This window comes from Zonotrichia leucophrys, unplaced genomic scaffold (assembly GCF_028769735.1).
Source record: "Zonotrichia leucophrys gambelii isolate GWCS_2022_RI unplaced genomic scaffold, RI_Zleu_2.0 Scaffold_121_137240, whole genome shotgun sequence".
NCBI lineage: Eukaryota > Metazoa > Chordata > Aves > Passeriformes > Passerellidae > Zonotrichia > Zonotrichia leucophrys.
This window is the reverse complement of record NW_026992326.1, coordinates 1-137240: the sequence shown is the minus strand read 5'-3', so window position 1 is coordinate 137240 and position 137240 is coordinate 1. Positions and strand designations below refer to the sequence as shown.

The 137240-nt window shown below is 50.9% G+C and overlaps 2 protein-coding genes and 2 pseudogenes across 2 annotated transcripts; 3 read left to right on the top strand and 1 right to left on the bottom strand.

The window, feature by feature from the left end:
• Window positions 1-3206: 3206 nt before the first annotated feature.
• Window positions 3207-4028, top strand: LOC135460898 (olfactory receptor 14J1-like; the record flags this gene model as incomplete). The annotated part of the gene is made up of 2 exons (XM_064737870.1): window positions 3207-3320; window positions 3420-4028. Coding segments are annotated over 2 exons (723 nt in total), but the record flags the coding sequence as incomplete, so codon positions are not given.
• A 29094-nt stretch (window positions 4029-33122) lies between these two features.
• Window positions 33123-93677, top strand: LOC135460897 (zinc finger protein 239-like; annotated as a pseudogene).
• LOC135460896 (serine/threonine-protein kinase PAK 3-like) lies at window positions 56856-81988 on the top strand. Its single transcript, XM_064737869.1, is given in 13 exon segments — window positions 56856-56889; window positions 60415-60476; window positions 60478-60622; window positions 61549-61586; window positions 62046-62177; window positions 65470-65604; window positions 65882-66217; window positions 70080-70192; window positions 70848-70965; window positions 71810-71909; window positions 72356-72552; window positions 79755-79931; window positions 81950-81988. Coding segments are annotated over 13 exon segments (1626 nt in total).
• LOC135460900 (zinc finger protein 239-like) lies at window positions 83286-84450 on the bottom strand (annotated as a pseudogene).
• Window positions 93678-137240: the final 43563 nt, after the last annotated feature.

The following is a 137240-nucleotide window of genomic DNA, read 5'->3' as shown; positions in this document are numbered from 1 at the left end:
TGCGAGTTGACAATCCTGAGGCATATGTGAAGATACAACCATGTCAATGCTTGGACTACTGACCTCCTAGCCTCCTAGCCCGAATGCAGTCACTTGACACTCCAGGCGAGTCTAGACATTCTCATCTGTAAAAATGGACTTTGTTCAGGTTTTATTACCTCCAACAGATGGCGGAGACGGTGAAGACATCAAAATTACAAGACAAGAAAAATAGAAACTATAAGGAGAGAGCAACGTCCCAGTCACCTATCCCACTTACAGCGAACGCAGACTGATGGTGTAAATTACAACCATCTTCACATAATTCTTGGTCCGTAGCTACTCAATCCACATTGCTGCAGGGTGTATTTCTTATTTGCCGGTATAGAGCATGGCCTGGTGTCCCTTCACACATCAAAGGCAGACCTTGTAGCTTGGGGAGGCTTAACTTGCTGGCACCCAACACAAAAATTATTAATGGCCAGAGAAACAGAGCAAAAATATCCACACATTACTTTGAACATCTTTGCAAAAATAATGTCATCTATTGGGTCATAACAAAAGAATAGCGGCCTCTATCTCACTACCTTGGGTGGCTGCAGCTAAAGCTTTAGGACAATTAGACCATCTTGAGTGCCTGTTAAGTAAGCAAACCAATGCTACCTCCCTCACACTGAGTGGCCTGCTCTCAGACATAGAGACCATCAGACATGCCACCTTGCAGAACAGCGATAGAGTTTTTACTCTGGGCACATGGTTGTGTAAACTCTGAGGGCATGTGTTGTATGAACCTCTCCAGCCACAGCGAGTCAATCCAAAATAGCATTCAGGTACTGAAGGAAGAGTTCAAGAAGCTTCAAGTGGAAAACAAAGACTGGTTCAATAAAATCTTCAAATCCAAGAGACTAAAGGGTTGGATGATGTCTAACTATTAATTCTCTTAGTGGTTGTTGTTGGATTTTTAATTGTCCAATGTTCATTTGAATGCCTTTAGAAAGTCTTAAAAAATTCTTTCAGCTCCATCTTTGTTGAAAAACATAAAGGAGGAAGATACCCAACACAGGCTTCTCATGGACTCCTTGGAAGAGAGAATTGGAGGCCAGGATGGTACAAAAACCTCTCAGAGACTCAGTGTGGGAAAGAAAATCCTTAAAAGTACCTAAAAGTATTCTCAAATCCAAAAAGTACCTTAAAAACCTTGAGTATCTCAAAGTATTAATGAGCCCACAGAGTGTCAATACAGAGCTCTCAAGGGACTCGTTAAAGCAGATAGCTGGGGCCATGATTGCACAAACCTCTACCAGAGTCTGTATCAAAAGGGAAACACCAAGTACCTTAAAATAACAAGTACCCTGAAGCATTGATGAGCCCCACTGTTTTTACTAACAAAGCCTCTCCAGGGACTAATTATAGGAGATAATTAGAGGCCGTGACTGCACAAACCTCTAACAGACTCCAAGGCAAAAGCCAAACTCAAAGTCCTGTGAAAAACCTGCAGTCCCTGGGAGCATGAAGGAGCCCCCAGGGCAATTCCTGAGCAAGGCTCCCCAGGGAATCCTTCCAGCAGATCCTTGAGGCCACTGGGATATGGGCTAGGGGGGGATGCTGAGGTCAGGACAAGGGGCTGACAGTGCCCAGCCTGGCTGGGGCCGTGCCAGGAGGCCCCAGGGCCTCAGGACAAGGTGTCTCCTCACAGCCCTTGGTGGCACAGACCCTGCTGTGCCCCAGGGCACCAAGACTTAGCTTCTCTTTGTCCCCACCTGTCATCACTGCCACCAATTCTCTGCTCTGTCTGGAGCCTGGGGACACTTTCTCTGTTGTCTCACTCAGTGGGACCCATTAAAAGTCCAAGAAAGTTTGGAGTTGGATTCTGGCTTGGAGTTCTGCAGAGGTTTCTTCAGCTCCCTCTCAGGGACTGATGTTCAGGCCCTCAGCACAAAGCCCCAGAGGCTCATTAAAGTCCTTTGTCCTGTGTCTGTGCTGCTTAGCTGGGCTGGGCTCCTGGCACAGAGGCAGCTCCTGGTAACCAAGAAGAGCTTCAAAAGCACATTTCTCCTGATGAGCAGCTCTTCTGACAGCCCTGCAGGTCTGGGGCACTGCCTGCAGCCACCCCAGGCACAGAACAGAGGCACAGAGAGCTTCAATCAGTCAGGGCTGGGAAGGTGCTGAGAAGTGCCTGGGGCAGAATCACTGCCAGCCCTTGGCACAGAAATCTCTGGCTGCAGGACAATGTAGCTGCAGCTCCTGGAGCCATCTCCTAAAGCTGGAACATCCCAAAGCCTACAGACCCTGTGAGTACATTCTCTGATTGTCTCTTGGGCAGAGTAGCCAGGGGTGCCCAGGGCTGTCCTGCAGAGCAGGGTCCTGCAGCCCAGGGCGCTGTGCTGGGGCAGGGACTCTGCTGCCTGCCAGGGACAGCTCTTAGCCAGCCCTGGTAGCTGCTCCCAGCACTGGGGGGATAATATCTGGGTGTGAGGAGACAGCTGGTAAGGCTTGGAAGAGTTCTCCTTGTGTGGGGAGGATGCTGCATTGTTCAGGACTGCTCCCAGCATGGCATTTAACTGCAGAACATTTCCAAGTGGTTTATACAGGAAGCACAGCAAGGCAGGGGCTGCATAAAAGGGAAAATCCTGCTTTTTTAATCTACTGCTCTGGGTTGCCTTGATGGGAAATTGCACATAGATATTCATCTCTCAGTTCAGGCTGAGGAAAAAAAAAATTCTCTCAGATCCATATAAAGCAGGCAAAGACAGAAATCAGCACAGGGCCCCTCAGAGGCGGCATCAGTGTCGCTCTTCCGACCTCCTCAGGGTTGCTCTGATGTTGCCATCAGAGCCTGCAGAGCTGAAGCTGCCCCTGGGCAGTGCATGAGCTGGGAGGGGTCTGCAGGGCAGAGCTGAGACCCCAGGGCTGGGCTGGGCTCTGGCAGCACTGGCAGGGCTCAGCTCCAGGCACAGGGAAGCAGCTGGCAGGGACAGCTCCAGGCAGCACAGCCCTGGGCAGGAAGTGGAGGGAAAGTGCCCCCAGCCTGTGCTGTGGTATTTAAAGTCCTCTCCAAACCCAACTTTTCCATGATTACTTTTTTTACAGATCCCCATGGAAAGGCACTGAAAATGTCCAACAGCAGCTCCATCAGGCACTTCCTCCTGCTGGCATTGGCAGACACGTGGCAGCTGCAGCTCCTGCACTTCTGCCTCTTGCTGGGCATCTCCCTGGCTGCCCTCCTGGGCAACGGCCTCATCATCAGCGCCATAGCCTGCGGCCACCACCTGCACACGCCCATGTTCTTCTTCCTGCTCAACCTGGCCCTCGCTGACCTGGGCTCCATCTGCACCACTGTCCCCAAAGCCATGCACAATTCCCTCTGGAACACCAGGAACATCTCCTACACAGGATGTGCTGCACAGGTCTTTTTTTTTGTTTTTTATGCTACATCAGAGTTTTCCTTCTTGACCATCATGTGCTACGACCGCTACATGTCCATCTGCAAACCCCTGCACTACGGGACCCTCCTGGGCAGCAGAGCTTGTGCCCACATGGCAGCAGCTGCCTGGGCCAGTGCCTTTGTCACTGCTCTCATACACACGACCAATACATTTTCCCTTCGCCTGTGCCATACCAATGCCCTGGGCCAGTTCTTCTGTGATGTTCCTTTGATCCTCAAGCTCTCTTGCTCACACACCAACACTCTGAGAAAGCTGGGACTCAGTGCAATTAGTGCCTGTTTAGCATTTGGCTGTTTTGTGTTCATTGTTTTCTCCTATATGCAGATCTTCAGGGCTGTGCTGAGGATTCCCTCTGGGCAGGGACGGCACAAAGCTTTTTCCACCTGCCTTCCTCACCTGGCCATGGTCTCTCTGTTCATCAGCACTGCAGCGTTTGCCTACCTGAAGCCCCCATCCATCTTCTCCCCATCCCTGGATCTGGCAGTGTCAGTTCTGTACTCAGTGGTGCCTCCAGCCCTGAACCCCCTCATCTACAGCCTGAGGAACCAGGAGCTCAAGGCTGCAGTGTGGAGACTGATCACGGGACGCTTTCAGAAACAATAAACTACTGGCTGATTTCTGCAAATCACTTCAAATAAAAGTCCTCATTGACACTTCTTGTTGGTTTCATATTGGCAGTCCTTTGACTTTCTTTTACTTTTTTCATATTGTCCCCAAAGAAATATCATTGCTTGCGCTATTTCTCATTTTGTTTCTCTCCATCTTCCCTTTGGCCACAGACTGTTTCAAGGAGTGGCTGCAATCTTGGTGGCTTAAAAGGAACTAAAGTATGTTTCAGCAAAGTTTTCTGCAGAGATGCCCTTTTGTTGCCTTCTCTGGAGCTGCAGCAGCAATGTCTGTGTGCACAGCTGGGGGCAGATCAGTGCTGGCCCAGCAGCTGTGCCCAGCAGCAGCGGCACTTGGTGTTGCCAGTGCTGCTGCTGTGGCCCTGCCCCGCTGCCCTGGTGGCCCTGGTGTTGCTGCAGGGCCTGAGTGCTCTCGGGGCCGGGCACAGCCCTGGGGGTGACAGTGCTGGGGCTGCAGCAGGGACAGGCCATGGGCACTGCTGGGGCAGCGCTGATGCCTCAGCCCAGGGCCTGGGGGCTCCAGCTCCTTGCCCAGGCTCTCCCAAGAACATGGCCAGGCCAATGCTCAGCACAGAAAAGCCCCATGAGCAGCCCCAGGCTGGCCTTGGGCTGGCTGGGGGCAAACAGCATGGCTGGGGCTCTGCAAGGGCCATGGGGACAGGAAGGAGCAGCAGAGCAGGGGCTGATCCATCTCCAGTGTGCTGGACAGCCCAGGGCAGCGTCCCAGAGCATCCTGATGGAGCTGCCAACAACATCCCCCCTCTGCAGCCCTGGCCTCTACCCCAGCTCACACAGGTGCCCCATCTCCATGCAGCAGGAAGGAGCACCCCCATGCTGTTGCTATGGGGACATGAACCTGAGGGAGCCATCAGCCCCTGGGGCCAGCAAGGGCTGGGGAACACCAGGGAAACCCCTCAGCTTTGTCTTGGCCTCTGCAGTCAGCCAGAAAGTTTGTTCCCATGCGCTGGGAGTTTCCTGTCCCACTGCATACGCTGTTGCACAGAGCCAGGGCTTCCTGCCAGCCACCCCCAAACTGCCCTGAGCATTTTCTTTGTTTCACCTTTGCTTTCTTTCCTCTTCCTGCTGCAAACGTCTTCCCACTGCCCACCCCTCTTTCCTCCTCTGCAAACAGCCCATCCCTGTTTGCCCTTTCCTTTCTGGCTCCACTGCCCATTGCAGTTCCTGACTTGGCACCATGGGAATGTCCCTTAGGCAGCAGGATCATCCTACAAGTGCTGCAGGAATTGCCTGCAGGCTCCTGCAGTGCCTGGTGCTGCTCCCTTGCCAGAGGCACCCCGGGCCAGGGGGGCACATCTGGGCTGCTGTGTCTGCCTCTGGGGCTCCCTGTTCTGGGCAATGAGGAGGGGCTGCAGAGGCTCAGCAGGACTGACAGGATGGGCTTTGGGGCTGGCAGGAGAAGCTGAGGGACCTGGGCTGCTGGAGCTTCTGAAGAGGAGGCCCAGGGCTCATCCTGCAACTTCCCCAAGTGTGGTTTCAGAGAATCCCAGAATCAGCAAGGTTGGAAACGACCTTGCACATAATCAAGTTCAACCTGTGCCCTGACACTACCTTGTCTCCCCTGAGCCTCCTCTCCTCCAGGATAAATGACCCCAGCTCCCTCAACCGCTGCTCACAGGACTTGTGTTCCACATCCCTCACCAGCCTTGTTTCCCTTCTCTGGACATGCTGCAGCCCCTCCATGTCCTTCCTAAATTGGGGGCCCAGAACTGGACACAGCATTCGAGCTGCTGCCCAACCAGTGCTGAGGACAGGGGAAGAATCACTGCCCGGCTCCTGCTAGCCACAGAATTCCTGATCTGTAGGAGTGCCAGGAGTTGGACGAGGGAAATGGTGGGGAGGGTGTGGGGACAAAGTGTTATTGTCAGTCATGAAGGGTCTTGTTTTTCATATCTGTTCTGGGTGCTAGAAAGTGCTGGGGGATTAATATCAATTGGACCTTGCTGATAATCTATCTGGAAATAGGAATAGAAAATGGGACAAAGCGATTTTTTCTGCATCGCTTTCAATACCCTTTATTGACTTTCAATGTACTTCTGAAATGTTCCAAATTAACCATAAGAAATAGAAAACAATTTATTTTTCCGGGCTTTTCTTGTTAGGGTGTTTTGAACAAATGTTTATGAGCCTTTGTCCCTGAATTCCTTAACTGAAGAGCTCATGAAGGAGGAGGCCTCAGGAGAAGGAAAATTCATCAGCAACCTCCAAGTGGCTGAGGATCCATCCCCATCAGAGCAGCAATGAACAGAAATGGGCACAGCTTGGTGACTGCCCCAGCTTTGGCATGGGCCCTGGGCCTGGAGCAGGAGCAGCTCTTGAGGGCCCCAAGGGCAGGGGTCTTGTGCTGCCCTGGGCAGATGGGATGGCAGCAGGGGCCACAGAGCTCTCAGCACCTCAGCCCGAGGGGAGCAGGGCAGCCAGGGAGCCTCCTTTGGCCTTGGCCAAACCTTCCCCCATGGTGGGGCTGAGTCCTGTGGCAGCTGCAGCGGCTGCTGTGCCCTTGCCAGGGGCTGAGGCCGTGGGGCAGTGCCCAGAGCAGCCTGGCCTGAGCAGAGCTGTGGGGCCAGAGCCAGCTGGGCTGGGCTGGGGAGAGGCCCTTGGTGCTGCCCAGAGCTCAGGGCAGCTGGCAGAGCTTGCAGGGAGCTGGGCTGGGCTCAGAGAGCCTGGCCCAGAAACCATCAGTGTCCATCTCAGCCTGGCTGAGCGTGCAGGGGCAGGACTCAGGCCAGGCCTTGTGGGGCAGGGCCAGCGCCTGTGCAAGGCATCGCAAACAGGCAAGTGGCCCAGAGAGGAGGCTGCTCTGTGCCCTTGGTGGCATGGACAGAGCAGGGAAGAGGCCAAGGAATGTGTCAGCACCAGCCTCTGTGCCCATGTGTTGGCAGCCCTGGCTGCTGAGCCCAGCTTTAGCCTAGGCTGAATTTGGTTGTGGCCCAGCTCCATCCTCCTGCGGGGCTCAGGGCCTGTTCCCGCCATGGCCAGCCCTGGCTGCCTCTCTGCTGGCCCAGAGGCCGGCAGAGCCCAGGGCAGGGCTGTCTGTGCAGCCCCACAGGTGCCAGGGGCTCTGCAGGAGCTGGCAGAAGCTGCCCAGCAGGGAGGCCATGGGGCACAGAGCCCCAAGGCTGCTGTGGGCACCACGGCACAGGGGCCGTTCCCAGCCGCAATGCTCCTGGCCTGGGCTGGGCCTGCACAGGGGCTGGGTCACCATGGCTGGGCCAGCACAGGGCCACAAAGGGGCCACGTAGCCGCTGCCGGGGTTGACAGCAAGGCCAGGCACACACAAGCAATTGCTGAGCATGGCCTGCACTGGCCAGGCCTGACTGTGCCAAAGGCAGAGCTCAGCTGCCCTTGGGGCTGCAGCAACAATCCAGAGCCCAAAGAGCCACCATGGCTGTGAGACCAAGGCTGCAGGAGAGAAATGCAGGGCTGCTGCGGGATGGGGAGGGCACTGAATTCCAGCACACACCTCAGCTTTCTGATGATGCCGGCACCATGCTGGGCTCTGTTTCAGACAGGAGCAGAGCAGATGTTGATGGGACAGGAGCCCTGTGGGGCTGTCAGGGACCTGCAGCTTGCAAGGTGCTCTGCTCTCCCTCAGGGGCTCTGGGAGAGATCCAATCCCAGCTGGGCACCTCAGGGCACAAGTGGCACTGCCTGTTCATGGGCACACAACTGATGCCTGCCTGGAAAAGGGCACAGGTTTTAGTACCTGTTAGTTTCCCAATATACCAGAAAAATCTTTATTATCTGGGTCACTTGTGTACTTCTAAGAATTGGCAAAATTTTCCCGCCAGGAGCGTGGATTTCCTGGAGATCTACTGGATTTTTCTACTGATGACAGGAGAAGAAATACAGATCTTCATCTTTACCATTGCCACCAACATTCAGTCTAATATTTCATGACTCTCTTCCTTCTGGTGGTTCTAGCTGTCCTTTTTAAATGGCCATGTCTCAGGACGTCTCTTCATTTAGAGCAGATCTATGTCCTTCCTGCTGCTTCCAGATTTCCTCCTGCAGCTGTTCCCTGGTCATTCCAATGCATCTTCCTTGAGTGGCTTCATGCTTTGAGCTTCAGGGAGTTGCCCAACTTTTCAGAAGATTAAATAACTCCGTAGTCAACATCTTAGTTTAAGTTTTATTTTTTATATCACCTCTCTTTATGTCTGTGTCTAACATCCTTCCTGTATGGCAATCTCTTGTGGATGGTGGATGCATCAGATGTTGCTGGGATGTCACAAGGAGCTCAGAGAAGTGTTTTGATTTTTATTAAAATTTATTGTGTTCACATTTTTTATGTGTGCCATGAAGAAAAATCTTTCTGTGCCTCTGAGTCTCACCAGTTCCTGGTCACTCAAATTATAGAAATCTGATGAGTTGTGATTCCCACTCCATTGGCTGCTCTTGGAACTTCCTCCATAGCCAGAGCAGAGCTCCCTTGTCCCACAAAGTCCCTGGTAAAGGATGGATGAAAGAAACAGGACAGATTTTGGGGATCAAGTGCAGGGCAGAGCCCGGGAGAAGAATGACTCTTGCATTTAATGGAGCTGTGCCTTGTTGGATGAGAATAAATGAACATCCCTGTGTGTCTCGGGCAGCTCCTTTTCCAAGGAAAGCAGGTGGGAGTTGCAGCAAAGGAGCTGAAAGCTGCAGGTGCAGCCTGGGCAGGAGGGAGCTCAGATTTGCACAAGGCTGCTCTGAGTGCCAGAGCTTGGATGGGGGAAATGGTGGGGTGGGGGTAGGGACAGAGTCTGATTGCTTGGAAGCAAGCTTCAGCCATGGAAGGTCTTGATTTTCATGTCTTTTCAAACTGCATGAGGATGTACTTGAATTCAGTGTCAATTGGAGACTGCACACACTGATTTATTAACAGGAATAAAACCTAAACAGGACCTAAAATATGTTTTCTCACTGTCTTTTTAAATATAACGCATTCACTTAGAATACACTACTGAAATCGGTCTAATTACCACAAAAGATTTGAATGCTTAAATCAAATTATTCCCAGAGGCTTGGCTTGTTCAGGTGTTCTGAATGTTAATGAGCCCTGGGACACTGAATTCCTGCACTGAAGAACTGAAGGCTGAACAAGCCTCTGAAGCAGGAAAATTCAGCAGCAGCCTCCAAGTTGCTGAGGATGTCAGCAGCCCCCAGTGAAGCCATCCCTGCCCAGAGACCGTGGGGGAATGGGCAGACAAGGAGAGCATCCCTGGGGCTGGGGCAGCAAAACTCAGAAGCACCAGCGGCTCCAGCTGGGAAATGGAGTGTGGAATGTGGCTGGGAAAGCCCTGCCTGGGCTGGGCAAAGCAGGACACACAAGCCCTGACTCTCATCCCCCAAACAATTCTTTCAACAAGACATTTAAAAGGAATTACCATTGTTTGTGTCCTCTGACTTTTATGTGCTGGAGAAATAACAACAAGAGACTCTAAAAAGTTCAAAAGAGCAAAACAACCTTTACTGTCAACTTTATAAAATCAGAGAAACTTTTGCAAAAGGTTTAATATGACATTGAATCAATAAAAAACACAGCTCAAAGCATTACCTTGCGCCATTCAGCTTCACAAGCTCTAAGCCGGTTCAATTTTAACTTACTCAAAATTTGCAAGAGGACATATATAGAAGAAGACACAGAAAGAGAGACAGACAAAAAAGATACAGAGAGGCACACACACAGCTACCAACTCCCGGATTCCAGCAGTGTTCAGATGGAAATTCCAAGGGGATGTACGGTCAAGATATGTGCTTGCCTTGTGGTCAGCCTTCAATACCCCTTGGTCTTCCTGGGCCCTTCCCCCAGGTGGGACTTGGACTCATTGGTCCCTCAGGAGCTGGGCTGGGGGCTGCAGAGGTGGCTGTGGAGCATTGCCTGTGCTGTGCCAGGGACTGGCAGACACTGCTGGGCTGGAATAGAGGCTCTGGGGGGATTGGGTTCCAGGGCAGGGAAGGGCAGGGCAAGGCTGGACCTGCCCCTTCCTTCCCAACACACAAAATGTTTCCAGCCAACAATCTCCTGCAGTCTGTCACAACAGGCAATGTTGGAGGTGAAATCCCAATTCTGGCCATGGCCACCTGCCTAAGAAGGACAATTCTTTTCCATGGGAAGGAAAGCACGGAGCCCCAGTGTTTCAGCAGCTGATAAGAAGAGACCCCCAACATGCTAAGGTCAGTTGGACCAATCAGGCAGTCAACAGGAGGCCAAACCAGCCAGACCTGTTCCATGTTCCCTTGCTTTTATGGGGCCTAACTGTCACAACCGTGCCTTGGATCCATGGGGTCCAGCAGTGTCACAATAGCCCGTTGATTACAAGAAGACCTGTGGCGTCACAATGGATCCTTGGTTGTATGGAGTCCAGCAGTGTCACAGTGGCCCGTACATTTCATAAGGCACTGAAGTGTCCCAATAGTCTCCGTGGCTCACCAGGCCCCACAATGTCATGTGACCTCCTCTGTTCCATGAGCTCTGCAATGTCACAATGGACCTTTGGTTCCATGCAGCCCTGCAGTGTCACAAAAGCCTCTTGGTTTCATGAGGCCCCACAGTATCACAATGGTCCTCTTGGTTCTGTGGGGACCCCCATGGTCACAATGGTCTCACTGGTTCCATGAGGCCTCACAGTGTCACAATGCTTTGCTTATTCCATGGTACCTCATATCATCACAATGGTCTCCATGATCCCATGAGTCCCATCAGTGTAACAATGATCTTCTTGGCTCCATGGTGCCCCACAGTGTCTCACGGGCCCCCACGGTTCCATGAGGCTCACAGTGTCACAATGGACCTTTGGTCTGATGGGGCCTCTCAGTGTCACAAAGATCCCTACATTCCATGGAGGCACACAGTGTCACTACAGTCCCCTTGGTTCCATGAGGCCCAGCAATATCACAGTGCTCTCCATGATTCCATGAGGCCCCACAGTGTCACAATGGTCCGTTGGTGTCACAGGGACCCATAGTGTCACAGTGGTCGCTTGCTCTCACAGGGCCCCACTGTGTCACAATGGTCCCTTTGGTTCCATGGCCCTGTGCTGCTGCATTCCCCCCTCCCCTTCTCACGCCGCCCTGCCAGCTGAGAAATGCTCCTTGGGCCTTGGCCTTGGCCAACAGCCCCTGGGCTCAGCTCCTCTGCAGCTCATCACAAACACTGTGTGCTCCAGCCACTGCTGCTGCCCAACCAGCTCCTGGTTCCTTTAGCAGCAGCCCTGGGAACTGTTTTTGTTCCCTCCGTGGCACAACATCCCTGTTCTCACCCTACCAAAGAAAGTTGTTGGTGCCAAGCGTGATCAGGATGAACCATTGCTGTGTCTGAAGCCCCTCTCTTGGGGCCCTGCAAACAGCGCTCCAAAAGGAGCCCTTGGAGCTCTCCTGGGCCAGCGACTCCCTCTGAGTGGGGCCTCTCCCAGCTGGGAACTCTCCCATTTGCTGCGCTCGGGGATCCTGAACAACCACAGAGCCTGGGCCGATCCCCCCCCTCCTCCAGGCTCAATCCTTTGCCCTTTGCTGGGGAGATGCCAAAGATTCCACAGGGAGCATTTCCTGCCCTCAGGGAAATTGCTCACAGGTGCCTTGCACTGACTCTTTGTGTCATTGTGCACACAGGAGTGCCCGTGCTGGAGAAATTTGGCAGAAATGCTGCTCTCTGAGGGGCTTGAGTGCCTTGGATAGCTGAGTCAGTCAGATATCCAGATAGCTGTAAGTAAATTGAGGTCTAAGCTAAGTTCAATTCTCCTAAGAGTTGTTCTTTTGCAAAATTGTTACATTTAATTTAAGTTATTAGCTAAGGTAAATATTGTTAAGTGTTTTTCCTCTGTTAAATTGCTAAATCATAGGTTATAAGTAAAGTTAAATACTGTTTAAGTGCTGTTGTTTTGCTAAACTTTGATGTTTAAGGTATCGGTTAAATTTAAGGTGTAAGTTAAGTCCTGTTAAATTTGAGCTGTCTTAAGCTTTAGGCTATATTACTTTTATCCTTACACTCACTGTCCTTGTGTCACATACACACACAGAGGGACAGTTCTCAGTTCATTTCTGGTTTGATTGCCTGGATTTTGTTTGGTTTTGTTGCTGCGTTGCTTCCTTGGTATGCCTGAAATGTACAGTCAGGAGCAGAGTGACTCTTGCCAAGGAACCTTGTGCACTGTCCCTTAGTATTCAATCTGGTTTTTGCTGATCCCTTGCTGGGGATTTTTTCAGCGCTCTCAAGGCCTCATTCTTAACAGGGTGAAGGAGCCCTGGCCCAGGCTCTGGCCTTGGGGGACACGGGGACGCTGCCGGGGGGTCCCTGTCCCCCTGCGCCACCCCCAGGGCCCCGGCCCCCCATCCCCGTGTCAGGCTCTGAGGTCGATCATCCTCTGGGGGAGGCTGCGGGGCCAGGGGCGGGGGGACCCAGGGAGACAGGGGGGGACCCTGCTGTGCACGAGCAGGGTTGGACTGCTCTGGGGGGAGCTGTGAGGGGGGCCGGGGCAGAGTGACCTCCCCAGGGACCTCACACAGCCCCTGTGATGTCACACAGCCCCTGTGATTTCACACTGACCCTGTTATGTCACACAGCTACCTGTGATGTCACAGCCCACTCTGAGATGTCACACAGCCCCTGTGATGTCACAGAACCAAATCTGGGATGTCACCCTGGAATGACATGCAGCTGCACTGTGATGTCACAGAAGGTGCTGTGATGTCACAAAGTCACCATGTGATGTCACAGTCTTTTCTGTGATATCAGAGCCTCCTCTATGATGTCACACAGCCACCAAGTGATGTCACAACCCACTCTCTGATGCCACAGAGCCACCCTCTCTGATGGCAGGATCTGCTCTATGGCCTCACACCCTACTGTATGATGTCACAACACCCTAAGGGATGTCACAAAACCCTCCCTGTAACGTCGTACTGCCACTCTGTAATTTCACAGCACACACTTTGACCTCACCGCTGGCTCTGTGATGTCATCCAGCCATGCCATGATGTCACAGCCTGCTCTGTGATGTCACAGAATCCCCTCTATGATGCTGTAGCTGCTCAATGGCCTCACTCAACAAACTCTGTGATGTCATAGCCCAACCTCTGACCTCACAGAGCCCACTCTGTGCTGTCACACAGCCCCTGGCTGACATCCCAGCTGCTCTGTGCCTCTATGACACAGCCACAGAGGTGCTTGCTCTCACAGGGCTCTTTACCATCCCCAGAAAGCCCTGGGAGGTCTCCATGGGGCCCCTGTCTGTGCCTGTGACATTCGAGCTCTGGAACAGCCTGGAGACTCTTGGAAAGTCCCCAAGGAACCCCTCTGAGGGCCTATAAAAAATCTGATCCTAAACAGGCAACCATCACCAACCAGGCCTGTTGCTATGGTCAGTTTCCATGGCAACCATCCCCAGCCCCCTGTTGCTATGGTCAGTCCCTTGGCAGCTCCATGGAGACCCCTTGCCAGGGGTGGTTGCCATGGACACCAGCTCAGGCCTGCAGCCAGAGCCCGTTGCCATGGCAACCATTTGCAGTCCCATGCCCAGGCTCATGGGATCCCAGAACCACAGAATTGGCTGAGCTGGGAGGGACCCAGCAGGATCCTCCAGTCCAACTGCTGGCCCTGCACAGGACACCCCAACAATGCCAGCCTGGGCCTGGCAGCGCTGTCCAAACGCTGCTGCAGCTCAGAGAGCCCTGGAGCTGGGACCCTTCCCGGGGGAGCCTGGGCAGGGCCCCAGCAGCCTCTGGGCAAAAACCTTTTCCTGACATCCAACCTGAGCCTGCCCCAACTCAGCTGCAGCCGTTCCCTCCACTCCTGTCCCTGGGCACCAGAGGGAAGAGGTTCCCACAGCCCCAGCCAGGGACCTGCTCCCAAGGCTGTTGCCATGGCCACCAGGGCTTGGAAACGCCGGGATGCTCGGTTTGCAAGGGCTGGGGTTCAGGAATGGGATTCCCCAATTTTCTTCTCTCGCAAAAACCGCGCTGCCCTTGCTGCCCTCCCACCTCCCATGAAAAGCATAAAAGGCAAAGATCCCAGGCTGGGATAATTACTGGGAACAGCAATGAGATAAGGAACAAACAGAAACAGAAATGTTATTGATAACAGAAGGGATTAGAAAAACTGTTTACAGGGAAAACTAATACATCAACAACAGGCTCTTCCTGGCCATGCATTTCCCCTGCCTGGAAAGGACACACTTCTCCTCAGGGAGAGAGAGAAGAGTCCCTTTCCTGCCCCTGGCAATGTTCTGAGGTGCGAGTGAATGTAACGACACAGCCATGGCCAGAGCCTCATGTTCTTCCATCCCACATCATGTCTTTGGCAAGGGCTGGAAAAGGGACAGGTGTGTTCCCAGCATAGACCACAGAGAAACTGGATCACCAGGGATCTTCCCAAGGTGGGCCCTCTCATGGGGGATGAAGCTGGAGTGGTGCATGAAGCTGTTCCTGCATTTGTGGCATTTGCAGGGCTTCCCTTACCGGTGCCTCCGTTGGTGTCTGGTCAAGTTAGAGCTGGTGGTGAAGCTTTTCCCACACTGGGGACACTCATAGGGCCTCTCCCCAGTGTGGATGCGCCGGTGCTTCATGAGGTGGGAGTTTTGCTTGAAGCCCTTCCCGCAGTCGGGGCAGCTGAAGGGCCTCTCCCCAGTGTGAATCCGCTCATGCAGGAGGAGATTGGAGCTGGTCTGAAACCTCTTCTGACACTGGGGACACTCGTAGGGCCTCTCTCCAGTGTGGATGCGTTGGTGGGTCACAAGGTTGGATCTGTATCTGAAGCCCTTCCCACACTCCCCACACTCATAGGGCCGTTCCCCAGTGTGGATATGTTGATGGATGATCAGGTGGGATCGCCGCCTGAAGCTCTTCCCACACTGCAAGCACTTGTGGGGCTTCTCCCCATCATGAAGCTGCTCATGGGCCACCAGCTCTGAGCTCTGGCTGAAGCTCTGCCTACCTTCCTGGCTCAGGGTGGCTCTTTCTTCTTCAGAGCACCCTGGGATGGGTTTGGAGTCCCTCCTCATGGGGGATGTCTGAGGTTTTTCTCCCCTGTTGGATTCCTGTGCGCTAGAATCACTCAAAACGGCCTCTTTCACGAGGTTCTGCCATGCAGATTTTTCCTCCCTGGTCTCCATCCTCAGTTCCTTCCCTGGGGAAGGAAGGAAAAGGAGAGGATGGGATTTGCCTCCATGCCAGAGGGAAGGGGAAGGAGATCCCTCCAGTACATCCCTGGAAGGACGGGGTTGGCAGCAGGGTTGTCCTGCAGCTGGGGGCTGTGCTGGGCTGGGAGATGGGGCAGGAGAGAGGGGGAAAGGGGCACTGACTTTCTCCTCACCTATCTGGGTGTCCCGGGGCTCCTTCCTCTTCCTCACAGCCTCCTTTTCCATCCAATCAAGATTTGGGAATGGGAAATCCCGTTCTGGGAAGAAAACAAAGGGTGCGCACATTGTCTTTTATACTGGTTTGAAGGCAAACCTGGGGAGGGTCTAAACCAGAATTACAATTTAAAAGAAAATTAAGATCAAGGCAATGATACAGAAACACTGCCTTAGACTGACAGAGTCAGGATATAACCTGACACCCTGTTGTTCAGGGTGATGGCAGCAGTCCCAGTAAATGGTGGTTGCAGTCCTGTTGGAGTGATGAAGGTGATTCTGTCGAAGCAATGATCCTGTAGAAGGGTCTGGTCTTCCCGTGGAGGTCCAGTGGTGGTTTTGGAGCCCTTGTCCTCGGGCAATCCAGTAGGCAAGCTGCTCCTGGTGTAGCAAAGTGTCAGCTTATATCCAAGTAAGAATGCTTGGATCCTCCCCATGGGCGGAGCATGCCACAATAGGAGGATGGAATTTTATCAGTCCTGCAGAGACACTCAATGGCCCATTCACAGAAGATATCTCCCCTGCAGGGCATTATCAGGGCTGAGTCATGGAAGAGATAAAGAACAATGCCGCACCTGTTTGTAACAGTTGCTGAAGGTGGGGATTGAAAACATGCATTTGGTTACATTTTGCATGGCAGCCTGAAACAGTGGGGTAATCCCTGCTCAGGGAGTGAACACCACCCCCCTTACCCAAACTGGCTCAGGTGTAAAACCCTCACCCTGGGAAGGGCACACACACACGAGACAATGTCACACTTACCCTGCCCCAGGGGAGGGTTTTTTTTTCCTGTCATTCCCTTCTTGTCCCCTCTTTTCTATCCCATTTACTGTTCAAAAAAATTCATTTTGGGTTTGGTCTCATTATCACCTCAATTGGGGCAGAGGAATCTCTCTAACACTTTTCTTAACCAGACTCACCAGACTGTGAAATTATTTTGGCACAGTGAGTTTAGGCACTGTTCTCTGACCCCACGTGCCTTTGACAACAGCATGGTTCCCTCCTCTGAGGAGGTTGTGGTTCTCTCTGGAGGAACTCTTTGAAACTGAGCTGCAGCTTCCTCTGAGTGACATATGGGAGAACCGATGAGGTAAATCTCTCACCCGATGAGAACCTTTGTGGGCCCGGAGTGTAAAGAAAATATTTTGTTGTCCTTCTATTACAGCGACCTGATGAAGGTCTTCAGGGTGAGAGAAGTGGACGAGAATCTTGGTTCATGATCAGAAGGCTGGATTTTATGATATATGGTGTATAATACATTATAACTATACTAAAAGCAATAAAGAGAAAAGTTGCAGAGGCTTGCTAAGCTAAGAATAGAAAGAAAAGAATGAAAAACAAAGTTCTGCGTCCAGCAGAAAGCAAGGACCAACTCTCCTGTGAGTGGTTAGCAAATCCAAACACTCACAGAAGACCAATCACAGATGCTCCTGTTACATTCCACATCAGCAGATAATTATTGTTTGCATTTTTCTTCTGGGGCCCCAGCTTCCCAGGAAGGACAAATCCTAAAAGAGAGCATTTTATGAAAAAATGTCTGCGACATCCTTCCTTGAAATGTTTTTTAAAATCACAGGAGGAAAGGGAGCAAATGATACCAGCGAGACTGACAAGGTTCATTCACCACATGGTGGGGAACACAAGGCTGCTAAAAGTCCTACAAGAAGCTCAGCTCAAGTAGCTAAATTCCCAAATAACTCCTGAATTCTCAGGCTTGAGTGCTTTGCGAAATGTGAGAATCATTTTTCTCTTCATCCCTGTCGCCTTTGTGACAGCTACAAAGAGTTTACTTTCCTTTTAATGATATCTGTATTGGGCTGAATTTACACTTTTATCAGAATGTGCTAGCAGCTGAGCTGGAGCTGTGCAGGAACCAGGAACTTGGAATTGCCACAAAATTGCTTGTACTGTCAGTTTATTAATGTTTGGGATTTGTTTGCATTTTCATCACATCTGACTTGCGGGAAAGTCAAATATTCATCAAAGTGATTTATGCAGAGTCAAGTTTGATTTCTGCCAAATTAGTTGTCTAGTGCCCAGAGGATGCTCGAGGGGTCTCTGTGCCTCTCGCCCTGGGGGATGCTTGGCAGGGGTTTGGGGGGTTGTCCCTGTCCCTATCACCCCAGGCCATTCCCCAGGGATTGTCCCTGTCCCTGTCACCCCAGGCCATTCCCCAGGGGGTCTCCATCATTTTCATCCAGAGAATGCCTGGGGGGGTCTCCCTCCCTCTCACCCCTGTACCAGGGGGTGCTCGGGGCAGTCTCTGTCCCTCTCAGCCCAGGGGATGCTCGGGGGTCTCTGTCCCCTCACCCTGGGGGATGCTCGGGGGGTCTCCATCCCTCTGGCCTCAGGCAATGCCTGTGCAGGGCTGGGGACCAGGGGCTCTGTGTCCCTCTCACCGCTGAGTCTGCTCGGGGCTGGGGGGGCTCTCCCACCTTCTCACACCTGGGGCGGCCGGGAGGGGTCTCTGTCCCTCTCAGCCCTGCTGTGACCCCACCCAAACATCATCGGGGTCAGAGGGACAGAGACACCCCCAAAGCCACAGAAGGGCTGAACCTGGAATTTGGTTTGGGGCTGAGGATTTAGGAAGGGGCTGGAATTGCGGCTGGGATTGGAGTTGGGGCTGAGATTTGGATTAGAGCTGGGATTGGGGTTCAGGCTGGACATGGGATTGGCTTTAGGGCTGGGGTTGGGATTGGGTCTAGGGCTAAACAAGTCTGGCACTGGGATGTCATTAAATACAGAACTGTGAGTGTGTCTATATGTGGAGTGAGATTGAGACCAGGATCAGGGTCAGGTTTGGGACTGAGCTCACCCAGGCAGGACAGGGGGGATGTCACTGCAGGATGCCCCTGGCATCATCCCAGCCCTCCTCAGGCACCTCCAAACATGGGGGGCAGTTGGGTGCCCCAAGATCCAGGTGCTCCCACGCTGCCCCTTGTGCGAGGGCGCACTGAGCCCCGGGATCCGGCTAGCTAGTGAGGGGCGAAGGCCAGCACCCCCGCACATCTAGAACCAGCCCCCCTCGGCGTCTTTGGCCTTGGGCTGAGCTGGGAGGTGTCTCGGAGCGGCACGAGTGTGAGGCGAATTAGGAAGCGACCATTTGCTGGAGGTAGGCTGTCGGTTTTATTACAGAAGCACCATCAAAGAGGGGAAACACCCAGCAAAATGGCCCCGAACCGGGGGCCACACAGGGTTTTTAAGGGAAAAAAGGGGGAAAAGGTAGGGAAACCCAGCTAGCCAATAATAATACATATTTTGAGGTCTTAAACATAATTGACATACCTAAATAACCAACTAATATTAAGCAAAGGAGGGGCTCCGGGGCGGCAGCCAACCATAACCCCCAGAGAGAAGAAGGTTCTCGAAACTTGGGAGGAGAAAGGGGGTGATTGACTTAACCCAGGGAGGAAACGACTTTCACTTATAAGGGAAACCAGGGGAGGAGCCATTACATATCGGCAACTATGAATAGCGGTTACTATAGCAACTTAGCTGGCAGGCTAACGGTGGCGGGAAAGAAAGGGGGAATGAAACCATTTTACACATAATAGGGGAGAACAATACATAAATTGGGGGAATAACACAAGAAACTTAACAACACACTACAACACCTCCCCGTTTCTTATCAAATAAAATAAAAATTTTAGCTCGTCTAAGCAACTCAAAAAGCAGGTGTCTGCGGATTGTCTTGCCAATCTTTGCTTTCCTCAAGCTGGAGTTCGCTAGCCCACATCTGTTCTTGAGGCAGCTCGGTGGGCCCCTCTTCGTCTGAAGCTCTTCCGGCTTCTGAGGAGAGGTCTTCCAGCTCGAAATGTTCTTCTCGAGAGAGTGCGGCATGATTGACAGTCGTCGAGGTGGCTCTAGCTATTAGTCTTTGGATCAAACTACGGATCAGTACGATTAAAACGGAAAATACAATCAAGCTCAAAACCACTTTACAAACTGATTCTAACACAGAACTGGCCCACTCGCTAAGGCCCCAACCCTTGAATATGTCTCCCAGCCAGTCTGATGTCTCCTGCCTGACCTGATGGACGAGGTCTTGGAGTTTTTTGATGGAGTGTCTGGCGTCCTCGGCCCGAGAGGACAGGTTCAGACAGCAGAGGCCCTCAAACTCCTCACAGTGATGGTGATGGAGCAACAATAGAAAATCTATTGCTGCTCTGTTTTGGAGCGTTGCCTTCCTTGTAATTTCTTCGTCTTTAAGGAGGTCGTATAATGCGGCTGAAGTATAATTGGCTTGTTTAACCACCCAACACTCCAGGCGGCCCAATTCACCCAGAGATTTCACCACCGATAACCATGGCAATAAAATGGTAAAGGCGACGGATTTAGAATGAGACCAATGGGTAACTTTATCATCACAATCTTCAGAGAGATCTTTAAGATCTCTTTTGGATCTAGCCAATTTGGATGTTACATTAGTCTTTTTCCAATTGATAATTTGGGTGATGTTGGGGGTAAACAGCGTCAGCCGGCCAAATGTGCACGGCCCTCCGATCAGACCAGAGGGGATGCCTGCCCACGCTCGATCACCACAAATCAAGAACACCCCCCTGGGAAGGGCGTAAGGGGTCCGCTTGGTATTGGTGGGGCCAACGATTTTTAGAACGGCTCGGCACCACTGGCTCGCTTGATATTGTTTCTTTGTCTGCCGGACCACCTCACTGCCCTTATATATGGGGGCAAAAGTAAATTCGAACTGAAAACAAATTGAGGAGTTGGTTGAACCGAGTAGGTGCAGCTCTGTGGGCTCGGAGGGCGCAGGATTCAGTCTGGCCACTCCGTCTCTCCAGGCATTACTGGGTTCAAAACCGGGAAGGAAAGTTAGGCTCCGCGCCAAAACAGGGGAAAGGGCAGACTGGAAGGCAGAGGGGAACTCGTCTGGGGAGAAAGGGATCCCCACAAGGCAAGACAACATCGGGTCCTCTGTTGCGCCGGTGTCGAGGCATATATGGTCCTGTCCTAATGACTGGGCCAAAGCACGCCAGACGTTGATTTTTGGCTGGGGAATGACTCACGGCTCCACAGGTGGCAGAAGGAATCCGCAGGTCATCAGCACGGTCAACAACAAACAAGGGTTGGGAGCCAGCGTTGTTGTTTCGGATGCCATTCGGGGAGGTGAAAATTCGGGGAGATAAAACTGAAATGAAAGGAAAGTCGTAAAAGTATGCAGGATTCACAGACATGGTTCTTCCCCAAACAACTAATTTAGATAAAACATACGGGGGGTGGTGTTTGGAGCTGGGAGGGAAAAGGAGGAAAGGTGGTGTAAAAGGTCAAGGGGTGGAGAAGAAGCTGGATGAGAGGGTTCTTCAGTTACTGAGGTGAGATCCGGAGAGAATGAGGAGGGTTGATGGGATAGTTTCTTCCGCTGATGCCAGCATGCTTGCCGGACCTGTGGTACCTCTTCTTTCTTGGTCCCCTGCTTCGGGACGAAAGGCCTGACCCATTTAGATGGTACCCACTTGGGACCCGAGGGAGTGGACACGCAGGCATATCCCCTCCCCCAGGTTACCAGGTCAAAAGGACCCTCCGTCCGCCAGGTCTCCGGGTCCTTTACAAGAACTGGTGGCTTGGCTTTAGGCTGCAGCTGCTGGTGACTGCCGAAATGTCGGACCACCGGAGGGTTTTGGCTGTCAAAAGAGCAATTCAGGAAATTGAGTGTATACAATGCCCTTGATAGCCTGACGTGGGGGGTTTCTGCCTTCATCACCGGTTGTTGCTGGGACACGATTTTCTTAAGGCTCTGGTGGGCTCTTTCTACTATGGCTTGGCCTGTCGGGGAATAGGGGATGCCGGTTTTATGCACTATTCTCCATTGCTGCAGAAAGCTTTGCAGCTCCTTGGAAGCATACGCGGGGCCATTGTCTGTTTTTAAGGTCTTAGGGATGCCCAAGACAGCGAATGCTTGAAGCAAATGTTTCTGAACATCTGCTGCTTTCTCACCTGTGTGGGCAGAAGCATAGATCGCTCCGGAGAAGGTATCTACTGAGACGTGGACGTAACACAATCGACCAAAAGATGGAATGTGCGTTACATCTATCTGCCACAGCTCGCAGCTTACCAAACCTCGGGGATTAGCCCCCGAGGCTATGGTAGGCATTTGATCTTGCTGGCATTGGGGACATGTGGCCACTATCGCCTTGGCTTGCTCCTGCGTCAGACTGAATTGACGAACTAGGCCAGGGGCATTTTGATGGAACAGTTGGTGGCTGATTTTAGCCTGACTGAACACATCTGGGAGAGGGGCCTGTGAAACAGCAGCCGCGGCCAAAGAATCGGCGCGACGGTTTCCCTCCGCAATGAACCCAGGTAGATCTGTGTGTGATCTCACATGCATGACATAGAATGGATGTTCGCGGTTGGAGACTGACTTGACGAGTCTATTCAGCAATTCAAATAATCTTTTATTAGTGATTTCTTGAAGAACAGCTGACTCAGCTCGAGACACTACACCTGCAACATATGCAGAATCTGTGACCAAATTGAAAGGTCCAGGGAATTTCTGAAAAGCTCTGACGACTGCGTCTAACTCAGCAACTTGTGGAGAGCCCTCTACAACAGCAACATCGGTCTCCCACTGCTGAGTCTGAGGATCCTTCCAAGTCATCACTGACCTGTGGGATGCTCCAGACGCGTCAGTAAAAACTGTCACAGCATCCAGGCTTCTTGCTCTGAACTTTCTTCAACGAAAATTTAAACTCTGAATTGAATAATTTGTGGGCCGGCTGATCTACTGCGATGCGCCCAGTGTAGCTGTCGAGTGCAAACTGAAGATATTCATTAGTTTGCAGCAGTTCTTCAAAGGTCTTTAGTTTAAATTGGCCCGATTCTAATTTAATTGGGATATGTATGCATGAGAAGTCACAGCCTGCAAGCTCTCTGATCCTCGATCTTGCTTTGAGAATCAGTTCGGCCACCAACTCCTGTGGCCGTGTCATTCTTTTGGACCTATGGTGGCTCAGGAAGACCCACTCTATAATTAAGAGTTTGTTTTCTGAGCCTTGGTCCTCCAGACTATCATCCCATTGATGTATTATGCCATGCAGGTGTGGCAATTTTCCCAGTATAATAAATTTGAAGGGCAGGCCCGGATGGTATCGGTGGGCCTGTCTGGTTGAAATAGCTTTTTGTATTTTCTCCAGAGCTACCTGTGCCTCTGGGGTAAGAGTCCTAGGGGATTTAAGCTCCTTTCCCCCTTTCAACAAATTGAAAAGGGGGGCTAGGTCTTCAGTTGAAATGCCTAGCCAGGGTCTCACCCAATTTAAAGATGCACACAGTTGATGGGCATCTGCTAGGGTCTGGACTTTTGTCCGAATTGCCAATTTTTGCGGCACAATTGTCCGCTTTGTAATTTCGAGGTTCAGGTATTTCTAAGGTGGCACCCGCTGAATTTTGTCCTGCTGGAGCTCGAACCCTGCAGCAGCCAACGCATTGGTTGTCAGGTCAAGCGCATGGGCAAGCAGACTGTGGTCGGGCGCACACACAAGGATGTCATCCATATAATGATGGACAATGACGGCATCCCCGAGGGCTGTACGAATGGATGACAGCAGCGAAGCGACATACCACTGGCAGATCACAGGGCTGGCCTTGAGGCCCTGCGGGAGCACCCGCCAATGATAGCGCTTGGCTGGGGACTCACAGTTGATGGACGGAACTGTGAATGCAAATCGCGGGGCGTCCTCTGGGTGAAGGGGAATTTGGAAAAAGCAATCTTTTATATCAATCACAGCTAATTCCCAATCTTGGGGGAGCATTGCTGGGGAGGGCATCTCTGGCTGAAGCGAACCCATGTCAATTATTAATTCATTAATTTGGCGAAGGTCGGTCAGAAGCCGCCACTTATCCTTATTAGGCTTTTTGATGACAAACACTGGGGAGTTCTAAGGTGACATGGTCTCTTCTAGGTGGCCTTTCAATAGTTGCTCCTGAATGAGCTCGTTGAGCGCCTTTAGTTTTTGCTTGTTAAGTGGCCACTGTTTGACCTCTACAGGTTTATCTGAAAGCCAATTCAGTTTCCAGGTCTGGCGCTCCTCAGTGGCCACTGCCCGAAAAACCTGGGGAGCCTTCGGGAGATCGATTTTGGCTCCCCACTGGGCCAATAGGTCTCTTCCCCAGAGGGGTTCTGTGTAATCTAAAACGAACGGGCGTATAGACGCCAATTGCCCGTCGGGCCCCTTAATTTGCACAATGCTCTTCGATCGGTTTGCCAATTGAAGGCCCCCAACACCAGAAATTGTGCCCGCAGCGCTTTGCAAGCTCCAATTCGGCGGCCATTCCCGGGAGGGAATGATCGTCACATCTGCACCCGTGTCCAAAAGACCCCTCACTATTCTTTTGTCCTCGCCCAATGAAAGTTGACATGTCAGGCGGGGCTTCTCCTTCCCTACCAACTGTGTCCAGGCAATGGTCGGAGGTGAGGTCTTCTCCTTCGGTCTCGTCCAATGGTCTTTATCTAGAACAGAAATGGCCTGGGCAATGACCTGTCCCTCAGGGAGGAAAAACGGGGGTCGGACACAGTACAGCCCTACCGCAAAGCGGTCCTGGTCGGTAGTTATCAGACCAGGGACGATACGGATGTCTCGCGGTGTGTGCTTTGTGTCCCCGACAATGGTCTACCTGCAACGTCCAATTTCCCTCCAGTGACCCGGATGTTGCAAGTCGACAGTCACCAGCTGTAAATTACTGTTAGGGAGGTAAATGCTCTTAGTTAGCTGCAGCCTGTAAGGGGAAACAGAGGACATGGTGTTAAGTGCAGGTTTGGGCGGAATATCACAGGTAAAGTGTTTCTTAACTGATAGGTACGTCAATTCCGGCAAGACGTGTGGCGGTTCTCCCTCGTTTCTACTCTCCCCGGATGATGGAAAACAGCCCGCCACATTTCTATCTTCGCGCAGGGAGGGGCTGCGCTCCAAGTCTAGTTTTTTTTCTTTTGATTCTCCTCCTTTTCCCGCTTCCGCCTCCATTCCATGTAGTCTTGGCGCATGGGACACTGAGGCATCCAATGACCCACCTTGCCACAGAGATGGCAGGGATGGGTTGCTGATGTCCTCTTGCCGGACCCAGAAGTAGAAGGACCGGCCACGGGGGCAGCTTCAGCCTCTATGAAGTCTTGCTCGGGGCATTCAGCAAAATGCACAGATGTTCTCTTAGGCCTTGGGGCCAGGGAAACTTGATGCACTACGACATCTATCATGGCTTCTACTGTGGGCTTAGGACTTCGAGGGAGAGTTTTTATAGCCTTGCGGCAGTCAGCGTTGGCATTGCTATAAGCCATCCGCTCAAGCATTTTTTCCCTGTCATCCTCTCCGAGCGCCTGCGCTTCCACATATCTGTATAGGCGTTCGATAAATTCTATGTATGGCTCTTGCGCTCCTTGCAAAACCTCAGCATCTTCCCATTGGGAGGTAACTACCTCTAACTTAAAGAAGGCCCGCTCAGCTGCTCGGGCCGTCTCTACTAGCTGGGATGGGAATAAGGCTTTAGCTTGATTTGCCCCTTCAGCCCACTGTGCTTCACCCAAAAGATGTTCTTGGGTAATTAACTGACCATCTGCGTCATGGGACAGTGTAAGGTTCCCCCAAAAACTTGGGAGTACTTCCACTATTTCCCTCCTCTATTCCCTCACCCAGACTCTAAATTCCATGGGTCTGAGCAGGCTAGAGAAGAGGGACCTTAAATCCGTTGGTACCAAATCTCCCTGAGCAAGGGTATTATGTAGCAAACCCCGGAAGAATTCTGACTCCCGGGAGTAATCTTTCTGAGCCTTGCACAGCTCCTTTATTCGGACCTGTGCTAAAGGCACCCACTGTGCCCGTGCATTTCCCCCTTCCCCTAGATGATATGTTACAGGAGCGGCTTCTAATAGGGGAGCTTGCTCCAGTTTCCGGCTTCCCCCCCCCCCCTCCTCTGAACACAAAGCGTGAGAGCTGGGGGGGGTGGCGTGGGAACCGAAACTGGAGGAGGTTGAGGCGGGGTTTGGCGCTGATGTAAGGCAAGGGAGTGGGCGCGGCAAAGTACCCTTCTCCGCCCCCCGGACGGCGTTCGGAGGCGGAGGGAAAAACGAAAACGGAGCGGGGGGGAAGGGAGTGGGGGGCTGAACCGGGGGAGGGGTTTGAGGAGGAGCTGAAGGTGGGGCGGAGTGCTGAGGAGTGAGCGGGACGGAGGGAGGGTATGAGAGAGGAGTAACTGGGCAAGGGGTGTGGTCAGGGTGAAGGAAGGGGTTGGTGCTTGGGAGGAACGGGTTAGCAGAAGAAGAAGGAGCTCTGGCGGCAGAGACCGCGTGGTCTCCGCTATCTTGGACGGTAAAGGAGATACTTTGTGGAATTTCATTACTAAACCGAACAAACTTAGGGGTTGAAACTGGGGACTTGAGAACTGGGGTAGAGGGTGAGGATATAGGAGGAGCCTGACTAGGGCTCCTCGGACGGGGAGGCTGAGCAGGTCGAGAGGGAGCAGGGGCAGAATGGTTTCCCTGCTTTTTGTTGGCCTTTAAAATCCCTTTCGAGGGCTCCTGCCTGTGTGAATAGGGAGAGGGCTGGGAGGTAAGGGAAGCAAAACGAGGGGAACGGGGACGTGCAGGGCTTTTTTTTGGTTCCCCTGACGAGCTGAGTATTATAAGTACTCTGCTCGCCCAAAATGTCACAGTCGCTAATTTTGTCTCCCCGGAATTTACTGCTCCTTCTAATTTTGCCAAAACGGCTCTCCAAAACCGTGGCTGCTTTGCAAGTTCTGGGGAAACTTCAGGGAACTTCAAAAAGACCCACTTAGTTAAAAATTTTAATTCTTGCTTGGGGGCCTTCTGGCCATCTCCAAGCAGTAAACCCTTTACAATATTATAAATCTCCTTTTGGGATTTTCCCAAGCTTGCACCCATGGCCACTTTCTAGTACAGAAACTGCTGATACTAGAAAGCAGGGAAATCCTTCTGGTGGTACAACCACCCGCTTGAAAACAACTGAAAACAACAAGCCACTTTCCACTAGCCCCTGCCTCCCCTACTGTCCCCAAGTCTGGGGTTTCAGTAAAGGAAAAAGGTTTTGGGTGGTGGATCCGGACTCCAAGTCTGGGGATACCGGGTCCACGGGAAAGATAAAATGAAAAAGCACTGGGTTGAGGAAGAGCGTCAAGGAAATAGGGTGGGGGTGGGTCCCCAACGCAGGGCATGCACCCTAGGGAAATTTAAAAAGGCAAGGGAGTAAAATCGGAAAAGTCTCCAAAGCAGGGCCCGACCTTACCAATGTGGTGATAGCAGCAAAACGAGAAATCAGGCGGTGTATTTTCGTCTCCGGAACCGTCTTCTCTGGGCGCGAGGAGTCTCGGTACCAATCTTCAGGGAGCGCTGCTCCTAAAACGGAGCCTGCACCCCCCCCCTTGGGTAGTGCGGCTTCCACTGTAACTTAAAAGTCCAACTCCGAGGGGTCTGTTTTTACAGGCCCGACGTTAGGCGCCACACTGTGCGAGGGCGCACTGAGCCCCGGGATCCGGCTAGCTAGTGAGGGGCGAAGGCCAGCACTCCCGCACATCTAGAACCAGCCCCCCTCGGCGTCTTTGGCCTTGGGCTGAGCTGGGAGGTGTCTCGGAGCGGCACGAGTGTGAGGCGAATTAGGAAGCGACCATTTGCTGGAGGTAGGCTGTCGGTTTTATTACAGAAGCACCATCAAAGAGGGGAAACACCCAGCAAAATGGCCCCGAACCGGGGGCCACACAGGGTTTTTAAGGGAAAAAAGGGGGAAAAGGTAGGGAAACCCAGCTAGCCAATAATAATACATATTTTGAGGTCCTAAACATAATTGACATACCTAAATAACCAACTAATATTAAGCAAAGGAGGGGCTCCGGGGCGGCAGCCAACCATAACCCCCAGAGAGAAGAAGGTTCTCGAAACTTGGGAGGAGAAAGGGGGTGATTGACTTAACCCAGGGAGGAAACGACTTTCACTTATAAGGGAAACCAGGAGAGGAGCCATTACATATCGGCAACTATGAATAGCGGTTACTATAGCAACTTAGCTGGCAGGCTAACGGTGGCGGGAAAGAAAGGGAGAACGAAACCATTTTACACATAATAAGGGAGAACAATACATAAATTGGGGGAATAACACAAGAAACTTAACAACACACTACAACAGCCCCTCAATACCAGGCGAGCATTCCCTGAGGGCAGCCCTGACTGTGACCTTTGGGGCTCTGGGATCAGCCCTCACATTCCTGTGGAAGCAGCTGCAGACAGGATGAGAGATTCCCCTGCCCCGTTTTTCCTGTGGAAGGGTGAAGCCCAGCTGCCCTTTTCTTCTGGTGCCTCCTCCTCTCCTCAGCTGAGGATGTCAAACTCCCCAGGAGCAGGAAAATCCCCATTCCCTCTTTCCTTGTGGCTGCAGCCTGGAACATCCACCCAGAATGATGGACTTTCTTACAGCTCTGCTGAATGACACTGGCAAGAGATTTGTGAGAACGGGAAGAAATTGTATTTTGATAGTAAATAAAAGGTGCAAAATTATTCCTTTCTGTTATATTCCTTTTCAGTTAGTTCTGGTCTGTTTTCAGAGTGCCACCTTCTCAGCTGACTGTGTTTGTGCCCTCCTTTCTCTCCTGCCTCTCTTTGCCTGCTCTGTTTCTCTCTCAGTGGCTCCCTTGACCCAGGGCAGCTCACACCAAAGACCGTGCCCGGATTTAATTCCCAATTCAGGAGCTACAACAACCATGGGTGAAGTTATGAAGGCTCGCACTGAAATGCCACTGTAAGATCTTGCTCCACTTGACTTTTGGCTCCTTCTTGACAGCTTTGCCCTCAAGGGCAGGAACATCTTTTCATAGCTGAGAACTGGAATTCCAGACCCTGGCAGTGTGTGCCGTGGATCCCAGAGGGGCATTCCCGAGGCTCCCAGGGTGCTGCTCCTGCCGTGCCTCCCAAGGAGTTTCCAGCAGCTCTGTGGGCTCCCAGAGCACACAGGCTTTCATGGGCATTTTCCAGCACCTTCCCCTTCTGGAAGCAGAGGGAGGGAGGAAATAGAAGCGAGTCCTGGAAGGACTGGGGTGGGAAGGGACGCTGCCCATGGATTACGACCCAGCGAGGGAGAGACGCCTCTGCCCCAGTGAAGGAGCGAATGAGAGCGTGGGAACGCAACCGACGATTATTGAACGTGGACTGAACGGAACAAGAAATTGGGAGGAGAAAGGGAGAGAAAGAAATCGAGAAGAGGTCTCAGAGAACAGAAAGAAACAGGAAAAGGCTCCCGCCTGGACTCCGCAGCTCCCAGGGACACCGGCAGGCCGCAGCGCCTTTCACAATTCCAGCCAATCAGAACAGGCGCTAATCAATTTTCAGCCAACCGGAGCCTTTCTTGCCGATGACTCACCGGTTGCCAGGCGGACCCGCAGAGTGCAGCGGCCCCGGAGCGGAATTTTGGGCTCGGGCCGGGGGGACGGATCCGCCCCGGGGGGGTCCCCGAGCCCCCTGCCCAGCCCTGGGGCCGATCGGGGGCTCCCCCACCCAGCAGCCGGTGCTGCGGGGCCGCGGGGCAGAGCGGTGGGAAAGGGGGGCCCGGGCTGGCAGCAGAGGAAATGCGGGAGGAAGAGGAGGGAGAGGAGGAGCAGCAGCGGGAGCGGGAGAATCGCGGCGCTCGCAGCGCCCGCACGCCGAGCCTGCAGCACCCCCTGCCCCGGGAGCATCGCCCCCAGCCCCGAGCCGCAAGGGAGGGCGGAGGCCGAGCTCGCCCCGGCTTCAGCCAGGGGTCTCCAGGAGGATTTTTTGGAGAGGGTTCGGAGCCGGCAGATCCCGGACTCGAGCCCCGGATATCTCCGGGCGCTCTCAGAGGAGCTTTTTCGGGGGGAGAGGAGCCGCGATCGCCCCCCGGGAGGGTCCCGGGGGGTCCACGTGGGATGGCCCGGTACCGACGGGGCGGGACATTGGTTTTGGGGATCCCCGTGAGAGCCGGGGCTGTGGAACGGGGGACCCCCGGGGCGGGGAGAGGGGAAGGGGCGATACCGGAGCTGGGGGACCCCCGGCAGCCCGGAGATGAGGCGGGGACGGGACCCTCTGACCCTGACAGGGGTGTCCTGGGGTGACTTCATGATGCTCGTACCCCACCGGTCTGTTTAGCCCTGAATGAGTTCTGTGCCTTTAAGGCTGGTTCTGAGCGTGAAGTGTGGGAGGAAGAAGCGGCAGCTCTTTTTCAGAAACTGCACTCCTCCACATTCCGGCTCCTGGATGGACGGGATGGACAGACAGACAGCGGGACAGAGCTCTCCTTTGCTTTTAGTTAGTTTTTAGCTCGCTGAGGAAGAGAAGTTCCCTGGACTGCTCTTTTTCTTTTTCTTTTTCTTTTGAGCTGTTTACACCTGCTCTGGACTGAACACCCAGAACACCACCAGCAGCTCCCACCTGTGGTCCACTGGGTCGGGCCTGGGCCACGGAATTTCCAGCACTGGGGGGACTGGTAAGAGACTGATAAGAGACTGAGTGAGCTGAGCTACTGCCCTCAGGGGGACTTTCTGAGTTTGTCGTCTCTTTCTGTTTTATTGTTTAACATTGTTGACTTGTTGTGTTCGTGAATTATTTGCCTGTTAAATAAACAGGTTTTTTTCCACTTTTCTCCAAGGAAATATTTTCCTGAACCAGCTGGGTGAGGAGCTGCTTGAATCTGCTTTTCTAGAGGAAACCTCTTTTGGAGGTTTTCTCCCAAATTTGCCCTAAACCAGTGTATGATGGTGGGGAGAGGGGGGAGCCCCAAGTGGCTGGATTGGCGGGAGGCTGGAGAGGGGGAACCCAAAACCCCCCAGAATCCCTAAGTAGGACCCTGGAGAAGGGGGATCCCCAGCAGCCCTGAGATGGGGGACCACCAGAACAACAGAGGAATGAGACTTGAAAGAGGGAACTCCTGGACTTTTTTTGATTCACTCTTGATTTTTGGACATCGGGTGACTTCTGGAAATGGACGTGGGTAGGAGGAATCCCCAACCCAAGGCATTCACACCTTGTTTTTTCCCAAAAAGGGATTTTCCCCAAACCTTCCCACCATGACATCTCCTCTGTCCCGCTCTGGGTGAGCTCAATCCCAAACCTGACCCTGATCTTAGTCTCAATCTCACTCAACATTTAGACACACTCACAGTTTTTTATTTAATCTCATCCCAGTTTCAAACTTGTCTAGCCCCAGACCCAATCCCAACCCCAGCCCTAAAGCCAATCCCATGTCTAGCCTTAACCCCCATCCCAGCTCTAATCCAAATCTCAGCCCCAACTCCAAGCCCAACCCCAATTCCAGCCCCTTCCTAAATCCTCAGCCCCAAACCAAATCCCAGGTTCGGCCCTTCTGGGGGTTTGGGGGTGTCTCTGTCCCCCTGACCCCGATGATGTTTGGGTGGGGTCACAGCAGGGCTGAGAGGGACAGAGACCCCCCCGGCCTCCCCAGGTGTGAGAAGGTCGGAGAACCCCCCCAGCCCCGAGCACCCTCAGCGGTGAGAGGGACACAGAGCCTCTGGTCCCCAGCCCTGCACAGGCGTTGCCTGGGGTGAGAATTATGGAGACCCCCTGGGGAATGGCCTGGGATGAGAGGGATGAGGACAACCCCTGGGGAATGCCCTGGGGTGACAGGGACAGGGACAGCCCGTGGGGAATGGCCTGGGGTGAAAGGGAAAAGGACAACCCCCCAAACCCCTCCCAAGCATCCCCCAGGGTGAGAGGCACAGAGACCCCTTGAGCATCCCCTGGGCACTGGACAAAATAAACTTGGCAGAAATAAAACTTTATCCTACATAAAATAACTTGATGAATATTTGATTTCCCATAAGTCACATGTGATGAAAACACAAATTCCAAACATGAATAAACTGACAGTAGAAGCAATTCTGTTGCAATTCCAAGTTACATTGGTTCCTGCGTAGCTACTGCTCAGCTGCTGGCAGGTTCCAATAAAAGCAACGTGCAAATTTGGCACAATACAAATATTATTAAAAGGAAGGGGAAACTCAGTGTAGCTGTCAAAAAGCTGACAGGAATGACGAGAATAATGATTCTCACATTTGATAAAGCCCCCAAGCCTGTGAATTCTGGATTTATTTGGGAATTTAGCTACTTGAGCTGGACGTCTTGTGGGACTTTCAGCAGCCCCTTATGTTCTTCACCTTGAAGTGAATGAACCTTGTCAGTCTCACTGGTAACATTTTCTCCCATTCCTCCAATGATTTTAACAAACTTTTCAAGGAAGGACAAGAAAATATTTTCTTTTTCACCGGCCACTTAAAAAAGCCATTTTCCTCATCATTTCTCCCATAAGCTCCCCAGGAGGAAGGAGAGACTGTGTCCAAGTTTCCAAGAGTTCTTCCAGAAAGAACCACAATCTCCTGAGAGAAGGGAACCATGCTCTTGTCAAAGGCACTTGGAGTCAGACAACAGTGCCCTGAATTCACTGTGCCAAAATAATGTCACAGTCTGGTTACTCAAATTGTTATAGAGATTCCTCTGCCCAATTAAGGTGCTAATGAGGCCACATCCAAAGTGTACTTCATTGAACAGTAAATGTGAGGTAGAGAGAGAGATGGAAAGAAAGAGAAAAGGGGAGAGAGCAATGGAGTGACAGGGACAGAGACCTCCCCTGGGGCAGAGCAAGTGTGACATTGTCCCCTGTGTGTGGCCTTCCCAGGGTGGGGGTTTTACACCTGAGCCACTTTGGGTAAGGGAGGTGGTGTTCACCCCCTTAGCAGGGATTACCCCACTGTTTCAGGTTGCCATGCAAGATGTAACCAAATGCATGTTTTCAATCCCCATCTTCATCAACTGTTATAAACAGGTGGGGCAGGGTTCTTTATCTCTTCCATGACTCACCCCTGATAACGCCCTCCAGGGGAGATATCTTCTGTTAATGGGCCATTGAGTGTCACTGCAGGACTGATAAAATTCCATCATCCCATTGTGGGATGCTCCGCCCAGGGGGAGGATCCAAGCATTCCTACCTGGATATAAGCTGAGCCTTGCAACACCAGGAGCAGCTTGCCTACTGGATTGCCAGAGGACAAGAGCTCCATAACCACCACTGGACCTTCAGGGGAAGACCAGACCCTTCTACAGGATCACTGCTCTGACAGAATCACGTTCATCACTCCAACAGGACTGCAGCCACCATTTAAAGGGGACTGCAGCCACCACCCTGACCAACAGGGTGTCAGATTATATCCTGACTCTGTCAGTTTAAGGCAGTGTTTCTGTATCATTGCCTTGATCTTCACTTTCTTATTAAATTGTATTCTGACGTAGACTCTCCCCCAGGTTTGCCTTAAACCAGTACAAAAGACAATATGCACACCCTTTGTTTTCTTCCCAGAACAGGATTTCCCATTTCCAGATCTTGACTGGATGGAGGAGGAGGCTGTGAGGAAGAGGAAGAATCCCTGGGATACCCGGGCAGGTGAGGAGGAAGTCAGTGCCCCTTCCCCCTCTCTCCTGCTCCATCTCCCAGCCCAGCACAGCCCCCAGCTGCAGGACAACCCTGCTACCAACCCCATCGTGCTGGGGATGCACTGGGGGGATCTCCTTCCCCTTTTCAGTGGCACGGAGGCAAATCCCATCCTTTCCTTGTCATTCCTTCCCCAGGGAAGGAACTGAGGATGGAGACCAGGGAGGAAAAATCTGCATGGCAGAACCTTGTGAAAGAGGTCGTTTTGGGTGATTCTAGTGCACAGGAATCCAACAGTGAAGAAAAACCTCAGACATCCCACATGAGGAGGGGCTCCAAACCCATCCCAGGGTGCTCTGAAGAGGAAAGACCCTCCCTGAGCCAGGAAGGTGGACAGAGCTTCAGCCAGAGTTCCAAGCTGGTGGTCCATGAGCAACTTCATGATGGGGAGAAGCCCCACAAGGGCTTGGAGTGTGGGAAGAGCTTCAGGAGAGCAGCACCCTGATCAGCCACCAGATGATCCACACCGGGGAATGGCCTTACAAATGTGGGGAGTGTGAGAAGGGCTTCAGCCACAGATCCGCCCTCATCACCCACCAACGCATCCACACTGGGGAGAGGCCCTACCATTGCCCCACATGTGGGAAGAGGTTTCAGAGCAGCTCCAATCTCCGTCTGCATGAGCGGATTCACACAGAGGAGAGGCCCTTCCGCTGCCCTTACTGTGGGAAGGGCTTCAAGCCCAACTTCACCCTCATCACCCACCGGTGCATCCACACTGGGGAGAGGCCCTACGAGCTCTGCCTTGACCAGACACCAACAGTGCCACCAGTAAGGGAAGCCCTGCAAATGCCACAAACGCAGGAACAGCTTCATCCCAGCACCACTCCAGCTTCATCCCCCATTGGAGGGCCCACATTGGGAAGAGCCCTGGTCATCCGTATTCCCTGTGATCCATCTGGGAAGACACCTGTCCCTTTTCCTGCCCTTGCCAAAGACATGATGTGGGATGGAAGAACATGAGAGTCTGGCCATGGCCATGTCATTACATTTACTCCCACCTCAGGTCATTGACAGGGGCAGGAAAGGGACTCTCTCTCTCTCCCTCTGAGGAGAAGGGTGTCCTTTCCAGGCAGGGGAAATGCATGGCCAGGAAGAGCCTGTTGTTGATGTATTAGTTTTCCCTGTAAACAGTTTTTCTTATCCCTTCTGTTATCAATACTATTTCTGTTTCTGTTTGTTCCTTATCTCGTTGCTGTTCCAAATAAATTGTTCTTATCCCAGCCCGGGATCTTTGCCTTTTGTGCTTTCCATGATAGGCAGGAGGGCAGTGAGGGCAGCACGGTTTTAGCGGGAGCAGGAAATTGGGGAATACCATTCCTGAACCCTGGCCCGTGCAAACCGAGCATCCCAGCTGGTGCCAGCCCTGGTGGCCATGGCAACAGCCTTGGGAGCAGGTCCCTGGCTGGGGCTGTGGGAACCTCTTCCCTCTGGTGCCCAGGGACAGGAGTGGAGGGAACGGCTGCAGCTGAGTCGGGGCAGGCTCAGGTTGGATGTCAGGAAAAGGTTTTTGCCCAGAGGCTGCTGGGGCCCTGCCCAGGCTCCCCAGGGAAGGGTCCCAGCTCCAGGGCTCTCTGAGCTGCAGCAGCATTTGGACAGTGCTGCCAGGCCCAGGCTGGCATTGTTGGGTGTCCTGTGCAGGGCCAGCAGTTGGACTGGAGGATCCTGATGGGTCCCTCCCAGCTCAGCCAATTCTGTGGTTCTGGGATCCCATGAGCCTGGGGATGGGGCTGCAAATGGTTGCCATGGCAACGGGCTGTGGCTGCAGGCCTGGGCTGGTGTCCATGGCAACCACCCCTGGCATGGGGTCTCCATGGAGCTGCCAAGGGACTGAGCATAGCAACAGGGGGCTGGTGATGTTTGCCTGCTAAGGATCAGATTTGTCACAGGCCCTCAGAGGGGTTCCATGAGGACTTTCCAAGAGTCTCCAGGCTGTTCAAGAGCTGGAATGTCACAGGCACAGACAGGGGCTCCATGGAGACCTGCCAGGCATTTCTGGGGACTGTAAAGGGCCGTGTGGTCAGAGGCAGTCACAGCCATTCCATGGTGACATCCCAGGGGACCTTGGGCTGCAAAGGCACTGATCTGTCACAGACACTCATGGGGGCTCCACGGTGACATCCCAGGAGTCCCCAGGCTGCCAAAGAGCTGGGATGTCCCAGACACTCACAGGAGTTCATGTCATGGGCACAGTGAGACCTTCAGGCAAAATTTATTAGGGAAACTCCTGTTGGGTCACAACGTGCAGAAAGGATTCCCAATAGCCCCCATAGATGCCCAAACGTCACCATATAATCAGAGATGACACAGACTCAGATCAGAAGGCTAAGGGCTAAAAGCCACCTGTTTTTTCAATCCTCTTCTTTTATATCTTGGTTTGCTACAGGTGGACCTCACTGGTCCTTTAATCAACACATTTCACATGATGGGCCAATTAAGACAACACCCTTCAGTAAACAATTTTATGGAAAAAAGCCAACTTATTCCAAACATTGTCAGCCAAGTGTTTCCTCAAAAATCTACTCAGATAACACCATTATTGATGTTTGTTTTATGTTGGGCCTTTCTTGGGGGTCCCTGGATGGGGGAATCCCTCCTGTAGCAGTTCTATGCCACGTAAAAAAAGATGCACGGGACCTTTTCAGTCTTCAGCTTCTTGTTTATTGTTATCTTATCTAAAGTTTTACATTGCTGTCCACACCAGGCTCAGTACACTGGAAAAGCACTGCAAAATGGCCCCAAAACGTACAGTTTCAAGCTCTTTTAACATTGTCTCATTCAATAAACACTTAAAAGGTGCATTATTTCTACTTATCTACCAATAACTCATCCCTTGACTGTCCACATAACCTCTGCACTGTGCTTTCCTTGACCAATCACCCTGTGCTACCAACAGTGCAAAAAATAGAGCAGATGAAGAAGACAGGGACTACATCCCAATTCCTCCATCTTGCTTCCTATCTACACCATACTAATAACCCCAAAACCTAAATTTCTCACCCAAGGAACATAGTTTAGGACCTTCTATTACCTATTTCACACTTTGGTAAATTCTAATCTATCTCAAAGTCTTGGAAATCCTCTCCATGGATGAAACTGAAAGGCACTGTTTTTCTGGGGGTCAGGACCCCTCAGGGCAGACAGAGAAATATTCCCTGTGCCTTGGATTCCCACACATTTAACATAAAATCCTTTAACCCTTAATATGTGAAGTTGCCCAAAAATGTTCCAGGTAAGTAGGATTAGAAGGAGGAGAGAGAACAACAGAAAGACAGAAGATCCATAGAACAACTCGCACACAGGTATCAACTGCTGGGGTTCCAGCATCGCAAAGAGAGGAACCACAGGAGAAGGCAGGATCCAGACCCTCGTGCCCTGGCTTTTAACCTCCTGGACCTTCATGGGCCCGCCCCTGGGGTGGGACTGCCAGTTGCATGTCCAATCAGAGCCATGGTAGGGACCAGCGGCTGGAGTATGATTGATTGACAGCTCACCCAATCAGAACTATGTTAGCACTGCCTGTACTGTGTGATTGACAGCTCTGCCAGGCCAGTGTCGAAGGAAGGAGACCAGGACATCCATTGATCATCACAGGCCCCCTTTTATTGATCAGTACGGCGAGTTAAATACAGTTCATAATGAACTTCATGCATATTGCAAAAGTTGAGCTCAGGATTGGTTAGTTACATATCAGCAGTTACACCTACTTTTACATTCCTATGGTCCTACTTTTGATACTTTCTACATATTCTTAGGAGATATTCAGGACTAATCTCATTCCCTCTCCTCATGTTGCAGCAAGGCCACTGATTGCTAATTGCTGACATCTCCTTTCAGCTTGCTGACTGCTGATTTCTCAGCTTAACCAGCGGCAATATGTCAGCATGGCCTTTCTCAGCTAACCAACTATTAATAAATCCCTCCACATTTCCCCCGTTTTCTTCTTGTGCAAGGAAATTAGTTTGCCAAGTTTTTACTATTGTATGGCTGACCATGTTTTGAATACAATTAAAGATACAAGGCAAAATAAGCAAAAACAGTAAAATTACACCCAGCAGTCCTATAGCATAGATCACAAGGTTCCTCAGCCATGGCCCAAGTCCTAAGCTTTTAAGCCATTCGTCAATTCCTAAACCTTCTTCTTCCTTGAGATTGTGAAGTCCCTGTTGCAGTTCTTTTATCTTAGTGTGAATGGACACCGAATGATCAGACAGATTCATGCAACACATTCCTTCAAACTCTTCACATCCATGCCCTTGTGCTAAGAGCAAAAAATCTATGGCAGCTCTATTTTGCAAAACAGCATGGTTAACACTCTGCACATCTGCAGTTAGCATGTCTAGAATTTGTGATGTCTTGTTCAGCTCATCCTTTGCCCAGCACCCTAATTGCTTTGCTAAATTCATAGCCTTATTGGCAGATCCTCCTGGCAAGATAGTTGAAACAACCACTTGTTTGAATGTACCCCAAAACTGTGGATCTCCTATCCAGCTGCAGTCTAAGTCATGTATGCCACGTCTCTTTCTGTTTGAATTTTGACTCAGCTGCATTAGCAAGGACACATTAGGATGAAACAATGACAATTTTCCCAAATAACAGGGTCCATCCTGTGGTCTAGCTGGTATACCATTCCACGCCCTATCTCCGCAAATTAAAAATATTCCTGTGGGTAATTTCATTGGTGCCGTGATTTTTGTGCTGTTACATTTACTGTAATGCTGCAGAGAGATTCCACTCACATTCAGGAATGAATCTAGGGTGGTCCATGTTTCTTTCGGTCGGTTTGAAAATTCGAAGCTAAACCATCCACCAGCTGTAGTGTTAGACAAACTGGCGTTTGTACTGCCAAAAAGATCCAATTCCTCAGGAGGAGAATGTAAAGAGGTGTTGAGTGATTGGATCAGTAAACATTGACGATAGCCATCACTCTGACCTGCAGTATATCCTTGTTGCCCTGGCAATTTGATGTTTGACATGCTAGGCATACATAAGGTCTGATTTTTTATCAAACTGCAAAATTCTCCAGGAGACCACACTGGAAGTCCCACCAGGCATGTTCGAAATGGGTTAGTGACTCCTCCAAGACTACGACAAAGCGATGATTGGTTAATTTGGTTAGCAAGCGTCACCCATAAATTTTCTCTTGGCTGACTAAAATGTGTTATTTCTACTGCTTCACTTACTACAGCATTGAGCAATATAATAAGAACAAACCTCATTTTTTCTTCTGCTTGCTTTGTTTTTCCTTTCTTCGCTGCCTTTTCCCTGGTTTGCTAGATTGTCTATTGTAAGGTTGAATCAATTTTTGAATACACTGATCTAATTCTAAATCAGCATCTTTGATTACAGGTATAGCATGAGATAAGTTTGAAGGCAAATCAGCTTTACAGCGAGCTGCTATGATGCGTGAGGATTTAGTAATTTCAAATATTTTAAGTGTTTCCTGCAACTTCCACCTAAGATATGCTATAATTGCTTGTCCAGCACTCTCAAAAAGCTGTAATCCTGTCCGTCCTGGCAGGCCAGTACTTTGTTCAAGAGCTCTAACCCAGATAAAATTTCGAATCCACTTTCCAAAACAAGGTAAATACCATAAATATCCTATTGACTTTTGTGAATACCAATAAACCTGATTACAATTCTCACAATGCAAAGCTACCCATGCATAGCACTTATCATTATCCCTTCTGCAAACATAACAAGGAAGTGAATGTAAGTAGGGACCAGTATAAAAGTCTGTCTCTTCAATCCAATGCAACCAATTCAATGGTGGTGATTGCAAAGCCTCTTTAGCTTTTTTACTATATGAGGCTAATAGCTCAAGGTCTTTCTTTAACACAAGACGTATTTTATTTTGCAATCGTAGTTCTTGTTCATTATCTTCCTCAACAACTATATCCTCCCGAGGGTCCCACAACTCTAAAAGTGTCCTAATCATAGAAAATTAATTAGCAATCACCAATAACCTTATTTAGACGAGGTCGTTCCCTTTTTTGCCTTCCTTTTCTTATCTGTCTTCAATCTTGCTGCTCCTATTGTTGCTGGTCCTGCCACTTGCAAACTCAATTTCTGCAATTCTTCAAAGCAGTAGTCTAGTGCCCTTTCAGGATTTCCCTTGAAGGGCCCTACAACTGAGCGCTATGTTAAAGGTACTACTTTCCTACACCTTACAGAGACTATGAGTGATTTACTTTGAACCTTAATTCTATTCACGACACATTGTACTTCCCATCGATAATAAGCAAGAATTTTTTGTTCAGGAGACTCATAAAGGCTTAGAGCTATATACGCATTTTGCCCTGTTTGTCTCCTTAATTCATCTTGCCAACTTTTACCCCACCGGTGCTCGTGTTCACATGTGTGACACCACAAATCCCACAATAATGATTGTTCTAACCAAAAAGTTCTATCACAACCCCCACAAAGTAGGGCTATCCAGGCAGCACAATGTGGATCGTGACCATATAGGCAATGTTCCTTTGCTGGATTTATTAAACGAAAAGTTGATAATGAGTCAATAAAACCAATCAGCTCCTGGGTTGTCCGACAGTAGTGTGTCAGTGCTCTGTCCACCGCTTTCGAGTATCCCTTCAGCTGTAGCAGTAGCGGTTGTAGGACCAGAAGCAGTTTCTTCCCCAGTCGCTCCCTGTCCTCCTCCGTGAGGTGGTCCACCAAAGGCTGCATCAAAAGCAGGTTTAGTCCATTTAGCAGGCACCCACAGAGGCCCTGTAGGTGAGGGAACACAAAGATACCCTCAACCCCAATATAATACTTTTGCAGGTTTTTCCCATAATCCTGTACTGGGGTTCTTATACTTAACCCAGACCTCTGTTTCCTTAGTATTTTCCTGACCTGACCTTGGATGATGTTTAATTGCAGGAGGGGTATCATCTTCCCCAAAAATACATAAATGATTAATTACATACAACACCTTAGCCAAACATGCTTGTGGATCTCTCAAATCTTGATGTTTTTCAATATATTGCTTAAGGGTACCGTTTGCTCTTTCCATTATTGCCTGTCCAGTAGGGGAGTGTGGAATACCTGTCACATGCTTAACCGACCACTGATTCAAAAATTTTTGAACCCTAGCACTCACATAAGCTGGAGCATTATCCGTTTTGATACTTTTTGGAACTCCCATGACAGCGAAGCAACTTAACAGGTGTCTAATAACATGTATAGCTTTCTCTCCTGCTTGAGCCGTAGCCCATATATAATGACTATACGTGTCTATAGTGACGTGCACACACTTGATTTTACCAAATCTGGCAATATGTGTAACATCCATTTGCCATTTCTCATTTATTTCTAAACCCCGAGGATTAACTCCAATGCCTAAACCTATTCCACCATTATGATAATTACATGTTGGACATGCTCTAACAATAGCTTTAGCTTCTGACAAACTCAATTCAAATTGCTTTGCTAATCCTTTTGCATTTTGATGATATCTACTATGTGCTTCTCTGGCCAATGTATGCTTATCAATAGGACAAGAGTTATCAATGGGTAGGGTAACCAATTTATCTGCACGTTCATTTCCTTCTCCTAAACCTTCAGACCATTTATGGCTCCTGATATGAATCACAGAATACGCTGCATTTCTCTCCCGTAGAGCTTTCCTTAATTGTACCAACAACTCATACAATCGTTTATTATTCACTTCCTTAATTGCTGCTTCCTCTATTTGTTTGACTACTCCTGCAACATACATAGAGTGTGTAACCACATTTAAAGGTTCCTGTAAGTTGGATACTGCCCATACTACTGCCAACAATTCCAAAGTTTGTAAACTATCCGCAGGGTCTGCTGTGATGATTTGATGTTTCCATTGTCCTTTTTCTTGCCAAGTGACAGCAGCACGCCTTGATTTCTTTCCTGCATCTGTGAAGGCTGTAATAGCTCCTTCTATAGGGCGTTCTTCTCTCAAGGGTTGAGTAATCCAGTTCCATTCTGTCATCCATTGCAAAACTCTAGGCACTAATTTGCTGGTATCTACTTTAGCAAACGATGTCAATAATGCTTCCTGTAAATCCTTTGAATTATTCGGGTACCAGTCCAAGGTTTCTTTTTCCATAGGCAGTCTAATGGTAGCAGGTTCTCTACCATCCACTTCAAGAATTCTGAGATGCCCCTTTTTGATTAATGCAGCCAATTGTTTAATTTTTGAACATATTGTTTTCTTATACTGTAATGGTGGAGACAACCATTCCAACACCCGTATCTCCCCTGTTTTCTTTTGTTGTTGAGAGAGAGCACCAAGCAGGAATCAGCAGGTGGCAAGGGCTATTCCAGATAGTAAGGTCAATAGGGTGGTCGAGTTGTCGACGAGACACATACCCCTGTTGTACATAGTTACTAATTTGCTGCAAGGCAAGACGATGCTCCTTTGTCAGGCATACAGGAGTAGTAGGGTCAACACCCTTTAACAAAGGCTGTAGGGCTTCTAACAAATGATTTGGTATTCCCACAATGTGTTTTAGCCACTGTAAGTCCCCCAGCAACTTCTGTGCATCATGCAGAGTCTTAATGTCCAATTGTAATTCCAATTTTTGAGGTATCACTATTTGATCCATCAAAGTCCATCCCAAATATTTCCAGGGCTTTGTAGTTTGAATTTTCTTTGAAGCAATAACAAGTGAATATGCAGCAAGAGTATTTCTAATAATGTCAATCTGCAAAGAGGAAAATGGTTGTTGCTGTGCAAACAAAATATCGTCCATATAATGATATATTATAGTTGCTGGCCATGTGCGACGTAGTGGCTGTAATGCTGCATCATTTTATCTGGTTCTCCATGATTTATTGCTGGTAAAGTAAAAGCAAATCTCTTCGGCCAGTGGTGAAGAAACAATCCTTTAAGTCAATAATTAAGAGTGGCCAGTGTTCTGGAACCATAGCTGGATTTGGAAGACCAGGCTGTAAGGCCCCCATAGGTTCCATTTGGTCATTTACAGCCCACAAATCATGTATTAAACGATATTTCCCTGATTTCTTTTTGATCACAAAAATAGGTGTATTCCAAGGGCTCGTGGAAAGTCATAAATGTCCCTTTGAATATTGTTCCTCCACTAATTCATGAGCATGCATAAGGCTTTCCCCTTTTAGAGGCCATTGCTTAACCATCACCGGTGTATCTGTTTTCCAGGTGAGTGCAATGGGGAAAGTCCAAGCAATGGCAATTACCCCAAAGGGTGCTGATTAGTTAACACCACTCCCAATTGTGTTAAAATGTCCCTTCCAATTAAACAGGAGACTGTAGGAGGCAGTTGCACAATTGAAAACACAGCAGATATTTGTTGATCCTCAATGCACACAGATAAAGAAGGTGACCTGCTTGCCAATGTAAATCCTCCTACTCCTGTGAGCATATTTGCTGATGGGAATAGAGGCCAATGTTGTGGCCATGCTTCTGGAGAAATAATGCTGGTATCTGCTCCTGTATCCAATAATCCATAAAGGGTTATGCTTTGATGCCCATAAGTAATTTTAACTTTTTGCTTTGGTCTATTTTGTAAATCCACAGTTAAAAGTGTAACACCAGTAGAGCCAAAACCTTTTTCATCCCGTGCTTGTCCAGTAAATGGTTGTATTCCCATTGTCATTTGTGATAGTGGTACCAATTGTGCAATACGTTGTCCTTTTGTTATTTTAATTGGAGGATAAAGGGTGTAAGCCATGATTTGTATTTCCCCTGTAAAGTCTGCATCAATAACTCCAGGCAAAACAAATAATCCCAACATAGTTGTAGAAGAGGGTCCTAATAATAATGCTCCACATGTTTGTCCATTTAATATAAGAGGACCCTTTACTCCAGTTGGTATTTTCTCAGGCCGATTCGTCATTAGTGTGACATCTACTGCTGTTGATAAGTCCAAACCAAGGCTCCCAGTTGTTGCGGGTTGCAGACAGGAGGTGGCAGCAATGTTGCGGCAGCTGGTGTCTCCGATGTCACGGCGGCAACTTGTGTCTGGGCGCGGCCCCCGTGAAGCGCGCTCTGCTGATGGTTTCCCGACCGGCGCCTACAAGCCGTGGTGTTGTGGGAGCTGGATCGGCAGTGTTGACACCAAATGCCAGTCGCTCGGCAAGCTCGGCGTGTGTGTCCCTCATTGCCGCACCGGTAACACTTGATAAATGGCTTTGAACCTCCTTGCGTGAATGCCAGTGAGCCACTTCGGAGAGGAGCAAGAGCAGCTAACACCTGATTCTGAGTAGACTCTGCCTGCTTTTGTAACCCCAATCCTAATTCCTTTAGAGCTTCTGGTATGAATGCCTGCGAAGCTGTTGGCATTAACGCCATTCGCTCTAATGCTTCCTAAATGGTCCAATTTGCTCCTAAAGTAGCTAACACTCTTTGGGTTGCTGGATTACTATTATGCAAAGCACTCACTTTTTACTCCAAACTAACTAACCGTGGAACGTAGCTGGGTTAACAACTTCTAATCTAAGCGAGAATATGCTGCTATATTATGCGTAAGGTTCCCCTGTGCATCATACTGTGGTGCATATGTAACCGGGCATGCAAGGCTAGAAGCTATTTTCACTGCCTCGCCATCCCCCATTTGCATTACTTCTTTTGCTACAGCAGCCCAAGTTTCCCTCCTTTGATTAGCCATTTCCCCCCATAGATCACGGTGTGCCCCTGGGATGGGAGCTGGCTCTTTGGGGGTGCTATGCTGCCGGCATTTCGGTGCAGACACCGAGTTTTCGCACGGGGAAGGCGGTGAAGCAGAGGCTGGCTCGCGCGGGGGAAGCGACCCCCCCGCCGGAGCTGACAGTGAAACCGGAGCTGGCTCGAGCGGAGCCGGCTCGCACGGGGAAAGCGGCCCCCCCGCTGGAGCTGTAACCGGAGCCGGCCTGCTCGGGGGTAGCGGTGGAGGCAAAGCTGGCGGCGGAGGCGAAGCTGGCTTGCTCCCACCCCCACCATCCGACCCGCCTGAAGCCGGCGGCGGAGGCAAAGCTGGTTTGCTCTTACCTCCCCCATCCGACTCGCCTTCCCCCTCTGACAAGGGGGGTGCAGACGGTTCCACTATGTCTATAGGCAAATCCTCCACACCACTATGCTGGGGACTCTTAGGCATAAGTATCTTAGTTACAGAAGGTGCTAAGGGATCATCCTCACGACCATATCCTATATTCCTCTTATGAGCTTCTGTCGCTCTTTCTGCTGCCTTTCTCTCAGAGACCTGCTGAAGCAACGCATTATACACCACCCGCCATAACTTCCCGAATTTTTTCGCTGACTTATCACCGTCTAATACTGTATCCAACACTACTTCCCCAAACTTTCTCCACTCTGATAGCTCATGAACTGTTTGCAGGTTACTAAATATACCTATAGAATGGCCATAAGCTAATAACCCCGGTAATTCCTTTTTTAAATCTATCTCTTTTACTCCTCGCCTTTCTAAATATGAGGAGAAGAGATCGTATGCCGCTTGCCTATCCATACCTATTAATCAGCGCGCGCTGTTGCAGCTCTCCAGGCTCCGGCGGCACGTAGATGGCTTGAGTCACCGTTGTGATCCTCAAGGGTGCTTTTATAATCCGGCACCGTCCCGGCTGCAGGGACCCTCACCCAACTTCCTCGACCGTGACATCCGTGGCAAGTTCCTTTTTTCTTTTAATCCGAGAACAGGGCCAATCCCATTTTATAAAAAAAAGTACATTTCTGTGGATTTTTTAATCATTTTCTTCTTTTCTTCTAGCCTTCTTGGCAGGGTTTTAAATTCCAGAAGAAAATCTCTCCTCTCACAGTTGTAAATCCAAACTTGTCTGCTGTAGCAGGAGCTGTGTTAAAACATTTCACATCAGGGACCTCGAGAGTTCAGTCACATGGAAGCAGTGAAAAGGTTTTGCATCCCAGAGCAAAAAGGAAGAGCCCCATACTTGGGTCACAGAAAGGCACTGAGTCAGGCAGTTCCTGAGTTCACAGAGCAGCTGGGAGGAGAAAGTGGAAACTCCTCTTGAAGACCTGCCTCTTCAACACTCCTTTTTTCAGGCATATTTCCCCAGTACAGCATTCTCAGAGCTGACATAAATCTGTGTGGCAAAGGAATTTAGAGCAGCCCTTGCCTATGTAGTTAATTGCTGTGGCCATCTTGCCCCATGCAAAACAACACGTGGAACAAGGCATCATTGACAGCTGGGTTTATACCTGTTTGTTCTAAAGAAATGAACTTGGTGAATCACAAGTTCCCCTTTTAACATAGAAGACAAAGAAGAAAAGTGGAAAATAGGCAGCTAATGCCTCTAATGTAGAGCCTTGCAGGTGGCTGCTCTGCAGAAGCTCTGATGGGTCAGTGTCCCTTCATGCCAACAGCAAAGCTGTTCATTTGGGAAGTCAGACGGGGCCCAAGCAAACTCCAAACCCCCTTTGCCTCTGAACTGCAGTAGAGCTGTAGCCCAGGACTTGCTCTTCACACAAGCAGCACAGAGCCAAGGGCTCCTGGCACTGTTGGGAAATGCTGATCCCATTCCAGCCTGTTGGGGATGGTGCACAAGGACTGCACCTGCACAGCCTCTGGTGGGTGTCAGCTGCAGTGTTCCACAGACAAGAGCAGCTGTCAAGGCACTCAGCGCTCTCCTGTGCAGGAGAGACAGAGACGAAGCTGAGGAGAGTCCCTGCCAGGGCTCAGCCTTACCCAAATGAGCAATGGATTCTTCCAGTGCTTTCACAGCTGCCCCACGAACCCTGGGATCCTTTGAGTTCAGGTTCTTTGTTATTCCTTCCATCAAACCAAAGATCACTGGGTTCAAGGCATCTTTCAGGGCTCCTGTGATTTCAGCCAGCACGTCCAGTGCCCTCTGCTTCACTTTCTTGTGGCTGTCAGATATTCTCAGGATAAAATAATCAAAAATCTGTGAAGAGAACAAGCAACGTGAAAGCTGGATTCAAATGTCCTTGTTTGAAGAGTGGCTGTAGCAGTCAGCAATGTCAAAGATGAAAGTGATCCTTTCTGTCAGGTCAGCACTCGCTTTCACAATTTCACTGTTTTCCTGTGGGCCACTCACTGGAATGGTGGCACAACCTCATGCTGGTTGAAAGATTTTCTTCTGTTTTTAAGAGGTTTGGCTGGGGACAGAATAGTTCCTATGGTATTTCTCTCCATCTATAAATCATTAAATCAATTCCATTTATTAATGCTAAAGAGTACCTTTGCTTTGAATGGAAGCAGATGTTTACAATGCCGTTTTCTATACAGTTGCCTCAAGTACTGAGGCAAGTTATGATTTTGCCAAAACTATGGCTGGAGGAGATCTAAGTTTTCTTTTGTTTGTCTCAGAGCCTGTGTCTGGAGAAGTGCAGGGCTCTGATCAACTCTTCCAGGGTCCAGACCATTTCTCTAAGTAACAGGTGGACTTCTATAATGTTATGTGCTGTACAGCTGTCATTAGAGCAGGTTCAGTCCCTTGACAGCCACATTATCAGGCACCTTTCCCTGGAAAAAGCAGCTACTGGGAGGAGAAGGCAGAGATGAGTCCTTAGCTGTTTTCCTCCTTTTCCAAAGAGAAAAACAGACCCCCAAGAAGGGTGGGCACTGTCTTTACCAAGAGGAAAAGGAACAAGGATGGAAATGAGTAGCCAGAGCTGTGCCTGTGTAAGACAAGATGGAGTATATAGAAGTGTTCTTAAAAAAAAGCAACTGGGTGTAAACCAACCCAGCCTGATACTTCTCTTCCCCATACAAATCCATTTTTGGTCTAGAGAACAATTGCCATGCTTTCAGGGGCTGGATTCCCTTCACTTCACCCAACTGGGAGTAGGAGAGAGCAGCAATTACACCATCAGAAAATTCTGCCATCATCTGATGAACAGCAGCAATAGGCACCTGCCAGACAAATACAGCTGGACTGAAACAACTTGTCCTGAAGCCTGGACCTGAATTACATTTGTCTGGGTAACAGGGACCAGAGTGTCCCAAAAAGCCAGGACAGAGTGCCAAGACACACTGAATTAACTTTGCTGCTACAGGATTAGGAAAGGAGCTAAAGGAAAGGAGCAGTGAAGATACCCTGCATACTTGGGCCATGTTAGTGGAGATGAGCTGGGGGCTGTTTTTGCACAGGTCTAGGAGGAGTTCCACTCCTTCCATCCTTGTCTGAAACCCCTTGGCTTCCAGGAGATGGTAAAGGTTCTGGAGCAGCTCCGTTTCTTCCACAGCTGGAGGTGACGTGACCTGGGCTTGTGCACGGGGTAGGAGGTGTCCATCAGAGGGAGATTTCACCCTGGAAAATAAAACCAAATGAGGACCTGGTGGTGATAATTATCGTAGCATGGCATCCCAGTCAAGGAAATAATTAGCATTGACTCCGTGATTCCAGAAGGCTGATCAATCACTTTATTATGCTATGCTATGCTATGCTGAAACTCATTGCCCTTAGAGACAGTCTGATAGAGACAGACTAGATTGGTCAATTGAATCCAAAACACCATCAACAGTGGCCAATTAAGAAATTACCCTTTGGTAAACAAATCTCCATATCACATTCCACATGTTCACAACAACAGGTGCAGCAAGTGAAGATAAGAATTGTTTCTCATTCTTTTCTCTGATTTTCTAACATCCTTCCCCAGGACAATGCCTGGCAAAGTTGTGCCTGCTGCTGTCTATGGAGAGAGCTGCAGCCACAGACAATACCTTCAGTAAATTGTGAGCAAAACATCTTGAGCACCTTTCCTAATTATGTGATTTCAAGCTGGAAAGTCATGAGGGTCTCTGAAGAACAACGTGGACCTCATGATAATCGTTATGGCAGACAATCTGCAAGTGATATTCTCCCCAGTGCTCACTCAGGAAAACCAAGGATGAGATGCATCTGATCTATCTTCAGATGGCTGCCAGGGCACACAGGTCACATTGCTTTGTGGAGAAAGAGAGACACTACTGCCAAGTTTAAATGCCTCCTCATAAGGGACGTGTGTGTCTTAGAATAAGGAAACTCATCACTCTGGAGAAGTGTCTCTACAACCAGGCATGACAATCTGGAAAAGTAGCTCAGATGCATCTGAACAGATAAACAGGGCCATATTTGAAGGATTCAGAAAATCAGTAACAGAGATAAAAACAAAATCCAGACATCCCAGAACTACGCTCACATTTCATTTGCTTCCCTAGAGACCAGATGCACAGCTTCACAACCCCACTGGGAACAATTCTCCTGGATCAACCTGTCTCTTCCATGAGCACAGGAAGATGCCAGCTGTGCTACTGAGGCATGTGGTCACTTTCCTGCCACTGCTGAGCAGGACACAGCTAAATAAATCCCCTCTGCTATCAGAGGAGAACAGGTACAAGCAGCTCTGCAACTGCCATGAAGAGACAGCAAGGAGCAAATTCCTGTCTTAAATGCTGATTGCAGCACAGGGGGACATAAACCAAACATGCTGTCCATCAAGCAAATTACATGAAGGACAGGAATATCAAGACAAAAAGTCCACATTCAGACACCTGTTGACTGAAGTTGTTCAGGAATTGCCTTGCCTTACTACTCAAACTTGGTACTGTTTGAGGGTAAGAAAACCATGATTCAGCCAGGCCAAACCACATGGATGAGAACTGCATCTTTGTGGAATGGCATCTTGCTTCCAGACTGAGATTTCTCATCAAAACACCCATCTGAAAATGACTCCACTCAGATGAAAGAAAAGCCCTGTTTGAATTTACTTGTCCCAAGTCAGGCAGCAGAAACTTGGCCCTCTCCCAGCCTCCACAGCCCTGCCCTTGCCACTGCACTGGATCGTCTGAGCTGCAGCCAATGGGTGTCTGTCTGTCTCTCCATTTTTGTGGAAACCCCTCCAGAGAAGTTGTGTTCAGCACAATGCAGAAGTAAACATTTTTTATCCTAGAGCATTTGTAGGGAAAGGAAACAATCTGTGGCATTGGTCATCTCTGCCAGAAAGTTTTTCCTGAGGAAGAGGCATGTAAAGCTTGTCATGTGCTTTGTCACATCTAAGAAAAGTGCTCAGTACCGTTTGCTAGCAGACAATGTGGCCTGGGGCTCCTTTGAGCCATCGTTCCTCTCCTTCACCAGCTCCTTGACAGATGGGCCTTCAGCCTTCTGGTTTTCCATCCCCTATAACGACATAGAGAAACCCCATCAATCTTTAGAATATAAAACAGGAAATTCCCTGTTGAAAACACAAGTTAGAACCAGGATCACTGCTACCAAGGCTTAGGGAAACATTTCCTAACTTACAGATGGAAACAGACCAGAGATTCAGTAATGCCAACTCATTGTTTTCAATAGCCCAAGGCAGGTTATGGGTGCTACCAGACTGAGCAGCAGTCTAAAATCCCAAATTCCTTAGTCTTGAGCATAAATGGGAATAATGCAAACTGGCAGGCAACGAGTGTTCGTGAAGGAAGCAGCAGAACAAACTGGACTCTTTGGGGGTTGGCCCATTGTGTTGGAAGTTGATTTGGTTCAACACTCACTCTCCCTGTGCCTGCACAAAGGCAGGCTCCCTTCTGTAATGTCGATAACAAAATATAAAATCCTCCCCGAAACAAACAAAGGATTTTCCACTCAATGCTGCTGAATTCACCGAGCTTCTTCCAGCTCCACAGGGCTGGACAGCAGGGCAGTATTCCCAAAAGACAGACAGTCACTGTAGTAACTAGGATTGACTTGGATATCTTTTGTAAATTTGGGAATTTTCTTGGCACTACTACTTCCAGTGTCCTTTGCAAAGACTCTGTTATCTTCAGAAGCACAATTCTCACTTAATTGCTTTACTGGGGGCAGAGTAGGGAGAGCTGGTGGGGGCTTATGCTTAAATATAAACCCATTTTCTCCTCTTTCCCTTTCCTCTTTGTGACCGGTATTGAAAATATTCAAAACCCCACTTTTCCCTAATAATATCAGTTCCTTTGTGGTCTGCTGATGAACAGGCTGAGGATTAACAGCTCATTCCCAGGAGCAAAATGATTCAGCAGAAGAGGAATGAGCTAAAGACAGATTGGGTATCTTTGATTTCATATTAGCAGAGGCAATACTTGCACAAAGGAGACATTTCTCCTGCCAAGCACTTACTTTCTTCTTAATTCTTGTCAGAATATCTTCCAGGTCACGGGTGGAAAGAGATTGCTCCAAAAGCATTTTAAATTGTTGATGATTGAGCAACATCTTCACCATCTCCTGTCCATATGACCTAAAGAAGGCAGGAAGGCAGGAAGGAAGGGAAAGAAAAGTGAACAAACCCAGGAAGAGTGTTAACAGAAGAGGCTGATACCTTAAACTCATCAGGGGCAATCCCTGCATGAGAAGGCATTGCCTCCTCAGCAAAGAGATAGATTTACCTCACTGGACACTGCACAGTGCTGTCAGCTGAACACAAGGGGCAAGAGGAGAATGTGGGGCAACAGAGAAATACCATTTCACTCTGAAACTGGGGGTGTGCTTCTGTGACATCAAAGGATCCCAGGGAACAAGCAAAAGACATCTGCTTTGTTGTCAGAGCCTATTACATGTCTTGCTACCATTGCACAGTAATTTGCCTTTCTTTAACTGGCAGGGAAGCCAGGACAAAACACCTCATGCATCCTATTGTTTATTCTATACTATGTGTATGCCAGGGGACAGCTAGTTGCTCTGGTGTTCTTGGCAGCTATTAATGGGAATTTCATCACCAAAGGAAGGGATTTTGGGTTTGGGTTGATTTTGCCACTAGGAAACCACAGGTTTTCTTCAAGAAGAAATGTGGAGCTCACTGAGCCACAGATAACAGCATTCTAGAAATCTGCAGAACATGTTTAGAAAGACTGAATATTTTGGCTAAAGACCCCTGAAATATTTCTAGGAAAGTCTGAAGTTAATGAGAAATGGATGTTTGGGATCCTTCAGTGATGAACATTAGCCAACACTTTGGCTTTTTCTTGTGCACCTAAGGCCAAACAAACTGTTGGGCTGTCTGATCTAAGCTCTTTTGATCTCAGTAAAGAATCCTCCAAGCCACAGGAAAAGGTGGCAATGTTCCTTTTTGCTGGCCAACCTCAGGTTTCCCAGTACAGCCATTTGCCCAGGCAGCCCAGAGCAGTGGTCACAGTGCCAAGGCTGACAGAGCTCAAGAAGAGTTTGGACAATGCTCTCAAGCACATGGAGTGACTCTTGGGGTCACTGCACATGGCCAGGAGATGGACTCGATGACCCTGATGGGTCCCTTCCAACTCAGCATATTCCATGATTCTATGACCCTTATTCACACCGTGAGGTAACTTCATATTCCCTTTAGTTTCCACTCTTGTGTGGTTTCACCTTTATAGCCAGACACAAAACGGTTTTCCTGTTTTGGGAGGTGAAATGAAGATCATTACCTTGTGTCCTTGTGGCAGTCCTGAGCAAGCTTCCCTGCCACGTGTGGCAGCCTCTCAGCCCTGGGGGTGCCTGCGAGCTGGGTGACTCCAATTCTCTCCATCAGGGACAGGAGCAGTTGGGCCGCACACTCGCGCACCGGGGCGGGGCGGCTGCTGGGGAGGAGAGAGCAAACCCTGGGCACAGGGACAAGGAGCAGCAGCAGCGCCGGCCTTGGCCAGAGCTGCTCCCTGCCCTTGCTGGGGGAAGGAGCCTGGGCTCTCCCTGCACCTTCAGACACCTGCACAAGGTTCTGGCCTCAGCTAAACACAAAGGTACCATTGCACACAAGGCCTGCCTGCACGGAACAGGGAGAATTCAGTCTCCCTGCACTGTCTGCTACTCAGTTTCTTTCACAGTATTTACTCTGAGAAAGATTAAAGAAATAGATGACGTATGAATAATTTAGAAATTAAGGACAATTGATGCTGACCCATCAGAGGACACTCACTACACAGAGCTGCAGCACGATTGAGGCTCTTTCCACCCATTTATCCCCAAATCTGCAGAACTTTGGAAAACAACAAATGCAGGGAAAACACGTTGTAGGCTGTGAAGTTGCAGAATATCCAGCAATGCAGCCTGTTTCTTCTGTGGGGCATGGCAATGGATGCATCTGAATGTTTTACGCTATTCCAAAGCTGAGGAAAGGATGGCAGGCAGTTTAGCCAGGCTGCCCTGATCTAGAGAGTGTCTCTTGGGAACTATCAGGCCCAGCACCAACATTTAAGGCAGCATTTGCTTCAACTGTCCCATGGCAGTCAGCCTGTGGAGGTGCCTGTAAAGTGATCCATCATCTAAAGGCTAACATGAAACATCAGTTTGAATAGAAAGTAGAGCTCTAAGGCCAGGACAGTCATACAAGGCTCCTTTGGCAGGAGCTGCACCTGCTGTGCAGGCTGTGCCACACCCAGCTGATTGTCCCCCATGTGCCCCATGCCCCAGCAAGGACCCTCCTCATTTCTCAAGTTAATGGCATCATGAGGAGACATGGTTTTCCCAGGGCCTCTGTGGTTAGAGCTGTGAAATACCAAACACTGCTCACAGCTGCAATTGCAATTGTCCCTCTTCCCACAAAAGCACAAGGCTCTATCCTTGGCCTTTGCAGGCACTTTCCCTTCCCCACCAGTCACCACATCTAGGAAAATCTGACAGACTGGGAGAACTCCAGGAAGCAGCAGGAAGCTGAGTCAGAGGAGCTTTAGTTTGGATATCAGGAAAAAGGGTTTTTCACCCAGAGGGTGGTTGGGCACTGGAACAGGCTCCCCAGGGCAGTGGTCACAGCACCAAGCCTGACAGGGTTGAAGGAGCATTTGGAGAAAATCTCAGGCACTTGGTGTGACCCTTGGGCTGTTATGGGCAAGGCCAGGAGCTGGACTCGATGGTCCTGATGGGCCCATCCAACTCCCCATATTCTACACTTCTGTGATTCTGAGAACTAATAGGCTGCAGGAGGGCAGAAATAGGTGACAAGAGGAAAGAAGTGAGGTTGGTTGGAGAATCAAGTCACTGAGACCACAGAAGATGCAGGATATAGGACCCTTCCCTCCCACCATTCCCATTCTCTGTCTCACCCCTTCTCCCTCCCACACACACAAAGATGAAGAATATCACTAAAAGAGGAAGAACCTACTTGACTCCCATGTCCATGAGAGCAGTCATTGCTCGTGCAGGAGTCACATTCTCCACCATGATCCCCAGGCTCTGACTGGCTGCTTTCTGAACAAATTCTGGGGAGCTGGACACCATCTGGAGAAGGACCCGAGCAACCTCATCCACCTCAGAGTCCATGTCCTTCTTCAAGGTCACAGAGAGCTCTCCCAGAGTGACAGTGGCAGAGTAGGACACCTGGGAATGGAGGTTGGTCACCTGGGGAAGCCATGAGGGGAAACATAAGAATCACCTTGAAAAGAAAACCAGTTGCCTTCAACAGAAGTCCCAGAAAATGACAACTCATCCCACTGTGTCCAGGGGAACATACAAGTACAAAAAGAGCAGGAGAGCACAAGCACAGAAAGGCACTTACTCTGGCACCAATTTCTGGCCTCAGACCTGCTCACTGCAGGCCTAAAATAAAAATTTCATTAAGTGTTCTACTTAACCCTTCTAAAATGTCCACAGCTTTGATTTTAGGCCCTTTTACTAAAAAATTAAATCAAGGGCTACTTTCAAATCATAAAGGCAGAAGTCATAAAGATAAAAGAGTCAGGTGCTCCTGTTCAAAAAAGCAACACCAGCAGCTGAAGCATTCAGCCAGGAAACAGAAAACACAGGCCCAGGTCTACAGAATAATTTAGACATTTTAAATTATCACTTGGTCAAGTCTGGGAACTGGCAAAAAATAACAATTAGTTGTCTCTAGTTTGCATGCATTTTGCTACATTCAGTTAATAAAGGCCACACATCAAGAGGGCAGCTGACAGAACTATCCCTCTTCAGTAATTACAGCTGCAATTCTCTCCTACTAGATCTAAGACAGCTTGAATGACATAATAATACTCATGATCTAAACAAAATGAGGCAGTACCTCTGAGCACACATGACCAGGAGATGAATAATTTGCACATTAACTACATTCTAAGAGACTCGGTATGAAATATTAGTGAGTTGACATTTACTTGCAAGGAAACCAATGATTCATACCTCGCTGGTAATACAGCAAGACAACTCCTCAACACACAAAGTCTCTAGCAACGAGCAGGAACTCTGATAATATGGGGACCCATGCCAGTGAGGTGTTGGGATGGTGGAATGTGAGTACCCCTTCTCCTTCAGCTCCCTGGAAGGCAGAAGATTGATTTTTCTCTCCACCAAGGCAGCACCCTCTGAAATGACCAGCTGAACAATGGGAGGTGCTTTTCAAGGAGTGCTTAATGAAATCCTGGAACGTGTTGCCCCAGGATGATGTGGCTGTCAAAAGCACACACAAAACCGAGAGGCAAAGAGAGGGGCTTCAGAGTGGCCATTTGAGAAGACAGCCTTTCTGAAACCTCTGGCACATGAGGCCCCTCTGTCACTGCTTCCTAGAAGCTGTGAGACCGGGCCATGCTGCTGTTTGTTGTCACCTCCCTGTACCTGTCCCTGAGACACAGTGCCACCAGGCTGTTATTAGGGCATTTTCCTTCTTTGCCAGCCCCAGCAGGCATTCAGCAGGGAGAGTCTGCACTGCCTCTCTGGAGCTGAGTTTCCACTCTATGATCTCGGCCTCTCTGTCACCCCCTCCACTCCCCCTCACACATTCCCAAAAAGCAGCAGGATGTCTGCTGGGACCACCTCAGCCTGCAGGAAGGCCAAGTGGGTCCTGGCCTCTCCTGACCCACAGCACAGCTTTCTTTCATCCCAGCATGGAAATATAAAAACTGTATTATCACATCACACAGAGGGCCAGGAGCTTTTTATTTTGGCTGCAAGTGTCCACAGGGCATTGGGGAAGAGGAGAAAAAGAGTGTTTTGCAGCAAGCAACCCGGCTACTCAGGCAGGATGGTAGGAAAAGTGTCTGGAAGCTGCTTTTTAGGACTTTGGTTGTTCTGCTGAAGCTTCTGACAGAGCTGATGGGCAGATTCCAGAGCTGTGGAGAGTTCCTGGGAAATTTGTCCTTGGTATATGTCTACGAATGCTCTCCCAGACATGAACTGCCATCTGTGTTCTGTCCATATGTTACTGCCTTGACTTTTGAGTGTCTGAGGTGCCTCTTGAGGCTGCTATGGACCTCCTTCACCAAGGAATGGATTGTGATAAAATATCCCTTTCTGCTTCTATTTGGGCACTGACAGAGCCTGGACCACTCTGGCTGGAGCTTGGGCTTTAGCCAAGCAAGATTGCAAATGAGAGCAGCTCATGGTCCTCAGCTCTTCCCTGCTGCTGGGACAGACAGACATGGCCATGGGGACAGAATGGAGCTGCCCTATCTGCCAGGGCACTAAGAAGGATGTGAATTTTTCTCTGCCCTGTCACCACCAGTTCTGCCTGGGCTGCATCCTGCAGTGGGCAAAGAGAAATCCAGCGTGCCCACTCTGCAGAAGAATGATAGAAGCTGTCAGGTTTTCTGAGTAGGATGAACAGGACTACATACAATTTGCCATCAGCTCCCCCAAACAATTGCTAGAGTCCAGCAGGGAGAGAGCCTGGCCACCTTGCTGAAAGCAGCCCCCAGACCCTGTGATGGCTGCTCCATCTTCCCCACAGGGAACACTGTCCCCAGCTGAGCAGGGGGCTGCAGGACCAGAGCCTGTGCATGGCCTCCTGCCCAAGGTGTGGGCCGAATTTTTCAAATAACAATGTCATCTACTGGACCAAAGGTGGCCCTGGCTGCAGCAGAAGCTGGAGGGAATATGCCAGCACCAGAGATGGCTGGTTAAGGAATTCATAGAGCAGCATCCTGCACGCCCTCTGTGCCTGGGGTCAAGTTGCCAAAATCTTGGTGCCAGTACTGCAGCTTCTCCTCTGTAGCAGTCTGAATTGCTGCTAGCATAGTCCAGGGTAAAGAAGCAAAAAGGACCTTTGCATAATCTCCACAGATGTTTTATTCAGCTGTGCAGGGAGATGTTCAGGTCCCAGCACCCACACACAGAGGGTCTCACTTTGTCTCCACAGGGGCTGGGGGCTGACCCTGATCTCGGGGCAGTACAAAGATAAGGGGGCAATCAGGGAATAGGGAAGGTGTGGCTCAGGAACACAGGAACAGACACAGGAACAGGGGAAGGAGCCAATGGGGTCTAACAGCTTTTTGAGGGAAGCTTCTTGTGTCTCCCTAGACCAGGGAATGCCCCCAGGGTCTCCACAATTCCCCTGTTTTATATTATTAGGAAAGCTTCTCTGAAGGATCAACTGAATCAACACAAAATGACAAAAACAATCAAAAGCACTCATAAGACAATTGTTCAAAATGCAAACAATTCTGATTTCCCAATGTGCCAACAGATTTCTTGGAGTGTCTTAGATCTGGCAGGAGGGATGCAGGGTTTTCTTAGCACAGTTTATCAGGAAACTGAGTCACACATACTGAACCTCTGGTCCATGGCCTCCTCACTGCCATCGTGCAGCAAGGAGGCCCAGAGGCTGCTGTGCTCTGGGCCTGTCAGGGATGAACACAGCGGCTCTGTGGCCAGTGCCAGCTCCAGCTCCAGCAGCTCACAAGAGGAGACTCCTTCCAGAAGCTCTGCTGGCTCCAGTGTGGCAGACCAACAGAGCCCACTGGAAGCCCCCCTCCATTGCAGCCACCCCAGCTGCGCCCATCATCACTGCAGAGCAGGAGCTGCCCCAGAGGAGCCGCGGCAGGAGCTCATGGCAGTGGCAGGTCCCTGTGCCCAGGGCAGAGCCACAGAACCTCTGCTCCTGCCTGGGACAGGGGCTGCTCACCCTGGTGTCCCACCGAGAGGAGGGATCCTGGGCCCCAAACTCTGCCCAGCCCTGCAAAAGGCCACCCCGCCAGCAGGGCCAGCAAGGTTCCTGCAGCCATTCAGTCAAATCAGAGGAAACAAATGTCTCTGTAGCTGACACAGTCTCTGCACACATCTTTCTCCCCCTTCTCCTGGTGCCTTTCCCTGGCTCCAGGAAGAGCTGCAGGAAATGCTGTGTGAGCCATGATGATGGAAGAGCTACTGATAAAATCACTGGGGTGATGCTTTCAGAGGAGTCATGAATGGAAGATTGACCAACCTTCCAGCCAATGGTATGCCAAAAGTTTCCATTCTTTAAATAATTGACTGCAATGAATTAGTAAAAAGAAAGATATGGAAACAAATTAAATCTCTCACAGCTGCTGGCTTTCCTCAGGCCCCATGGTCTATGTATTGCTAGACTTACTTCATTTAGGCAGAATATTAACTGCCCTGACTTGTTGGAGACTGACCACAAGGTCTCATCTGTGGTGAGCAGTCACTAAAATTAGCTCAGCAGAGGCATCTTCAGCTGTCCAAGTGTAGCAGAAATACATATTCTCTGCTTCATGGCTGTGTGGCAGCAGCTGCTGGTGTGGATTTGTCAGCGTTGCTTCATGGATTACCCCTGGGAAGGAATTGTGTGCACAGGCACAGTGTGATGGCTTCGATCTCCTCTAATTACTCCAATCGGATGATGGCCAGAACTTTAGGCAAAAAGCATCATGACAGAATAATTTACAATATTCTCCAAACTACTCCTGTGGTTTTGATTTTCTTACTGATTAGGTTCAGTGTCTGGCCTCAAGAAATCAGTCCAGAAAGAACAGGCAAAGCTCAGCTTGCAAGTTAGAGTGCAAGTCTTTAATCTGCCATTTTTGCAGCATGGACAAACAACTTTTCAACATATTTGCAAAAAAATCTCTTAGTTCTTGCTATACCTATCCAGAACCTGACTCTCTCCTCGTTTTATTTTGATTTGAGATCCAAGCATGATTTTTTTCTGGACAGGAAAGTAAGAACCAGCTGCAAATACAGACTACAAGTGTGAATCTATACTGCAGGAACTGAGCTGTAGCTTGGAATTAAAGGCAAGAAGTGATGCCATGGTAAATGTGAACGTTTAGTGCTGGCATAGGAGCCTTCTGCAATGCTCCACCAACCCATGGTTCACATTGCTACAAACTCTCTGATGTTACAAAGAGTGTTGAAGAGCTGACTGTAAGTAAAGAAAATAGCCAGAATGTTAATTTTTGTTAATATGGCAACCAATGACTACCTAATAATTCAGAGCTCATAGAAGTGAGTATTCAGATTTTCACTTAGTATGTGCAGGCAGTTTTAATTTGAAATCAGCAAGTTTATCCAAACCAAGTTATCCATAGGAATTAATTTGCTCTATGATCTACCTAAAAATGCCTCATTGTCTGTGAAGTTTAGTAGAAATTTGCAAAGTCAACAGTCCACAGATTTTCATTTCTTGTTTAGTGGCTATTCTGCAGGAAAGCTTTTACAGACTAACCCGTTTGGATGTAATTAAAATGCCAGTACATTTAATCTAGCCATTTTGGTATTAGAACAAAACCATGTGACTGCACAGCCTTTAACAAAATATATAAAAAAAAAATTCAAATCAACAGTCTGAGTAGGACTCAGATTAAAAACCCTACCAAACTTCAACTCCATTGGAAGATTCCCTTGTCACCCTGTGAATCAACTCTATATTCAGAAGATTAAAAGTCCCAATTTTGGTGGTTTTGGTATGGTTAGGAATTGGGGAAGGGCCTTCTTCCTTCTCAGCTCCATGCTGCAGTGCCTTTGGGATGTGGCCTGCTGGCCGTTGTTTGTGCAGCCCTGGTGTTTCTCCATGAGGCAGAAAGTGCAATTGCATTTCCAGCCCAAAGCCCGTGAGGAGTGGGGCGTGCAGAGCTGTGCCAGACCCAGGCCAGCAGCTGTGCCCCCAGAGGGTTTTGGTTCCTGCCCAGGGCAGCTGGTGCATCTCTGCCGTGAGTGCCTGCCCTTCCAGGTGCCCATGGACAGCAGGTGCAGGGTTCTGCAAGGGGCATGGAACAGGGTGGGGATGTCTGCTGGCAACAGAGTGCAGCGGAGAGCAAACAGTCCAGGATGGTCCTGGAGTGTGTGACAGAGAACTCCTGACACAGCTGGTGACTGAGCCAGTGAGGGAAGGCACTGCTGGGCCTGCTGTTTGTGAGGAGAGAAGGGCTGCTGGGTGACAGGAGGGCTGGAGGCGGCCTTGGGCTCAGTGATCACAAAATGCTTGTGTTTGATTCCCAGAGAAGGAACGAGAGATGTTGGGGAAGTGTTGACCTGCAACAAATTGTGAATTTGTTAAGCTTTACCAGGCAGTGCTTAGTTGTACCTTCCCTCACACCAGTGGTTAATGTGTGCAAGTGGATGTCTTAGCCTTGAGAATAAAGACAGTGGGCCTACTGAGGAGGTAGCTGCAATGCATTCAAGGAGAAGAAGGCTCTTAACCATAGGAGAGAATTTGAGGAACGGGATGTTCACCACATGACCACCAGAGACCCTCAAGAGACCCCTACTCTAAATGTCAGTAATTTTGGGGAAGTGATTTAAACATGTCAAATACTTTGTGAGATTGGATTAGCTGTAGAGATGAATTACAAGCTGTGGGATCCAAGTCGGCACTGCAGAGTGTCCTTGGGTTTGTAGGATAACAACAGTGAAAAGACATGAGAAAGAAATGTAATAAGGAAGAGTAGAGTTCATGACATAGTAATTGTTGGTTACGATTACTTAGCTTCTGTGATGATGTCTCTAAACAGTATGAGGGTGTCCACATCTCTGTCATTTTCAGGGAAGTGATTCCTCACACACCAGCCTGAAAAAAGTAATGCTCTTTTCTCACACTGAGCTGGCAGTGTGGATCGGGCCCTGCTCGGTAACTTTCATTTTGGTCATTCCTATTGAAGCATAAAGAACGGTCAAACTGAAATCTTTTTCAGCTGTTTCCCTTTGGTTTACCTGTTTGAGGGTTGAAATTGTGCGCTGCAGGTGTGCTGGGTGTGTGCAGAGCAGTGCAGCCCCAGACACCCCTTGGCTTGCCCACAAGTTGTCATGCCTTGTTGCCAGGTGTGCCCAGCTGTGGCAGGAGAAGGAGCCCGCAGTGCAGTGGGCACCGTGCCCTGCCCAGCCGGGGCTCTCTGGCACAGAGCAGCAGCAGTGCCAGCACCGTTCAATCGCTCCTGCCTTGGCTTCCCCTGGCACACAGAAGCCTCTGGAAATCAGCACCGCCAGCGGCGTTCCCAGCTTGGAGCAGCTGCTGCTGGCGGGCAGATGCTGCCAGTTCGACTGCTGCCAAAGGGGAAGAAAGAGCACAGGAAGAGATGTACATACACAGCAGCCCTGGGAACATCCAATAAACATGCAGATATATGGGGTGATTTGTTAGGAATTACTTCAGCTGCTATGCCAATAGTGCTTTCTCTCCTGGTTCTGTACAATGCTTTGGGCCATTGTCTTGGTCTGGTTTCCTTTGCTTGTGTCCCATCTGTGTGCTCAGCTGGGGTACAGGCTTGGAGCACTCTTGGAGTTCCTCTTGGATCCCTGAACAACAGGGTTTGGCCCATGGGGGGAGTTTGTGCTGCTTTGTGTCAGAGGAGAACTTCCAAGGCCATTTTGTGTTTGCTGTAGGAAAGGCTGGTTATTGCTTTGCATAAATTCACAGACTAACATGCTTTGTGATGCTTTGCTTTGTCATACTTTGCTTTGTGATATCAGGGCATGGTTGGCACATCGTCGTGGTGACATCAGAAGGTTGCCTTGGTGCACGGAAGGCCTCAGTGCCAGAGCAGTCCTAGGGGTTGCTCAGATCAGGAGCATCCTCCTGATTGTGGCCTTTGTCAGCGTGTAGCTGCACACTGACAGGAGTCTTGGTTGGAGTAAACTTGAAGCACAGTGCTACAATGATTGAGCAACTCGCTGCTGCAGTTTGCACCATGTATGGCACTGTTTATTCCGCCTATTTCATTACCAGCCTGGCAAGTAAGTAGAGGTTTCAACTCTATTTAGGCTAGGGTGTAACCTAACCTGGCTTTTGCATGTCTTCTTGCTCTTTCTTAGTGACTGAGTTGATTTTGAAAGAGAAAGAGCATCAGGATGCCTCTGGTTTGGTAAAGCTCCTGTCAAGAGGTTCAGCTGAAAGGGGGTGTCTGTAGCCACAGGGGCAGCATTTGCAGGGGAACCTGCAGGGCTTCCATTCCCTCCACGGGAGAGTCTGTGGCAGCCAAGTCTGTCATTTCCTCAGTTTGCTGGGACAAGCAGGACAACTTCCAAAATGCAGACTGGGAGGCCTTCTCAGAAGGCCTTCTAAAGACTTTGTAGTTCTCCCCAGAACTCAGAGAAAGCTTCTTTTATTCTAAATTTTGTAATGAAAGGATTTGACTGTCCGTTTTGACCCTTGACTGAGTGCTAAAAGAGTGATTCCCTTTGCAGTGAAGTGCAACCGCCAAAGCAGTGAGTGTCTGCTCCTGAGCCTGGAGCTGCTGCTGTGCTGTTTCACAATAGAACTGCCACAGCTCAGGGGGATTTGGGGCAAGCTTTTCTGGGTGACTGTTTTCAGCAACTTAATGAGAATTAGTGCACGCAACTTCTTTTTTGAAAAAAGTACCTGAAAGACAAGAGAACAAAATCTGCTTTATCTGTTGGACAGAAGAGAAGCATTGAGTGATAAAGAACAATTTGCATTTTCTTGATCATGTTTGTATTAATTTACTGACTAGACAGGCCAAAGTATAGGCACAACCAAGATTATTGTCCTGATCCCCTGCTGGCTGTGTGAAAGAACTATGTCATGCGGAGGGATGTTGATAAAGAAAAATACTCTCTGTTTGGGTTGACCTCTTCTGTGGGATTCAGCAGCCCAGGCAGTTTTCTCACAGCACTTGTTCATTTTCCCTTGCCCACTCCAGGTCACCTGAAGCGTGTATTCAGAGGTGCTGATCCTGAGGTGAGTGAGACAGGAACATTTCATGTTCCTGGTGCTTAGGAATTGTAGAGCAAGCTGTGAGCTTGGCCTGTGGCACTAGAGTGTAGAGGGCCAGCTGGGTAGGCTGAAAGAAAATCCATTTTCATGTCTGCAGCAGCAATAACAAAGCCATCACTGGCTATTTCTTAATTTTCAATTTAAGAACTTTCAAGGAATGAAAAGCTCATTTTGCAGAGAGAATGTTGCTTCTTGATAGTAGCCAGGGCATAATGTCTAATTCAGAACTATTAGCAATTCTGTTGAATTAGCCCATTTAAATTTAGTCGCAGTGACTTAGAATCCCATTGTTACCAAAGTTTCTGATTTGTCCTTAGCAGAGCTGGTTGTAGAAATAGAGCTGAATAGAATAAAGTGCTGAATAGAAATAAGGTTATAAGTTATAGGTAACTTTCTGTCCCTCACACTGCTGTCTGTCCGCAGATCACAGAACCAACAGCAGTCTCTCCTCTGGCTCCCTCTGCTCATGGAGAGGAGGCCGAAGAGGAGGCAGATGAGGTGGATGAGCACCAGCCTCCATCAGTGCTCACACCACAGCCTGAACATTCTGAGCCAGTAAGTGCCAGTTCTGTGTGTGCTGCTGTCTTTAGTGCAGGGCAGAGCTGCACGTTTCTGACCAGCCAGCACTTGCTGTTGCTGGCTGAGGATGCTGAGTGCTGGAGTCCTGCCAGGGCCTGGTGATTGCCCCCAGCCTGTGACAGCTGGACAATGGGCTTTGGTCTGTCACGTTTAGGGACCAGCTTCCTGGCATTTTGATAGGGGCCAGCCTGAAGCATCTCCCAGCCTGATGCCAGAGCAGGGAGCATGTCAAAGACACTGTGCTCAGCCTTGTTGGATACACAGGGGACACTGTGGCATGGAGAGACCCGACCCCCTGCACAGACTGGCCAAGTTGCTGCAGGCACAAAAAAATGTTGATCTGACCACAAAAGCTCTTGGTCGTGCTTTGTCCCCACAAACTTCTTGGATGTGCTTACTTGGGAATATTTCAGAGACACACTGGGGATGTAGAGTTGCTGCTTGAAGTCAGGGATTTTGCTGCCTTTGTTGACAGGTTGCTCTTTTGCCCCTTCAGGCAAGGCAGCTGGTAGCAGAGCAGATAGATGCTCTGAGTCTGCCTGTTTCTTGGTCTTTGATAAGCTGCAAGGAGATGACTGTGTTGTCCATGAAGCTGTGGGGGACCATTCTTGTCTAGTGTGGCAAAAGAAACAAAGGGAGTAGTTCTGAATCTTTCTTCTGAGGCAAAAACCAGACACTGCATGTGTCTGTTGATACCTTCTATTGTGTAGTTTGCTTTGAAAACTGCATTGGAGCCTAGAGTGGGAGCAAAGCTGCAAGTCCTTGACTGCTGTCCTGTAATGCTAAACCCAGGATGTACACCTTGCAATGGTGCCTGTTGTATCTGAAGTGCAATGGGCACCTTTGTGGCTGGGGAGCTGCGTGGGCCCAAAGGACGCAGGGCTGGCGGCCGTGAGCAGCTGAAGATGAGGCAGCGTGGGGCCAGGGGGCCAAGAAGGCCAAGGGCACGGTGGCTGTGCCAGCAGCAGTGGGGCAGCAGGAGCAGGGCAGTGAGCGTGGCCTGTGCTGGGCAGCGCCGCGGCCACAGCTGGAATGCTGTGTGCAGCTGTGGGCCCTGGGAAGCAGAGAGTCATTGAGGGGCTGCAGCGTGGGCACAGAAGGACAGGGGAGCTGGGCAAGGGGTGCAGCACAAGGCCAGGGAGGAGGTGCTGAGGGAGCTTTAGCCTGGACAGTGGGGGCTCTTGAGGGACCTTCAGGCAGACTTCCATAGATCCCTGCCTTGGATCCATAGAGCCAATGCTCAGCACAGGGGCTGTTTCCCTGCCAAACATCCCTTCACTGCATCCAAGTGCTTTAGACACTGGAGTAGGTAACACTTTCATATTTTGTTTGTTTATTTGTTTGTTTGTTTGCTAGAAGGAGAAGTCTTGTGTAATTTCTCCTTCTCCAGGGAGCAAGGGAGCTTTTTCTCAGTCTTTCCTGCCCTTTTCCAGCACTGGCAGAAACACATCACTTTCAGGTTAATTACTCCCGTGTCTTTTGGCAGCCCAGGGAATCAGTGTGTGTTGTGTTTGGGAATTAAGCAGGAAATCAATGCCCTTGCATTCCAGCTGGCTGGTGCTCAGAGATCACAGGAGCTGTGAGGGGCTGGACTGCATTTCTGATTCCAGCCACTTTAGCACCATCAGTGTGGTCGAGTCCAAGCGAAGAACTTGCCCGAGCACAGATACACAAAGAGTGCAGTTCCCAGTGCATTGCTCTGGGTCTGATTGCATTCCATAAGGACCCACACACTCCAGATTCCCCAAGAGTGTGGGTTACTGAAGCAACAGGAGAGTAAGTTCAGGATGGCTGCTGATCAGGGCACTGCTACCGAGTGCTGATGTGTGTAGTGACAGAAAGGACAGTATTGATTCAGGGTGACTCCCATGTGGGGAATAATGTGCTTTGGCTCTATGATTTAGAAGGTTAAACAAATGCTTTATTAAGCTATGTTATATTACACTAGTACTATATCAAAACTATACTAAAGAGATATTACACTAAAAACACACTAAAGAAAAACTCGTGCCTCTCCACACAGTCTTTTATCTAATTAGCTAATCAATCTAAACAGCTATCACTAAAATCCAATTAACAAATCACTTTCAGTAAACAATCACTATAACACATTCTTCATGTACTAAAAAACAAGAACAGCAAGTAGAGATAATAATTGTTTTTTCTTCTTCTCTAAGTTTCTCACTACTTTCCCTTTAAAAAAACCTAGTAGAGAGAACTATATCTCTCTGTGTTCAAAGAATGTAAATACCACAGCACAGTAAAGAGAGATTATAAAAGTGAGATATGTCTATCTATATATCTATTTGAATCTTCCTGGCTCTGCTCCAAAGCACTGGAAGATGCAAAGCTCACCTAAAAGCATCCCTTCAGGAGAGGAGTAGAGACAAGTTCCACTGATGGATCCTGAGCAGGCAGAGATGTTTCTCCCTCCAGAGATGGTTGTTTTTTACCCTCCTGTTATCCTCCTCCAGCCTCTTGTGCCCTGAAGCCTTCTTTTTATCCTTTAAATTTTTGCATGTCCTAAGGGAGTGGAACTATCCCATGCTGTATCTGGGGTCTGGTGACTTTGCTCGTACATGCCATACATGACACATGGTTTCCTTCGCTGGCATCCCCAGGGCTGTGTAAGTGCATTCATTAATGGGGCCTTATGAGAAACTCTGTTACTGCTGGTCAGAATTCTCAGTTGACAAAAGAGGGAGAAGAAACACCTTGGTCCTCCTCCATATACTGAGATGGCCATAGAGATTCTCTGACTTCCATCAGAGATCTTTGCATGTATCCTTATCTCCTGAATGATCCAGTTTTCTAACAAGAGTGTGGATGTCAGGAAGGAGGAATGCTGGTGCAGGCCTGAAGAGAAGGTGAACTCCAGAAGTGTCTCTCACAAGGAGTGAGCTCACCCAGGAAGCCCCTGCAGAGCCAGGAGGAGCTGTGGGACAGGGCGGGGTGTCAGTCACTACTGAAAGACAAACAGGACATGACAGAAGCAGAGGGAGGCTCTCACCAGCCTTTCATTTCACCTTGAGAAATGCCACCCCTTCCCTGTCAGCTGCCTGAGAGGCTGTTGGAGCTTCAGTCCCAGATGGCCCCAGATTGTAGGGCCAGGGTCACTGTGGAATCTGTGCCTCCCCTCGGGCAGAGAATGACCCAGGAGAGCAGCAGCACAGTGCTTTGGGAATGTGTGAGCCCAGCAGCCTTTGAGTCTTGGCCCACAAAGGGCATATGGGAAGTTGAAACCCATCTTCTCTTGCTTTCTGTGCAGGTGCTTCTAGAGAAAGAGCAGGAGCACACTGCCTCATCTGAGATGCCATGCCAGACTCAGGGAGAGCTGTTCCCTGCCCAAGAGCAGGAAGAGCAGCTCAGGCAGCAGGAGGAAGAGGCGCAGGAGAATGGCAAGGTAAGCCTGACTGGCCAGGTGACAGAGGGAAGGGCAGGAAGAGAGGCATAAACCGGAGCTCCTGGGACTGAGGAGGCCAGGAGTCCCACAGGCACTGAAAGGATAGAGCCTTGCAATCTGCAGAGATCAGCGCCAGGACAGGATGGTTACAGTGGAAGCAGAGCTGGGTAGGGAAGCAGAAAGAAGAGGCTGAATAAATGTGATTTTGAGGCTAAAAGAGGGAAAAGCTGAGCTTGATGGCAGCTCTCAGTCACTTGCTCTGCTTTTGTGTGTACAGAACATCAAGGCAGAGACACAAGCACAGCTGCCTGAAGCTCAGAGTGCCATCATGGCAGCAAAGAGGAGGAATGAAGACATCCAAGAGGAGAAGAATCTCCCTATGCAGAGGGGCAGTCAACAAAAACAGGTGAATGAAGGAATGGCAGCCACTCCACTCATGATAGTGAGTCCTTTCTGTTGTTCTTTACAGAAAATTGATGAACAGATGCTGACAGAGCTGCAGGAAATTGAGGCTAGGACCAAGGCAAGGAAGAAGAGGCTAGACGAAAAAATTAAAATCATCAAAGAGAAAATTAATCGCCTCCTTCAGGAGCAAAAGGCTCTAGAAGAGCAAGTGAGTGAAATAGCAATAGGCACTGCAGTCACCCAAGGGGTGGTTTCTGCCCTCCTTGCCTTTCCAGTGCAGAGCAGAAGGGGGTAGGTGATGCCTCTGAGTGCCATCCTGATGAGGCCTCTGTCAGAGCTGCTCTCAAGGACACTTCCTGCTCTGCTGGATCTCAGCTGATGCTCTAGACAGTGGCATTTCTCCTCTGGCCATTTAGCCAGCAGTCATCCGAATGAACTCCTGCTGGCTTCTTCCAGGTCACCTTGTTTCTTGAGGTGTTTTTGCAGGTGAACATGGTCACTCACATAGATTTGGAATACGAGCTACAAGCTGTCTGTATCCCTTGTGAATCTGCTCCTGTCCTTTCCTTTACTTTCTTCCCAGTCAATGACCCCTGACTGACGGGGACGAGCTGTAGTCTCTGACTGCTTTGTTCTGTTTGACTTGAGGTGGAAGTGTCGCCATCCTACCTGGCAGCCTGCAGAGAGTTCCAGCAAATGACGGGCAACCAAGAGCCCCGAGGCTGGCATGAGGCCCAGGAACTGAAGCATCCAGAGATGCTGCAGGATAAGCACGTCCTGAGGAAGGTGCAGAAAAAGAGAATTTCATGGCAGGAGGTAGAACATTAGAATGAGGAGCTGCAAATGTATCTGCAGACCTAGAAGGGGGAAAGGAGTCTTTGGGAGGAAGTGGAGTGGTCGTTGCTGCAGTCATCCTTTAGAACAAGAAACTGGCTATGAACTCGAGTAAAACCAGCCTTTGGTTTTGACCATTTGGTTTCACAAGTGGACATCCAAAGCAATCGAATTAAAGAGCTCTGCATGTGGCTGACAGCAGCTTCCTAAGGGCTCGCATTTCAAATGGCAATCTCTCTTGTATTTCAGGGCAATCTCTGCCACACCTTCCTGACATCAACTCATTTCTTGTCTCAGATCTACACCGACTCTGACACTGAAGCTGCTGCAGAAGCAGCAGCGCCGTCCCAAGGAGCCTTTGCTCTCCAGCTGCAGAAGTGGAGCCTGAGCACTTGGTTCACCTCCCGTGCTGACCCAGCTGCTGCTCAGCAACAGGAGATGGCGGGTGACTCCCTGGAGCAGCAGAGTGCGTCTGTTATCTTTCTTATCTGAGGGACAGTGTGTTGTGTGCGCGTGTCAGCACAGCTGAACCAGGGTTCTGTTGAGTTTAGTGTCACAGAAGTGCTGGCATTGCTCCAAGGCAGCAAGAGAGAGCTCTGGGTGTTCCTGCTGCCTCTGACGGCAGCTTAGACTGGCTGGAGTTTGCCTGGGCTTCCCTCTCTGCGGAAGGCAGAAGCAGGGATTGTTCCTGGATCAGCAGAAGGCTGTGACTGCTTGAGTCCTAGCCACTGGCAGAAGCCCTGCTGAGATCAGTCTCTAGGAGAACACATCAAGCCCTTTGTGATTCTGCAGCACAACCCAATGGATCTGCTTCTTGTCCTTAACAGCTGCCAGTGCTGTGCTCTCAGATAAGATCTGGTAGGGTTGAGAAGAGAGCCCAGTGGATTCTGTGTCTACCATCACCAGTTGGACAAAAAGGGCACTGATCTGCGCCTTGGCGTGGCTGATCTCAAAGCCCATCCTGTTGTGTCCTGAATGGGGGCAACAGCTTGTCTGGGGCTCAGGCTCACTCTGGCTTCTTCCCATCAGTGCCTGTCAGTGCTCATGCTTGGGCTTTGCCAGCCTTGTTGTGGTGGCTGCCCTGCCCCTGAGGGCTGGTGGGAATGCAGAGGCTGGAGCCTTCCTTAGCTGGGAGGGTCCCGCTGCTGCCCGGCTGCTGCAGCGTGGAGCTGCCTGAGGCCGCAGCCCCTGCTCTGGGCCAGCTTCTGCCTTGCATGGCCTGGACTCACAAGAGGGTCAGCATCTCCTCTGGGCAGCTCTCTGTGTCACAGGGGCGCCTGAGGAGCACTGCTGTCCTCTGTGCCCGTGCCCGCCGTGCCGAGTTGGGAAGATGGGGACGTGTGCGGTGCCGAGAGGGCGAGTGCAATGGGAGTGACGGATCCGCGCTGTCAGGGTGAAGAGAAGTGGCATGGTTCTTCACGCGGGGCACGGGCAAGGGCGTCTTTGGGCTCAGCCTGCTCATAAAGGGTGAGGGTCCTGATGCTGAAAGCCCTGTGGGGATTTGTTCTAGCATGAGCTGCTCTGGTTTACAAACGCAGAGGCTTCTTCTGGCAAACTGCTGCAAGGTGAAAAAGATGGGAACACTTGGCAATATTCCTCCTGTTCTGAACTTCACATCTGTTCAGAGGAATTGATTCTAGATGTCCAGGTGCATTTAATCTTAGCAAGTAGGAAACCTTTTCTAAATTGCACAGTGTTTATTCCCAAGAAAACAAAGGCATTGTTAGTTCCAGCTCTCCTTAATGATTCTAGATGACAAACTTACTTGCCTTGCTAGGTATTCTCTTCTGGTCTCAGTCTCCTCTGAATGTATCTCCCTATGCTTCCCTGTGTGCCTGCTGTCAAGAGGTCTCTCACTTCAAAGGATGCTGGAAATCAGTCTCTGTGCCAGCCACTTGTGCTGTGGGCCTGCTGTTCTTTTCTTGTTGTTCCAGTTCCTGTTGTTGTTAGCCAGCTGTCCACAAAGGGAGGGCTCAGAGCCCCAGACAGTGGGGCTGCCTTTTGTATCTCCTAGAAGGTGAGATCTCTGCTTTAAAGTGAACATCTTGCATTTTGTTTCCCTCAGGGAGAATGGTGAAGATGGAAAGTCCTATTCTAAAATACATTGAACTGGAAAATATTGGCAGTGGGTGAGTCCAAGCAATGTTAATTGTACAAAACCATGCATCAGGTGTTTTGCTGGTGGAATAGGTATCAAGTGTAAAGTCTGACAAGCTGCAAATGTGTTCAGGCACTGGGCTTAGATTGTCAGTGCTGATCAGAATTTCTAAGTGTGCTCAGAAGGCATTGTCAAAGACATCTCCATGCTTCCAGTGTCCTGCAGGTCTGCAGCATTGGCAGCACAGATCTCCTGTGTGGGCTGGCTTTCACTGCAAGATCTAAATGGCTTCTCCTTTCTCTGCTTCTGCTTTGTTTCTAGGGGTTATGGAGATGTTTATAGAGCACTCGACACTGCCACAGGAGGAGAGGTAAATGTCAACAGCCCCTGCAGGCTCTGCTGCACTCGAGGGCTTTCCCCTCTGGTGTGAGCTGTGGCTGGAGCTTTGGGCAGAGCTGTGCTGAAAAGGCACAAGAAGCACAGACTGGTGCCAGCCCACAGAACACATTTGGGACTTTGTCCTCCTCAGCTGCCGGAAGGAAGGCACGGAGGGCAGCGGTTCCTTTCAGAGAAGGACGCGCTCACTCGCTCTCCATTGCTAAAACAAAGGTGGTGCCTTCGAGCACCTCACTGCTCTTTGGGGCTACAGCTTCAGAATCCTGGATTCTCATTTCTGGCTGCCAGCAAATCCATCTGAAAGTTACTGGTAGTTCCTTATCCACCTGCAGTGCTGCACTTGGGAACTGCACATAGGGACAGATCTGCAAGGCGTTCCTGAAAGCCCTAAGCCCTGCCCATAGCCCAAGATGTATCCACAGAGTATTAAGGCATGGATTCCTTCTTCTGAGTCCCAAACAAAGCAGCAGAGAGTGCGGTCAGAGGTTTGTGGGTGATAGCTGAGACACTGCTGTTACCAAGTGGTCAAGGCAAAATGTCAGTGGCCCCACGTGTCCTGTAACTGGCTCCCAAGGGAGCAGAGAAATGAGCTGTTGGAATGTCAGTTCCTAATTATTGCAGTGCCTAACCACAAGGCAGGTTGGCACAGCTCAGCTGTGTCATTGCAAAATCACTCACTCCACGTGCCTTGGGGTCTCATGCCACCAACTTCTCGAGTTACTGATTTTCAATGTCATTTTAGGTGGCCATAAAGAAAATACAGCTTCAAGGACCGAGGAAGATGGAACTAAAAGTCAGTGAACTCATGGTCATGAAGGTGAACAGGAATGCCAACCTGGTCAACTGTTTACACAGGTGAGTTGTGCTTTTGTCCCAGGAATGTTTTTTCACATATTGCAAACATGCAAGGTAAAATCCCACTTTGGTCACTGGCAGAAAATAGAGCTGTAATTATTGCCGAATTATTATTGCTCTTTTCATCTCCAGTGGATGGGAAGAGATTGCATTTTGTCTGCGTGAGTCTTCGCTGGCACATGGTATTTGAAAATTGTTCAAAAACCCGGATGAGTCGTGTCTTACAAAATCAATGATCTCTATATTCACAGCCACCACTTTGTTTTGGAGCTTGATTTTTTACAAGTGTCTTCCTACGTCCAGGTAAACTAACAAGGATTTCCCTTGGATTGTTGCCACTGTTTTCCATTGCCATGCATGCCAGGAAGACTAGGTGCTTTTTTCCAGAAACACCATGCGTGACAGGTTTTATATCTGGGCTGTTACTAAACTGCACATTTTGCTTGCTGCCCATCTAAGACATCTCCTCTTTTGCAGCTGTGCCTTTCTCCTTGAGACTGCACAGATGGCAAACAATGCACAGCCAAGAGGGAATGTCTATTCCTTTATTTTGTCTTTGTCTCAAAGGGACCTGTAAAGAAGAATCAACACATCTTTTCCAAACAGCAACCTAGCCATGTACATTTATCTCCACGCCCTTGTTTCCTCCTTTCAGCTACCTTGTGGGTGAGGAATTGTCCCTGGTTATGGAGTACATGGATGGAGGCACTCTGAGCAATGTCATCAGCAAGACCTACTTGTCAGAAGATGAGATGGCAGCCATCAGTCGGGAGGTCAGCAATCCCATCTGTGTTTCCAAGGGCTTGGGCAGCATTGTCTGGGAAACAGGGGCTCAGAACAGGAGAGGTTTCATGTGCCAAGCTTTGTTTCTGTGTTGCTGCTATTCTATGGGCAAGTAAAAGCATCTCAAGTGAAAGGCCTGCCAGTGCCCCTGCACTCCCTGTGCTCAGTGCCAGTACTCTTATCTTCTGCTCTTTTATTCTCACTCTGTCTCTTGTATTTGTATTTGCTGTTCTCCACCTTGCCTCTCTAAATGTTTGCCTGGAGTCTGTCTTCACTGCATTCCTTGCCTGTAAAAGCAAAGGTGCTGGTGGCAGGATTTGAAATGACCAGCAAAGAAAAAAGACTCATTTCTCACAGTCCTCAGCTGAAAAGGATAGGAGTGCAGCCAAAATGCTCTTTGCTTCCAGAAAGTGACTGGTGTGATACTTCCAAGCCTGTGCTGAGGCCAGCAAGAAAATTTTTGTCATGCAGCCTCCCACCCAAAAGTGATCCACTAAACACCAAAGGGAGGGACTTTTCCTTTCAAAACCCCTCCTTTGTCCTCTGCATGGAAAAAGCACGTCCACTGCAGCAGGAGTCATCCTGGCTGGTTGGCAGGGGACAGCCTACAACAGCAGGTGCTGTTGCTCTTTCAAAAGCTGACGTGCCTTTCCTCAGAAAGGTCCTGCTCTGCAGGTGTTGGAGCAGCAAGCTCTTCCTCTCAGTGGTCATTACTGTTCTGCCATTACTTCCCATTCCCCTGGAGAGGGAATCTTTTAGATTCTTTGCTTCCTTTCTTGTGTGATGAAATCACATCACTCATTTTTGCCCTCCTGTTTCTGTTTTCTCGCTCAGTGCCTGCAAGGACTGGATTTTCTTCATTCAAACCATCTTATCCACCAAGATGTGAAGAGCAGAAACATCCTTCTCAGAACCGACGGCTCTGTCAAGCTGGGTCAGTATATTCTTGGTCAGGTGCAGCGTTCCAGGGCTGTGGGTGTGGGGCTGCTTGGAGTGACAGCCAGCTCCCCAGAAATGGTGCTGGTGGCAGTGCAGGGACCCCTGCTGCGAGCTGAGGGCACAGTTGCAACGTGCACAGAGGTAGAAGGAGCCACAAGCAGTCAAGAGTGGCCTTGCTCTGTGTGTGTCCCTTCCAGACAGAGGGATCTACAATCTAAAGCTTCAGGGGAATGAACTCCACTGCTCATGAGCAGCGTTAAGAAACCTGGGGTTTTTTGGAAGTGGCCAATTCCATACTCCCTTGGCTAAAGCCCCAAGGAAATCGAGCGTGGACAGTTCTCCACGAGATCCAACAGCACATTCTTAGCCTGAGAGTGGGGAATTCTCTTGCTTGGTTTCCTAATTGGAGCTGGCTTTCATGGTTTGTTGTTTTCTCCACAGCTGACTTTGGCCTCTTTGCTCAGCTCAGCCCTGAGCAGGGCAGACGGAGCTCCGTGGCCGGCGCTGCTGGGTGGCTGGCGCCTGAAGTGGTGACAGGTCAACCATGTGGCCCCAAAGTGGACATATGGTCTTTGGGAATCGTGGGCATCGAAATGGTGGAACGAGAAGTTCCTTCCTGGAATGCAACTCCTGTCTTGGTAAGGTGCAAATACTCACTGATCCCACTGTCTTTCTCACCTGTCCCATGTTCTGTGTGCCATTGGACAAAATCCCATTGCCATCTGCTGGCACCACTTCCACCAAGGTCCCCTTCTAAAAATGCCCCTGCAACACATCAGCATCTGCTGTAGCTTTGGTTGTATCAGAAAGGGAAGGGGCAGTTCAGAAACCTAACCAGTTCAGAAACCTGCCATTTTGGCCTCCAGCCATGCCTGACATTTCTCACTTGTGTTTTGAACAATGTTGGAACTCTGTTTCTGAAGGACAAGAATTTTTCAGTGGACAGGGTAGACATGTGATAAATATCCTGAGAAATAGAGGTTAGACCTTCCCAGTTTCAATTTTATAGAAAACATAGGAAAAAAAGGAAAAAGAAAAGTAAACAAAAAAGGAAAAGAGAAAAAAACCTACTACCAAAGCAATGCCCAAGCAGTTCTGCTTGCTTTTTCATTTTTTAAACGCAGCTCTTCTCTTCCATTCTGTAGCATCTTTTCCAAATCCTGTGGTTGTTGAAACTTTCAGGCTTTCAAGTCATCTGTACATTGTTCACTCATGTGTGTGGGTGTCCTGGATAAGTTTAGGATGTGTTTGTCTCCGACTGCAGTTAGAATTGTTTGCCAAACCCTTGGCTGTTTCTTGGTACTTTAACAAGTTGATGAGCTTGCAGGCAGGTGCCTGGGCTGGGATCCAGCGTGGGCAGTTGACACCGGTGCTGTGTTTCTTTACCACAGGAGCAGGGCCATCCCTGGCCTGCACAGTTCTAATGACAGGGAGGGCTCCAGCTCCCCACCATGGCCAGTGGCTGAGCTCAGCTGAGAGTCAGGATAAAACCCTCTTTGTCACCTCTGGTGATGTGGGAAAAGGACAGAAAGCTGCATAAATTATTTGTACACAAGGGGAGTGCATTGCCATTTCTGGATTTGAAATTCTCCTTTGGGTTAAAGAGGATAATAGCAAAGTCTCTTTGGTCACCATCTATTTCAGTGCCACAAGCACAGAGTTATCATGACAGTGGTGGGCATTTTTATGGAGACTCCAAGGCCTCTTGCCATTGTTATTTTTGTCTATTTGAGATGGATTCTGCAAGTTGAGGTTTGAATAGTTCCCAGTCAGTGTCTTATATGGTTTCTAAATACCATCTTGCAAAAGTAGAATGAGCTCTCTCCCCCTGACTTGTCAGCGTGTTAGGGCTTGGTTCCACATGAACCACACTGGATAATGATCAGCCGATGTCTTGCCAATCTACACTGTAACTCCTTGGCCTGAGGAGTATCAGAAAGACCTGCTGAGCTCCATGGACACTGTCAGCTGCATGGAAGTGAGCATCCTTGGCCTTGCTGAAGAAACTGGAGCTCAGCTTAGGTTAGATGCTCTTGAGCAGGAGAAAGGCTGGAATCCTCAGGGGTTTCCAGAGGCCTGCGTGCCCAGAGGGACTGAGTTCTGGGGAGCAGCTGGATGTTTCTGCACATCATGGAAGGGGATTGCCAGACAGCTCAAGCCTCACCCCAGGCAAACACTCCCCAGCTCTTCTCAGGCAACATTTGCATTGGGTTTCAAGTTGTTCCCACTTGTCTCTCTGTGAAGATGCCCCTAAAACCACAAGGCAAGCCTCTCAGAACTGGTGTTACATTTCCAGAAATGAAGAAAAGAAGCCCAAACACAAGAAAGTTGCTAAGGCACTGGTTTTTAGAGAGGAACTTAACCCCCTGTGCAGTTTCTTCTCACTGGGAAACGTGCCTGAAACCTGGGCATGAGGGTGTAAAGGCCACAGAGTCTCTTCTGCTTCTTGTGCAGTGCTGCTGAAACACTCAGTGACCCTGTTTCTCTCCCAGCCCGAGCAACATTCTGGCTGTCACCAAGCCAGAGCCTGGTGATGTGGAGAGCCTGCCAAAACCTGCCATTTGTTTCCTGACACTTTCTGGGATGGGCCTACCATTCATGCATTGACTTGAGTAGCCAAATGAGTAGAGGGTGACCGTAGGGATGGAACCTCTCCTTCTGATTTGACCATGAAAGGTTTTTCTTTTCCATGTAAGGAAAGCAGAAATTTTCAGACTGCTGAGAAACAGAGCTGCAGGTGGCTCCTGTGTACCCAAGCAGGTGTTTTCATCCCAGTACATTTGTGCATGGATCTTAATGTGTCTGTGTTGAAGATGAGATTCCAAAGATTTGTTTCCTTACCTGAGGAATACCTGGTGGATTTCCTTTCTTTCCCTCCAATTCCCATTCTTTTCAAGAATGCTCTTGCTTCTGCTCTGCTTTTGCCTCTGCTTATTAGCTAAACAGTCCACATTGCTTCCTGGACTGTTTCTCCTCTCCTGTTTCTGTGACCATCACGAACCTGCTCTGGACTGGGACCCGGGAAAACCGAAGGCTTGGCTGCAGCAGCTGGCCCAGCGCCGGAGGGACTGAGAACAGAGCAACCACCCCCAAAAGAGACTTTCTGATTTTGCCATCTTTCTCAGAGCGGTGTCATCGGGTATTGTTCATTTTGTGTGCTGGGGGATGCTGGGCCAGTCAAATAAACAGGTTCTTTCCACCTCTCTCCGAGGAATTTTTTCCCGAACCGGCTGGGGGGAGGAGCCGTGTGGATTTCGCTTTCTGGAGGGGCTCTCCTTTGCAGATTCTTTAACAAATTTGCCCTAAACCAGGACAAATCTTTGGCGCCCAAAAGTGGGGCGAGAGAGAGAGTGGAAAAACCCTGTTTTGACTGCATTTTGGCTGCTATTACTCTGAGTTCGTTTAAATCAGCTAATAGCCATGCTTTTTGGATTCATAATGTCTGTTGGGGTGAAGGTTTGCATGCATTTCTGGTCCCTAGGATTTTGTGAGATTTTAATACCTTTATGGTCCTAGGTTTATTTTCTTATCCAGAAATAGCTTTGGTATTGCCCCTAATATGTAGTTTTTACATCAGAGGGGCTGTGACCAGAATAGCTATCCTGCTGGGTTTGGTGGCAATAATGTGCAAGGAATTTATAAACATCCTAGGGCCTGCTCCAGGTATGAGTGGTTCATGGCTATGGTTATGCATCCAGTTTGTTACAGGAGGAGCAGGAGGGAATGAGGTTTTTCAGCCTCTGCTTTCCTCCTTCTCCTATGAATCAGTTGCATCACTAGTGAAGGATGTTCAATTTCCCCTCAATGTTAAAGAAACCATCTTCCTGGTATTCAATCTGGTAACCTTCCTCTATACAGCCTGCTGCTTCTCTAGAATGAGGGCTGAGATTTCTAGACGGGCTGATGAGACCCCTGACTCAGGAGTAAACCCTGGTGTGGAAAATCCTAAGTGGTGTGGGAAATGGGAGGATATGGGCCAAATCCTGAAGGAATTCTCTGACCCTATAGTCTGGGATTTTCCCCATGAACAAATTCAGAACCCAGCTGAGGTGGGGAAACATCTGAAAGAGAAGTACCAGGATGAGCCTAAGGAGAGGAAGGTCATTGCAGTGAGCTGGGCCCTGGCATATGCTTATCGCACACTGCTAGATACTCTAGGGCAGCAGACAGAGGCAGGGGGGCAGGGAGATAAATCAGCAACTGTCCCGGTGACTCGGGCTGTAGCTAACACTCCAGGCTCGAAGCCAGCAGCTAAACCCATGGCTGTTGCTACCAGCACTAGAAGTGGGAAATGCACAGCCAAGACCAATCGACCAGTGGACGATGATGATGATGATGATGATGAAGGAAAAGGAACCTCAGTGCCTCCTGATGTAAAGTCGGGAGTCAAAGCAGCAGGTGCAAGATCAGATGCCAATACTGAGTCCTTCTCCCTGAAGGACCTTCGTGGCCTATGGAAGGATTACACTCGAAGGTCTGATTAATCCATAATTAGTTGGCTGGTCCGTCTCTGGGATGCTGCAGGCGAGGCTACCGTTTTGGATGGCACTGAAGCCAGGCATTTGGGATCCCTGTCACAGGATCCTGTCATAGACCAAGGAATGATGAGGGGGGCTAACTCTCACAGCCTCTGGGAACGGGTCCTAAGAAGTGTAGCAGAAAGATACCTGTGTGCAGACGATCTCTATATGCAGCAGACTCAGTGGAAGACAATAGAGCAAGGGATCCAATGCCTGAGAGAAATGGCCGTGGCCATATCTTCTCAGATGATGTAACAACTAGGAACACAGACTTAGTACCATGCACGTCTGTGATGTGGCGAAAACTCATACGACTCGGGCCACATGAATATGCTTCTGCCTTAGCCATCATGAAGAGGGATGAGAGGGGTGAGTCTGTGCTTGACATGGCAAGGATGCTCCGAGCATATGCAGATGCTGTACAAGGCCACACACATGCCAGAATCGCAGCGGTAGAAACACGTCTGCAGAACTTAGAGGATAAGATAGAGGAGAACCATAAGAAGCTTAGAGAGGAGATTAAAGAAGACCTTCTCCAAATTTCAGCAGTACAGATCAAGGTTCCGGTATCCAAGGCAGACTTTTCCCAGATGGTGGGAGAAGATACACCCCACGAGCTGAGCTGTGATATTACCTGCGTGATTGTGGGGAAAACATGAGAAGGTGGGATAGGTAACCTACTGCTGTTCTGGCACTACGGGTGCGTGAACTGAAGGAAGCCACCAGAAGGAAAGCAGCTCCAGTTGCCCGTAGCCGAACGGCCAGGTATGATGATGATGACATGTCTGATCCCCTTGAAGGAACATCCGAAACATACACCCAGGGAAAGAATGATAACCAGGCTTAGAGGGGCCCTGCCTCTAGCCAGGTAGAGGCCAGGGAAAATCGTGTCTTCTGGTCTGTGTGGATTTGTTGGCCTGGCACATCGGAACCACAAGAGTACAAAGCTTTTGTCGATACTGGTGTGCGATGCACATTAATCCCATCAAGACATGTGGGGACAGAGTCTGTTTCTATTGCTGGTGTGACAGGGGGATCCCAGGATTTCACTTTGGTGGAAGCTGATGTGAGCCTAACGGGAAATGAGTGGAAGAAGCATCCTATTGTGACTGGCCCAGAGGCCCCATGTATTTTGGGCATAGACTACCTTCGAAGTTGGTACTTCAAAGACCCAAAAGGACTCAGATGGGCATTTGGAATAGCTGCTGTAGAGACAGAGGGCATCCAGCAATTGAACACCTTGCCTGGGTTGTCTGAGAATCCATCTGCAGTAGGATGCCTGACGGGAGAAGAGCAATGAGTGCCAATTGCCACTTCCATAGTGCATCGACGGCAGCATAGGACCACTCGAGATGCTGTGATCCCCATCCATGAGATGATCCGAGAGCTGCAGAGCCAAGGGATGGTCAGCAAGACCCACTCACCCTTCAACAGCCCCATCTGGCCTGTGCGAAAATCTGAAGGAGAATGGAGATTGACTGTGGACTATCGTGCATTGAATGAAGTGACTCCACCACTGAGTGCTGTCATGCCAGACATATTAGAGCTCCAGTATGAGCTTGAGTTCATGGCAGCAAAGTGGTACGCCACTATAGACATTGCCAATGCATTTTTCTCCATTCCTCTGGCAGCAGAATGCAGGCCTCAGTTTGCTTTCACATGGAGGGGAGTGCAGTACACCTGGAACCGACTGTCCCAGGGGTGGAAGCACTGCCCCACCATCTGCCATGGACTGATCCAGTCTGCACTAGAAAGGGGTGAGGCTCCAGAACATCTGCAGTATATTGATGACATCATTGTGTGGGGGAACACAGCTGCGGAAGTGTTCGAGAAAGGGAAGGAAATCATCCAGATCCTCCTGGGAGCTGGTTTCGCCATTAAAAGGAGCAAAGTAGAGGGACCAGCTCGTGAGATTCAATTCCTGGGAGTGAAGTGGCAAGATGGACGGCGTCAGATTCCTACAGATGTCATCAACAAGATCACAGCAATGTCTCCACCCACCAATAAGAAAGAGACACAAACTTTCCTGGGTGCAATAGGTTTTTGGAGGATGCATATTCCTGAGTACAGTCAGATCATGAGCCCTCTACCTGGTCACCTGCAAGAAGAACACTTTCCACTGGGGCCCTGAGCAGCAACAAGCCTTTGTCCAGATCAAGCAGGAGATTGCTCATGCAGTAGCCCTTGGCCCAGTCAGGACAGGACCAGAGGTAAAGAACATGCTCTACTCTGCAGCCGGGAACCATGGCTTGTCCTGGAGTCTTTGGCAGAAGGTGCCTGAGGAGACTCGGGGTCCACCACTGGGATTTTGGAGTCAAAGCTACAGAGGGTCTGAAGCCAACTACAGTCCCAGAGAGAAGGAAATCTTAACTGCCTGTGAAGGAGTCCAGGCTGCCTCGGAGGTAATAGGCACTGAAGCACAACTCCTCCTGGCACCCCGCCTACCTGTGCTGGGGTGGATGTTCAAAGGCAAGGTTCCTTCCACTCACCATGCCACCAGTGCTACATGGAGCAAGTGGATTGCTCTTATCACTCAGCGCGCCCATATAGGTAAACTGAATCGCCCTGGGATTTTGGAGGTCATTATAAATTGGCCCGAAGGTGAGAATTTTGGTGTCACAGATGAAGAGGAACAAAAACCAGTGACACGTGCTGAAGAGGCTCCTCCCTATAACCAACTGCCCTCAGAGGAAACACGCTACGCTCTTTTCACTGACGGTTCCTGTCGCATCGTAGGGATGAACCAGAAGTGGAAAGCAGCCGTATGGAGCCCCACACGACAGGTTGCATAAGCAACCGAAGGAGAAGGTGGATCACATCAATTTGCTGAACTCAAAGCTGTTCAACTGGCCCTAGACATTGCTGAGAGAGAGAAGTGGCCAAAGCTCTACCTCTACACTGATTCATGGATGGTAGCCAATGCTCTATGGGGATGGCTGGAGAGGTGGAAAAAGGCTAACTGGCAATGTACAGTAAAACCAATTTGGGCTGCTGATGAGTGGAAAGACATTGCTACCAGGGTAGGGAGGCTACCTGTGAAAGTCCGCCATGTAGATGCCCATGTACCCAAGAGTAGAGCCAATGAGGTGCACCAAAACAATGAGCAGGTAGACCAAGCTGCAAAGATAGGGGTGTCCAAAATAGATCTAGATTGGGAACATAAGGGAGAGTTATTCCTAGATTGATGGGCCCATGATGCCTCAGGCCACCAGGGCCGAGATGCCACCTATAAGTGGGCACAAGACCGAGGGGTGGATCTAACCATGGACAGTATTTCTCAGGTTATCCATGACTGTGAGACATGTGCTGCCATCAAGCAGGCCAAGCGAGTGAAGCTCCTGTGGTATGGTGGGCGGTGGTCCAAGTACAAGTATGGGGAGGCCTGGCAGATTGACTCCATCACACTGCCCGAGACACACCAGGGCAAGCACTGCGTGCTGACCATGGTGGAGGCCACCACTGGATGGCTGGAAACCTACCCTGTGTCTCATGCTATGGCCCGGAACACCATCCTGGGCCTTGAAAAGCAAGTTCTGTGGAGACATGGCACCCCTGAGAGGATCGAGTCAGACAATGGGACTCATTTCAAGAACAGCCTTATCAACACCTGGGCTAGGGAACATGGCATTGAGTGGGTGTACCATATCCCCTACCATGCACCAGCTGCAGGAAAATTGGAGAGGTACAATGGACTACTAAAAACTCAGTTGAAAGCTTTGGGTGGGGGATCTTTCAAGAATTGAGAGCAGCATCTGGCAAAAGCCACCTGGTTAGTTAACACCCGAGGTTCCACCAACCGAGCAGGTCCTGCCCAGTCTGAGTCCCTGAATGTAATAGAAGGAGACAAAGTCCCAGTGGTATATATCAGAGGTTTTAGGGAAGACTGTGTGGATCAATTCTGCCTTGAGTACAGGCAAACCCATTCGTGGGGTTGTCTTTGCTCAGGGACCAGGTTGCACGTGGTGGATAATGCAAAGAGATGGAACAACACGATGTGTACCTCAGGGAGATCTGATTGTGGGGTAAGAATGATATGCAATATCACTGTTCATTGGATGTTACTGCCATTGTCTGTACATACAGACATGAGATAGAAGGAAATGTGTAAGTGTTGAATGTCTGGGCAAGTGGAAGATGGAGAAGGAAATGTGTAAGTGTCGAAGGTCTGAGCAAGTGATAGATGGAGCTTTAAGTGAGTAAAGTGAAAAGGGGGAATCCTGCAGCTCTGTAATATAGGGCCTGGATTCAGTGGTCCAGTGTGGGGATGTGATGAAGGCATGATGGGTATTGCTTGTAAATTTTGGGGGAACAGATGGAAATTTTGTATGAATAATGCATGATGCATTTTAGTATATTGATGATATGGGGATAAGGGGTGGAATGTCCTGGGGTGACGTTATGATGCTTGTATCCCCATTCATCTGTTCTGTGCCTTTAAGACCGGCTCTGAAGTGTGGAAGTTTTGTTTGGGTTTCTCTTATCAGGGACACAGAGACAAGCGGTACATAGGGCTGTTTTTCACTTCTTGCTTCAGCTTGCTGCTTTGCTTGACTCTCTTTTCTGCTCTCACTTCTGCTCTGCTTTGGCTTCTGCTTATTAGCTAGTTCTAGCTAAACAGTCCACATCCCTTCCTGGACTGTTTCTCGTCTCCTGTTTCTGTGACCATCTCGAACCTGCTCTGGACTGGGACCCGGGAACACCAAAGGTTTGGCTGCAGCAGCTGCCCCAGCACTGGAGGGATTGAGAACAGAGCAACCACCCCCAAAAGAGACTTTCTGATTTTGCCATCTTTCTCAGAGCGGTGTCATCTGGTATTGTTCATTTTGTGTGCTGGGGGATGCTGTGCCAGTCAAATAAACAGGTTCTTTCCACCTCTCTCTGAGGAATTCTTCCCGAACCAGTTGGAGGGGAGGGGCAGTGTGGGTTTGCTTTCTGGAGGGACCCTCCTTTGCAGATTCTTTAACAAACTTGCCCTAAACCAGGACAACAGGAAAGGCAGTTTCTGCTGGAGCAGGAGGCTCTGCCTGCAATGGGCTCCAACAACTCCAGCAAGGCCATGCTGACTTCAAAATTGCTTCCTAGAGCACTATATTCTAATAATTGTTATAGCTCCTGAAATGTGGAGTAAATAACTGTGCTGGTGATCTTTCCATCTGATCATGATCAGAATAAGCCAGAGACATATTTATATAAATTCATCTGGTATTCTATCATGAATCCTGCAGGACAAATTCTGTTAGTCGAATTCCACCTGTTCAATCTTTTACACATTTGACAAATTCTGGGGCTGAGATTGGATCCAGCAACTCCCAGTCTCCTCTCTTTGAAGGAATTTTAGAAGTCTAGGGGTCCTGCAAAGGTTTGAGGATCCATGGAGGCTGTTGGAAGTCATTTCTCCACCTCATGTCTCAGAAGGAGTTTCTCCAATTAAGAAATGAGGCTTTTGCCTGAAGCTCCCACTGTGCCCATGACAGAAACCCCTATGAGTGTCTGGGACATCCTGGCTCTTTGGCAGCCTGGGGACTCCTGGGATGTCACCGTGGAGCCCCCGTGAGTGCCTGTTCAAGATGGGTGCCTTTGCAGCACAAGGTCCCCTCGGATGTCACCACGGAATGGCTGTGACTGCCTCTGACCACAGGGCTCTTTACCATCCCCAGAAAGCCCTGGGAGGTCTCCATGGGGCCCCTGTCTGTGCCTGTGGCATTCCAGCTCTGGAACAGGCTAGAGACTCTTGGAAAGTTCCCATGGAACCTCTCTGAGGGCCTGTGACAAATCTGATCCTTAGCAGGACACCATCACCAGGACCCCTGTTGCAATGGTCAGTTTCCATGGCAACCATCATCAGGACCCCTGTTGCTATGGTCAGTTTCCATGGCAAGCCTCACCAGACGCTGTTGCTATGGTCAGTTTCCATGGCAGCTCCATGGAGACCCCATGCCAGGGGTGGTTGCCATGGACACCAGCTCAGGCCTGCAGCCACAGCCCGTTGCCATGGCAACCATTGGCAGCCCCATCCCCAGGCTCATGGGATCCCAGAACCACAGAATTGGCTGAGCTGGGAGGGACCCATCAGGATCCTCCAGTCCAACTGCTGGCCCTGCACAGGACACCCCAACAATGCCAGCCTGGGCCTGGCAGCGCTGTCCAAACGCTGCTGCAGCTCAGAGAGCCCTGGAGCTGGGACCCATCCCTGGGGAGCCTGGGCAGGGCCCCAGCAGCCTCTGGGCAAAAACCTTTTCCTGACATCCAACCTGAGCCTGCCCCGACTCAGCTGCAGCCGTTCCCTCCACTCCTGTCCCTGGGCACCAGAGGGAAGAGGTTCCCACAGCCCCAGCCAGGGACCCGCTCCCAAGGCTGTTGCCATGGCCACCAGGGCTGGGACCAGCTGGGATGCTCGGTTTCCGGGGCCCAGGGTTCAGGAATGGGATTCCCCAATTTCCTGCTCCTGCTAAAACTGCACTGCCCTTGCTGCCATCCCGCCTCCCATGGAAAGCACAAAAGGCAAAGATCCTGGGCTGGGATAAGAACAATTTACTGAGAACACCAACGATATAAGGAACAAATGAAAACAGAAACAATATTGATAACAGAAGGGACTGTTTACAGGAAAAACTACAACACAACTTTCTGGGTCTTCCTGGCCACAATTTCCCCTTCCTGGAAATTTCATCCTTCTCCTCAGGGAGAGAGAGAGTCCATTTCCTGCCCCTGGGAATGACCTGATGTGGGAGTGAATGTAATGACAGGGCCATGGCCAGACCTTCCTGTTTTTCCATCCCACATCATGTCATTGGCAGGGACAGGAAAAGGTACAGGTGTCTTCCCAGCATGGATCATGGGAACATGGATCATCAGGGCTCTTCCCAACATGGATACCCCAATGATTGGAGTTGGGGCAGTGCATAATATTCTCCTGCACTTGGGGCATTGGAGGCCTTCCCTTTCCGATGCCTCCGTTGGTGACTGGTCAAGTGAGAGCTCTGGGTGAAGCTCTTCCCACACTGGGGACACTCGTAGGGCCTCTCCCCAGTGTGGATGCGCCGGTGCCTGATGAGAGTGGAGTTGTGCTTGAAGCCCTTCCCGCACTCAGGGCAGCGGAAGGGCCGCTCATCCGTGTGAATCCGCTCATGCAGGAGAAGATTGGAGCTGGTCTGAAACCTCTTCCCACATGTGGCGCACTGGTAGGGCCTCTCGCCAGTGTGGATGCGCCGGTGCCTGAAGAAGCCGGTGCCTGCTTGAAGCCCTTCCCCACTCAGGGCAGCGGAAGGGCCTCTCCTCTGTGTGAAACTGCTGGTGCTGGAGGAGATTGGAGCTGGTCCGAAACCTCTTCTGACACTGGGGACACTCGTAGGGCCGCTCCCCAGTGTGGATGCTTTGGTGCCTGATGAGTTCTGACCCGCAGCTGCAGCCCTTCCCACACTCCCCACACTCGTAGGGCCATTCCCCAGTGTGGATGCGTTGGTGGCGGATCAGGGTGCTGCTCTGCCTGAAGTTCTTCCCACACTGCAAGCACTTGTAGCGCTTCTCTCCATCATGAAGCTGCTCAAGGACCACCAGCTCTGAGCTCTGGCTGAAGCTTTGTCCACCTTCCTGGCTCAGGGTGGGTCTTTCCTCCTCAGAGCACCCCAGACTGGGTTTGGAGCCCCTCTTCCTATGGAATCTGTGGGGATTTTCCTCCCTGTTGGATTCCTGTGCCCTGGAGTCACTCATAACGGCCTCTTCCTTGAGGTTCTGCTGTGGGGATTTGTCCTCCCTGGTCCCAGTCCTCAGCTTCTTCTCTGGGGGAGGAAAGACAAGGAGAGGATGGGATTTGCCTCCGTGCCACAGGGAAGGGGAAGGAGATCCCCCCAGTGAATTCCCGGTAGGATGGTGTTGGCAGCAGGGTTGTCCTGCAGCCAGGGGCTGTGCTGGGCTGGGAGATGGAGCAGAAGAGAGGGGGAAAGGGGCACTGACTTCCTCCTCACCTGCCAGGGTGTCCTGGGGCATCTTCCTCTTCCTCGCAGTCTCTCCCTCCATCTGGCTAAGTTTTAGGAACAGGAAATTCTGTTTTGGGAGGAAAACAAGAAGTGAGCACAGTAAATTTTGCATCGGATTGAAGGCAAAAGTGGGGGAGAGTCTAAGTCAGAATTCCAATTCAAAAACAAAATTAGGATCAGGGCAATGATATAGAAACACTGCCTTAAATTCACAGAGTCAGGATATAACCTGACACCCTGTTGGTCAGGGTGGTGGCAGCAGTCCCATTAAATGGTGGCTGCAGTCCTGTTGGAGTGATGAATGCGATTCTGTCCAAGAAGTGATGCTGTAGAAGGGTCTGGTCTTCCTCTGAAGGTCCAGTGGTGGTTATGGAGATCTTGTCCTCTGGGAATCCAGTAGGCAAGCTGCTCCTGGTGTTGTAAGGCTCAGCTTATATCCAGGTAGGAATGCTTGGATCCTCCCCCTGGGCGGAGCATCCCACAATGGGATGATGGAATTTTATCAGTCCTGCAGTGACACTCAATGGCCCATTAGCAGAAGATATCTCCCCTGGAGGGTGGTATCAGGGCTGAGTCATGGAAGAGATAAAGAACCCTGCCCCACCTGTTCATAGCAGTTGATGAAGATGGGGATTGAAAACATGCATTTGGTTACATCTTGCATGGCAACCTGAAACAGTGGGGTAATCCCTGCTCAGGGGGTGAACACCACCCCCCTTACCCAAACTGGCTCAGGTGTAAAACTACCACCCTGGGAAGGCCACACACTCAGGGGACAATGTCACACTTGCCCTGCTCCAGGGGAGGTCTCTGTCCCTCTCACTCCCTTACTCTCCCCCCTTTTCTCTTTCTTTCCATCTCTCTCTCTACCTCACATTTACTGTTCAATAAAATCCACCTTGGATTTGGTCTTTTTAGCATCTTAATTGGGGCAGAGGAATCTCTCCAACAATTTTCTTAACCAGATTGCGACATTATTTTGCCATAGTGGGTTCAGGGCACTGTTGTCCGACCCCAAGTGCCTTTGACAACAGCATGGTTACCTCCAAGGAGGAGGTTGTGGTTCTCTCTGGAGGAACTCTTGGAAACTTGGACACAGCTTCCTCTGAACAACTTATGGGAGAACTGATGAGGAAATTGGCTGTTGTAGGTGGCCAGTGAAAAAGAAAATATTTTGTTGTCCTTCCTTGAAAAGTTTGTTAAAATCACTGGAGGAAAGGGAGGAAATGATACCAGTGAGACTGACAAGGTTCATTCACCCCATGGTGAGGAACACAAGGCTGCTCTAAATCCCACAAAAAGCCCAGCTCAAGTAGCTAAATTCCCAAATAACTCTGGAATTCACAGGCTTGCGTTCTTTGCCAAATGTGAGAATCATTATTCTCTACATCCCTGTCACCTTTGTGACAGCTACACAGAGTTTCCCCTTCCTTTTAATAATCTGTATTGGGCCTAATTTCCGCTTTTCTTTTATTGGAACCTGCCAGTAGCTTAGCTGGAGCTGTGCAGGAACCAGTGAAACGTGGAATTGCCACAGAATTTCTTCTATTGTCAGTTAATTCCAGTTTGGGATTTGTTTGCATTTCCATCACATGTGACTCTCGGGAAAATCAAATATTCATCAAAGTATTTCATGTAGGATTAAGTTTGATTTCTGCCTAGTTTATTTTGTCCAGTGCCCTGGGGATGCTCAAGGGGTCTCTGTGCCTCGCACCCTGGAGGACGCTCACGAGGAATTTGTTGCAATTGTCCCTGTCCCTGTCACCCCAGGCCATTCCCCAGGGGGTCTCCATCATTCTCACCCCAGGGAATGCCTGGGGGGTCTCCCTCCCCCTCACCCCTGTGCCAGGGGGTGCTCAGGGCTCTCTGTCCTTCTCAGCCCAGGGGATGCTCGGGGGTCTCTGTCCCCTCACCCTGGGGGATGCTCGGGGGGTCTCCATCCCTCTGGCCTCAGGCAATGCCTGTGAAGGGCTGGGGACCAGGGGCTCTGTGTCCCTCTCACCGCTGAGGGTGCTCGGGGCTGGGGGGGCTCTCCAACCTTCTCACACCTGGGGAGGCCGGGGGGGTCTCTGTCCCTCTCAGCCCTGCTGTGACCCCACCCAAACATCATCGGGGTCACAGGGACAGAGACACCCCCAAAGCCACAGAAGGGCTGAACCTGGGATTTGGTTTGGGGCTGAGGATTTAGGAAAGGGCTGGAATTGGGGCTGGGCTTGGAGTTGGGGCTGAGATTTGGATTAGAGCTGGGATTGAGGTTAAGGCGAGACATGGGATTGGCTTTCGGGCTGCTGTTGGGATTCTGTCTGGGGCTGGACGAGTCAGGCACTGGGATGAGAATAGTGAAAACAGAAGTGTGAGTGTGTCTAAACATGGAGTGAGACTGAGACCAGGGTCAGGGTCAGGTTTGGGACTGAGCTCACCCAGGGCAGGACAGGGGGGATGTCACTGCAGGATGTCCCTGGCATCATCCCAGCCCTCCTCAGGCACCTCCAAACATGGGGGGCAGCTGGGTGCTCCAAGATCCAGGTGCTCCCACACTGCCCCTCCATACCAGGCGAGCATTCCCTGAGGGCAGCCCTGACTGTGACCCTTGGGGCTCTGGGATCAGCCCTCATATCCCTGCAGTGGGAGCAGCTGCAGACAGTACGAGAGATTTCCCCCCCTCTTTCCGGAGGAAGGGTGAAGCCCGGCTGCCCTTTTCTTCTGGTGCCTCCTCCTCTCCTCAGCTGAGGATGTCAAACTCCCCAGGAGCAGGAAAATCCCCATTCCCTCTTTCCTTGTGGCTGCAGCCTGGAACATCCACCCAGAGTTAAGGACTTTTTGACAGCCCTGCTGAATGACACTGGGATGAGATTTGTGAGAAGGGGAAGAAATTGTATTTTGATAGTAACTAAAAGATGCAAAATTATTCCTTTCTGTTATATTGCTTTTCAGTCAGTTCTGGTCTGTTTTCAGAGTGCCACCTTCTCAGCTGATTGTGTTTGAGCCCTCCTTTCTCTCCTGCCTCTCTTCCCCTGCTCTGTTTCTCTCTCAGGGTCTCCCTTGACCCAGGGCAGCTCACACCAAAGACCGTGCCCGGATTTAATTCTCAATTCAGGAGCTACAGCAGCCATGGGTGAAGTTAGGAAGGCTGGCAGTGAAATGCCACTGTAAGATCTTGCTCCACTTGGCTTTTAGCTCCTTCTTGACAGCTTTGCCCTCAAGGGCAGGAACATCTTTTCATAGCTGAGAACTGGAATTCCAGACCCTGGCAGTGTGTGCCGTGGATCCCAGAGGGGCATTCCCGAGGCTCCCAGGGTGCTGCTCCTGCCGTGCCTCCCAAGGAGCTTCTCTCCCAAGGGGAGAAGATCCAGCAGCTCTGTGGGCTCCCAGAGCACACAGCAAAGGTGGCGTGGATGGACGTTTTCCAGCACCTTCCCCTCTGGAAACAGAGGGAGGGAGGAAATAGAAGCGAGTCCTGGAAGGACTGGGGTGGGAAGGGACCCTGTCCATGGATTACGATCCCGCGAGGGAGAGACGCCTCTGCCCCAGTGAAGGAGCGAATGAGAGCGTGGGACAGCAACCGACGATTATTGAACGTGGACTGAACGGAACAAGAAATGGGGAGGAGAAAGGGAGAGAAAGAAATCGGGAAGAGGTCTCAGAGAACAGAAAGAAACAGGAAAAGGCTCCCGGCCTGGACTCCGCAGCTCCCAGGAACACCCGCAGGGCGTAGCGACTTTTACAATTCCAGCCAATCAGAGGACGCGGTAAACAATTTCCAGCCAACCAGAGCTTTTCTCGCCGATGACTCACCGGTTGCCAGGCGGCTCCGCAGAGCCCGGCGGCCCCGGAGCGGAATTTGGGGCTCGGGCCGGGGGACGGATCCGCCCCAGGGGGGTCCCCGAGCCCCCTGCCCAGCCCTGGGGCCGATCGGGGGCTCCCCCACCCAGCAGCCGGTGCTGCGGGGCCGCGGGCAGAGCGGTGGGAAAGGGGGGCCGGCTGGGAGCGGAGGAAATGCGGAGGAAGAGGAGGAGAGAGGAGAGGAGCGGGAGAATCGCGGCGCTCGCAGCGCCCCACGCTGAGCCTGCAGCACCCCCTGCCCCGGGAGCATCGCCCCCAGCCCCGAGCCGCAGGGGAGGGCGGAGGCCGAGCTCGCCCCGGCTCCAGCCAGGGTCTCCGGAGGATTTTTTGGAGAGTGTTCGGAGCCGGCAGATCCCGGACTCGAGCCCCGGATATCTCCGGGCTCCCTAAGAGGAGCTTTTTCGGGGGGAGAGGAGCCGCGATCGCCCCTCGGGAGGGTCCCGGGGGCTCCACGTGGGGATGGCTCGGTACCGACGGGGCGGGACATTGGTTTTGGGGATCCCTGTGAGAGCTGGGACTGTGGAATGGGGGACCCCCGGGGCGGGGAGAGGGGAAGGGGCGATACCGGAACTGGGGGACCCCCGGCAGCCCGGAGATGAGGCGGGGACGGGACCCCCTGACCTTGACAGGGGTGTCCTGGGGTGACTTCATGATGCTCGTACCCCCATCGGTCTGTTTAGCCCAGAAATGAGTTCTGTGCCTTTAAGGCTGGTTCTGAGAGAGAAGAGGAGGAGGAAGAACTCGCACTCCTCTACATTCCAGCTGCTGGATGGACAGAGAGCAGGACAGAGCTCTCCTTTGCTTTTAGTTAGTTTTTAGCTCGCTGAGGCAGAGAAGTTCCCTGGACTGGGGTTTTTCTTTTTCTTTGGAGCTGTTTAAACCTGCTCTGGACTGAACAACCAGCACACCACTGGCAGCTCCTCCCTGAAGCTCACTAGGAGGGGCCTGGGCTGAGGCATTTCCAGCGCTGGATGGACTGATAAGAGACTGATAAGAGATCGATAAGAGACTGATAAGAGACTGATAAGGCACTGAGTGGGCAGAGCTACAACCCAAGGAAGGACTTTCGGAGTTTGTCATCTATTTTGGAGCAGCAGGAGGTTTTACTGCTTAATATTGTTCAATTTTTGTGCTGGTGAATGCTTTGCCTGTAGAATAAAGTTTTTTTCCACTTTTCTTCCCGGAAATATTTTCCCAGACTGGCTGAGGGTGGGGCTGCTGAATCGGCATTATAGAGGAAACTCCTTTTGGAGGGTTTCAACCGAATTTGCCCTAAACCAGAACAGGGTGGTGGAAAGAAGGGGGAACCTCAAGTTACTGGATTGAGGGGAGGCTGGAGAGGGGGACCTTGGGACCCCAGAACCTCCCAGAATCCATAAGCAGGACCTTGGAGAGGGGGGATCCCCAGGACAAAAGGGATCCCCAGCAGCCCTGAGATGGGGGACCAACCGTAACCCAAGAGGGATGAGACTGGAAATGGGAAACTCCTGGTTGGATTTTTGATTCACTCTTGATTTTTGGACATCAGGTGACTTCTAGAAATGGACTTGGGTGGGAGGAGTCCCCAACCCAAGGCATTCACAGCTTGTTTTTCCCCAAACCTTCCCAGCGTAACATTCCCCCTGTCCCAGTCTGGGTGAGCTGAATCCCAAACCTGACTCTGGTCCTGGTCTCAGTCTCACTCCATGTTTAGACACACTCACAGTTCTGTATTTAATCACATCCCAGTGCCAGACTTGTCTAGCCCTAGACCCAATCCCAACCCCAGCCCTAAAGCCACTCCCATGTCCAGCCTTAACCCCAATCCCAGCTCTAATCCAAATCTCAGCCCAAAATCCAACCCCAGCTCCAATTCCAGCCCCTCCCTAAATCCTCAGCCCCAAAGCAAATTCTAGGTTCAGCCCTTCTGGGGCTTTGGGGGTGTCTCTGTCCCTCTGACCCCGATGATGTTTGGGTGGGGTCACAGCAGGGCTGAGAGGGACAGAGACCCCCCCAAGCTCCCCAGGGGTGAGAAGGTCGGAGAGCCCCCCCAGCCCCGAGCCGCCTCAGCGGTGAGAGGGACACAGAGCCTCTGGTCCCCAGCCCTGCACAGGCATTGCCTGAGGCCAGAGAGATGGAGACCCCCTGAGCATCCCCCAGGCTGAGGGGACAGAGACCCCCGAGGATCGCCTTGGCTGAGAGGGACAGAGACTGCCCCAGACACCCCCTGGCACAGGGGTGAGAGGGACGGAGAACCCCCTGGGGAATGGCCTGGGGTGACAGGGACAACCCCCCAAACCCCTGCCAAGCATCCCCCAGGGCGAGAGGCACAGAGACCCCTTGAGCATCCCCTGGGCACTGGACAAAATAATTTGGCAGAAATCAAACTTAACTCTGCGTAAATCATTTTGATGAATATTTGATTTTCCCACAAGTCAGATGTGATGGAAATGCAAACAAATCCCAAACATTAATAAACCGACAGTACAAGCAATTTTGTGGCAATTCCAAGTTCCACTGGTTCCTGCAGAGCTCCAGCTCAGCTGCTAGCACATTCTGATAAAAGTGTAAATTCAGCCCAATACAGATATCATTAAAAGGAAAGTAAACTATTTGCAGCTGTCACAAAGGCGACAGGGATGAAGAGAAAAATGATTCTCACATTTCGCAAAGCACTCAAGCCTGGGAATTCAGGAGTTATTTGGGAATTTAGCTCCTTGAGCTGAGCTTCTTGTTGGACTTTTAGCAGCCTTGTGTTCCTCACCATGGGGTGAATGAACCTTGTCAGTCTCACTGGTATCATTTGCTCCCTTTCCTCCTGTGATTTTAAAAAACATTTCAAGGAAGGATGTCGCAGACATTTTTTTTCATAAAATCCTCCCTTTTGGGATTTGTCCTTTCTGGGAAGCTGGGGCCCTAGATGAAAAATGCAAACAACAATTATCTGCTGATGTGGAATATAACAGGAGCATCTGTGATTGGTCTTCTGTGAGTGTTTGGATTTGCTGACCACTCACGGGAGAGTTGGTCCTTGCTTTCTGCTGGACACAGAACTTGGTTATTCAATCTTTTCTTTCTATTCTTAGCTTAGCAAGCCTCGGAAACTTTTCTCTTTATTCCTTTTAGTATAGTTATAATGTATCATATATCATATATCAATAAATCCAGCCTTCTGATCATGAACCAAGATTCTTGTCCACTTCTCTCACCCTGAAGACCTTCATCAGGTCGCTGTAATAGAAGGACAACAAAATATTTTCTTTACACTCTGGGCCCACAAAGGCGATTTACCTCATCGGTTCTCCCATAAGTCACTCAGAGGATGCTGCAGCCCTATTTCAAAGAGTTCCTCCAGAGAGAACCACAACCTCCTCAGAGGAGGGAACCATGCTGTTGTCAAAGGCACGTGGGGTCAGAGAACAGTGCCTAAAGTCACTGTGCCAAAATAATTTCACAGTCTGGTGAGTCTGGTTAAGAAAAGTGTTAGAGAGATTCCTCTGCCCCAATTGAGGTGATAATGAGACCAAACCCAAAATGAATTTTATTGAACAGTAAATGGAATGGAAAATGGGGGACAGGAAGGGAATGACAGGAAAAAGAGCCTTCCCCTGGGGCAAGGTAAGTGTGATATTGTCTCCTGTGTGTGTGCCCTTCCCAGGGTGTGGGTTTTACAGCTGAGCCAGTTTGGGTAAGGGGGGTGGTGTTCACCCCCTGAGCAGGGATTACCCCACTGTTTCAGGCTGCCATGCAAGATGTAACCAAATGCATGTTTTCAATCCCCATCTTCATCAACTGCTATAAACAGGTGGGGCATTGTTCTTTATCTCTTCCATGACTCACCCCTGATAACGCCCTCCAGGGGAGATATCTTCTGCTAATGGGCCATTGAGTGTCACTGCAGGACTGATAAAATTCCATCATCCCATTGTGGGATGCTCCACCCAGGGGGAGGATCCAAGCATTCCTACCTGGATAAAAGCTGACACTTTGCTACTCCAGGAGCAGCTTGCCTACTGGATTGCCAGAGGACAAGACCTCCAAAGCCACCACTGGACCTCCAGAGGAAGACCAGACCCTTCTACAGCATCACTGCTTCGACAGAATCACCTTCATCACTCCAACAGGACTGCAACCACCATTTACTGGGACTGCTGCCATCACCCTGAACAAAAGGGTGTAAGGTTATATCCTGACTCTGTCAGTTTAAGGCAGTGTTTCTATATCATTGCCTTGATCTTAGTTTTCTTTTAAATTGTAATTCTGGTTTAGACCCTCCCCAGGTTTACCTTCAAACCAGTACAAAAGACAATGTGCGCACCCTTTGTTTTCTTCCCAGAATGGGATTTCCCATTCCCAAACCTTGACTGGATGGAGAAGGAGGCTGTGAGGAAGAGGAAGGATCCCTGGGATACCCAGATAGGTGAGGAGGAAGTCAGTGCCCCTTTCCCCCTCTCTCCTGCTCTATCTCCCAGCCCAGCACAGCCCCCTGCTGCAGGACACCCCTGCTGCCAACCCTGTCCTGCCAGGGATGTACTGGAGGGATCTCCTTCCCCTTCCTTGTGGCATGAAGGCAAATCCCATCCAGTCTTTGTCCTTCCTTCCCCAGGGAAGGAACTGAGGATAGAGACCAGGGAGGAAAAATCTGCATGGCAGAACCTCATGAAGGAGGCCGTTTTGAGGGATTCTAACACACAGGAATCCAACAGGGAAGAAAAACCTCAGACATCCCCCATGAGGAGGCGCTCCAAACCCAGTCCAGGGTGCTCTGAAGAAGAAAGAGCCACTCTGAGCCAGGAAGGTGGGCAGAGCTTCAGCCAGAGTTCAGAGCTGGTGTTCCATGAGCAGCTTCATGATAGGGAGAAGCCCCACAGGTGCTTGCAGTGTGGGAAGAGCTTTAGGCAGAGACAGCAGCTGATCAGCCACCAACACATGCACACAGGGGAATGGCCCTATGAGTGTGGGGAGTGTGGGAAGGGCTTCAGCTACAGATCTGCCCTTTTGACCCACCAACGCATCCACACTGGAGAGAAGCCCTACGAGTGTCCCCAGTGTGGGATGAGGCTTCAGACCAGCTCCAATCTCCTCCGCCACCAGCGGATTCACAGCGAGGAGAGGCCCTTCCTCTGCCCTGAGTGCGGGAAGGGCTTCAAGCGCAACTCCACCCTCATCAAGCATCGGCGCATCCACACTGGGGAGAGGCCCTACCAGTGCGCCACATGTGGGAAGAGGTTTCAGACCAGTTCCCATCTCCTCCTGCATGAGCAAGTTCACACGGATGAGAGGCCCTTCCTCTGCCCTGAGTGTGGGAAGGGCTTCAAGCACAACTCCTCCCTCATCATCCACCGGCGCATCCACACTGGGGAGAGGCCCTATGAGTGTCCCCAGTGTGGGAAAAGCTTCACCAGCAGCTCTCACTTGACCAGACACCAACAGAGCCACCAGTAAGGGATCCCTGCAAATAGCACAAATGCAGGAGCAGCTTCATCCACCACTCCAGCTTCATCCCCCATGGGAGAACCCACATTGGGAAGATCCCTGGTGATCCAGTTTCTCTGTGGTCTATGCTGGGAAGACACCTGTCCCTTTTCCTGCCCTTGCCAAAGACATGATGTGGGATGGAAGAACATGAAGCTGTGGCCATGGCCATGTCAACACATTCACTCGCATCTCAGAACATTGCCAGGGGCAGGAAAGGGACTCTTCTCTCTCTCCCTGAGGAGAAGTGTGGCCTTTCCAGGCAGGGGAAATGCATGGCCAGGAAGAGTCTGTTGTTGATATATTAGTTTTCTCTAACATAAACAGTAAACAGTTTTTCTAATCCCTTCTGTTATCAATAACATTTCTGTTTCTGTTGGTTCCTTATCTCATTGTTGTTCCCAGTAAATTGTTCTTATCCCAGCCTGGGATCTTTGCCTTTTGTGCTTTCCATGGGAAGTGGGAGGGCAGCAAGGGCAGCGCGGTTTTAGCGGGGGCAGGAAATTGGGGAATCCCATTCCTGCACACTGGCCCCTGGAAACCGAGCATCCCAGCTGGTCCCAGCCCTGGTGGCCATGGCAACAGCCTTGGGAGCGGGTCCCTGGCTGGGGCTGTGGGAACCTCTTCCCTCTGGTGCCCAGGGACAGGAGTGGAGGGAACGGCTGCAGCTGAGTCGGGGCAGGCTCAGGTTGGATGTCAGGAAAAGGTTTTTGCCCAGAGGCTGCTGGGGCCCTGCCCAGGCTCCCCAGGGAAGGGTCCCAGCTCCAGGGCTCTCTGAGCTCCAGCAGCGTTTGGACAGCGCTGCCAGGCCCAGGCTGGCATTGTTGGGGTGTCCTGTGCAGGGCCAGCAGTTGGACTGGAGGATCCTGATGGGTCCCTCCCAGCTCAGCCAATTCTGTGGTTCTGGGATCCCATGAGCCTGGGGATGGGGCTGCCAATGGTTGCCATGGCAACGGGCTGTGGCTGCAGGCCTGAGCTGGTGTCCATGGCAACCACCCCTGGCATGGGGTCTCCATGGAGCTGCCAAGGGACTGAGCATAGCAACAGGGGGCTGGGGATGGTTGCCATGGAAACTGACCACAGCAACAGGGGGCTGGTGATGGTTGCCACAAAAACTGACCATAGCAACACGCCTAGTTGGTGATGGTTGCCTGTTTGGGATCAGATTTTTCATAGGCTCTCAGAGGGGTTCCTTGGGGACTTTCCAAAAGTCTCCAGGCTGTTCCAGAGTTGGAATGTCACAGGCACAGACAGGGGCCCCATGGAGACCTCCCAGGGCTTTTTGGGGATGGTAAAGAGCCCTGTGGTCAGAGGCAGTCACAGCCATTCCATGGTGACATCCCAGGGGACCTTGTGCTGCCAAGGCACCGATCTGTCACAGGCACTCACGGGGGCTCCACGGTGACATCCCAGGAGTCCCCAGGCTGCCAAAGGGCCAGGATGTCCCAGACACTCACAGGGTACAGGTCATGGGCAGATATATTCATATAAATATGTATTCTCTATTATGGTAATGATTAGACAAAATTGCCTTAATCAGAAATATTTATGCCAGGATGTAAGAGATGCAAAATATATTATACAGAGCACTAGGAAATTATTTCACGGCAACTGTGTTAAGCAAAACCTGTAATTAAGCAGAGACTGATGTCACTCCCCCAGACCAATGACCATGGGCAATTCCCTTTGGCTCAACCTGGAGCAGTGACCTTGAGGGTGTCCCCACCACTGGGAGGAATCCCCACACCCCTCAAGAAGGGAAATGTCAGGAGATGCTGCAATTAAAATTTGGGACGGGGCTTTTCTCATCTGAGGTGCTGCCTTGTCAGTCAGATGTGCCCAGGCTGGGCCAGCTCAGCAACTCTGCAGAACCTCTCAGTGGTGTCACTTGGTTGTTCCTTTCTCTGGGGATTTTTCCATCTCTGCCACAGTATCAGCTCCCTCTGAGGATGTTGAACTTTGGGATGGAGGAGTCAGGCTGGTTTCAGCATTATTCACCCCTAAAGCAGTGTGACTCCCCTCCTTCATTTCCCACTGGAGGCTTTACAAACAGGGCCTTGCTGGAGTTGTTGGAGCCCATTGCAGGCAGAGCCTCCTGCTCCAGCAGGAACTGCCTTTCCTGTGCCATGAGCAGGGCAGGTCCCGCTGCAGGAAAAGCCCCAGGCCAGCCCCAGCACAGGGAAGGGCTCGGGCACAAGGGCAGAGTGCCGTGCTGGGAGCTGTGCCAGGAACAGCCTGAGGCACCAAAGGCACCTTGGCAGCAGCAGCTGCTTGCAGGCCATGGCCAGAAGCCTCCCTTGGCAGCCCGGCCTGGTGGCCACCACTGCAGAGCTGCTGCCTCAGGGCTCATTCCTGGCTGGGCTCTGAAAAGCCACTTCTGCTCCAGGAGCCTGACTGGGAAGCCATTGGCCCCAGCCCCTTGGGGACAAGATATTAATGACAAAACTCTTCATGGCAGCAGAGCCTGTTGCCTTCTGATACAAGGCAGGCGGCCTGGTTTCAGGAAACAGCATGTCGACCCATTTCCCCAGGGTCGCTCGGGCCTAAGAAACACGCGGACACCAATATGGTGGAGGATCAAAGGCCTTTATTCTCTCTTCCCGTGGGGTTTTATAGTCTAGGGGGCTTCTACGTCAGGTGAGGGTCTGTCCTTACCATCTATGGTTAGTAGGGGATGGAAAGTTACCTGGGCAAGTGGAAAGTTACTGGAATCTGGTTTAGGGGGCTACATTCCTATGGTAATTTTCTTATCTAAGGGGGCAGGGGCCCTGTCTTCCCGTAACATCACGAGATCTTCCGAACGCCAGGCCCTATCTGCTACAAGAGCCAAAGGGGGGCAGAGGAAAGGGGTGAGCCAGGCCCAGGGGACAGGGCTGCCATGGTGATGGCTGTGAGGTCACTGCCCCTGCAGCCGCCTGGCTGCCCTCAGCAGACATTCTGGCCAGAAGCCTTGTGAGGGCACCCTCACAAGAGAACCCACACTACAGGAATTCTGTCACTGGGGATGAGAGGGTTTCAATGGGCAAGGCTACACAAATCTCCTGCTCTTGGACAATTCTTGGGATGGGGAATCCACTTCTCTGGAAAAACAGCTGCAATTTCCATCCACTTTCTTAATTGTAAAATATTTCCTCCTTCTAACAAATGTTAATTTGTCCCCATTCATTTTAAAGATACTGACCTGTTTTCTGTCACTGTATGGTTTAGTTGAAAATAACTTTGAATGCTATTTTTCCCTTTTCACAGACATTGGAGAGGACTCAAAAATCTCCCAGAATGGGGTTTGGAGGCCTCATCACAAAATCAGCAGGGAGAGTCTGCGGCCTCTGTGGTCAGTGGAGTAGAGACTGAGGACTGAAAGGGATTAGCCTGGGAGGGATTGAATGGCGATGTCAGGCTGGAGCTTTTCTTCCTGGAGGATATATGCATGAGAAGGAAATAATGGCACCAAGGGCAGCTGGAGAGGCCCACACTCAACACCAGCAGAAAGGAATTTCCCTGTAAGGGCAGGGCTGTGGTGCAGCACATCCTCAGAAGGAGCCTGGAGCAGCCCAAGGCCCTGTGTGGGCAGGCAGAGGCAGGCAGGAGACAGAGCTGTCAGCAAAGGAAGGGCCCAGCCCGGTGGGGCAGCCGGGGCTGTGTGACATCACAGGATGCTGTGTGACATCACAGGGGCAGTGTGACATCACGGGAGCTGTGTGAGGTCCCTGGGGAGGTCACTCTACCCTGGCCCCCCTCACAGCTCCCCGCAGAGCAGTCCAACCCTGCTCGTGCACAGCAGGGTCCCCTGTCCCCCTGGGTCCCCCTGCCCCTGGCCCCGCAGCCTCCCCCAGAGGATGTTCCACGAGATCGACCCCAGAGCCTGACATGGGGACGGGGGGCCGGGGCCCTGGGGGTGGCACAGAGGGACAGGGACCCCCCAGCAGCGTCCCCGTGTCCCCCAGGGCCAGAGCCTGGGCCAGGGCTCCTTCACCCTGCTACCAACGAGGCCTTGAGAGCGCTGGAAAAATCCCCAGCAAGGGAGCAGCAAAAACCAGATTGAATATTAAGACACAGCAGCACAAATTTCCTTGGCAAGAGTCACTCTGCTCCTGACTGGACACTTCAGGCACAACAAGGAAACAAAGCAATAACTAAACCAAACAGAATCCAAACAATCAAACCAGAAATTTACTGAGAACTGGGGCTTTCATTCCTAAGGAAAAGAACTGTCCTTCTTATCTAGGTGCCCATGGCCAGAATTGGGATTTCACCTCCAGTATTCCCTATTGTGACAGAGTGGAGGAGTTTCTTGGCAAAAGACATTTCATATGTGGGGAGTGTTGCAGTGTGTTGCAATTTCCTGCTTTAAACTTCCAAGCCCCTTCCCAGGTTTGGCAATATCTCTCTTCCCCTTCCCCTTTGCCCCCTGCTGGGCTGTCAATCAGTCTTAACATTCCAGCAGGGCCATCATGTGGTTGGTCAGGTTCAAAAGATGCCCCTGTGCCCAGAGGTCATTGGTCTGTCTGGTTGTCATCGTTCCCTGAGACCCTGCCCCTCCCACCTGGTTGGTGGCTCACCTGTCCCTTCCCTCCCCCTCCCCCCGGAGCTTAAAAAGTCACTCAGGCCCTGCGGTCGGGATTCTGTTGGAGCTGTTACCTAAGATTCAGATGTCTGTGACCATGGAATAAACTCTTGATATTAACCCTGCAGCAGAATCTGTCTCCTTTTCCTCCTCACCTTAGACTGAAGCCTTCCCACCTGAGGCAAACTGAGTTTCTACAAGCCTGGACTTCTTTCGGCGCTCAGCTGCACCATCCAGCCAGCCAAAAGTGTCTCTGAGGGGAAGCACCACAGTTGCCACCTTTGGCCCAGGAGCAGGGGTCAGACGAGCCCAGGCACAATCTACCTGGTAATATTGGGATCTTATTCCAATAGGGGAGGAAGGGGCAGGTCCAGCCCTCCCCTGCCCTGGAACCCCAGCCCTGCCCTGCCCTGGAACCCCAATCCCCCCAGAGCCTCTATCCCAGCCCAGCAGTGGCTGCCAGTCCCTGGCACAGCACAGGCAATGCTCCACAGCCACCTCTGCAGCCCCAGCCCAGCTCCTGAGGGACCAAATGACCCACAGTCCCAGCTGGGAGAAGGGCCCAGGGAGACCAAGGGGGATTGAAGGCTGACCTCAAGGCAAGCACACATCTTGACCCTACCTCCTCTTGGAATTTCCATCTAAACACTACTGGAATCCAGGAGTTGGTACCTCTGTGTATGCTCCTCTGTATCCTTTTTGCCTCTCTCTCTTTCTGTCCTTTTCTTCTATTTCGGTCCTTTTGCAAATTTGAGTAATGTAAAATTCAAATAGCTTAGAGTTTGTGAAGTTGAATGGGCCAAGTCTGTGCTTTAAGAAGTGTTCTGTGTTGTCTGAATGTCATATTAAACCTTTTGCCAAAAATTCTCTGACTTTCTAAAGTTACCAGTAAAGACTGTTCTGTTGTTTTGAGCACCTGAGGATCTCTTGTTAGTGTTTCTCCAGGGAGTCCAATTCAGAATACAGAAACAATTGTAATTCCTTTTAAATATCTCCTTGACAGAGTTTTCTACTGGATGGAAGTCAGGGCTTGTGTGTCATGCTTGGCCCAGCCCAGGCAGGGCTTTCCCAGCCCCATTCCACACTCCATTTCCCAGCTGGAGCCGCTGGTGCCTCTGAGTTGTGCTGCCCCAGCCCCAGGGACGCTCTCCTTGTCTGCCCATTCCCCCACGGTCTCTGGGCAGGGATGGCCTCAGTGGGGGCTGCTGACATCCTCAGCACCTTGGAGGCTGCTGCTGAATTTTCCTGCTCCAGAGGCTTGTTCAGCCTTCAGGTCTTCAGTGCAGGAATGCAGTGTCTCAGGGCTCATTAACATTCAGAACAGTTAAACAAGCTAAGCCTCTGGGAATAATTTGATTGAAGTGTTCAAATCAAATGTGTGGTTAATTAGTCAGATTTCAGAAGCCAATTCAATGTGAATACCCTGAATTTAGAAAAACAGCAAGAAAATATTTTTTTTAGGTCCTGTAATTTTTTTTTACTAGTAATTCATTGAAATGCGCAATCTCCAATTGACATTGAATCCAAGTACCTCCTCATGCAGTTTGACTGGGTATGAAAATCAAGACCTTTCATGGCTGACAATCAATCAGACTCTGTCCCTACCCCCACCCCACCATTTTTCCCATCCAAGGCTGGCACTCAGAGCAGCCTTGTGCAAATCTGAGCTCCCTCCAGCCCACACTGGACCTAGCCAACAGACCACAGTTGAACAGGATATAACTTAATAAAAATTACACCATTAAAATAAGAATCACAAAATTACAAACTCTTCCCTGAGCTATGTGCAATGTCCCAGCATGTCTGATGAGTCCACTGTTCACAACTGATTTGCATACTAAAATTAATTTTTGACTAATGTGGTTCTGTGATAGATATAAACACAATTAAGTTCTTGTATCAGGATTCTTGTCCTGGACTGAGGACAGAACAGCTCAAACAATTCCTGATTTGCAAATCTATCAGTGTTGGATGGAGAAGGAAGGTCAGGCTGCTCTTGGTGTTGAGGAAATGCTGAAAGCAGCCTGACTCATTTCATCTCCTCCTGTCCTGGCTGATCTCCTCTCTTTCCCCTTCCACCCACTGGCTTTTGTCTCCCGCCAGCCCCCTGTGAAGAGCCTGGCTCTGTGTTCTCCATCCCCTCCTCGCTGGCACTGCCAGGCTGGCATGAGGAGCCCCTCAGCCTTCCCTGCTCCAGGCTGGACCAGCCCAGCTCCCTCAGCCTCTGCTCACAGCCCAGGGGCTCCAGCCCCACTTTGGAGGCCCTTCCCAGACCCTGCTCCAGCTGCCAGACATCTTTCCTGCCCTGGGCAACCCAACCCAGGCCACAGTGACCTGGATAATCCTTGTCCTTGCTGTCCGGGTCACACAGCCCTGGCCCCTTGTCCCCTGTCAGGCTCTGGGGTGGATCCTGTGGAACATCCTTTGGTGGAGGCTGTGGCTCCAGGTGAGCCGGGGGGATCCCGGGGGACAGGGACCCTGCTGGGCATGAACAGCATTGGACTTGTTGGGAGAAACTGTGAGGGGGAGCTGGGGCAGAGTGACCAACCCAGTGACCTGACACAGCCCTGCTGGGATGTCACACAGACCCTCTGGGATGTCACACAGCCCCTCTGGGTTGTCACACCCTGTTCTGTGATGTCACAGAGCATTCTCCAATGTCACACAGCTGGTCTCTGATGTCACACCAGAGTCTGTGATGCCACAGTCTGTACTGTGATGTCAGACCTCTGCCCTGTGATGTCACAGCTGGATCTCTGATGTCACAGAGGCAGACTATGATGCCATGGCTGCTCGATGACCTCACCTAACCCACTCTGTGATGTCATAGCCCACTCTGTGACCACATGGTACCAGATGATAAATTGTCTCCACCAGGTGAGCTCACACCTTGAGCTTGTTCTCCACAACCCCAGGACAGTGGAAACCACACAGTGCCCATTGTGTTAGAAGGGAACTGGAAGTTCAGCAGCCTCAGTGTCCTGCCAGCTCAGCCAGGCCCACGGGAACATTGGGGTCCATGACCACCAGGGACCACCAGGGAGACCCCCAGGACAGGAGAATGCATGGGTAAATGGGAGGGGAAATATATTAATGATTTTGGGGAAATGATTATCATATGTATTTTTAGTCCAGGACAATCAATGAATATGTATGCAAAATACAGAAAATAAAGAGAAACTCTCCTGTACTCAGCATGCACAGCTTTGGGAGGAGCTCCCCCCGTGCATCCAGCTGAATAAAGAATGCTGCTTCTTAATGCTACATTGGGGTTAAGGAATTTTCTGTTTTACTAAATTTTTGGTAACACTCCCACTGCCAAGGAAAGCTCTGTCTGCTGCTGTTCACAAACAGAGAAGGGCTGGTGGCAGATGTGGGGGTCAGAGGCTGACTGGGGCAGAGTGACCATGAAATAATGAAGTGTTCAATGTTCTGTGAAGGAGGGAGGGGCAGCAACAAAACTTCTGCCCTGGAAATAGGAAGGGCAGACTTTGGCCTGGTTAGGCTGCAGATTTGGGGAATACCAAATCAGGTACTGATTGCTTTAAGGGAAACAGCCCTTAAAAACAAAGGGGTCCTGGAAGGATGGACACATTTCAAGAAAGTAATCATAAGGGGGAAGAAGCAGCCTGTCCCAGTGTGGCAAAAGATGAGCTAGTGAGGAAAATGACTGGCCTGGCTGCCCATGGAGCTTTTCTGGAGACTCAGGAGTGTAAAAACGACCAGCAACTCAGGAAGTCTTTAAGGATGTTGCTGGGTCATACAGAAAGAAAAGCTGAGAGTTGAAAACTCTATTAAAACTTAACCTGGAGGGTTCTGCAAAAAGAATAAAAATGTTTTAATAAAAAAAATTAGCAAAAAGGAGGAGGAATAGGAGAACATCTACTCTTTATTGGACGCAGTGGAGAATATAGTAACAAAAGATAAGGAAAAGGCTGAGCTACTTTACCCCTAGTTTGTTTCAATTTTCAATATTAGGAGAGGATATCCTCAGGACAAGTGTTCTCCTGAGCTGGTAGATGGGCACAGGGAGCAGAACAGGCCCTGGAATCCAGGAGGAAGCAGTGGGTGACCTGCTGAGCCACTCAGATGCTCACAGGTGAATGGGATCAGACAGGATCCATCCTAGGCCAATGAGGGAGCTGTAGATGAGCTCCCCAGGCTGCTCTCCATCATTTACCATCAGTCCTGGCTCAGCAGGGAGCTCGCAGAGGACTGGAGGTGCCAGTGTGAGCCCATCCCCAAGAAGGGCTGGAAGGAGGATCTGGGGACCTCCAGGCCTGTCAGCCTGACCTGGGTGCCCAGCAAGGTTATGGAACAGATCATCCTGAGTGCCATCACAGGGCACCCACAGGATGGCACTCACAGGGCACTCCCAGCTGATGGGAACAAACTTTCTGGCTGACTGCAGAGGCCAGGACAAACCTGGGTGGTTTCCCTGCCATCCCCCAGCCCTTGCTGGCCCCAGGGCTGATGGCATTTGTGCTCCCTCAGGTTCATGTCCCCACAGCAACAGCATGGGGGTGCTCCCCCTGCTCTGTGCAATGCAAACAGGGGCTGCTGAGCCAGTGCTGCCGTGTCTGTGCCTGCAAGGATGGGGCACCTGTGTGAGCTGGGGTGTCGGATCTCAAGATCTCAGTCCTGAGATGCTGAGCCTCCGAGACCCTGGGAGGGCTCGGGACTCCTGGAATGTTGCCAGAAGTGTCTGGTAGCTGGACTTTAACCCTGCACAGGAGACGACAGGGATGAGGGCTTCACTGGGTGAATGGTGAAGGGATTAGTTAATTAGAGAGTGAGACACAAGGTTTAAGATTTATGTACAGGGGGGTTTAGAGGAGTAAGATGGAGGAATTGGGGTGTGTCCTATCCTTCTTCTTCTTCCTCTTCTCCTCCATCTTCTTTGGCCACGGTGGCACCTTTCTATTGGTTATTACTAAGAGTACACCGAGTTATAAGAATAGATGGTATTGGGGAAAAATGATAAATATTGTACACGTCACAATGGGTATAAAGATAGGTGCCTGCCCCGGAGAGGAGAGACAGTGTGCCCATGGCTGACTGCTGTGCAGATCTCTGCTGGCTGAAAGAACATCTTTTAGATAAACAATTAATAAACATAAAACCAGAAAGAAGAACTGAAGCCTCTTCTCGTCTTTCGATACGCGGGCTGCCCCAAGGCCACCTCCGGGCCTTCCAGGCCCCTCAAACAGCCGAGATAAACCGGACACTGGGGGAGAGGCCAGGGCTGCAGAGGGGGGATGATGTTGGCAGCTCCATGAGGACATTCTGGGACGCTGCCCCCGGCTGTGCAGCGCACTGGGGATGGATCAGCCCCTGCTCTGCTGCTCCTTCCCGTCTGCCCCACAGCCCTTGCAGAGCACCAGCTGCTGCTGCCCTCAGCTGCCATGGCAACCCTGGGACAAAGCGCTGCCAGGGCTGTTCCAGGTACAATTGCAGTGACACTCCTTGGTGCCACCAGGTGCCATGGCAATGGCCACGGGGACCCGTTCCTTGGTTTGGTGCCATGGCAACCGGTGCCCAGAGCCATTGTGATGGTTTGTGGCCATGGAAAGCTGCCCTGGGCCCTTGCTCAGGGCTGGTGTCAGTGCCCAGAGCCAGAGGGGATCCCTTGCTGGGGGCTGTGCCATGGCCACCTGCCCTGTGCCGCGCTGGCCGCTCAGGCACCAGGAACCAGCAGCCAACGGCACTGCCAGGGCCAAAGGCCAGGTCAGCCAGACAGAAAGGGGCAGGGCTGGGCACTGTTTCCATGGCAACCGGCACTGGGGGGACACCTGGGTCACCTGGCCTGGCAGTTGCCATGGAAACCCCTGGCAGGGACTGAGGGCACAGCCCCTGGCACTGAGACACTGCTGGGCCGGGTGCTGAGCACAGGGCTGAGCACGCAGAGATGGTTTTGTTCTTGCTGAGCTGCAGAACAGCCAAGGCCTGTCCTGCCCCTCGTCAGCCACTCTGGGAGGGGGGGCTGGGGTTGCAGGGGAGCTGGGCAGGGGACACAGCCAGGACAGGGGACCCCAACTGAGCCCGGGCATAGCCCAGACCAGAGCACATCATGCTCAGGGTATGAAGGGGGGAACAGGGAGGAAGGGGGAAATTTTGGAGTGAGGGCTTTTGCCTTCCCAGGGAACACTTAGGCAAGAGGGGGCCCTGTTTCACCAGTGGGCAGGGTCACTACCAACGACACAGACACCAACTGAAGGAATTGTGTAATTTATATCATGCACAGCTGCAAAGAATTACAAAAGGATAAGCTCACCAAAGCACATCATCATTAGCAAAGAATTACAAAAGAAGCTCAGCAATCCATCATAACCCATCATTACATTTTGATGACCAATCCCTTGGTGAAACACTAGAGGTGTTTGTGGCAGACAAAGATTCTGGCTGACTATCAAGGTACACCTTCCAGACATCAGTAGTACTTTAGTGAAACAGTTCCTCATTCTTTTTTCTCAATCTCATTCGAGTTAGGAAAAATAGTTCTGTTGTCCATGGAGCTGGCACCTTTTTAATTCCAGAATAATGCCCCCAGGCCCTTTGCTGTTCAGCTTTACCATGCTGTCTGTGGCTAACAAGGCTTGGGGGGCCCTTTCCCCTCTGGCTGGAAGGGGCCGGGTCCCAGTCCCTGAGGGGCACCCAGGCTCCTGGATGGAATTCCTGTGCAAGTCCCTCAGTGTCACAGCAGCCTTCACATGGAGCCCCGTGGATCAGAGCATGTTCCAAAGGGGCCCTTGGGGCAAACAGGGAGATCTGGTCTGCCAGGATGTGTAAAACAATATCCTGTCAGATCTCCTTGTTCTCACACAGAATCCTTGGCTGCAGGGACACATTCTCATTGTTCCTGCCCAGGTTTCAGGACTCAGAGTTGTCTTTCCCAGGAGCTGCTCCTTCAGCTGCCTCGGGAGGGCCTTTTGGCCTCCGGACCCACATTCTGGCTCCATTATTAGGGCTGCTGGATCCAAACCCTTTATCTCCACAAACAGTGGTGACTGGAGGTGGATCTCCTGTTTTCACAATCGATCTTAAAACTGCAATATCGAAAATTGTGCTACCCTGTCATAGGGTTTGACAAATCCAATCCTGTCACTATTGTTTAACAGAATTACTGTAATTTCTCCTGATATTCTGCATCAATTCCTCCTGCCTGACAGGAACACTTTGCAAGGCCAAGCTCCAAGGGAGCAGTTACCAAAGCAAAGTGTCCTGGAGGAATCTGAATTCCTGTTTCAGTACTGATAGCTCTCATTTGCTTTAAATTTATCCTAATTAATTAATTCCAGTGCATGAAGGCCCAGCCCTGCAGCCTCTGGGCTGGCCCTGCCAGGGGCCATCACAGCCAGAACAATTTCCCAGGCAGCCCAAGTCTCACTGCCCATGGTTGGATTTGCAAATTGGGGGCAGCTGTGCACAGCCAGGGGGTTTCATTTCCCCCGTGGGCCATTGTGAAGGGCATGGAGCACATCTGGGAGATGGGTTCTCCATGGGCAAAGGTTCCCATCTCCTCATTTTTCCAACTGCTCTTTTAACAACCCCTTCACCCTTTCAACCAATCCTGCAGCTTGTGCATAGTCTGGTACATGAAAAACGCTGCAGGCTTAATCACTGTATTTTTCACAGGAACAGACAAAGCACTCTGCATCACAATATCAGCACACCCTGTAAAAATAGCCAATTTCCTCACTTCCTTCTTTTTCCATTGTGTACAATCTCACAAAGTTGACACTGACATTAGGGTCCTGGCCAATTCTTTTCTGTAGGGTATTTAGTGTTACATCCCTGAGCATTGTTAGCACTACTTCCCATTATTACTATTTTCTATGTAAATAGTGATATAGAAAATAGATATAGATAGATATAGACATACATTATTTATATAAATTTATAATATAAATATAAGGTCTTATTATCCTATAAATATATATATTGTTATTATTATATTGAATATTTCACTTGCACAAATGCATCTGAGCTCAAGATTAAAATGTTGAATGTGCTCCATGTGGAGCATTCCAACAATAATTGTTCCTTCTGAAGGTGCTGTTTCCAATCTCCTCTCAACAAATTCATTTTTGTCTGCCCAAACCCACAAGGTCTTTTCCTTTACCATGTGCAATTTTTGGATGCATTTGAAGCCATCCAGGGGTGCAGCTTCTTTTATTCGACTGCCCCACTGCTCCCACGGGGCTCCAACCTCAGCCCACTCCAGAGCCAGGGAACTCCAGGGAAGGGCTTCCCAACTGGGAATTTCTGATGGGACTGATTATTCACATTGACATTGAACAAGTGACATTTTTTTGTCATCTGGCCAGACTGTGCCAGTTTTGTTTTACCAGTGGGCAGGGTCAGCACCAAAGACACAGAGTCCAACTGAAGGAATCAGTGTCATTTCCTGCAGTTCAGAGCAGCAAAGAATCACAAAAGGAGCAGCTCAGCAATGCACCCAACCATCCCCACCAAAGATTGCAGCAGTGATTAACAAAGATCGTGCAGCATTTACCCTCAGCCTTTACCATCCCCCAGACCCACACAGCAGCTGGGGAAGCTGTCACAGCCAAGGGCTGCAGAGCCACTCCTGGGCACTGGGAATTCCTGCAGGTGCCTCCAGCCCCAGGTGAGGCTCCAACCCCGCTGGGAGAGGGCCCAGCTATGACAGTGCTGAAGGAACAAACTGACAGCACTGCTAGTGTGGCAACATCTGCTTTCATCCTCCTCTTGGGTCCCTCCCAAAGCCTGGCCAGGGCTCAAGGAGGAACCAAGGGAGCTGATTTTTGATCCTTCAGCCCCAAACAAGGCCAGATGTCAGATTTCATGGCCTTGTCTGGCTTCTAAATACACAAAGGTCAATACATGTTTCACTAATGAGTGGATACATCTATCATAGCTCTAACGACCTTAATATTTCATTAATGAGCAGTTACAAAGATAACCTTTGCTTGGAAGGTTCATCCAGAGGCCACCTTTGGCTCAGGGCCTGCTGTCCAGGCCTCACTCAGGGCTGGTGTCCAGGCCTTGGCACTTCAGGGACGTGGTTTAGTGCTGGGCTTGACACTGCTGGGTGAGCAGCTGGACTGGTTTAGCTTAGAGATCTTTTCCAGTAGAAAGGATTCTATAATTCCATTATTCCATCTGCTGGATTCAGTCAGGTCCACGTTGGCAGCATTACTTTGGTCGAAAAGTCTCTTCTTGCCCAGCTCCTGTGGCCTGAGGCTTCAGCTCCTTCAGCTCCTGGTGCTGAGCTGCTCATGCTGAACGAGACGACTCGGAGAGAAGAACACAGTCCATGCAGTTCCTTCTGGGACATGGAGAGGGGAGGCTGTGCAAACAGGAGCATTGTTTGCTGTGGCCTCCTCTCTGCCCTTCACGCCTTTCAGCGCTTTGAACCAGCCAAGAGCTTTCTCCAAGAGTGCAATGGAGCAGCTGTTCCTGCTCCCGGGCCTGGCTCTCTCCAGTCTCTGCCCTTGCCTGGTTCTGTCCCTCTTGCTGTGCCCTCTGTTTCCCCAGGGCTCGCTGGCTGCTGCCCAGGACTGTGGCACTGGCACAGATCCAGGGCTCCAGAGCCTCCTTTCTGTGCCCTTGGAGCTGCCTGGGCACAACAGCCTTTTCCATCTGGAAGCTCCCCATGGACAGGGAGTGCCCAGCTCCATTCCCTGCACAGCCTCCAGGAGCCCAGGGCTGCCATCTCCAGTCCCTGCTGGCACTGGGGGCTCCCAGGTGCCTCAGGCTGCTGTGACACCGCTGCACACGGGAGGGAAGAGGGGCAGGGGCTGTGCTCAAAGTCAGCTCCATCTGCTGCTGCTGCTGCTGCTGCTGCTGCTGCTGCTGCTGCTGGGGGGTCATTTGTGCAGCCCTGGCCCAGAGTCAGGGATCAGATCCTGCCAGTCTCTTCCAGCCCTGGCTGCTCAGAGTTTGGGCCTCAGAGCCTCAGGTGGCCAAAGGCAGCTGCTGCTGGTCCCTCTGTGTGCCCGTGTTCAGCAGTGCTGCTCCATCAGTCTGTGCCCAGCAACGGGGAAAAGCCTCAGCCCTGCAGGGCCAGGAGCTGCCGGGCTCTGCCTGAGCAGCTCAGCCAGCAGGAAGGGAGCTGCTCCACACAGGAACCAGGAGCTAAGGACATTCCTTTGATAGGACATGTTTTCTATTGAAAGGAGAAAAAAGGAAAAAGCTAAAAAATAGGTAAATTGTAAAAGATAAGAACAAAATCCAAGTGTTAGTGAAAAAACATAATAACATAGTGAAAAAAACAAAACATAAAGGCAAAGTTACATTCTTTGCATTAAGAGGTAAATGATCTTTTTGAAAGGAGAACTCAGTTATTTCCATTGTAAATGTGCTGATGATATGGATCCATCTTTGTGACCTCAAAAGCCTCTTAAAAGATTCTGGGCTTTGTTTCCAACACTGGTATTTGAAGTTGCAGTCAAAGCAAGAGGAAATTGCTTAGTGCCCTTCCAGCTCCAAGCAGGACTGGGAATGGAAACTCTGTCAAACCACAAATCCTTTAGAAGATGACCTTCTTTCTCAGCTTGGGAATGAGGTGCACATTCCCTTTGAAACTGTCAGGGATTTCTTAGAGACACAAAGTCCCACTGACAGCTTTTTGCTCTGGTTTGGCAGTGCAGAAGGGCAATTCTCCATCCACCAGCTCCAGACTGCACTGCCTCAGGAGCACGGCCCACTCGCCAGCTTTGGCCCACTCGTGGCACTTCTGGAGGAGGAAGAAAGTGCAATTGCACAATTCCAGCCAATAAAGAAGGAAGAATGGGACAGACAAAACACCCTGTGCAGATCCAGGCATTCAGCTGGGACTGTGGAGAGTTTGGGTCCTTGCCAGTTGGATGTGTGTCCCCAGCTGCAATCTCTGGGCCTGCAGCAGAGTCTCACTCACCTGCCAAAGCAGAAAGCTCAGGCGCTGTGCTCGCAACGGGCTCATCTGATGCAGAGCTGTCAGAGCAATGTGAGGGCAGAGCCAGCCCAGCTGGGCCCAGGGCTGAGCCCAGCAGAGCCCTGGCAGAGCCCAGAGCAGCCTCAGCACCCGCAGAGCCCGGCTGCAAGGAGAGAAAGCAGAAAGTGCCCGTCAGCTGAGGGCTCCTGTGCCCTTGTGCCAAGGCCTGCGGTGCCCAGGCCATGCTGGCTGTGCCCAGAGCTGTGCCCAGAGCTGCCCATCCCTGCTGCCTTTGGCACAGAGCAGGAGGGCAGGACCTGTGCCCAGCCTGCAGCCAGCCATGGCACATCCAGCCCTCAGCAGCTGCCCAGAGCAGGATGCTCCTGTGCTCGCTGCCAGCTCCCTAAAGCTCTGATCCCACCCTGCCAAGCACACAGGGACTCACTTCATGCCACCCATGGCTGGAAGAAAAGCTGCTCCCAAACCATGGCCTCAGCCTTCTCCAAGGGCACGGCCCATCCACACAGCTGCTCCCAAGCACTTCCCCATCCACACTGGGCCACCTCGAACGCTTCCTCTGGAAAAACAAACAACACATTAATGAAAAGAGGTCAGATGCAAAAAGGGAAAATAAGAAAAAAGGTAAAAACTCCCATCTCTTTCAAGGTCTTGAGGAAGGCCCAACCCCTGCATGCCAGGGAAAAACCCAGCCATGGGTGAGGGAAGCCCACATTTTCTCTCTTCCCCCTTGCACTGCCCCCCAAAATCACAGTGACCCCAAAGCAAACAAGGGCAGTGGAGCAGCCCAAGCCCTTCCTTGCCTGCACAGCAAAGCAGCTGTGCACAGGTTCTGGAGCCCCACCTCTGCTCCCACCATGGGGTTTGTTTGTGTCGGGCTGGCTGCCCCAGCCCCAGCCCGGGGCACGGTGGGTGCTGGGGGCTGTTGGCAGGGCCAGGAGCCCACTCCCATTTCGTACCCACCCCAGCCCATCCTCCCAGCCCTGCCAAAAGCAGCTGGGCAGTGCCTGAAGAATGAGTTGCATCTGCCCCAGCAAAGGGGGAGCCTTTGGTTCCCAGCCAGGCTGGGTCATGCCCAAATGTGGCCGAATTTCCCTGGGTGGGGATTCATCTGCAAATTCCCTGTGGAGTTTGGCTTTGAAAAAGGTGCTAGAATCAAAGTCCATCACCTTCAGCCTCCAGTGGCCAGGCTGAGGAAGAGCTTCTCATCCTTGATGTCACCCTCGCTGTCCCCAGCAGCAGCAGCAGCAGCAACAGCAGCAGCCCCACCCGGTACAGCTTCTCCAGGGGCTCCTTCTTCTTCCCTGGGGGAAGACCAGGCTCTCAGGGCTCTGCCCAGGGCCCCAGCTGTCAGGGAACCAGGACAAGCAAAACCAGATGGGATGGATACTCCAGGGACCTGGAGAACCATTCCCAGCAATTGGGAAAATCCTAGGTGCTCCATCCACCCATAGATGCGGTCTCCAAATTTGCCCCAAAATTGGGTCCAGCTTTTAGAGGCCATAAAGAGCAAGTCCAAGTGACTTGATGACATTTTTAGCCCAGAAAGCCCTGCAGCTGATGGCACACTTCACAATCAGCAGGGGACACAGCTAGGCCAAAGCCCAGACCTCTGCTGGGAGCCTTTCTCCTCAAATACCCTTCAAACAAACCTCCATGCAAGTCAGTTGGGAAAGTTTCTTCAAATGATCCATTTCTGGCACATAACTACACAGGCTTATGTGAAAGATTCTAAAGCAACTGCTCTGGAGTCAAAGAGGCAGCACTAAGGGTCCTTGCCATCTCTTTGTAGCTAAATCCCACTCTGCAGGAGTTGAAGGAGTTTGGAACGAGCTAGAGAGTGGACCTCTAAGTTTTTTACATGATGCCATTGCATTGTCTTCATTTCTACACAGACAGGCAGGGTGAGTTTGGCTCACATCTCCACCGCATGGTTCACAGGGCCGCAAGACTTGTAGTTACAAGAGTTTTGAAGGATTTCTTGGCCAAGAAGATGCTGCCAACAAGGACATTTGTGGTTTGGAGCCAACCCTTCAATATTTCGTCTTAGGGACTCATGCTACAGTGTAAGCTTCCTTAGCCAATCATGTTATGACACACAAACCTACAGCACTGCATCCTAAGCTTCTTGTTTTCCATTGTAAATACTTTTATTTTTTTTAGATCTTGAACTCTAAACTATAAACTTTCCTCCACTTCAACATTCCTCCCCGTGTCTCTGCTATAAACTAGAAATCTGCATTCTCGCTTCTAGCACCTAAGTTTGGAAGCCCTTTCCAATGTCTCAGATCAAATTCTGTGCTTAATTCTAAGCTTTGCTGACAAGACCAAAGGTCTGAGATTTCCCTGCATTTGGGTTTCCAACAACACTGATGCTGTTAGTTCCAGAGTGCCCAGGATCCGTCTTGCAAATCAGCTCTGGCAGGAACAAGGCTGCTGCCGGGGGGCTGCTTGTGGCCTCTGACAGCCCACTGCTCAGGGCTTGCCAGCGCCCCAGCCCTTCAGGGTCTCCCCCAGCCCGGGCAGCAGCGCCGCAGCCCCACAGCAGCTCCAGAGCAGCCCCGTCCAGAGGCACCTGGGAGCCCTCAGCAAGGCAGCCAGCAGCACACGGGCAGGAGGACACGGATGGCGCTTCCTGCCTGGCACAGGGCTTGTGGCCATCTCCAGGCTCCCCTCTGAGAGGGATCCCCGCAGCTCCGGCCCCTGCCCAGCCGCTCTGTGGGCAGCCCAAAGGCTTCAGCAGAACCACCAAAGGTCAAGGGGCTTCTGGCCATTTCCCCTTGCCCGCTGCACACGCCTGGGCAGCTGGCTGAGCACAAGCACCCTTTTCCCCCTGCAGGGCCTCAGGACCCCTCAGCCTGCTGTGCTGCTGAGCGCAAGCACCCTTTTCACCCTTTCCTGTCTCTTGCCCTGCAGACCCTGGGCAGCAAAGAAAAGCTCCTGGCAGTCTGTGTATCATCACACATTCTATAATTATTTACAGTAATCTATAATCTATAATAATATATATAATTATCTATACCCTATAATTTATTTATTTTCAATATAGATAAAACAATGAAAAGAAGAACAGAAAAATATTAAAGAAAAGGAAAATTACCCCTGGCTCAGGTTGCCCCAGCAAAGACAGCCTCCAGGATCAGCTCTTCTCCTAAGTCTTCCGGCAGCACAGCCAGCCGAGCCCCGAAAGACGAGGCCGAGTCCTCCATGCCCTGTGCAGCTGATCCTGCAGCCTCTGGATGGTGGAATATCGCCCACGCTGTATTTCCCCCAGGACATGCAGTGTTTCAAGTGCCAGCTGTGACACGGCACTGCTTGTGTCCTCCGTCAGGCGTTCAAGGGCTGCAGGAGAGAGGAACAGAGGCACGGTCAGAGCCGGATCTGCAGAGAGCCGAGGAGAGCCCCCTGCCAGAGCCATCCCAGCCGGCTCTTGCCATGGCCAGGAGGGAGCAAGGGGATCAGCCTGAAGCTGCTGGCCACGAATGGCCCACGGGGCCCTGAAAGCTCCGTGTGCTCTGCCCACGGGAGCAGAGCCCTCCGCAGCCGGGGCAGGGCTTGCAGCTGCCCTCGGCAGCCCCCGCTGTCAGCCCGCTGCCCTCACTCACCAGTGCAGATCAGCTGCAGCTCTTGCTGCTGCCCCCTCAGGCGCCGCCCGGCCATGCCTGTGAACACAGAGCCTGTCACGGCCCCAGCGGCACAGCTCCCTGCCAGCGGCGCTGCCGGCGCTGTGGCCACACGGGCTGCTGGCCCGGCAGGGCTCAGCCCGGCCCTTGCCGCACGCTGCCGGCCCAGGGCACGGCTGCCAGAGGGCGGCAGCAGCAATGCCCAGGCCAGGCGGGGCTCCACGGCGCCGGGCCGGGCTGGCGCTGCCGGGGCAGCAGGCGGGGCTGGGGCCGAGCTGCGGCGGGCCGGGCCAGGCCGGGGAGGGAGCCCGGGCTCGGGACTCACCCATGAACCGGACGGCCGCCTCTCGCAGGGGCTCCTGTGGGCTCTCCACGTAGCGCAGTGCCCGGCGCAGGTGCTCGGCCGCTCGGCTCCTGTCCTCTGCCAGCTGCAGAGAGCGGCAGGAGGGAAGGGTTGGCGCGGGCTCAGCCCCTGGGCCGGGCGCTGCCTGCGCCCAGCCCCGGCCTCCCCTGCCCGCACAGCCCTGAGGCGCGGCCAGCAGCCGCTGGCCAAGGGCTCCCGAGGGGAGAGGGCAGAGGGCTGGCTGCTGCCCGGGGAGCCGTGGTGCTGCCCCGCAGCCCCGCCGGGCCGGGGCTCCATGGGTACCCGGCTTGGGGCCACGGGAGCCTGGAGAAGAGCCCGCGGGGCCTCTGGCTGCAGCACCGGGCAGGGGCACAGCTGCCAGCCCTGCACGCTGAGCACCGCCCTCAGGGGCCTTCTCCAGGCTGAGGCTGGGGCTTCCAGGCCATCCTTACCAGGAGCTCAGAGAACTTCGAGAGTTTCTCTTTCTTCACAGTTTTTTCAAGATCTTTCCTTTTCAGGAACTTGACTGCACAAAGCAGCGTTTCCCGAGAAGTCTAGAGAGCAGCAGAGATGCGGACATGGCCCCACAGCCCAGGGCACAGGAGCTGCAGCCTGGAGGAGGCTGCGGTCCAGCAGGTGCAGGGCAGGAGGCAGCCGAGCCCCCTGCCAGGGGGACAGCAGCAGCCCACGAGTCCTCACCTGTGCCACACGCAGATTCTCATCATGGCAGTGGAAGAGCAGTGGGAGCAGGCTCTGACACACTTGTGTCATCAGGGTTTTTTTTCCTTCTTCTTCTACAGCAGAAATCAAGGTGTGAAGGACAATCATGGAGAGTTGCTGCACCTGGCTATCACCCTGTAGAACAGGAAGGCAGCAAGAGCTCAGCATCAGCTGGTTCTGGCCCACATTGGCACAGGCCTGCATCTGCACAGGGCACCAAGTGTCCGGGCAGCAGCCAGTGGCCGTGGCTGGGGGCACAGAGCCTTACGTGGTCAAAGAGTGGCAGGAACACCTTAGCCAAATGCAGGGCAATGGGACTGGGTATGCGGGCACCATTATCCAGGAACAGATAGCCCAGTAGCATGGTGGTCATCCTGAGCCGCAGGAGCTCCACGAGCCTTTCAGTCAGGCTCCATATTCTTTCGGCCTGTGTGGAACACGACTTTGTGAAAGGCCACCCTGCTGCCACAGGGCCCAGAGGCCAAAGGCCTGTCCCGAAGCACTGGGGCAGCTGAAGCGGGAAGCAGGAGAGATGGAAGCAGCTGCCCCAGCGCCCGAAGGCCAGGCAAGGCCAAGCGACTGCGTTGCCCAGCTCCACGCTGCCTGCACGGCTTCAGCCACTGCCCCCTTCTCACCAGCGGGGAATGGTCCCTGAGTGGGAGGAGGGCCCTGAGCAGCTGGCTGCCAATGTCTGCACGGTCCCTCTGCAGGTGCCATGACAAGACAAGATCCATGATGCTGTCCCTGCATTCCCTCAAGTCCAGACACTCGAGGACCTGAAAGGCACAGGGCAGTGACAGGGGAGCCAGCCTGCAGGAGCCCGGAGCCGCACGGGGCTGGGCCCAGGCAGCAGCACAGGGCACAGGCACCGTCCCAGGCGGCTGCGGCGATGAGAGGGCAGAGCTGGGAGGCAGCTCAGCCAGGCAGCGCTGGCCATCAGGCTCACCTCCACAAGGAATGCCAGGGCAGGGAAATCCCAGTATGGCATCTCTTTGCTGAGCATCTCGAGGAGGCAGCATAAGATCCTTTTACACAAGGGCCTGGATGCATGGCGCATCTCCCTGGAAGGTGGAAAATGTCACTAAGACCTTGAGCCGGGGGAAGAAGCCTTTCCCAGCACTGACTCACATGGTTCTTGTCCTTCCCCACCACCCACTGCCAGGGGACCTGGGCCCTTTGAGATGCTCCTAGGCAGCCTCCTTTCCCAGCCTTTTCCAGTCTACTTGGCTGTCGCTCGTCCCTTTGGCCCACAGCCACGGGGACTGTGTGGGACAGCCCGGGCACAGGGCACAAATGCCAGGAGCAATGAGGAGAAGGGGGTGTCTCACCTGGCCAGCAGAGCCACGGCAGAGTGATGGGTATCAACGCAGAGCAGCGTGTCCCAGCCACGCTTGCCTTCCATTGACACCACCACCTGCTCACACTGGAGAAGGCAGAGCAGGGACTTCAGGGTCTGCACTGCAAACCTGTGGGCACAGCAAAGCCCAGGTCACACTGGGAGCACTGGCTCCTTCACTGGCAGGGACAGAAGGAGTGGGATGGAGCACCTGTTGGGGCTGGTGGCAAGGCCGTGCTCTTCCTGGCATTTCTTCCAGAAGGTATCCACCTCCTCTGGCATCTCTTCTGTGCTGAAGAACACTTGGAAGAGCAGATGCACAAACAGGTGGGGGAAATGTGGCGCCACTATACGTGGGACAGGGGCCTCCTGAAGGATCTTCCACATCACCAGGGTTGCCTGCAAGGGACAAAGCCCCCCGAGACAGCGCTCAGTGCCGAGGTGTCCATGTGGCAGGGCCCGAGCAGGGCAGGGAGAGGCCCGGAGAGACCTTGGCAGGGGGAGCACGGGGCCTGGTGGGCCTGAAGCTGCCCCTGGGCCAGGTTTCAGGCCAGCGCCTGAGGCAGGGAGATGCAGTGGGGGAAGGAGAATGGAGAGCTGCTGGAGAGGCAGCCTTGGGGCCAGCAAAGGCCAGTTGCAGAAACTCACAGCCAGGCCAAAGACACCCGTTCTGTCCCCATCAGAGGTGCACATGCTGTGCTCTGGCCAGCTCCCCAGCACATCCAGGAGTATCAGCTGCACTGGCTCTGCAGTCCTGAGCGAGCCCATGATGGTCTTCCACATGGTCAAAGCAGCTCTGTAGGGTTAGGACTCTGTCTCAGGGGGGGTCTCAGACATGGCACCGTGGCCTGGGCACCCCTAGGGGCCCAGGCTGACCACGGGCTCTGCCTCTGCCCACTGGCCCTGGCCAGCAGCAGCCAGGCAGCCCAGCCCTGTGGAGACAGGGCCCTTAGGGGCAGCAAGGCAGCAGACTCGGTGGCTGACGTGCCAGGGCTGGGAAAGGCAGCAGCCACAGGGCCCTGGTACTCTCTGTTGCTCAGACACCTGGGACAGGTGGTACAGGCTAATGGGCTGGGGAGGCCTGAGCCTTTTGGGCAGGTGTGCCCCATACCTGTCACAGGACGGGGCCACACGCAGGAGCGTCACGACTGCGTCACCCGGGTGTGCTGCAGTGAGATTCAGCAGGGCCTTGTCCAGCCTGTGCTCGGTAGAATCATTGGCCATGAGCCAGCGGTGAATGTACCTCACCATAGTGGGCACCTGGAGAAGGCACGGGGAGACTTGGAAAGCTGCCAGAGGGAACAATGTCCCCAGGGTCCCGCGAAGTCCTTCCCTTCCCAGCGCACTGCCATGGCCTCAAAGGCTCCCAGGGACCACCAGGCGTGGCTGGAGAAGGCACGGGACTCATGGGGGAATTGAAGCCTGGCCCCAGCTGCTTACTTGTTCTGGCCTGGCAACACCCTTCTCCAGGAGCAAATCCAGCAGGGCGGCACTGGTCTCATGTCTGAGGAGCTCTGAGTGAGCTCTAAGCCCAACGCCCATGGTGCTGGTCTCTTCCTGCCGAATGCTCCGGATAAAGTCGCAAACGAGCTGTAGGAGAAGGGCAAGAAGCCGGGGATGTTGCATGGAGTGCTGCACACACGGTGCTGGGCTGAGCAGGGACAGCAGGCCCAGCCCAGGTGGGGGTGGCTGCAGGTACCTGCGCTGTCCTGCGGAATCGGCCACGTCTGCACTCCTGCTCCTGTGTGCGCTCCAGGGCTGCATCTGGCAAAGAGCGAGCGAAGCCAGAGCTGAGGGGCTGCGGGAGAGGCCGGAGAACACAGCCCAGCCCTGCGCTGCCCAGGCAGGGAGAGCCCCGGGATGCCCCAGGGGATGGAGCACGGCCCCTGCGGGGTGTCTGCTCGGCCCCTCTTCCATCCTGTCCGTGGGAATGGAATGGGATTGGGTGGGATGGGATGGGATGGGATGGGATGGGATGGGATGGGATGGGATGGGATGGGATGGGATGGGATGGGATGGGATGGGATGCGGCCAAGTTGGCTGCAGGCTCCAGTCCTGCAGCCCAGCTCTGCCACTCACCCTCCTGCGGTGGATGGAACGGCACCGCCTCTTCATTCTCCTCTGCTGGAGCAGCTCCAGGGCCTTTTTCCTCCTCCTCCTCCACAGTGGCCAGCTTGGGCACTCGCGAGGCTCTCTGGCGCCCTAGCACCGAACGCAGCCGGTGCCGCTCCTGCAGGGCCTCCTGCGCCGTCCCTGCGGGCGGGACGCGGCGGTCAACGCTCGGCCCGGGGCCAGCAACGGCCCCCGAGCGCCCCTCATCCGCCCCGGGCCGGCCATGCCCACGCGTTCGTTCCCGGGAACGCGGCACGGGAGGCTCGGGGCCGGCGGCCGCGCTGCCGAGCGGCGGAGCTCGGGCCGGGGAAAGCGCGGCGGAGGCGGCGGGAGCGGCCGCGCCGCCTGTGTGCTCCGCGGGCCCCGGGAGGAGCCGGGGCCGGGGCCGGGACTGGAGCCTGCGTCGGGGCCGGGGCCGGGCTCGGGCCAGGCGGAGCCGAAGGGCGGCGATGCCGCCCTCGCACCAGGCACTGACGCCCGCCCAGCAGCGCCACCGCCAGTACGGCCAGAGCGGGGGGGAGGCGAGACCGCCGCGGGACGACCGGGGCCGGGCACGGGGCAGCCCCGCCCGGGGCCGGGGGCGGGCCGGGGGCATGGCCCGGCCCTGCAGGGGAGAGGGAGGCGGGGAGAGGAGAGGGACGCTGGGGAAGGGACCCCGAGGGAAGGGTGCCCGAGAGCGGGAAAGGGAGAGAAAGAGAAATAAAGGGACAAAGAGAAAGAGAAAGAAAAATAGGAGAAAGCGTGTTTTAAACTATCTGTTTTGCTGCTCTCGCCGCTGCTGCTGCCGCTGCTGCTGCCGCTGCTGCTGCCGCTGCTGCAACTGAGGCACCGGAGCCGTTCGTCCCCGTGTCCGTTCCCCGCTCGCCCCACGAGCCCCACGTTCGAGCCCCGCGCGCCCCGGGGACAGCCTCTCCGTCTGCCCAAACACGGGAACTTTGCAGCCTTGAGCCCGGATGCAGAGCCCTGACTCCTGCACACTGGCACAGCGATCCCCTCGCTCGCTGCTGTGCATTGTCCTTGCTGAGGGTCAAACACTGTCGGGCCACCTTCCCTTGGGGTAGGATTCCTACCTGAGCCCAGCACTGCACTTACATATCCAGGGTTGCTTTCCTGTAAAAACAGGGGAAGGAAAGCTGTGTGTGGCTCATGGTATTTTAGAGTGTCTAAAAATCCCTAAGTCACCAATCTTAGAGGTGAGGTGCATCTGGAATTACTGGGTTGCAACATGGAAAAGGGGAGCATAGAAATTAACAGAGGAAGACATCTTGGATTGTTTCCTTCATTTTCATTTCCATTTCCCTTCTGGAAAGCTGTTTCAGTTTTCCAGGAATCTTCTCCTGTCTGCTCTTCCCAAGAACCTCTCATGGAGAACAAGGTCAAGCTTCTGTCACAAGATTTTCCATCAGGAAATTATGCCACTGGTGCAATTTTCATTGTGACTGTTTGTGCTGGTTTAGGGCAAATTTTGGGAGGAAATCTCCAAAAGGGGTCCATCTAGAAAGCAAGTTCAAGCGGCCTCTCCCCCTACTAGTTCAGGAAAAGACTCGAGAAAACTGAAAAAAACCCCAATTTATTCAACAAGTAAAGTATTCGCAAGCATGGAAAAAGAATAATATTAAATAAAACCTCTGACAGTGCTGAAGAGATGGCAAATTCAGAAAGTCCTTTTTGTGGGTTGTAGTTGGCTCACTCGGTCTCTTCTAAGTCCCTCTGGTGCTGGAATGCAGCGTCCCAGAGCTCGGGGGGCCACAGGTGTGAGCTGTCGGTGTTTGTCTGGGTTTTCAGTGCAGAGCAGGTTTAAACAGTTCCAAGAAAAAGGAAAGTCACAGTCCGAGGAACTTCTCTTCCTAAGCTAGCTAAAACCAAATTGCTAGACCTGGGCTGTGAAGGCACTGGGAAATTTCCACATCTGGGCACTGGCACTGCCAGCAAACACCAGATCTGGGTGGTGTCGTTGCCAGTGATAGAAATCTGCCAAATTTGGGCTCTGCTGGCACTGAGAAATTTCCAAATCTAGGTTCTGGTTACATGAAACATAAGATGTGGGTGGTGCCAGACCCAGTAGGAGGAAGCTGCCACAGGTTTTGGATTTCTGTGCCAGCCAGCAAATTGCTGCACTTGGGCTGTGCCAGAATAGGGAAATTTCCAGATCTGGGCACAGGCAGTGCCAGCAAACAGCCCATTCCAGGCTCCAGGCTCCAGGCAGGACTGCATCTGGATGCCTTCCTCTTTGTCTTCCTTCTTTCCTTCCTTCTTTCTTGGGATCCTGCTGCCAGCAAATTCCAGATTGTGCAGTGCTGGCAAGGGGAAATTGCCAGGTTTTAGCTTTCTTTGCCAGCAAATTGCTGGACATGGGCGGTGCCAGAAGAGGGAAATTGCCAGATGTGGGCACTGACAGTGCCAGTGCACACCAGATCTGGGTGGGGAATGTGCCAGCACCAGGAAATTGCCAAATGTTAACTTTCTGTGCCAGCATATTGCTGGAATTATGCTGTGCAGGAACCTGAAAAATTCTGGATTTGGGTACTTGTGGTGTGAGCAAACACAAGATTGGGTTGCTCTGGGTACCAGCTATTTGCAAGGTTTTGGCTTTCTTTGCCAGAAAATTACTAGACTTGGGCTGTGCTGGCACTGGGAAATTCCCGCATCTGGGCACTGGTGGTGCCAGCAAACACCAGATCTAGCCATTGCCAATGGCAGTAGCAGGGAATTGCCAGAATGTGGCTTTCTTTACCAGAAAATTGCTGGACTTGGCTCTGCCAGAACAGGGAAATATCCAGATCTGAGCACTGGCACTGGCAGTGGCAGCAAACACCAGGTCTGGGCACCTGTATTGGCATCAGGAAATTGCCGGATTTTGGCTTTCTGTGCCAGCAAATTGGTGGACTTGGGCTGTGCCAGCACTGGGAAATTTCCAGATCTGGGCACTTGCGCAGCAAACACCAGACCTGGGTGGTGCTGGTGGCAGCACCAGGAAGCTGCTGGGTTCTGGCTTTCTTTGGCAGAAAATTGCAGCATTTAGGTTTTGCTGGCACTGAGAAATTTCCTGGTGCTAATTTTCTGTGCCAGCAAACTGCTGGAATGAGGCTGTGCAGGCATCTGAAACATTCCCGATTTGGGTACTGGCGGTGTCAGCAAACCCGAGATCGGGTTGCTGTAGGTACCAGGTCTTTGCTTGGTTTTGGCTTTCTTTGCCAGCAAGTTGCTGCACTTGGGCTGTGCCAGAATATGGAAATACCAAGATGTGGGAACTGGCAGTGCCTGCAAACACCACATTTCAGGAAGGACTGGATCTGGACCCGTTCCCTCCCTGCCTCCCTCCCTCAACAACGCGACAGAGGGGCTGGAGAGCAGCCAGGCAGAAAGGGACCTGCAGGGACTGATTGATGGACAGCAGGCTGGACATGAGCCAGCAGTGTGCCCAGGTGGGCAAGAAGGCCAATGGCTCCTGGCCTGGATCAGGAACGGTGTGGCCAGCAGGAGCAGGGCAGGGATTCTTCCCCTGTGCTCAGCACTGGTTGGGCAGCACCTTGAGTGCCATTTGCAGTTCTGGGCTCCCAATTTAGGAAGGATATGGAGGGGCTGGAGCGTGTCCAGAGAAGGGCAACAAGGCTTGGGAGGGGTCTGGAGCACAAATTCTGTGAGGAGCGGCTGAGAGATCTGGGGTTGTTTATCTTGGAGAAAAGGAGGCTCAGGGGAGACAAGGCAGCGTCAGGGCACAGGGTGGACTTGATGATCTCCATGGCCTGTTCCACCTGTGCTGATTCTGCGATTCTCTGAAACCACCCTTGCAGCAGTTGCAGGAGGAGCCCTGGGCCTCCTCTTCAGCAGCTCCAGCAGCCCAGGTCCCTCAGCTTCTCCTGCCAGCCCCAAAGCCCATCCTGTCAGTCCTGCAGAGCCTCTGCAGCTCCTCCTCACTGCCCAGAACAGGGAGCCCCAGAGCCAGACACAGCAGCCCAGATGTGCCCCCCTGGCCTGTGGTGCCTCTGGCAAGGGAGCAGCACCAGGCACTGCAAGAGCCTGCAGACAATTGATCTGAAGGCCAATCCTCCTTAGCTCCTTCTGAAAGAGCAGGAACAGTTCCTCATTCCAATGTGGTGGAATGTTGGGCACCACAGCTCCAGGCGAGGACTGAACACAAGTTTGCTCCCACTGAGTGCTGTGATGGGTTCTGCAGGAGCTCTGGGCTCCTGTGCTTGCCAGGCACAATGAGGAGAGAAGGAGCCAAATGCACTGATGTGGAAATGGATAAGTAGAAAGCTTTTAGGGCCTAATAGAAGGCCCAAAAAGTATGCATCTGTATATAAACCTTGAGACAGGAAACGCTAATTTAAAAATGCCATGGAATAGGACAGATATTGTTGAGAGATAAATGGAGCTGGAAAAAAATTTCAAAAGATGGTCTTGCAAATAAGGCTTTGGAAAAACAGAGCTATGAAAGGTGCATTGTAGTGGGATCATCAAGGGGTAGTTTTAAATAATTGGCTTTAAGGCATCTACAACATGGCATGGCGAAAGGCTGATAGACCAAGAAACGCTTATAGTGTATTATAATTAGGAAATAGTTGGCTTCTTAATTGTGATGGCGTGAATTATAACATCTGTATTGTCTCACCCTTCTCATGAGACTGAAAATGGAATAAAAGTTTTTAAAACACCTCTCAGTTGCCCCATCTCTAGGTCAAGAAAACAGTATTATCCAACACACTGACACACCTTTGCCTCAAGCATATCCCAGCCTGGACCAAACACATTGAAAAGTTTCCCCTGTGGCCCATGTCTCGAAACATCAGGTCTGCTGTTTGAAAACTCAGGTTGGGTTGGTGTCAAGGAGTTCCCTCAGAAATACCGGGTTTGTCTTCCTCTGTGCCTTCCCCTTAGCAGCCTTGGGGATGCTCCTGTGTGAAGCCATCTGTCTCACACAGTTTGAGACAACTTCAAACAGGATATTGTGCAATAAATTGTTTCCTCTAAAGTGTTCCAACAATCCCTTTCCAGCAATAGGAAATTATTACTAATAGATGAAAGTGGAAAACCCCCAACAGTTTTTTAACAAACAGAATCCCCCCATGACACGCATTCCAAGAAGGCGCCGGGGTCTCTCTCGGAAGAACAGGAGCTGTCATGGAGCAGTTCCAGCAGCTGATGGAAGCTCGGGGGCTCCTCCGGCGTCCCATGGAGCGGGCAGGGCAGTGAAGCAGCTGGGCTGGAGCCCCTCGCTGCCTTTTCTCCCCGGCGTGGCTCAGCTCACAGACTCTCGGGCTGGGAGCGGGGCCGCTCCGCTCCTGCCGGCACCGTGCCCCTGGGCTTGGACAGTTTCCTGCCAGGAGAGCCCTGCACACTGCTCCACAGATCTTTCATAAAGGCCCAAACCAACTCCAAACACTCTGTCTGCAGCAGCTTTGCACAAAGGGCTGCAGAAATCCAGGACAGCTGCAAGTGAGTGTCAGAAGGCTCTTGTCTTGTTCCTGACAGCAGAATTCTTGATGATTTTGTGCAATTTTATTCAGATGTAACATGAGAGCTGAGGTTTTTTGTTAAAATATTTCATGATGAGTAACAAGCCTTGGGAGCATGAGGTACAGGACTGACATGCCAAAGCATGAGCATATCCTCCAAAGTGGCCAGTTTAATTGCCCATTTTATTACTCCTGTATTTACTCCACACTAATAAGGAGAACCAAGCTTTGCTTGGAGGCAAAACAGGCATGGAATACACTACAGTCCCTCGCAGGCTCACCAAGGCTGGCAGTGACACAGCAGGAAGTCTGCTTCATTGTGAAGCACTACAGAGCTACATCCCAATCTGGTTTAAGTAGCATGGTATTATTAGGAGCTCCTTTTCTGCATGAGACACAAAAAGGAGATCCCAAATGATCTTCATGCAAGCATGCAGTAAAGAACTGCTCCTGCTATCTTAACCAAGTGTTTGCTTTGGCAATTGCACTCTTCCCATTCATCTTTTGATGCAGACACTTCAGATTTTCCCCCACACCCTAGCAAGGCTGGCAGTCGCTGTTTCCCATTTCCTGTTCTTCCCTAGAGATGGTGCAGTGGCTGCTTGGAAACAAAAAGCCCTGAGGTCTGGACAGCTTGAAGAAGCATGAAATTCTAATTAAGTGCTCATATTGGTAACACCCAGGTCTGCCCTTCCCAGTGCTCTGCAGCAGCAGCAGCAGCAGGACCATGCATCATTCCTGTTGGTGGATGTTCATGTTTCTGGTGTGCAAGAGCAATGACTTTGAGGAGGGACAAAAATGCCCCTCTTCAAACAGTGGGCGTGGAAGGAGGTGTGAAGTTTCACAGCCTTTTCTAGGATACTGCAGAAAGATGTAAGAGAATATTGTAGCATGGAGTAGATCCCTAATTTTGTCTCCAGAGGAATCCCCAAAGGGCACATTCACTCTGCTGCTGATGGCAACCCCATAAGCTCATGGACCAGTTTTCCCTGCAACGTGCCGCCCTGCCTGGGCTTTACTAGGCCGGGACTAGACCCAGAGCTAAGCAAACACAGGCAGCCAGGTGACATTGTGTAACATCAGAAGCTGGCAACCATGAGGACTTTGCTGTCAAAGGGTTACAGCTTGCACTGGGCCCAGAAGTGTTTTTCCCTAAGGCAAAGCAAATTGAAATGTGAAGTTTCAAAGCTTCAAATGACTATGAAAGGAAACTGCAGAATAATTTCTGGAAGGGCAACATTGTCAATGATCATGCAGCCCACCAAGAGCTGGAGCTGAATCCAGAATTGCTTCTTCCAGCTGTGCAGGAATTCATTCCACTGGCAAGCACTGGTCCATGGGAGCAAATGATCCCCTAGCTCTGGGCTGAATGGCAGCCAGGCTGCAGTGCAGATTTGAGGAAGCCTTGTCACTTGTTATTGGCCTCCCAATGCACTCATCCTTCTGCAAACAAGGTGCAAACAACACAGCTGCACTGCTGTCCTGGGTAAATATACATACAGGTGACTTTGCCAAAGCAGTGCATCATTTCCCAGTGAAATACATGACCTCTTCTTACCTATGGAATTGTGATTGAAGACACCTGTGAGCCAGATCTGTGGGAGATTGCAAAGGAGCAAAGCTTTGGGGTTTGTGCACACTTCTCTTTGTTTGTTTGCTCAGGCCTTTGGTGAGCACAGAACACACCTAGGTAGAAAACCTTTGACTAGACAGGATCTTTTGGATCCATTGTCCCCCAAACATGTCAATGCATGGCCCTGTTACAATGACAAGTTTAAAACAACAGCAGAAATGACACAAAGAAAACATGGCCAAAGAGGAAGAGAGGCCCAATGAGGAAAGGATGTGGTGAGACACTGGCACACTGAGTGAGCTGCACTCTCATAATCTTTAGGCTAGCAGGTCCTGGTCTCATATTCTCCTCTTGGTTTATTTAAATTTTATTTTTTTATTTACTTTTTTTTTCATCATCAAAATAAAATATATACAATTAAAACTGTATCAAAATTTAAAGATACAACCAAAACACATTAATTCAAAACTACATCTAAAGATCAGAACATATGTACAGGTCTGACTATGAAGCCTAACACATCAATCCTGTTCTTCAAACACTCTTCACACAGGTGGCAGCTTCTTCCTGAGCTTGGAGGAAAGAGAGCTCTTCTGGATGGGAGGCGAGGACTTTGTGGGTGGGGGAACATCAGAAGTGTCCTGAGAAAACTTCTCAGTAAGACTGTAACCAGTCAGATCCGCAAAGCAGAGACACAAAGTTTAACAGAGAGGAAAAGTTTAACAGAGGCCACCATGCAAACCTAAAGCAGCTGAAGCTCCATATTTCCTGGGACACATTTCCTGGAAATGTTTAAACAGCTGCACAGGTATTGGAATAGGAATCCCAATATAACCAGTTAGATTGTGCCTGGGTCAGTGTGACCCTCGCTGCTGAGCCAAAGGCGGCACTGTGGTGCTTTACCCCAGAGATACCTTGGCTGCTGGAGATTGCAGCGGGGCACTGGTGCAAGTCCAGGCTTGTCAGGAACTCCGTTTACCTCAGGAGAGAGAGCTTCTGGCGATGGTGAAGAGAAGAAGGAGAGGATTCTGCTGGAGGGTTATACCCAGATGTTTATTCCATGGTTACAGAGGTCTGAAGCGGGGCAACTCCTCCAACAGAATGGAGGCCGCATGGTCTCATTAACCTTTTAAGCTCCGGGACAGGGGAAGGGGAGGGGACAGGTGAGCTACCAACCAGGTGAAAGGGGCCGGGTCTCAAGGGACTAGGGACACCTATCCAATGTCCCCCAGGCCTGAGGCACCAACCAACCGACGCCTTGCTGGTATGTTAGCCTGATTGACAGGGCACACTCAGCAAGGGGCGAGGGGGAAGGGAGAAGGTATAGTCACACCTGGGAAGGGACCCGGAAGTTAAAACAGGACATTGCAACACACCGCAACATCTCCCCCTAGTTTTGTTTAAAAAGAAGAGGACTGTGTTTATGGTGCAGAATGATTGCAAAACTATGGTTGGTAAATCGGTTCTTCTTCTACAGGAGGGTCAGTGTTTTCCACTGAGGCCTCCAGGTCATCCATTGGAGCACTGAGGGCTTCCAAATGGTAGACCTCAGGAGGGGGGATGAGCTTGAAATTAACTTGAGAACCATGTGTTTGATTAGTCCAAACCCAATGCTAACAACTACAATAACTATAACCAAAATAAACAGCACTAAAAACACAGTTCTCAGAATAGATCCCAACGAGCCCGCGAATCCCCAGCCTTTGAACAGTCCATTCAGCCCGTTGTCAGTTTCTCTGTTGATGTCTGAGAACCTTTGTCAAGGTAGTCCATATGTGGTTTGGGCTGCGGTACTATGTAGGAGATCACAGGTGGGATGATCACGAGTAGGACAAGAAGCAGGCTCGGTCTCATGGCGTCTCGAGGCTACACACGAACAGTGGGATCTAAACTGGTACAAGGAACTTGAGACAAACATATATTACAAACTATTCCAGATAGGAGGCTTAAATGGAATTTCCTCCAGAGAACGCGTGCGGCGTTTTCTTCTCCAGGCAGCGTGAGCAACCTGGGGTGCTTCTGCAGATTTCTCTGAGACTTTGGGAACATAGGGCTTTACCCATTTGGAAGGAACCCACCTTAAACCAGAGGGGGTGGACACACAGGCGTATCCACGTCCCCAAGTAACCAATTTGTAAGGTCCCACCATTTTCCAAGTCTCAGGGTCCTTTACTAAAACCGGAGGTTTTTCTTTCATCAACCTGTGACTGCTCCCCCCAAAGTGGCGTAGGATGGGTGGGTTCAGGCTGTCAAAAGAACAATTCAGAAAATTGATTGTGAATAGTGCCCTGGATAACCGGATGTGGGGAGGTTCTACCTTCAGAACCTGTTGTTGCTGGTCCAGGACCCTTTTAATATCACGGTGAGTTCTTTCTACAATGGCTTGACCTGTAGGGGAGTAGGGGATGCTAGTTTTGTGCTCTATTCCCCATTGCTGCAGGAAGCTCCCGAATTCCTTGGATTTATAAACAGGCCCATTATCAGTTTTCAGCTCCTTGGGGATGCCCATGAAAGAAAAAGCCTGTAAGAGGTGCTTAATAGCATCAATAGATGATTCTCCTGTGTGGACAGAAGCATAGACCGCTCCAGAAAAGGTATCTACACTAACATGAACATATTTCTGCCGTCCAAAAGCTTGTATGTGTGTTACATCTGTTTGCCCCAGGTCACAACTGTTCAGTCCCTTTGGGTTTGCTCCCGTACTCACTGTAGGGAGTGCATGTTGTTGGCAATTTGGGCACGTGGCCACAATCACTTTGGCCTGTTCTCGAGTGATGTTAAACTGACGAACCAGGCCAGGTGCATTTTGGTGGAAAAGCTGGTGGCTGATTTTTGCCTGTTCAAAAACATTTGGGAGAGTGGCCATCACTGCAGGTGCAGCAGCAAGAGCATCTGCCCTCCTGTTGCCTTCAGCGATAAACCCTGGCAAGTCAGTGTGTGACCTGACATGCATCACATAAAAGGTTGCTCTCGGTGAGTGACTAACTTTACCAGTTTTGAGAGCAATTCAAAAAGTGCAATGTTAGATACATCTTGCAGTATTGCTTGATCTGCTCTGGATACTACTCCTGCCACGTATGCAGAGTCTGTAACCAGATTAAATGGTTCTGAGAACCTTTCAAAAGCCCTAACAACCGCAGCCAATTCAGCAACCTGAGGTGAACCTTCCACCTCAGCAATGTCCGTCTCCCACTGCTGGGTTTGAGGATCCTTCCAAGTCATAACGGACTTGTGGGACCTCCCGGACGCATCTGTAAAGACAGTTAGAGCCCTTTTTAAAGGTCTCCTACTTAGAGCAGTTCTTAAAGTAAATTGAACATCTTGTTCAAACAATTTGTGAGCGGGCCGCGCTACCGAAAATTGTCCTGAGTAGGAATCCAGAGCAAACTGCAACACTTCATTTTCTTGAAACAATTGTTCCAGTATTTTCATAGTATTTTGACCTGATTTTAACTCAACTGGAATGTGAATGCACTTAAAATCACATCCTGCTAACTCCCTGATCCGGGTCCTTGCTTTCCAGATCAGTTCTGCTACCAGCTCCTGAGGCTTTGTCAGTCTCTTGGACCTTTTGTGACTGAGGAAAACCCATTCTATGATCAAGAGAGAGTCCCTCTGGTCCCGGTCCTTTTTTGGTGTGTCCTTTGCCTTAGGTGTTTGTTTTTCCTCCCCCTGGAAAATAATTCCATGGAGGTGTGGCAACTTACCTAGGATGATAAATTTGAATGGCAGGTCAGGCCGGCATCGGTGGGCCTGTCTTGTGGACATTGCAATCTGAACCTTTTCTAGAGCTTTCCGTGCCTCTGGGGTAATAGACCTAGGAGCGCCTGGGTCCTCTCCCCCTTTTAATAAATTGAAAAGAGGGGCAAGGTCTTCATTAGTCAGACCAAGCCATGGTCTTACCCAATTCAAAGACCCACACAACTTGTGGACATCCGCAAGGGTCTTGATCCTTGGATTGATTTCTAGTTTTTGAGGAACAGTGGTCCTATTTCCAATTTCTAAGCCCAAATACTTCCAAGGTGGCATCTTTTGAATTTTCTTTTCCTGGAGCTCGAACCCTGCAACAATCAATGCATCGATCGTTAGGTCAAGCGCATGTGTTAGTAAATCATCATTGGGGGCACACACAAGGATATCATCCATATAATGATAGATGATGGCCTTCTCTGCTGCTGCGCGCACTGGGGAAGGCAGGGAAGAGACATACCACTGGCAGATAGCTGGAGATACCTTTAATCCCTGAGGAAGAACGGTCCAATGGTACCTTTTCATAGGAGCTTCTAAATTGATAGAAGGGACTGAGAATGCAAAACGCGGTGCATCATCAGGGTGCAATGGGATTTGGAAAAAACAATCTTTAATATCAATAACAGCTAATTTCCAATCTTGGGGATTTCCAATATTGGGGATTCCATTGTTGGGGATGGCATACCAGGTTGGGGAGAACCCATATCTTCAATTACATTATTAATTTGTCGGAGGTCAAAGAGGAGTCGCCACCTCTTTTTGTCAGCTTTTTGGATGACAAACACTGGAGAGTTCCATGGGGACATGGTCTCCACAATGTGGCCCTTTCTTAGTTGCTCTTCTACTAGTTCCTCAAGCACCTTAATTTTTTGTTTACTGAGTGGCCACTGTTTCACATCAACTGGTTTGTCTGTTTTCCACTTCAGTTTTTGGGTGGGGCGCTGTTGTTCAATGACTGCTGCACAGAAATGCTGTGGAGAGTCTGGAATATCAATTGGGACACCCCACTGGGCCATTAAATCTCTCCCTAACAAAGGTTCTGAATACTCTAACACAAATGGACGGATATTTGCCAACTGTCCGTTTGGACCCTCGAATTGAATAATGCTTTTGGATTGTTTTGCCAATTGCAGACCTCCTACACCTCGAAGGTGACCAGCAACATTTTGTAAAGGCCAGTGTGCTGGCCAGTCTTGTACTGGAATCACTGTGCAGTCTGCACCTGTGTCTACAAGCATCTCAATGCGTTTAGACTCCCCACCCCCACTGACATTGCACCACAATTTGGGTTTCTCTTTCCCAATAACTTGGACCCGGGCGACTGTGGGCCCTTGTTTTTCGATATTTTCAGGTAAAGATGGCACAGGGATAGCTTGAGCAACAATTTGTCCCTTGGGAAGAAACAGGGGTGGGTGGAAACAGTGCAGGCCGAGAACAAATTTCTTGGGATCTGATGTTGTCATTCCCGGAGCAATTTCGATCTCTTGTGGTGTGTGGGTGTCCCCAGTGACGATGTACTTACAACGAATTTGGTTCCAAATACCGTTCTGTTCAGGATTTACAGAGACAAAATGCCAGTCAGTGTCCTTCAGGTGGAGTGACTCTGTCAGCTGCAACCTGTAAGGCTCATTGACAGAAGATGCGGTTAATACAGGATCACTTAAATCATAACAAAGGTTATTTTGTTTCACCTTCAACAGTGGACTAGCAGACTTGGTCTTTGAAGCACCTGCTTCACTTACACAAATGTTAATATTATTGCACGCTTGATTTGTTTTGCTAACCTTATTCTCTTGGCCTGCTCTTTTTATGTCTGCACGCCTGGCAAGCAGGAGCTCCCATTTCAGTTTTTTTGTTTTTGACTCCCAGGGAGGGCTTGCAGTTCTCCTCCCCTGCCATTTCTAAATTCATCAAATTCCCTTTTCAGGGGGCACTGGTTACTCCAGTGTCCTAGGTTATTACAAAGCAGGCATGGTTTAGTGGGCTCAACCATTGCTGGTCTCCGCTGCTGCCCAGGGTAGTGCTGTGCTGAGGGAAAAGGCGCAGGGCTGGCAACAGCAACGCGCTGAAGTGGTCTTGGCAGCAGCCTTGGTCTGGTGTCTTCAGCCACACTCATCAGAGGCACTTTCCTGTTACAGACTAGAAGCATATCCTTTAGTGTAGGGGAAGGTTCCATAGGAAGGCTCAGGATTGCCGCTCGACACTGTTAATTTGCATTTGTAAATGCCATTTCCTCTAAAATTGCTTCCCTAGCATTTTCTTTTTTAACCTGCATTTCCTTGGCTCTAGTTAGCCTTTCTACAAATTTCAAAAAGGGCTCTTATGGTAGCTGTTTAATTTTACTATAGGGCTCAAAAGGCTCTTCAGGTTGGAGGGAAAAGAATGCTTTTTCAGCTGCTTCTTTTACCTTCTCGAGTGTTTCTGCAGGAATTGCAGTAGCTTGGATTGAGGGAGAAGACCACTGGCCCTCACCACAGAGGTGCTCAGTGGTGATAGGGTTACCACTGTTGTCTTTCGCTGTGTTTGGATCAGCCTGTAAGCTTGGGAGAGCATCTTTTAGCAGTTGTTTCAATGCTGATTCCCATAATTTGAATTCCATGGAGGTCATGAGGCAGGAAAAAAGCTGTTTTAAATCATGTGGGGTTACCACAGTGCTACTTAATTCAGAATTTAAAAGGCCACGGAAATACGGACTGTGTGGACCATATTCTTTATGAGATTTACAGATCTCTTTAATCAATTGTCGTCCAAAGGAGCTCCAATTAGCAGTTGGAGCTGCTCCGGCTTGAGCTGCAGGCTGAAACGTAACAGGAGCTAGTGACAACATTGGACTATGCATTGGGTCTGCCGTCTCCTGCTCTGTATTCCTGGAATCAGAAGCATTGGGATCACAGCTACAGGTTTGGGGACAGGCAGTGGGTGTGTCCCCACCGTGGGAACCCGGGGAGGGGGCGGGGACAGGGAGCCGGCAAGGGGCGGGGAAACCGTGGGAACAAGGGGCGGGGACAATGGGCTGGCAGGGGGCGGGGACGCCTGGTGACATCACGTCAGCAGACGCCCCCTGGGAGGAGTAGAGGGGCGGAACCGAGGGTACTGCAGGAAAGGCAGGGGGAGGGGGGAAGGTGTCACGAGGAACAGGAGGAGAGGGGGATGGGGATGGAATTTTGGGATGCTTAAGAGGATTTTGGGAGGAAGAAGACCAGGTTTGGGAAGATGCCACATGGCATCCACCATTTTGCGGACCCCCTAGGGACTGGGGGCCATTTTGGGCATCACTGCTCTCCGGAAAGCTAACACGTGCTCTGGGCTTTAGAGGAGGGGATACAGGGGGTTGGGAAAGCCATGCAGCCTGGCCAGGGCTTTGTGAACAAAACAACTCAGGTATTCTTGCACACTCTGGGAGCTGACTTCCCAATGAGTTTGCACTCTTTAAAATACCAAGTTTTGGGGAAAGAGTTTTAGGGGTTTTAGAGGGAGAAACAGGGAGAGCAGAGGTACATGGCTTTACATTTGGCTTTATCTCCATTTCCTTTTGTTTGAGCAATGCTGTTCGAATTTGTAAACTCCAGAACACAAATTTAGCTGAGGGTGATTTGCCAGATTGTCCTAAGGTTATCAATTCATTCCCAACTTTATCCCAGAATTGAATATTGTGGATTTCTTCAGGGGAAATGTTTGGGAACTGCAGAAAAAGCCATCTTATAAACTGTTTCAATTTTCCTTTAGAGAATTTCACACTACCGTTGACTAAAATGCTAACAATATTATAATACACTCCCCTTTGTACAATGCTAAGTTTGGAACCCATGTTAGATGTAAAAAGCAAAGTACTTAATCCCGCCTGACCAAAAACAAAGCTAAAATCAGCTACCAATTTCTAAAAAAACCACAGATAGAAAGCGATAACGAGCAGACAAAAGCTTCACAATGCAGCTGTATATACTGCTTTTAAAATTCCCGGGCAGCAGCAGCAGGGCACGCCCTGCTGAGCCGAGGCAGAAACAAAGCCTCTCCCGCCGTGGAATGCAGCCCCCCCGCGGAGCAGAGAGAGCAGCCACTCCACGTGGCAAGCCGAAACCGGGGGCCCGCGCCGCGTGTGCAGAGAACACTCCCGACCCCGCAGATCCCCCGGCCACGTGGAAAGAGAGCCCCCCCCCCCTCCCCCGCACAGAGAGTGAAAGAGAGTCCTCCGCGGAGCAGGCAGCCGAGACCCCCCCCCTCCCCCACACAGAGAAAGAGAGAGAGTCTCCTAACACGTGTCCGAGCACGCTGCCGAGCCGGGGGAGAAGGGCAGAGAGCGATCCCGCTCCGGCGCGAATTCTAAAAGACAGTGAAACACGCGGCAGAAAGCTAAAGCTAGAACGCTATGAATTCCCGTCTGTGGGGCTGCGCAGCCAAAAATGCAAAGGCAAAAAGGAACAGAACTCACGGCAGAGTCTGTTTTTGAGCTTCTGCTCTACCGAAAGCAGAGATACTCATGTGAAATGGAAGCTGTAGGCTGGGTACGGGCAGGTCCCTCACCGAACAGGACCTCTGGGCAAGAGAGGCTCCCCCGTTCTTCCTCTGGAAAATGTGCTCACCACAATGAAGCCGGGCTTTCCAGAGGTGCCGAACAGTCCACGAAACTTTTTCTGGGAATATTCCCAAAGTCTCTAGCTGAGGGCGATGCAACCAAAGCCCTTCCAGCTGGATGCATGGCTGCCAGAAGCTTTTCTGAGGTACTGCGAGTCCGTTCTCGGGCTGCGGAGTCACTTTGCCCACCCTCAGGGACGCCAATATATTGGAATAGGAATCCCAATATAACCAGTTAGATTGTGCCTGGATCAGTGTGACCCTCGCTGCTGGGCCAAAGGCGGCACTGTGGTGCTTTACCCCAGAGATACCTTGGCTGCTGGAGATTGCAGCGGGGCACTGGTGCAAGTCCAGGCTTGTCAGGAACTCCGTTTACCTCAGGAGAGAGAGCTTCTGGCGATGGTGAAGAGAAGAAGGAGAGGATTCTGCTGGAGGGTTATACCCAGATGTTTATTCCATGGTTACAGAGGTCTGAAGCGGGGCAACTCCTCCAACAGAATGGAGGCCGCATGGTCTCATTAACCTTTTAAGCTCCGGGACAGGGGAAGGGGAGGGGACAGGTGAGCTACCAACCAGGTGAAAGGGGCAGGGTCTCAAGGGACTAGGGACACCTATACGGGCCAATGTCCCCCAGGCCCGCCTTGCTGGTATGTTAGCCTGATTGACAGGGCACACTCAGCAAGGGGCGAGGGGAAAGGGAGAAGGTATAGGCACACCTGGGAAGGGACCCGGAAGTTAAAACAGGACATTGCAACACCGCAACACACAGGGAAACATGCTCCTGCTGGCAGACACTGAGGCAGGCCAGGGCAAAACCCTGAGCCACTTTCCCAGAGCTGGCACAGGCACAGCCTGGGCTCTGGGCTGCCCTGGTGTCCTGGGGTGACATTGTGATGCTTGTATCCCCATTCCTTTGTTCTGTGCCTTTAAGACCGGCTCTGAAGAGTGGAAGCTTTGTTTGGGTTTCTCTTATCAGGGACACAGAGAGAGCATACATCGGGCTGTTTTTTTCCTTCTTGCTTAGCTTGCTGCTTTGCTGGCTGGCTTTTCTGCTCTTGCTTCTGCTTTCACCTCTGCTTTCACCTCTGCTTATTAGCTAGTTTAACCAAACAGTCCACATTCCTTCCTGGACTGTTTCTCCTCTCCTGTTTCTGTGACCATCTCGAACCTGCTCTGGACTGGGACCTGGGAACACCGAGGGTTTGCACCGTTTGGCTGCAGCAGCTGCCCCAGTGCCGGAGGGACTGAGAACAGAGCAGCCACCCCCGAAAGAGACTTTCTGATTTTGTCATCTTTCTCAAAGCGGTGTCATCTGGTATTGTTCATTTTGTGTGCTGGAGGGGGGGTGCTGTGTCTGTCAAATTAACAGGTTCTTTCCACCTCTCTCCAAGGAATTTTTTTCCTGAACCGGTTGGGGGAGGAGCCGTGTGGGTTTCGCTTTCTGGAGGGGCCCTCATTTGCAGATTCTTTAACAAATTTGCCCTAAACTAGGATAAAGCCCAGAGCCCTGTGCTCTCCAGGAATGGCTCAGCTGCACATGCACCCTCCTGCTCCTCTGCCTGCCCCACAGCTCAGCAGCCCCACAGCTTCAGGGGCACTGGCAGCAGCACAGCTCATTGCAGGGCACATGCAGGCACAGCTGTTCCCTGGCAATGTGCACAGCCTCTCTGGGCTGCCACAAGACCCTTCCTCCCAGCAGAGATTGGCCCAGCTCCCCCCTCACCTCTGTGTGAGGCTGAGTAATGATTGCCTTCACCTTGTCCTCCATCTGGAGTTTCTACAGGCCCCACATGCCATGAGTAGGAAGGGCAATGTAGAGAGCAGGGGGCAGATGCACACCCTTCCCTAGGATTCTGTCCTTTTTGGCAGAGCTCAAAAGGCAAATCCAGAGGTGTCCAACTCAGCACTTTCTCAGCTTTCTGGAGAACATCTCGCCTTCACCAGCCCAGCATTTTGGAGAGGTTTTCCCGCACATGTGGAGGCTTGCTGGCAGCACATTTCTTCAGCTGGGTGCCCATCACCTTGCAGAGGGCAGAGGCGAGCTTGGTGGCCACGGTGCGGACGTTGGTGCTCGGCACAGGCAGCGCCTTGTTCCCCAGGCAGGACCAGAGCACGGGCAGGGCGTCGCGCTGGGCGACTTCAGGGCTCCTGGCATGAACCCCCTGCACAAGCACTGCCGGGACAGAGACACAGCTCCTTACCCACCAGCCTCACTGCAAACAAGGATCTGCCTCTGCTTCTGCTTCTTGCCAGCCTCTCTGGCCAAGAGCAGCAAAACAGCACCCAGAGCCCCTTGGTCCAGAAACGGGCAAAGCAGCTGATCATCCTGGAAACAGAACCACCAACCCCTCAGCACTAATTGCTCCAACCAGAGCCTTGTCCCTGTGGCAGACTTCCTACCTTTACTAAATTATTTCACAATCTCTGCATGAACAATGAATGAAATGTCCAATTGCCTTTGATTTCCATTAAGAAATTGTCTAAACCCACACTGAAGATTTGGAAATGCACCATAGAGAGGAAATGGAGAGATTTCTAATAAAAGGAATGATTCCATTTTTTTAACTTTGATGTCAAGTGCCAAATGTCTAATCTGTCTCTTCCCTGTGCTCAGTGGCACACAGCAAAAGGCAGGATTAGAACACACCTCAAAACTCCAGCCCACCAGAGATGGCTGCTGCCTGACAGCTGGATGAGAAACATCAGTGAACAGCTGGTGTCTTTGGCAGAATGCTTTTGGGGCTTCCAACAAAGAGCTGTTTCAAACCTCAGGGTGTCTGAGAGAATTACCCAGACCCCATTGACCTGGCATTTGGGCATCTCCACATTTTAATGCCATTTACCCTCCCAATGTTAATGACATTTTTTCTTATAATGTCCACTTGAATAGGGGCATAGAGAAAGAAAAATGCTACACAGGGGACTGAAATGTAACCAAAACACGAGTGTTTTCTCATATTGTCCCTTGAATCTCTCTGCCCATTTTCTGAACTGAAACAAACACAGACAAATATTTACTACCAACAGGCTTCTTGCATGGCAGATTTGGCTGAGAGATCATAACCTGAAATGCTCTGGAGACCAGTCTTATTTTCTGATCAGACAAAATGTTATATAGCAGCCATTTAATATTCTGTGGCGGAAGAGACTTCATTTTCTCTATGCTGTTAATCTACCAGCAGTCAGCAACAATGAAAGAGCTCCTGCAAGTACCCAAAACCAATTCTGCTAAGCAGGAAAGGGTTATGATACCCATTTTAAAATGGGAATTCATTTGAGTTTAAATGCACTTAAAGACATCGGTGACTACTGAACGTGAGGAACAGCTGTCTGTTCCTACTAAATCTCAGAGAGAACATCTGCTTTTTCTAAAGTAGTCCTAATTTATGGTTAATTCCTTTATTTGAAAAAGAGATCAAAAGAACTGTTAAACTAAATTCCCTGTTACTGGAGATCTACTTTATTCAAATGCTCTTTAAAGGGCCTTTGACATTCCCAATTGCTGAACATGCCCTTTTGAGATTCCTAATGAAGAAGGAATCCTAATGAAGAAGAGATTCCTAATTAAATACACAAAGTGTATTAAACCTTGCATTCAAAGATGTTGGCATAATTAGCAGTGGATTTAGCCCCAGTTAAAGCAAGGCTATCAATCATCTACTCTACTACATATTGAGATTTTCCTTTTTCCATTCCTTGGCTCTTGCTGACACAGCAAGCTCCTCTGAGGAATTAATTATCAGCTGCATTTGTAGCATTTTGGGCAGCGCTGACACAGGCAGACACTGTTTGCACACCCTGAAAGGCTCAGTCCAAGCCACTCTGAGAGCACAGGCAGGAAGCCTCAGCACTCTGCTTCTGTCCTGTGCCCCAGAGTCTGCCTTGCACTAAACCCGTGCCTCTGGTACCTCTATTGAGTTCTGACCTAAGCTGTGACCCCCAGGCTCTGCACGGTTTAGCCTCAAAACTTTCCAAGAGAAAAACAAGAATTCTGTGAGGACAAAACAAACTGATGCCCTGAGACAGCATTGGCCACCATTTCCCCTCAAAGATCACAGATGTCCCTGAGCTCCCCAGAGAGGAGCCAGCTGGGGCATTTTTAGCCCTCCCTTTGCTGGAGGTGGTTCTGAGATGCCCCAGTGAGAGCTCAGCCCCAGGCCCAGCGCTGCCCCCATCTCAGATGCTGCCCAGCCCTGCAGCAGCCAGGGAAAACCTGCCAAACCCACCTGCCTTGGCCATAGGGCAGCAGGGACAAGCTCAGCACCTCCTGGTTTGGAGGAGCTGCTCTGCTGTCTGCTCACAGGCATTCCCTGTAAATGCTCCCTGGGAAGGGCTCTTGGCTCAGAAGGGGAGGCCATACCTGTGATACGCTCGGTGACATCCAGCAGGGCTTGGCCACTCAGGTGATTCCATTGGTAGCTGAACTCTTCCAGCAGTGACACTTTATCTACAAGGGAAACACATGTTTCTGCTCACTTTTCTCAGGTCACAGGAGAAAGGGCAGGAACAACCCCATTTTATAAAATAAAGTACATTTCTGCGGATTTTTGAGTCCTTTTCTTCTTT